This window comes from Phragmites australis, chromosome 14, assembly GCF_958298935.1.
Source record: "Phragmites australis chromosome 14, lpPhrAust1.1, whole genome shotgun sequence".
Lineage (NCBI taxonomy): Eukaryota > Viridiplantae > Streptophyta > Magnoliopsida > Poales > Poaceae > Phragmites > Phragmites australis.
Genome location: NC_084934.1, coordinates 4,800,182 through 4,926,508, shown reverse-complemented (window position 1 = coordinate 4,926,508; position 126,327 = coordinate 4,800,182). Strand labels below are relative to the sequence as shown.

Sequence of the window (126,327 nt, the reverse complement as noted above, 5' to 3'; positions counted from 1 at the left end):
TCAGCAGACCGGAGACACGCGCAGGCGGAAATGTGACCAAGAGTCCCCTTGGTTCGGTGGTGCCCGGGCTTAGGACGGACCGGACCGAGCACCGACAGCCCGCCCCTGAGGCCTAGGCTCCGGACTACTCGTGTGGCTCGAGCGATAGGATTACCCAGGGCGCCCAAGGACTCGGTAGTGCTCGGGGCCCTTAAAAGCAGACCGAACACCACGACCACCATGAAAGACTTCGGTCAGACATTACCGCACGTACGGTACACCTTTCTACGGACCGTTCTGTCGTTCTAGGAAAAAGTGGACACACGGTAGGGTTTTGTGCGCGAGGAGACCATCTCACCGGGCAGATTAGAATACGAGGGCCCCCGAGGACGACTCGGGAATAAAATATTATTGAACGTAAATTCGTCTGAATTTAACCACTCACCGGACAGCTGTCGGCCTTTCGGCCAATCCGATCCAGGAGGGGCGTGCGCTCCGAGCTCGGGGTGCCCGGGAACTTGGTTCCCTCAGCCGGGGCGCCCGAGCATCAAGGGGCGCGCGAAGAGCCCGGGGTCAGGTGGTCTCGATCGCTCATGCTTAAGCGGTAGGACCACCCAGGGACCCTTGGGGCCGAGCAGCGACCTAGTCATCAAGGCCCTCGCGGTCGAGCTGCTTTTGCTTTGATTGTCGATCTGTGACTTAAGAGAAAATGGAGAAAATCCTTGTTTGGTGCTCTCTGTTAGTGCGGTACTTGTTATAGACTACTCTCGTTTTTGACCCGAGACCTCTCGAATACCCAGACCGGCGGACAAGAGGAGGCAGAGGCATAACCCAGAGGTCCTATGGTTCGGTGGCGCCCGGGTATGACAGACCAGACCGAGCACCGACAGCCCGCCCTTGGGGCCTGGGCTCCGGACTACTCGAGCGGCTTGAGCGATAGGATTACCCAGGGTGCCCAGGGACTCGGTAGTGCCCGGGAGCCTGCCACGACACCGAACACCACAGCCTACCACATCAGACGTAAGTCAGCGGCAACCACCCGCACGCATACCGATCGGGATTCTTTTATCAGCGGGGAAAATGAGAGAATGAACTTTTCTCGCACAATCGAGCATCTCACCAGACAGATTAAACATATGGAATCCAGAAAAAATGAAATTGACACACGATTGCACATTAATATTCATACTGAATTGATAATTTTTACAAGGTTGGGTGACTTACCTAGCTAGTGGTAGCCCCCGGTCAACTTGGGCGGGGGGAAGCCCCCGGCCTGGTTGACCAGAGCCGCGAGCATGGCCATCTACGGGTAGAACCTGCGCAGATGAACGATGTTCCACGGGTTGGGAAGCGGCTGCCCATCTTCTGCAGCCAACCTGAAAGAATCTTCTCGCGGGACCCCGATCACGGTGAAGGGACCTTCCCACATAGGGGACAGCTTATTCTTTCCTTCGCGCGACTGAACGCGTCGGAGAACTAGATCCCCCACCTCAAAGGATCGTGCCCGGACGTGGCGCTGGTGATAGCGCCGCAGGCTTTGCTGGTAGCGGGCTGCCCGGACGGCGGCGCGCCGCCAGCGCTCTTCTAGGTAGTCGACGTCGTCGCGCCTCTGCTGCTCCTGCTCGCCCTCAGAGTATGCATGCACCCGAGGGGAGCCTAGAGTGAGCTCGGAGGGGAGGACCGCCTCAGCGCCATATACGAGGAAGAAAGGAGTCTCCCCAGTAGCGCGGCTTGGTGTGGTCCGGTTGGCCCACAGCACGGCGGGTAACTCGTCCACCCATCTCTTCCCGTGCTTTGCAAGCACGTCATAGGTCCGGGTTTTGAGGCCCTTCAGTATCTCCGCGTTGGCGCGCTCAACTTGCCCGTTACTCCGAGGATGAGCGACGGAGGCAAAGCAGAGCTTGATGCCGAGGTCTTCGCAGTAGTCCCGGAATAGGGCACTTGTGAACTGAGTGCCGTTGTCGGTGATGATCCGGTTCGAGACACCAAAGCGACTGGTGATACCGCGGATAAATTGGAGCGCCGTGTTCTTGGTCACCTTGATGACTGGGACCGCCTCCGGCCACTTGGTGAACTTATCGATGGCGACGTAGAGGTACTCATAGCCCCCGATTGCTCGGGGGAATGGACCCAGAATGTCCAGCCCCCAGACCGTGAAAGGCCATGACAGGGGGATGGTGTGAAGAGCCTGAGCTGGCTGGTGAATCTGCTTTGCGTGGAACTGGCACACTCTGCAGCGCCGGACCAGCTCAGAAGCATCCTGGAGGGCTGTAGGCCAGTAGAAACCTTGCCGGAAGGCCTTCCCGACCAGCGTGCGGAACGATGCATGGCCACCGCACTCGCCCTCGTGGATCTCAACGAGGAGCTCGCCGCCTTCTTCCCGGGAGATGCATTTCAGGAGAATTCCGCCTGCGCTACGCCGGTAGAGATGCCCATCTACTATGGCATAGCGTTTGGACTGCCGAACAACTCTTTCGGCAGACGCCTCATCCCCGGGGAGGAACTTTTTCCTTCAAGTACCCTCGGATGTCGTCCATCCACGAGGCATCTTGAGAACATTCAGCAAGTGCAGCGCACTCGCCGGACGGCGGTACCCTGACGGGGCTTCCCACTGAGGGCACCACCGGGGTCCCCTGAATTGAGTTCGAGGTTTCCCCTTCGTCCTGTTCGGCAGGCAGGACGGAAGGCCGTGTGAGTCTTTCTTCAAAGACTCCGGCAGGGACGCGCGCACGGGAGGAGGCCAGGCGGGAGAGCTCGTCGGCCGGAGTGTTGTCGCGATGAGGGATGTACCGTAACTCCAGGCCGTCGAAGCGCCTCTCCAGCTTCCTGACTGCCGCCACGTACGCCGCCATTTGAGGATCCGTGCACTAGTACTCTTTAGATACCTGATTGATCACCAGCTGGGAACATACCTTGACCAGGAGGCGACGAATCCCGAGGCCCACCGCGGCTCGGAGGCCGGTGATGAGACCTTCATATTCCGCCATGTTGTTAGATGCGCGGAACTGTAGCTGCACGACGTACCGGAGTTCTTCACCTGTTGGGGAGGTGAGAACCACTCCGGCCCCCGCGCCTTTCAGCGAGAGGGAACCGTCGAAATGCATGATCCAGTACCCGGGCGCATCGTGCCCGGGATATGCAGAAAACTCTTCTGGGACGACCTCGGGGATGGGCGTCCACTCTGCCACGAAGTTAGAGAGTGCCTGGCTTTTGATCGCCTGGCGACCGACGAAGTGCAAGTTGAATTTTGCCAGCTCCACTGCCCATTTGACGACGCGCCCGGTGCCTTCTCAGTTCCGGAGGATGGGTCCCGGTGGATACGTGGTAACCACTGAGACCTTGTGCGCTTGGAAGTAGTGATGCAGCTTCCGGAAAGCGATGAGCACGGCGTAGAGCAGCTTCTGAGCCTGGGGGTACCTCGTTTTGGCCTCCCAGAGGACTTCACTGACGAAGTACACCGGTCGCTGTACCCAGCGGGCCCGGATCGCGGCCTCACCCGAGGGGCTGTCGCAGCCCCCAAGCTCGGCGGCGTGGTCAGGACTGACCGGGTGCTCGGTCTCTACTCCCTGATCGGGAGGAGCCGAGTGCTTGGGCTCGACCACCTGCTCGGGGGGAGCCGCGAGGACGAGGGAGTGCTCGGGGGCGGCCGGGAGCTAGGACCCAGCACCTGGCCCCGCGCACTCGTCGCGCTCCACCACCAGCACCATGCTTACGACCTGAGGAGTGGCCGATACGTAGAGTAGTAGTGGCTCGCCTTCGGATGGGGCCACCAGCACGGGCGGTGAGGTGAGGTACTTTTTCAGATCGCGGAAGGCCTGCTCAGCCTCCGGCGTCCAGTCGAAACGACCGGTCTTCTTCGGAAGCTTGAAGAGGGGGAGCCCCCGCTCCCCAAGTTTGGAGATGAAGTGCCCGAGGGCCGCCATGCAGCCGGCGAGACACTGGACCTCCTTGAGTCGAGCCGGGGGTCGCATCTGCTCGATGGCCCGGATCTTCTCTGGATTGGCCTCGATTCCTCGGTTGGAAACCAAGAAACCGAGGAGCTTGCCCGTGGGTACCCCAAATACACACTTCTCGCGGTTGAGCTTTAGGCGGGTAGTGCGGAGACTGTTGAAAGTCTCGGCAAGGTCGTCGAGCAGGGTGGCGCGGTCTCGGGACTTGACCACGAGATTGTCGATGTAGACCTCAACGTTGCGGCCAACCTGTGAGTCAAGGGTGATGCAGATAGCGCGCTGGAACGAAGACCCAGCGTTGTGCAAACCAAAAGGCATCGATACATAGCAATAAGTCCCCACCGGAGTGGTAAAAGCAGTTTTTTCTTCATCCTCTATGGCCATGCGGATCTGGTGATACCCAGAGTTTACATCTAAAAAACACAAAAGATCACATCCCGTGGTTGCATCTACAATCTGATCTATGCGGGGCAAGGGAAAAGGATCTTTGGGTAAGCCTTGTTTAGGTCGGTGTAGTTCACGCACATACGGAGCTTGCCGTTGGCCTTCGGGACTATAACTGGATTCGCCAGCCACTCGGGGTGGAGGACCTCTCGGATGAATCCGGCGTCGAGGAGCTTGCTGACCTACTCCCGGATGAACTCCTGGCGCTCAGGCGCCTGTCGCCGGACCTTCTGCTTCACCGGGCGTGCGTCCGGGTGCACAGCCAAGTGGTGCTCAATCACCTCCCTAGGGATCCCGGGCATGTCGGATGGTTGCCATGCAAACACGTCGGCGTTAGCCTGGAGGAAGGTGACGAGCGCGCTTTCCTATTTGTCGCCCAGGTCACCGCCGATTCGGATGACCTGGGAAGCGTCTTCGCCCACCATGACCTCCTTCGTAGGAACAGAGGCGTCGGTGGTGAGTCGGGGTTTGGATGAAGAGGGTCCCGGGCCCCCTGGGCAGCCTTTGACCTCGGCCTGGGCTGAGACCAAAGCCATGTACGACTGCTCGGCGTAGGAGATGACGCCGCCGGAGTTGGCAGTCACGGAGATGGGGCCTGCTAGGCCCGGTATCTTAACCGTGAGGTACGCATAATGCGCGGCCATCATGAATTTGGCGAGCGCCGGACGCCCGAGAATGGCGTTGTAGGGGAGAGGGAACTCCGCGACGTCGAAGAGGACGTTTTTCCTGCGGAAGTTGTCCCGACTCCCGAAGGTCATGGGTAGCTCGACCTGCCCGAGGGGCAGGGAGTGCCCGGGTGTCACTCCGCAGAACGGAAGTGACGGCTTTAGGCACCTGGAGGGCACCTGCAGCTTCTCGAAGGCTTCCTTGGACAGGAGGTTGAGGCCTGCGCCCCCATCAATCAGCACTCTGCCAACTTTGACATTGCAGATGGTGGGGGACACCACCAAGGGTATTCGCCCCACGCCTGTAGTACTGGAGGGGTGGTCGGCTATACTGAACATGATCGGAGCGTCCGACCACTCCAGGGGCCTGGCGGCCTCTTCGCTCAGGGTTGCCGAGCACACCTCGCGCCGCATGGTCTTGATGCCACGCCGCGAGGAAGGTGTGTAAGCGCCTCTGTCGATGAAGGCGACGGTATGCTCAGGTTCCTGGAAGCTGAGCTCGGCGTTGCCGGGGGCGGCATCAGCATCGCCTCCCCCGCGGGACTCATCGCGCTCCCTCTGGCGCTGCTCGACGAGGCCTTTGACCGTACGACACTCCGTGAGATCGTGCTATCTGGTCTGGTGGATGGGGCACCATTTACCTGGCTTGGGCCTCGAGGAAGCGGGGGCCCTCGCTGGAGCAGGAGCCCGGGCGGGTGCGGGGGCTCTTGCGGGAGCTGGTGCCCTAGCTGGTGCCGAGGCCCTAGCGGGAGCCGGGGCCCTAGGAGGGGCCCTGGCTGGGGCCCTTGCGGGTGCGGGCCGTCTGTCAGCGACCGCCCGGCGTTCCTGCCGGCGGTCGGGTTCTTGGGCCGGCCTATGGGCGGGGCCCTGGGCCGGCTCGACAGGAGCGGCCTCGCACTTTCTTCTCTTTTTATTTTCCCGCCTGTCAGAGCGGGAAGAACTTGGCTGGTCGGCGGCGGGGCGCGGAGCATGCCACGCCCGACCCTCCGCCGCCTTGGCGCACTTGTCGGCCAGTGCGAAGAGCTCCGCAGTGGTCTCGATTTCATGCGTACCTAACTTTTCGAGCATCCGCCCGTCACGGACGCCCTGCCAGAAGGCAATGATGACAGCGTGGGAGGCTATCCGTGGGATGGTGTTGCAGACCTGGCTGAAGCACTGAATAAAGCGCCGCAGCGTCTCCCCCTCCTGTTGCTTGACGGTATGGAGGTCGCACTCTAAGCCGGGGCGCGTGAACGTGCCCTGAAAATTAGCCACAAACTGGTGGCAGAGGTCATCCCAGGAGCTAATAGATCCTGGGGGTAAGTTCATGAGCCAAGAACGGGCGGAGCCCCTCAAGGCAACATGAAAATAATTTACCATCACCTTTTCACTACCACCGGCCGCCTGGACGGCTGTAGTGTAGATTTGGAGGAACTCGACAGGGTCGATGGACCCGTCGTACTTCTCCGGCAGCTCAGGGCGGAACTTGGTGGGCCATTTGACCCGACGGAGCTCAGTAGTGAAGGCACGGCAACCGGTGCCGTACCCCGTGGCGCGGGCGGCGCTCCTTGGCGGAGAACACCGGCGAGCCAGGGAATCTTCGCGGTCGTGGGCCGGAAAAGAGGAAGCTTGGTCCTCAGCCTCAGCCTCCTGCCGGGTTTCCCGCTGGCGCTCGAGAGTGACGCGCGCATCTTCGTGGCCCCTCCGCTCGTTGAGACGCAAGCGGAGGTCCTGGGTTTCGGACGCGGCCAAGGGGGTGGCGCTCCGCCTGGAGGCCCTTCGGCCTGTGCGAACGTTGCCCGTTGATGGGCCGGTTCGGGTGGCGTCATGCTGGGTGGTGGCGCGAGAATTCTCGGCCAGCACCTGGCGGCGAGCAGTGCTGACCAGAGCAGCGACTTCTTGGATCCAGCGGCCTTCCGGGGTTTCCTGAGTCGCCTGAACAGGCGGATGCCTGAGGAGAGCGTGCGCCGCAAGCAGCGCGCTCCCGGGGCCGGCCTCGCTGAAAGCGAGCCTACGCCAAAGAGGCAGCCGACGCTGCCCAGAGGCAGACCTGGCGGCCGGAGTTTCGACCACCTGCTGGGGGTCGGACGGTGCACCGGCGGCGGCCCTGCTGGGCCCAGCGCCTTGGTCCCCATGGGAGGGGAAAGCCGCACGTGCAGATTGCGGCTGCTGCTGGGACGCAGCAGCGGCTAGGATCTCCTGTGTGAGGGGCTGCATTTCCTCACTGGAACTGGAGCCGGAACGCTAGAGACGGTGTCCACCGGCCATTTTTTTTCCTGTGGAAGAAAACAAACAAACAGATTCAGGGATGTTCCCCCCTACCTAGCGCGCCAGCTGTCGGAGGATTAACTCCTGTCGCAGGGATCCCGAGAGACCCCTTTTTAGAGATTCGGCCGGGGGGATGATCCTGAATAAGTTCGTCGGAGAAATAAATGGAAGTGAATGCACATGCAACGGCCGGTGGAGGGGGATGATGACCTAGTGCAAAAAGAAGTAAATGCACCAGAATTTAGATAGGTTCGGGCCGCACGGGGGCGTAATACCCTACTCCTGTATGGATGCAATAACTGTCCTGAGGAAGTCCCTCAAGGATGTTGCTGGTTACAAGGATATTTGTCTAACTAAGAGCTTGATGCTCCCTTGTTCTTGGGCAAGAACTATGCCTTGGGTTGGTCTATAGTTCGGTTCTTGTGCGCTTGTGATCTCTTGTTCGCTTGTTCGATTGGTTGGGCTCGGGTTTCTCTTCTTCGTGCACTCTGTGTCTCGGCTCGCCCCCCTTCTCTTCTATGCAGCCAGCTCTTTTAAGTACCTACCGGCCGAGTCATGCCCCGAACGGGAAGGAGGAAGGCACGAGTTCCAAGACGCCACGACTGGGAAAGGCATCATCATCTCTTCTGGGTGAAGTGACCGGGGGTGGAAAAAACGCCGCACGCCCGGTCACCTGTCACCATAAACGCCCTGACAACGGGCGCCGTGGAGAGGGCCCACCGGGCAGCCTCGGAGCAGCCCGGCGTGCCCGCCCTGTCTTGTTCCTCTGCCACAGCAGGGCGGCAGACGGAACGCCTTGATTCTTGCGATGTTATCCCGAGACACGCCGGATGATACGGGACGGGACCCGTGCAATTAATAGCCCCACGCCTCTCTGCCAAAACATGGCAGGAACTGACACCGCGGCGGGAGCAGTTGGGGATGTCAGGCCATGCACGCTCATTAAATACGGCCTCTGATCTCTGACTAGCTGACACCCCATCGGAGGGTGCCTCGGGGGTCTTTCTGAGTCGTCGGGGCACCGAGTGCTCGGGGGTACTGTTCCCCGAGCACTCTCTCCCGAGAATGCCTATCCTTGTCCTCGGGGTACCGGGTGCTTGGGGGTACTGTTCACCTCCCCGAGCACCCTCTCCCGAGCACTCTTGCACGAACCTTCGCGGAACTGAGTGCTCGGGGGCTGCCACGTGCAGCCCCGAGCACTCTCTCCCGAGCACTCTTACGCGGATCCTCGGGGAACCGAGCGCTCGGGAGCTGCCACGCGCAGCCCCGAGCACTCTCTCCCGAGCACTCTTACATGAACCTTCGGGGAACCGAGTGCTCGGGGGCTGCCACGTGCAGCCCCGAGCACTCTCTCCCGAGCACTCTTACATGGATCCTCGGGGAACCGAGCGCTCGGGAGCTGCCACACGTAGACCCGAGCACTCTCTCCTGGAACTTGGCTCTTCTGATCGTCGGGGGACTAGGGCGCTCGGGGATGACCGGGCACCTCCCCGAGCACTTTCTTCCCGGTACTTAAACTCTGCGGATCATCGGGGAACTGGGGTGCTCGGGGACCACGGACTGTGGCCCCGGGCACCTTCTCCCGGGACTTGAGTTTTTCTCATCCTACAGGAGGGACTTCGCGGAATGACGCCAGGTGGCGGATAGCTGGCCTGGCCTCGGGACTCAGGGACCCTCGGTTCTTGATACACCGACAGTCACAAACTTGTGTTGCTGATGGGCCAATGAAACTATTACATATTTATATCACCGAGATCACCATTCTATGAATGACCGCTGCTAGATCAGAAACTAACTTGTTTTCAAACACTATATGATGTGGTTCGTGCTCCAACTCATGAGAGTCCACCTCCGGTTGCCAGAGGACGTATGGGCGATATATGCTCAAGTGCGAGCACGACTATGTTAGTGTTGGTTGTGCAACCAATGTGAAAGATAAAGGCCCTTAGCATTTTTGGTCAATATGATTTTGATGGTTAATATCAATATAGTCAATAGGACTAATATTATTAGCTAACATACAAGGTTTAGATTCATAGATGCTATATAATGAACTAGGGGTTCCAAACACCTTAAAGAGATCAACATCAAGTTAAAAGAAGAGCATTATGAAGATATAAGACCCTGTAGTTAGACAAGTAATCATGGTGTTGAGAGTATTACTTATGTAAATATGTTTGTTTTCTTTAGCCGTACTATGAATGGAGTTTTGGATTAATAGTTTGATCGAGTGTCTTTAGATTAGTTACCACATAGAAAATACACACTAGGTTAGCCTAGCTCTAATAGACCAAAATAAAGACACAAGACATCAAGGAAGAGAGCTTATGAAGATCAGGACTTGAGACAGGTTGAATTGGACAAGTCTCCTAAGCAACCTAGTCACCGCATGATGCGGTGTGGCCGTCGTATGATGTGGTCAAGTATCATCTGATACGTGATTGTGGGAAGCTTATGCGGAAGGTTTTTCAAGCCTTGAAGATGAAGTCTCCGCATTATGTGGTGACACTGTATCATATGGTGGTCCATGGATCGGTGCAGGTGCGTGCATCGTATGTCTGTTGTAGAGATATTGCAAGTCAAGGGGCGGTATCCATTGGACGGTGCAGTGTACTTCATTTTCAAAAGGTTTTAGACTTCGGAGAATAAGGTCACCACATGTTTTGAAACAAAACGAGAAAAAATTTCAACTCAAAAAATTGTAGCATCCATGAAATTTGTCTTTCTTATTATCATTTTACAATTCATTTTTTGTCCAAAAATTTGTATAGCACGAGATGATAGCATCCTCTGTACCGCATTTTTTTTAGAATTTTTTATGATTGTTTCGATAGTGTTTTGAGGGTTGAGAGCATTGGAATACGATATTTTTATGATGTTTAACCTATCACCCGTTCAGTGGGAGATTTCTACTTGTGCCTTTTTTTTGCAATAAAATAAAAAAGTTTGAGGCAAGGTCATGCGCAGTTTGGCCTGATTAGATATGGCAATCTGGCGTGACAGGTACGGGTAGAGCTCCTTCATACACATATCCGTCAGTTTTATCTCACCCACGGGCATACTTGTTAACACCCGTGAAAGAAAAACCAAGAACCAACCCATTACCCACAGGCATACCCATTTACCCATGCGACAACACATCGAGGCCCATGAGCCATGTGACGCCGTTGGGCAACCGTCGCTCGTCTGCCCTAACATTTACGATGGTGCGGCCATGGGCGATGACATTCAGATCTCGCGCAGTCAAAGCTTCCCCCTAGCGCCCACCATTGTACGGCTATCCACTGACAACAGCAACAGCCTCCACAATGGCACCACGCACACCCTGTCATCGTCCTTCAAATCCAGTAGCAGCAGCTACAGCGATGGCCTCAGTGCGGCCAGCAGTGTCATGTCTGGCAACGATGGCCCCAGTGTTGCCTGCTCCAGTGGCATCAACTTCTCCGACAGTGTCATTGACTCCTGACACACACAAACAAGCACACAACCCACTGATCACCATCAAGAGGTTGTGGCTAGCGAGTGAAATAAAACGTAGGGGCGTAGGACCAAGTGGTGACACAGTCAGGCGGAGGAGGGGGTGGTGCGACAGCAATGCCCCTTTTGGGTGGGCATTCCAATTTCGCTAGTACCATCTTTTTTACTATGCAAGGGGATTCGGGACAGACCAGCGGCGGCAGCAAGCAAGGTGAGATTTGAGCCTTTGAGGTGGGCAGTTGGAAGGTGGCGGTGTGGAAGTGGATTAGCCGATCGGGGATTAGGGACTGAGGGGCCAAAGAGGTGAGACCGCGACTCGCGATGGGACATGGATTACTTTGGACCCACCTAGGAATTGATGTGTAAACCAACGAGATAAGCCTTACCCATATCTGTGAGCCGTATATCTATCAAGTAGTGTATTTCGCATACGAACAAGCCCACAGGCAGCAAATATAGAGCAAACCTGACTCCATTAAGATATTTACCCGAAAGTAGACGACAATCAGGTATAATTGCCATCCTTAGACCTAATCAAACCTACTGGACCGTTGATCCTTATCAAGAAAAAAAGACTTTGATGGAATCCATATTAAATGTTTTGCAACCATAAACCGATAATCCGTGATGATTCAGAACACAACACATACATAAATCATTGCGAGAATTCTCTGAATTTGCTAAGACTTTTGTAGCACAAAATATTATTTCTTTCAGTTTTTTCTAAGTGAAACACGGTATTTTACAAATAATTCGAAGTTATTATCCACCATCCAAACAAATCAAGGACATTACACAAATAAATTGAACATGTTAACCGAACAGAATCGAAGATGAAACAGAAACAAGGGATGGTGCCTAGGAAAGCAGCTGCTACAGTGAGATAATTTTAGTTCATCTACTAGTCTACAACTTTAACATCAGAATGCAATACAGCAAAGTATGCCACTGCATAAATTAGTAAATTACACAGAAGATAATTAGGACAGCACAGACCGAAACATGCAAGGATCAACAGCATTACTCACTGTACATGCTGACAGGCATAAAGCCCTAAACAACCAACACCTTCCTAAACAGCATTACTCACTTGTCCAAAAGAGCAACGCCGGGCAAGCAGCAATCACTAGTCAGTCAGATTAGATATACTCGCAGTTCTTCCCAGACACCGTGGTAAGTGCTGGCGATTTCATGGAAGAAAACCCTCCCATTGACAGGGAGTTCAGGAGGCATAAAAAACCCGAGTCGCGGAACAATTGCCATCTTGAGGGCACAGTAGAACTCAGAAGCTGCAGATCCTGATACAATGAACATGACAAGGTGACGGCAATGTGGCACAATGAAACAAAATTATTTCCGAGATGTTGAGCTATCTGAGTAGAGATAACCCATCTTCTTGGACAGCACATTCATATCATCCTCGATAATGGGGTTGTTCTCCTCACCAAGTCCTTCGTTCAGCAGTTCCACCCAGAAGTCTTCGTTCAACTCCCCCTGGGGCTCGTTTTGCTGCTGTTCAGAGGTGCCAAGATCAACATCCTGTAGCTCAACCAGAATTTCAGCATCCAAAGCTGAACTCTCAAGATCAGTTGGGATTCTGTCAACAAGGAATTCAACTGACTCCTGAGGATCAAAGAGAATTGGTGAACCTTGCTCCAGGCTGCTACTAGCACCCAAGTCATCAACTTCAGGTCCCTGATCAATGCGACGCCTTCGTTTCTTCGAAATGGCTTCTTGGAGCTCCTTTCTCACCTCATTCTGGGACATCAGCTGCTTTAGGAATTCAGGATTTTGCATGACACGTGCTAAGAACGCCATCATCTGCTGCTGCTTCTGCTCAGTACCTTGTAGCCTATCCTCCATGGCTTTGAGATTTGCCTTTGTGTTCTGCTGCTCCTGCCTTAGCTTCACCACTTCTGCCATCAACAGTTGCTTGTCTCTCTTCAACCGGTCAATCTCTGCATCATATCCAAAGTGCCCCACCTCAAGGTATGGGCCAAGAGACTGTTGGTTTGGGGCATTATGAGGAGGAGGTTTTCGACGCCTTATGTTCTTCAGGAGGTGCCTCTGTCCCCGTAAAAAACCCTCATTGGCAAATTCCCACCGATCAGGATCCACCTTCCTAAAACCCTTCACACACCAACAAACAATATATCAGGCAAGGGTTAGCTCCAAAAGGCCTCTCAACGCAAGATATGACTAGTTTATTGACAGTAAAAAAGATGGTTAGTTCTAACTTTTCTTCAGATCACAGCAATAGCAGTAAAAGTGGAATTTCATAAAGTATATCCTATGTTTACCTCTTTAGGATATGTTTCAGTTCACTTTGCGCAGTTTCAGTTTGCATGGTTTTCAGTTCTTTCTTCACTTTATTCCTCAACTTTTTTCTTCAATCTTCATCCTTTTCTATTGTTTTGAGGGCAAACTAGAAACCAGTCATTTGTTGTCTCATTCAAAAGCAAACAAGCAGACAGTAAAGTCTAATAGAAAGATTAGAGATTATTATTATGAAAATAATGATTCACTCAAGAAATATAGGTTTTATTCAGAGAAAAAAGTGTCAAAAGAGAGGAAAAATACACGGTGCAAGGCTTATATGAAGTTTAGCAGTTGACAGTGACACATGACCTAAGATGTCATCATTCACATGATTGATAAAAGGTTCAAAGAGTGGGCAGACAACAGAAAGTCAGAAACGTATTCCGGTTGCTATAAATTCAGGAAAAGGAACCCTGGCATCAATACATGAAGTAAAGCTGAAGTAAAGCACATGTAGGACAATTTTGCAGTTGATTTCCTTAAAAAAAGTTAATTAAAAAAGATAATATTGCCTTAAGATAAATGTATACTGAATACACAGCAATAATATTTTCTCAACAATATTTTCTTCTCTTAACGACAACATGAGCAATAGTTCTTCAGGACACTAGTCTGAGAGAACATTTAAATCCAACTCCTAGTTTTATTATAACAGAACTGTGTGTGAATATGTTCCTTCGTAATTCAATTACCGATGGGCTGTCTGGATTTCTATGCGCTTCTACACAAAAACCTGAGGGCCTGTTTCGAGGAGGGGTATTGCTCCACCAACTTTTAGGATTTGATTCAAATTTGAACTAAATCCTAAGGATGTACATCCCAACACCCTATTTCTAAACAGGCCCTAGAATAGGATGTATACTAACTTATATGCACTTCTTAGAGTTTGATTTGCTTGTTTAATAAAATATAGTCAATATTCTGAAGAACAAAATGTCCTTATCACTGAGTACAATAGCTGAGACTCCCACTTATCAACAAGAGTTGTTAGTGATGCTTAAACATCCTCAATGCATTTAATTATCTTTGATGTACTCTCGCTGACCAACAAACATGGCGAGCTAATTCCCAATTAATAAGCTACATTCATTGCTCTTAGCATCCAAACATCAGGGCGCTGCAAGATGGAAGTACACTTACATAGGTGTTGAGCTGCCTGACGAAGCTGGAGAAGTTGTTGTGTTTGAAGTGCCTGGGCAGCAGCACGGTGGCGAAGGCGTGCGGATCCCAGACCACGAAGCTGTTGTTGGTGGCGCTCCACGACACGATGTGGTCGGTGGTCGGGTCGTCCACCATGTCATAGGTCTTGGTCAGGAACGGCGGCGGCCCCGCGTCATACAGTCCCTCCATCGGCCTCGGTGCCGCCACCGCTGGCCCATCCCCGGCCGCACCAGAGAAGCCTCCATCCCCATGGCTCTCCTCCTTAACCGGGTTCAACATTGGGTCCATAACCAAAATCTTCACTGGTCCTAACCAAGAAACAACACTAGAATCTCTACTCGGATGCCAGAAATGGTCACAGGGCCAAGAACTGTAACAAGAAGCTGCCCTCTTGTACAGGACACACATACACACACACGCAGCTTCTGTGCGACGAGAAAAGGGGTAGCATCTAGCATGGGCAGGGGAGACAAGATTAGGAGCAATCCTGCCAAGAACACCTCACTATTATCTCCCCGCACTTGCAGCTGCAAGTACAGGTAAAAGGCAGCCGACAAACCTGGGACCAAAGCAACACGCCAGGAGGAAATCAAAGGCGTCAAGAACCTGAAATCAACACCAAGAAGTGAACTTTACAGGCCGAAACAGAAGCAAAGGAGGCCGAAAGGGAGAGGAAAAAATTTGAGCGGAAACGCGGGAGCTTCGGACCTGGCATCAAGACGGGATCTTTGTTGGTGCCCGGAGCAGCGAAGGGGTGGTCAGTGGTCACGAGCGCGAGGAGGAGGGTGGTAGGGGTGGTGGCTCTTGGGGGCGGGTAGGGGTGGCGACTTTGGGAAAGGAAGGTTCTGGAAGGTGAGGGTGCGGGTGCTGGGGTCGTGGACTCGTGGAGCGGCGGGGACTGGTGGGGAAGTGGAGAGGAGAAAGACGAGGGTCGCTGCTCTGGGCGGTGAGGTGAGGGAGGGTGGGGCACGTGGCCAGAACGGGTCTGGGCCTGGGTCGCAGATGGACTTCCAGGGACAGGTGTCGCTGCGTCCCTTACGGATCAGGGTTGCTTGCTCACGAGGATTGTCTCGTCTTATTTTATCTCATCTCTAATAATTTTTCTTAGAAAGAATTTAGAAAAAAAAAAAGAAAAAGAATCTCATTATGAAGGAAATGAATTTGAGAATCATTTTGTGATGGAAACTGTAAAAAGAAATCGTTGGATCGCTGAAGAGATAAAAATCTCTTCGTGAAGGGATTCTTGATCCTGAAAAGAAACTGTCGGAGATGGTATAAATTTGCCACATTTAAATTTAGAAATTGTGTCTAATAAGTTATTAGCTGCAAGTGTGATAGAATTAATTAAAAAACTAAGTGTATGATATGTGTACTAGAGGCTAAAAAAATATAGTTTGCTACTATTATAAAAGTCAAACAAACAGTTACCTACTAAATCTATTTATAACATGACTAACCTTAGATATGATAGACTTAAACACCAACTAAACATATCCTTCTGTTACACTGTCATGTCGAACACCGTCGAGGCAGTGCTAAAAAATATAGCACGGGTTCTGCAGAGGAAATGCTTTGCGTAAGTACGGCCAATTACAACTATGCATTTAAATCATTTGATATTTGATGTATTCATAAATTTCCATCTAAGTAATTTCAGTCATTGGGTCTTTATTTCTTTTTATAAGGAGCATATATATTCCGAGATTTAAATTTTGTGATCTTTGAGTAACAATTTTATTTTCAATTTGTAGATTTTATGATATAAAATTAGTATTAGTTTATTCATATTTGAAAGTCATTTCCTATTATAATGTTGTGTGTCATAAGCAATGTGATGTAATATAATTTAACGATCAAAGTGTAGTTTTTTTTTTAACAATATTGAGTCAAATAGCACTTACATGTTGAAGCAACTGTGCTTCACTCAAAATTTCACATGTTAATATGTTATTGATTGTTGCAAAGAAAAAATATTATGAGATAATTGATGGAACCAATTTTTTATATTGTAGTGAGTGGAGGGGGTGGCGTGCGGACAAGGAATGGAGACGAGTGGTACTTGTATCGTAAACTCTTGTCTTATGGGCATGATTAACATATTTAATTATTTTGTTTTTTATATAGACACATGAATTCAACGTACTAGTATCGAAAACTCTTGTCTAACACTGTCATCAGCTGGGCAGGTATCATATCACGATGGAAATGGATGGCCTCCCATGGCCGTTGCCATCGTTTTCAGCGTGCACATAGGTTGCATAAAACAGCAGCAAGCAGGACACTGTCAATGCACTCAGGTCAAAAGATCCCATTATCAAGAGATCTCTACCTGTCCATCAGGTCCTTTTCTGACTGCTACTCTGAACAAGTACAAGCTAAAACAAATTATACAAGGTGATGTTACGAAGTCTATGTGCAGCGCACAGGGAACAGCTATACTTGCAAGTCAAATCAATGAAGAGGGTAAAGTTTATGTCACTATGTGCGCTACAAAAAGGGTCACAATGGAAAAGAACCGAAGCCATTGAATTTGTGTTCATGCAGTACTTTTCTCTGAATGAAGAAAAGCACTGAAAGGTGCATTACTATATGATCAGGCAAATGATGACATTGAATTGTGCAAAATGTGAGTGCAAGGTTAACTTCGTGATAACTGGATACAGACTGAATGTTACCTTATGCACGAAGTTCGCCGATTAGCCATTACTTTTACAAAAGCCATGGGCATCGAGTGCTAAGCTCTTAATCGATGCTGACTTTTAAAGAACTAGTTACCTTTTTCCCTTTCTGGCGAAAAACATCATAATACAGTTATTAACAAAGAAACGAAAGAAAAAAAGGAATCGAGTCAAAGCTGTCATGGGGCACACCTACGTGGCATAAATCGAGGTATACAATACACAATACATCACCACAGTTCGTTAGGGTTCTTGGCTGTTCACACGTTTCTGAAGCTCGAGCATTTCTTGGTGGTTTGGGTCCAAAGAAAGGGCGGCTCTACAATCACGGAGAGCGCTAGGGACGTCCCCAATATGTTCATGGAATGCCGCACGAAGATGCAATAAGTGGAGGTCAGCTTTGAATGAAATTGCTCTGCTGAGCTCTGCTATTGCCTCTTTCTCCTTGTGGCTGTCCATCAGCACTGTGAATCAAAACCAATAATATAATGCGTTATTACATTAATATGCTGTGGAAAGCTGCACATGAAAAAAAGATGTGCCGTAAAGTATGGCAACAAAAAAAGGCTACAAATATGCAACTGCGACTGTGAATTTAAGACTGCCAGTTTTATATCTCATGATATCTCGGGAAACGATATTAGAAAGACCAGATAAGAGTAGTATTATGGTCTGCATGTTTCAGTATTTTAACATTTACCTAAGGACTCCCTTGGCTTATCTATCTTTTTAAACATAAGGCCAATGGATACAGTATCGGACATTTTAGGCAAGAAGCATAGTATTTCCAATTCAGTCAATATTTAAATAACTAACTCTGACAAAAAAAAAGGTAAAGTGATGACAGCTAGAGTTATTCTAAAACGAAGGCGGCTACAAAAGAAAATGTTTAGTGAAACACCAATTGTGCAAAATGCTGCATCATAAGGCATGATTTACTGGTTTTCAATGCAGAACCCAAGAAGACATAAAAATGTTTAGTGAAACACCAATTGTGCAAAATGCTGCATCATAAGGCATGATTTACTGGTTTTCAATGCAGAACCCAAGAAGACATAAAAAATGACAAAATACAAGGTAGCCTGCCATTACTGCTGAAATAATTTTGGATGTTCTTGACAAACATGAAAAGAAAAAAAATCAGTTTGATCTAACCTGCTGCCCGGTATCTGTACGGATAAACTCGTAAAGGGTCCAGTTGGGTTACTATTTGCAAATCCGTCATTGTTTGTTCTCGTTCGCAATATTCCGAGCGCTTCTCATAAGCTGAAGCATTGTTTTTTGCTTTCTCAATCAACTTTGTCATTTCATCGTATGCAGCTTCCCTGTTGTTCCTGAGAAAATGCACGCGAGCAAGACCTTGATGGGCCCTGGTGTGTCGAATCTTCAGTGCACTTGTATAGCAATCAGCTGCCGAGTCTAACTTCCCACAATCAACATAGACACCACCAAGGTTGTTCAAAGCCTGCAGGTAAAATAATGCACAGAAAATGTTCAGGACCCCACATACCACAATGAGCAATAGGGTCAGACTTGTTGGACCCAATACCAGCCACACGTATGAATAAATCTCAGATGCTGTTGGTACTGCAAAACATTGTACAGCATTCTGGATGCTACTGTCTTATACTTGGTGGATCAATGTCAGCCAAGATGGTGTAGAAATGCATTCCTTAGCCACACAAGTTCATGATTAAGTTTAGCAACACCTTTCATGTTGTTCAAATTCTTGAAGTTCTACCATTTTATTTCAAAATCATACACTACATTGCAGTGATCATGCTTCACTACCAAGGACAAATTATATATTATATGATTGCCAGGAGGAAGATGTATTTGTGACAGCCATCGTAGATACTATAATATATTTTCTCCCTTAACTCTCATTTCTCCATGGCAGCTAATACACAAGCAAGCGTCATGTTACATGCTTATATTGACTCCATTCAAAGCGTGTTTGGAATACTTCGTGTCTAACAAAGCATATGAAGTCTTAAAGAATTCACAGCAAGCGTAGTATCAGGAATCACTTTTCTGTGGGAATACAGCACCACGAACCTGACCCTTTCGAAGCCGGTCTGAAGGGCACTTCAAAGCATCTTCAAGAAGAGAGATAACAGTCGCAGAATAAGAAGGATCAACTCCTGAGTCAGCCAAAACGTAGGCTTTCAGAAAGAAAGCCTCAAATGACCTTTGAATAGAAATAGACTCTTCTGCTTTTTTTAGGGCCTCCTCACAGTGCCCAGTGTCATACAAAAGCCACCCCTCATATACTAGCCGTTCATGCTCAGTTGCTGCATGTTGCCGTGCCAATTGCAAACTACGCATTGCTGCTTCAGGACAGTTCAACCTGGAAGCCCAAATATCAAGCACCACCTACCATTAAATTGGAGACCAAAACAACCATAACAGAATCATCTGAGAGATGTGCTAGTAGAAGTTACCTAAGGAGCAGCAAAGATTGCCTAAAGTACAGAACACCTTTTGCTGCATCTGACTCAAGCATCCTGTATATCACAGAAAGGGAACCAATATCATCCACTGATGACCAGCGCTCGTACAGTTGGAGCCAACATTCAGCTGTATTCCACTGCTCAACATGTGCCCCGAGAAGAGTGCCTATTTTGGAAGCAGCGACACGTCCTTCCAACATCCGGTACTCAGGAGAAAGGGTAAGAATTGCATGGATATCACATATGGCAGACTTGTAGTCTTCAAGAGCCAAATATAGACAAATCCGGAGCTCCAGGCATTCTAACGCTAGCTTGAAACCCAGGAGTCGGTTGATTTCCTCTAAGGCAAGTTTAGCATCTTTCTTTCTCATCAAGGATGCAGCTCGATACATGTAAGGGTAAGTAAGCGTAGGATCCAGCTCAGTTGCTTTGTCAAGGTCTGCCAACTTTCTATCACCTTCAGAATACAAAGACCTCTCTAAATACATCCACCCTAGTGGCACATTTGATGTTATGACAGAACTGAGCTTCTCATAAGCCAGAACCTTTTTGCCTTGTATACCAGCGATTCTAGCAAGACCAGAAATGGAATACACATGACCAGCAGAGAAGGCAACCTCAAATCGGTGTTCAGCTTCATTATATTCCTTTCTCAAAAGTCTAATGCACCCAAGCTGATGAAAAGCTATTTGCTTCTGGGTAGGAGTAACTGCTAATTGAGCAAGCTTCTCTGACAAGCATACAGTTGTCTCTGTCCTCGGAGCAATGTTCATTGCAACTTCGCTAAGCAAGCAGTATAACAAAAAGGACGCTTGTCCAACCATGATAAGTTGTTGTTGTGCATTTGCACTCAAGAAGAGGCTAATTACTGTCTCATCAGTTAGACAATCGGGAAGCTCTTGTAAAAGCATTTGCAAGCAAGAAGCAGCAAGAACTGGCGCATTTTCTTCAAACGCCAATGCCATGAGCTCAACAGCATCCTGCCTTGATGAAACAAAAGAAGCCAGTTTCCTATCACATGCATCTTTTAGCCTGTCACAACAAAATGTGTTTGCAAACACCAAGATCTCCAACAAGATTTCCAAAGGCAAATCCCCTAAACTGCATGTAGAACTAAACTCAGAAACAGCTTTCATGCCCTCCAACGAAATACCATTCTCTGACAAATCAACAAGCTCAAGCTGGGACTCAGTGAATGGTCCATTAAGCATGGAGCGAAATGGGATTGACAAAGACGCAATCTTGCACCTATCACATGTCACCCTCCCATCCCGTATTTGAAAGGTCACCATGGAAGAAACTTGAGACGAGGAGCCTGTCTCACATGAACCAATTATCTCAAAATTTCCCGCAGGCATCTCGGAAGCAACATCAAGTGGCCCAAACTCTCGGCATAACTTCCTACATGATGCAAGGATGTCAGATATCATCTCCTCCCCCTGCTTCTTGTACCGCAGCCATGCCCCAAATATGATCTTCTCATGCACTGTGCTTGCACAGCGCCACGCAGAGTGCAGGCTCCTCTGGCGCAATTTCGCCTCCCCAAGGCCCCGAAACACCTGGGATTGGACCAAATACATCCCTGGCCGCTCACTTGGTGTGCATTGCTCGAGCTCCTCGTGGATCCTCGAAAGCACCTCAACATAATCCAGAGGCTTATACAACGGCACTACAGGCGGCTCGGCAATCTTGATGAGTGACTCGCTGCATAGCAAAAAACTGAAGTTAATAAGGAAATGTAATTCAACAGCATCACAGTGAATAGTTGAACCGAGCTAAAGAGTGAGGAATTGCTTGAATGGTGTTAACCAGGCTCACATGGAGGAAGGCGAATAAGATGACTTGGGCAGTTTCCCCCGCTCCACCTGCAGCCATGACTGAGGGTTGAAGCCATAGCCATGGATGTGTTGCTCGTCGCACGGCGACTCAGACAGGAAGCTGCTCCTCATAGAGCACAGCAAGGAGAAAACCTCCCAAATCTCCACACTCTCAGATTTTCACACAAATCACAGATACAAATCGCGCGCTAATGGCATAACCACACCAACCGCGAAGCACGAGGAGGAAGCCAAGAACCTACGAATCAGAATCTGTAGAAATCCTAGCTAACTGGGGAAGAAGATGCCAAGAAGGTAGCAGGAGAAGATTAGAACTCGATGCCAAGGAGGCGCCTTTCACAGCTTTACCCGACCACCAACCGATTCCAACCCACGGGAACCAGAACAAATCCGACGAAAATGAGCCAAATGGCCCGCAAAATCGGCGGAAACGTCCTCTCCGGACCGAATCTTGACCGGAAAAAAATGCAGGCTTGGGTGCGGCCGCGACGCCGTGCGCCGGATCGAATTCGACGGATCAAATCAAGAACAGTGCAATAGCTGGTGGGAGGAGGGAGTAGGGAGCGCGGGGCCCACCGGTAGCGGCTAAGGGCGAGCTCGGATTCGGATCCTGCGAAAGCAGCTTCGTGGAGAATAACGGAGAGGTGGGAGAAGACGAGGAGCCGAGAGGAGGGAGGAGGAAAGGAGAAAAAAAATTCTTTTTCATAGTGGATGTGGAGAGGAATAAACAAAGTATAGGTATTGGCCTTAGCATAGCAGAGAAAAATACTTTTTTATTTTTGTAGTGCATTTCTTTTCTGGAAAAGAAAATGCTGTGCCCTGCACATGAATCCATGCAGAGTCACAGAGAATGTGGGGTCCTTACAATGTGAAAGAAAAATGCGCATTCCTATTCAAAATTTTCAAGAGAAAATGTGGATATATTCGTCTGTTAGTCAGAACATCTTCTATTAGAATGCATATATTAATAAGGATTTGTCAAGGAAACAAATATGGCATTTTTGTGTTCGAAACATATCCCAAGCGTGTTTGTGGTTGTTAATATAATGATTAAACTAGCGCAAGTGCGTTGTCAAAGAAAACGCCAGTTACGGACATTCCATGCAAGGTTATCATTTTTTTTTTTGTGAACAAGTGCTAAAGCTTGGTGTTTGTTGGGATTCAAAATTCATGTTTCGTTTAATTGTTCTGTTCCTGATGGATTTTTATGCTTCTAATGATTTATTGCATATTCGTATTTTTAAATCCTTTTCTGAAAAATAAACCATCCCCATATTATTTCCAAATATGAACCATTTTCTACATGCCATTTGTAGCTGGCGCTACATGTGCTCCTTTAAAAAGAAAAAAGGAAAAGACAGAGCAGTTTTATTTTTTAAAATTGCTAAGAAGGGGATTTAAATAAAATGCCATTACTAGAAGCCTTGGCAAGTTTGGTAATTCTAACTACTGGAGTAGTACTAGTGTAGAGGTAACAGCAATAACCACCCACTAACCGTACTTTCCCAGCCACACCATACATGTATGTTTGTATGTCTACTGGTACCTATTTTTTGTGTGTTTCTATGTTCATTGTTCTCTCTTTAATCATAGCGATAGCGTGTTGTTTAGTAGTCCTAATCGAAACTAAATATGATAATCTCGCTCTCTTGATGATGAAGTGGGCGCTTAACCTACCTCTATCATGATAATGTACATATAGAAAAGCTAGCTTAACCAACCCACTCGTATTGTGATAATGTACATATAGGAAAGCTATGCGCAATACGTCCAATGTAAAATGTGGGCTTACAAAACAGTGGTGGATCCATAATTTAGCGATGGGATATTCAGTCTACATGGTATAAAAATCATGGACTCCCGATACTTACTGCTGTGGTATGAGAAGATTGGTTCTTTCCAGTTAATAGACCGAGTAGGGGATGGATATTAGTTTTGACTAGGTAGTCTGATGTATTAAAGCAGCAAGCAAACAAGTTCACTCAACTAGAGTTATATAGTATAGCTGTTACATACTTATTTTTTTTTTAAAAAGTTGAGTATTCAGTTGAATACCTTTGCACCAACGTGGGTCCGCCCATGTTACAAAATGTCGATACCACTCCTCTGAAAAGCTCTATGTCACGATTTTTTTCCCCGACGAATCAACAGGGACAGAGAACACCGACCTAAATGATACATTTCATTGTTGAAAAGCTTAAAATCGGTTACATTTGCTCGAGCACAGCACGCCTAGGTAGGCGAGAGGGGGAGGGAAGACAGATGGTGAAGAGCTAGCTATGTTATACTTGAAGTAATTGATAAATGAACACTAAAGTAGTGGGGGAGGGGGCTCGAATCTAAACGCCGAGAGCACTAAAGTACTGAAGATAACAATGACCCCTCCTGATTCTGTAACAGTAGATTTAGTGGTAAATTTGGTCACTCTAACAAATGATAGGGTAGAAAAAATCAAATGCCCCGCCACCGAAAGGGTCGGGCTCGCCACATTCCTAGCTTAGAATGCAATATTTCAAATTCCATGTGAATATTAGAAAATTCAAGTACATGAAAGGAAGATATAAAAAATTATTCACTAGCAATAGTATACTCCTTCCTTTCAGAAATAGTAAACATATTTTTTAAAAAAAAATCAAATTTTGTGTACTTTGATTAATATTTAATTAAATTATAAAAATATCTAGTGTATAAAAATTATACAACTAGGTTCACAATTCAAAATAATTTTATACTATATAGATTTTATAGTTATAAATAATATATTTTGTGAAAAAAAATAGTTAAAATCTAATTTTAAAAACTAAGCCTAAAATAAATACACCTACTATTTTTGAATGAAAGGAGTAATAGCCAACTAAAAAATTGTTTGTTTTTGTTCATCTACTTGTGCACGAATTGGTTGAGGTAGATGGACCTAGATTGGATTTATGGGGTTACGAGAATCAGCACGAGTGTTTTGGAGTTTTTCAAGATGAGAGCAGAGAATGGTTGGGAGACATGCGTTCATGCATTCACATCATCAAAAGTACAACTAACAAGGTCCCAAGATTAATGAAGACGCTTTGAACAACGACATAGTTGTTGAGCGTCATAATGTTTATGGTACCGTTGCATCCTTACGGTTTTTGAAAAGAATTGGCGTGCAAGTGTCCTATTCTCCATACCGAAAGATCTCAGCGCAGCCATTGCAATTTGCAATCAGGTAGAAGGCATGGATTCTTCTAGTTCTTTCTCGAACCGTTTTAAATAAAATTTTAAAAATGTGCCTCCATAACTACATTTTTCCAAATCTAAATCTTCTGGGCACGACATGACCGTGGAATGGTTGGCTATCATTTCGACATGTGAGAAATTCCTGCGGTCCACCGCAGAATTTCTATGCATTTTCTATAAATAAATGATTCTTTTTCCACCATGGCATGTGAAAATAACCAAAGGGCAACACAATCATTTCACATAGAACTTCTATATACAAAACATATATATATAGAAAAACTAGCATGTAATCCTAGAGTACATACTCCTGTCTTAATTCATAGTTGATTCCATTATAACTTAAGTATATATTATTTTCTGAGATGTATACACTATTTTTTAATATGTATACAATATTTTCTAAGATGTATATGCTTCTTTATAAGTGAAACATATATTTTTTAAGATTTATATACTGTTTTTTAAGATGCACGTGCTTCTTTCTGAACATCTAGTAGAGGAGGAGTATGTACATATGAGAATACATACTTTGAGCTCGATTTATAATTGATTCCGTTATAACTGAAGTATATACTATTTTCTTAGATATATATATACTACGTTTTGATATGTATATACCTCTTTATAAGTGAAATATATATTTTTCTAAGATTTATATGCTACTTTTAAGATGTATATATTTCTTTTTAAATATCTATTAGAAGGAGAGTATGTACACTAAAGTAAAAAAAAAATCGTATATATATATATGGACACACTAGCGTTTATAGCTTAGCAACATGAAAAAAAGACTCGATAATGTCGGGCATTTTGGCGGCTCCAACTTTGATGAACAGTTTAGCCTTTTTGCAAATCAAAAGCCGATGAAGAATTGATTATAGGATTGTGACAATCTAGCAAGCAAATTATAAAATCTAAACCTCAAAAGCTACTTATTTATTTCTACTCTAGATTATAAAAACTGTTTTCACCATCCTTACTCGAAATAAACAAGCCCTAAAGAAGTCTAATTTTGCTGCTCGAGGCTGGCATGTTGTCCTGTGGATGCTGGCCAGAGCCCGACCAAGGTGACAACTGACAAGCAAGTACTGTAAAAAGTTCCCCTGCGTAAGTGCGTCTGGCAGTGAGCTTTGCATGATTTTGCAAGCGATGACAACAAAAAAAGAAGAGAAAAGCTCATATCACATAGCGGCTAGTGGATCGTATGGATCTGCATTATGCAACACAAAAAGATGGCTGCACGGCGAACATGTGCAGCCATATTAGGTCGGATGGCTGAGGGGCAAAATGGTTCTTTTACTTGGGCATAGAGAGGAAAAGAAAAGAAAAACGATTAAGAATATAAGAAGAAGAAGAAGAAGAAAATCAAGATGACAAGGTTCTAAGTAGCAAATAATTGAAGGCAATGACCGAAGTGGCAAATAAGGAAGCCACATCTTTTGAATGACAAATGATCAAAATTATCGCGGCCTCTCTTATATACAACTGACTCACACGTATTCTCGTAACCAGGATTTTTTTGATTTTTTTAAATTTTTTGAATTTAAATTCGGTTACCGTTCGTTTCCTGAAACCGAGCCGAACAGAGATGATCGGTTATCACGATTTTTACTCGATAACCGTCGAATTTTCAAGCTTGCTTGTAACACATGTACTAGATGCCACCAGCCAAAGTAACATGAAACACTCTCACACAATACAGGAGGAACGACATGCATTCAAACGTCTCATGATGAATGCTTAAAAAGGGTCCGCATTCATACAAACACCAAAACTAATTTCATAGCCTCAACATGGAGTGAATCATCAGTTTTGGTGTTTTGGTTGATTAAAAAGGTAACAAAAAATAACTTAGCCCTAGCCGTAAGTCCGAGGTTAAAATCTCGCTAACACATCGCCGAAACAAAATTGTACGTGAACAAGGGACCGAGCGTGATATTTTTTTAAATGGATAAATTGTAATAACACAGATCTAATTTACCCAACTTTCTTTGGCACGCCTAAGAGCACCTCCAGTGTTGCTCCAAATTGAATCGAGAGAAGTCCATGGTTTGATTTGTACTGATTTATACACTGGAGCATACGGACCGAGGAAAAAGACTCCTCTGTTCCAACAGTGGTTTTGGTTCAACTCGAGGGGATAAAAAGGTCGAGTGGCACAACTGCTTGTTGTTAGAGCTAATTCTTTTGGACATGATCAATAGCTCTAAGATCAAACACTTTAATTACTTGTGGAAAATACAGCAGACAGAGACCCTCGCGTCGCTCCATAGGGGCGACTCGGGGGGTGAACGCACTGCGCCATCCGAGCCTGTAGCATCGCTCCCCACTTGGCCGCCACCGCCGCAGCCACCCAGCGGTAGCGGTGGCTGCCGGTTCTCCCCGCGCCATCCGTGCTTCCCTCCCCTCCCCTTCTGCCTCCCCCCCTCCGATGTTGTTTGGCTGTTCTCGGCCAGATCTGCCGGCGGCTTGCTGGATCCAGGTGCGTCCCATCCGGATCCGTTGGCTCTATGCCCGGATCCAATGGTGGCGGGCCGCCCTCGCCTGGCGGTGTTCTGGAGTGCTGCCTGCGCCGTCGTCGCCCAGGTGGTGGACATCGCGATAGTGTGCGCCTGCTGGTGCAATGTGGCAGGTTGGTGGTGCTTCACTAGGGCCTACCTCGAGCCTAGCTCCTTGTGCTGCAGTGCGGCCAGCCCTAAGGCCGCGTGCGCGCCGTTCTGCCACTCGCAGTGCGCAGTGATGCTGTGCTCGACGGGCGCGCCGTTTGTCATGCTCGACGGGCGCGTCGTTTGCCGTTCGAGCCTCTTCTGTTGCACAGGCGGGTGCGTGTCGGTGTTGGGGGTCGCGGACACCGTGACCTTCTCCTTGCGCGCTCCCCAGTGGCCGCACCAGTACGCGACTGATGCGCTCTTACACCCTGACGATCTTTATCAGTGGTGTGCCGTGCTCCTAGATGGCCACTTGTTGTTGCTGCTGTGCTGGCCATCGCGTGCTGAGTGCCGCATGCATTTCCCGTTGTTGGCGTTGCTGGGCGTCGTGCTGCTGGGCGCCACGGCTGTCTAGCCTCCCTTGCCACCATGGGTTGCCCGTGTGTCCATCGCTGTCGTGGTGCCACCGCCGTGGTGCTGCTCCCCCGTGTGACCAGCTCCTGGCTTTTGCGTTGCTCCTCCCCTTGCTCGGTCTCCTCTTCTATATGTTGGGTCTGTGGGGAGCTTCGTGATGTGGGGATGGCCGTGGGATGGCGCAGTTGTGAGGAGGTGGCGACCAGCGACAGTGGCATCGTGTTGTTCCCGGCTCTTGGCTTTTGCGCTGCTCCTCCCCTTGCCTGTCCTCCTCCTCTTCTGCAGGTTAGGCCCGTGGGGAGCTTCGTGTCGTTAGGCTGTCTAGGGGACAACACGGTTATGGGGTGGCGGCGATGCTGCTACTTTGGTCTTTGGCCTTGTGCGGACGGGCCATGCGCGAGGGGCAGGAGGTGGGAACCACTAGTGAAAGCTTTGTCTGGTCTTTGGCCGGCATCGACGACGGCAACACCCTCGGACGTCGTTCTCCTCCTTGAAGGTGTTGTCATGGCGTCTCCCCGCTCCCCTCCACTGGAGTCTCTGGGTGAAAACCTTGTCCGAGAAACCAGACAGGCGACGGCAGCGACTCGACGTCGCATCCTCCTTGGAGGCGTCGCTCTAGAGATCCAGTTTCTCGCGCCACGGTGGCCATCGGCTTTGTGGCAGCATGGTCGGGTTTGGCTTTGGCTCTGTCTACTCTTTGGACTGATGGCTTCTTCTGTAGGTTCTACCCCTACGTCTTCATATTGCGGCGGATCTTCATTGGTTTTGGTGCTTCTCGTCAACGTTTCGTCCCAATGTGCATTCCTCCGAAGCGACACGTTGCTGACTTGTGTGACAGAGAGGTGCGGCGTGGGAGCATGGCTCCACCGACCGGGTTGTGTTGTAGTGGCATGGGAGCGGGACTCTACCGGTTGAGTTGTAGTGGTGTGGGAGCAGGGCTCTGTCGACCGAGTTGCGAGGAAGTCTATCACTTTTTTGGTTAGCGCACAAGTTGAGTTGGGTTGGGCTTGTATGTTTGTCTGGTTGTGCTTTCTAGTGTTGGCATCTGTCTTGAGTTGTGGTCGTAATGTCGTCCTTGGGTTGTCTGCTGGTTTCCTTTAAAACCGCGTAGTTGTGAGGTTTTCGGGTGTAGTTTCCCTTATAAACTGGGTCAATTCTCTTTTTCTGTAAAAAAAATTGTCAATGCTCTTGCCGTCCTTTTGAAAAAAAATTACTTGTGGAGGCATGAGACTGACTTGAGCCAGACGATGCCATTAGGTCTTGATGATGGCTCTGGGTAGATAGATGTGTAGGCATTTGTGTTGATGTAGATGACAATGAGGTTGCCGGCGTGGTGGATTGAGTCGCCAGCACTGTGAAGTAGTCATCCCGTTGGTGAAGATGGTTGCGGCGGTCTTCACCCGGTCTCAGCACCCTTAAGGATCGGATTAGGGTTCTAGATATGAGGAGAGGTGGCTTAGACTTGCATGAGTTGATCGTTATCCCACCGACCCCTCCTCTCGTCTGTTTATATGGTGCTGCACGGGGTGGGATCACAACCAACATGTTGGATGCCCCCGATCAGGGCGTGTACGTGAGGAACGGGCTCCTCCTTAGGACTTGGTCTCTGATCGTCCATGATGGAGCTGAGATTAAACACCAACATTCTCCCCCTTGATCGTAAGTCTAACATCATAAGCCCACTCTCAATGAAACAACATACCAAGATAAAGCATGACAGTGCCAATGAAATACCACTGAAACCCAAATACCTATAGTATACCACTCCATCTCGAAATAGAAATTCATTATAATTAATGGCAGTTGGTTTGCTTTATGGTCCTCTTATCCAGTATCATATGCTTTCCAATAACTCCATACAGGCAACATAATCACGAAAAATATGGGGTAGTAAGCCTTTGGTGAGTGACGCCGCAAGCATTAACTCAGTATTTATATGCTTGACACTGATAATTTGATTCTGAATTCTATCTTTCACAATATAATACTTAATATCGATGTGTTTAGCAGTACTACTAGACTTAGAAAAGCTACATAAGTGGTTTTAAAGTGCTGTCTACCACTTTTAATCCAGGTATTAAGCTCTTTGGCCATACAGCCTGCTCGGTAGCCTCATAACATGCTACAAACTCAGTTTGCATCGATGACAATATTGTAAGTGTCTGTTTGGAGCTTTTCCATGAGACAACTCCTCTGACGAAAGTGTGGATATAACATGTCATGGTTTTTCTTAGTATCCACACACCTCGCAAACGAATTCTTAAATATAAGCATGTAGTACTTAGTACCTTGCAATTAGCGAAGGACTTTCTCAACGGCTTTCCAGTGGTTCAGTCCTGGATTTGACTGATGTTTGCCAAGTATCCCGGTTACGAAAAATAAATCAGGGTGCGTACATAATGCTTCTGACAGCTGAAGCATAAGGAACCGACTTCATCTGATCGGCTTCATGATGGTTTCTCGGACATCGCATATTAAAATATCCCTAACTTATTGCCCTTAACAATAGGAGCAAGCGAGGTAGAGTACTCATGCATATTGTATTTCTTTAGTACTCTGTCAATGTATGTTTTTGAACCTATCTTGGTGAATATCATTATAAAGGACGTAAGAAGCTTCACCAAGATCCTTCTTATGACTAAGATGATGAATTTTCTTCCCCTTTTTAAACTTTGCTTAAATGCAATTGATAATTTCCTTATGATTTGAACCAAAATGAAAGGAATCATTAGTAGAGCTTTATTGTTATCAATCCCTTCTATTTGAGTGTTGCTTTGAACCTTTCGATGTTTTTCCTTAGAGTCACATTTTGTTTTGTAGACCCATTTACAACTTATTGTTTTGGTTCTGTCAGGAGTTTCTACTAAGTCTAATTTATCATTATCGCTCATAGATTTTAATTGATCCTTATATGAGTTGGGATCTTCTAGGATTGTTGAGGCTCATCGTTAGGTGTTTCATTAGGAATTTCAGAAACCTCAACAGCTCCCCTCATTTATGCAATGGTCAAAATCAGAGGAGTCCTGAAGGTAAAGGTGGAGAAATAGTTCCTTAATGAGACGCTCTATTCACCCTCTCGAAACGTGGCCAAAAAGACAACGCCACGGTTTCGAATAAGTCTCATTATTCACATCACAGACATTCAGAGATATCAAGAACTCATTCAGAAGAAGTAAGACTAAAAAATTTCTTAATTAAACTTAATGATATAATTATTTTCTCTGGAATTACATTAATAACCATATCGTCCAATGAAAAAACTAAAGAGAAATTCCTCCTGAAAGAAGGAAACATGAAAACATTATTAAGTTGAAGAATGAAGCTGCTATCTAAATACTAATGGAAGTGATATGATAGCTACAACTTCATCTTTCTTTTATTGGCAACTCTAAGACTTTGCTCCCCTTTTATTATGGTTGTCACGGTATGGAATGCCTGTAATGAGTTGGCAACATACACAATGGCATCAGAGTCAATTCACCATGAAATAAGGGAGAAATTAACATAAAGAGATTCATTAATAAATATTATTATGTTATTACCCTTTCTTGCAAGCCACTTCAGGAAACCAGGACAGTCTTTCGGGTAATGTCCTATCTTGTTGCAGAAGTGGCAACCATCATCCTCAGTTTCTTCAGTGTCAGGGGCAGAAGGAGTTTGGCAGCCATGTCTGTTATCATCATGATGTGTTCTCTTATGCTGTCGGATCCATAATTGTACTTAGTGTTGAGGAGCTTCTGAATCAGTGTACTGGTATAAACCTTAAATGTGCCTTTGAATTGCTTCTCCACGGATGACAAGTACGTCTTAGCCTTTTTTGAGGTGGGATTGCTCCCCTTATAGCTTCTGAAATTGAGTTTCTCATAATAATTAGTGACATGTGGTTGGACCGCTCTCACTTCTAAGAAAATGCATCATAAGTTTTCTATAATTCATCATAATTCTCCACATCAACGGCAGGAGTAGTGGGAGAATCAACCCTGAGTGCATAGTCAAGATCCAAAACACCAAGGACAACAGTCACCTTAACTTTCCAAGCGAAAAAAATTATTCCCCATAAGTTGCTCTATGCCGTCAATTGTGGTGGCAACAGAGAAAGCGTTAAGAGCTGAGGAAAAGATTTGGCAAGATTAGAGAATCATCATGAAATAATATTTGCACGAAATTAACCCTACGTTAGTCTGATTAAAATCATAAAAACTCACAAAACTTTAATTCCAATCCGTATCATCGTTAGGCAGAAAATGGAAAATAATTTTTAATAAATACATAAATAGCACATAATTACAATCAACATTGGTCAGAAAGTAATTATGGACATGCATAAAATTAATCATAAGGTTCAGCACATGATCACAGACAACGTTGGTCAGTATGCAACCATGGCTAAAAAAGACATCAAAATTCTCTAAATAAATTTTCCCATTGGTTCCAATTTATCCAGAGAATTTTTTTATAGATTTTAGCACATAAAATGTCATAATTTTGGGCCAAATTAGTTCAATTAAAACCAGTGCATAAAAACATTAAGTTCACTGGAAAAATCACTTTAGAGAAAGAATCATGAATTTTGGTCCATCATTATATATATATATATATATATATATATATATATATATATATATATATCACATCAAACATTAATCATTTTGGGCTATTATCATAAAAAATCTGATGCATAAAGGAAAAACATTATAAATCACTAGAAAAAATTACTTTAGAGAAGTAACTTTGAATTTATTTATTTTGGGCCATAAGCATCCAGGAATCCGGTGCATAAAAGAAAAGCATTAAACTCACTGGAAATTTTAATTTAAAATAAAGAGCACAACCCTAAAACCTTTCGGCCCAAAAACTCATGCTAGCCCGTTTTATTTCCTGCAGGCCCATTACTTCCCGTGCGAGCGCACGACCCACGAACGTGTGGCGGCCCAGTGCAGTACCAGCCCATAAGGGTGATGCCAGCCCGAGTCACCAACTCCAACATATGATCCCGGTCGTCCATAAGCATCCGACGGCTCAATGTTCTTTTTGCGCGATCAAAACCGCGACCCCCCCCCCCCCCGAAACCCTAACCCTAATCATTTTCCCCTCTCCCGTATCGACTGCGCCACGCATGAGAGATAGAGCAGCGAGGGAGAGAGAGAGAGATCCGGTGGCTCATCATCACCAGCGAGAGAGAGAGAGAGAGAGAGAGAGAGAGAGAGAGAGAGAGAGAGAGAGAGAGAGAGAGAGAGAGAGAGAGAGAGAGCAACGTCGTTGTGGATTCGCTCACCGACGCATGCGTGCGGTCGAGGTCACGCGTGGTTCCATCGAGTGGATCCATGGTGGCACCCGTGAAGGCCGTCCACGCACGATGAAAAGAAGAGAGGAAGTCGGCAGAGCACCAATGTGCACAAGCGGTCCAGCAGAGACAACTCAAAGATACCATGCGAAAGAGATCCGCACGCGACGAAAAAATCAAGAAGGAGTTGTGCCACCAGAAAGGAAAAAAACAGCCCCGACGGCTTCCAGAATCATCATTGCGCTCCCATGTAGGTAAGCATTTATCATCTCCTCTAGGGTTAGGGTTCTAATTTTAGGGATTAGGGTTCCATTAAAATTGGGGATTTGAACTTTAAGGTTTAGGATTAGGGCAAAAGGGCTCATGATTTGGGGAATTTGCATTATGTATACCATGAATTTTTCGATCTTCCCTCCTTCTACATGCTACCCGAGCTGATTTGTTCTTAACTGAGACCAAAAGGACCCCGAACTTGAGCAAAAAGACTCGATCTGAGCCCAATTCACCCCCCAAAACAAATCAACAAGCACACAAACACATGTACATACATAAACATCTAATTCATCAGCATAAACATTCACTAATTGCATTAATCCGAACCCAAATTGAACATATAGGTCACTAATCATGAAGATAAACATAAAAGTGATCTGATTTGTGGATCATTAGGACTAAGCCAAAACAAAATTGAAGCTGAATTACAGCTAATCTATTTGTCCCGAAACCTAATTGATCTTAAGTATAACTAATCGATGACTAATTCACTTAAGCCGATCATAATTGACATCATCTGGTCATTATCTATGATCATTAAACCTAATTGGGTTTGATTAAGGGCAGAGTGGCTCTGATACCACTGTTAGAGCTAATTCTCTTAGACATGATCAATAGCCCTAAGATCAAACACTTTAATTACTTGCGGAAGCGTGAACTGACCTAAGCCGAACGATGCCATTAGGTCTTGATGATGGCTCGGGGTAGATGGATGTGTTGGCGTTCATGTTGATGCAGACGACTATGAGGTTGCCGGCGTGGTGGATTGGGTCGCCAACATTGTGAAGTAGTCGTCCCGTCAGTGAAGATGGCGGAGGCTGTCTTCACCCGATCTCAGCACCCTTAAGGATCAGATTAGGATTCTAGATATGAGGAGAGGTGGTTTAGACTTGCGTGAGTTGATCGTTATCCCACCGACCCCGCCTCTCGTCTGTTTATATGATGCTACATAGGGTGGGACCACAGCCAACATGTTGGGCGCCCTTGGCCCGGGCACGTACGTGAGGAACAGACTCCTCCTTAGGACTGGGTCTCTAATCATCCATGATAGAGCTGAGATCAAACATGAACACTTGCTTGGTCATTGTGCTTTGTAATTTGGGGAGTAGCCATAAGAATTTCAATTGATGTCGTCACCACCGCGATAGGGGAAATATGCAGCTATCACCCCATCAGACATAGGCTATTTTTGTTTTGGATTGTAAAAGCTGGATTGTGATCATAATCTGCAAGCTAAAACAAAAAGTTGGATTGTAAAAATTGGATTGTGATCACAAACTGCAAGCTAAAATAAACAGCTGGATTGTTACAATCCAGTCATCAGATTATAACAATCCAGCAATCCGTCTTTCACCAGCTTTTACAATCCATAGTCTAGCTTTTACAATCCATAATCTACAAGTTGTTTTTCACAATCTCCAGTTGAAACAAACAGACCTGTTAGAACATGCCTTCCTCCAATCCTCTTTATCTTCATCATCCGCATGTACCACAGCCTCGTCGGAGGAAGGGCCACCAATGGAGGAGGAAGGCTAAAAGGTGTGCCATCAGTGCTGTCAGACCAACATAGAAGCTTGATCCAGACGTCAGTGCCAACTCCGGGTGCGATTGCAGCAAATCTGGGCGTCGAAGGCCTTCCGCAAGCGATTTTTGCGATGATTTGTGCGGTGGAGGGTGACAACGATGTCAGATTTTGGGGGTGGCGATGCAGTGGAGACGAAGAAAGAGAGGCACCGGTGGTTTTGAGGAAATAGAGGGAAAAACAGTGGTTTCGAAAAGAAAGGGAGAAAAGGCATTCTTCACCACAAAGATGGATCCCACAAAACTGATGGTCATGGTTGGAGCAATGGAACCAAGATCTATCAAGAGTTATGGAGGCAAAGAGTTATTGTAAGATTCCCTCCATTCTTGCTGTGTTACGGGACAAGTTAGGCAAATTTGTTTGGCAAGCTTATGGTGTGATTAGTTGTCCGCATGAGATTTTGCCCGTATGGACCGTATACACAAGCTGAGAGGAAGCATATTGAGCGAAACTACATTTGCTGAAAAGAAGAATGTTTAGTTGATTACATCCGTCTGTATAGGGTGAGCATAGTTTCTGTATGGTTGGCCAAATCTAAGGGGATGAATATGTTGAGATTATGATTGGTTGCCTGCATAAGGTTTGTATAATTGGTGGCCGAATCTGTATGACTTGTGGGCTCGCCTGCACATGCGGATGTGATGCGATTGCATCCTCCGGGCATGGCTCCGGAGTGAAACACGATCTCTCCATCACTTTGGAGCCTGGATGTCACCATATATTTATACCCACCAGGGCAAACAGGAATAGTGGAAGCAGACAACCGAACAGTCTTCTTCCGAGTGAATATAGCCTTCCATAGGGTAGGATGAGCTCATCTGGGTAACCAATCACGTCCTTAGCTACCTAGTGCCTAGGGAAGGGAGAAGGGTGATAGAAGGAAATGTGGGCTCTGTTTCGTCTCGCCTTCATGGTCCTGAATCCTAAAACTACTTATATTTGGATCAAATGGTGTAAGATCGAAAGACTAGCGGAATATGTATAAACTCAGGGTTCAAGAAAAAACCGCAAAAATGACCAAAAGTATAATAGCGTCATTTTTATTGGTAAACCGGGAAATATTGATGTAATATTTATTAGCAAGTAGTGAATGCCTTTTGGTAGTCAGTCACACACGGTGCAACGGGCTGGTATTAGAGAAGAAAGCCAACCCACTAGCTCGTCGAGGAAAAGAACAACCCGGTTCTTATAACGTACGCAAACGTGTAGGCTGCCGGTGACTGGGGGCCACCACTTGGCGAGATAGATAAGCAATAGTCGCAGCTTTTCTGATAAGAAAGGTTAGAGTTATGGTAAGATTCACTAGTTCATGCTGCGTTATGGGGGCAAGTGTGGCAAATTTGTTTGGCAAGTTTAGATGTTAGTCTCTACTGTATAAAATACGAGTTAGTTCGTGCGTCATCCTCTCACACCTTCTCTCATCCTGCCTATCTAATAGAAAACCGGATAAAAATCACATCTTCTCTATCTCGCGAAAGTAAAAACCATTGAACCAGATCTATCTGCTCACCACTCGGATCTATCTGAATCCCCTTCCCACCGGATTCTTTCTCTCTCCTCGCGCTGTCCTGTCTCTCCATCCCTCTCTCTCTTCGACATCCGGCCATAGAAGCGGTGCTGACCATGGTCCATCGGCGACGACGTCCAGATTCAGTGAGATCCGTGCACGACAGCGATGCCGAATAGGACGAGCCCCGCAGGCACCATCCAGAGAAAGGGCGGCAGCGCGAACGATCCCGAGATGAATGGCGATCGTCCTCCCCTGATCGGCAACGACCTCCCTTGCACGGACAAACAACGCCAAGAAGGACTCCACCGCACGGCTGACGCCCCTACTCGGTGAAGGACACCATCGCGTCGTCGACATCCTCTGGTCGGTGAAGGCCTCCACTACAACAGCCTTCCCTGCTCAATGACGACCTCCGCTACACTACCGGCGTCCTCTGGTTGGGGAAAGCCATCACCGCGCCGGTAAATACAATATGTTAAACTGGGCATTAGCACTTGGACTTTGTGGCTAGATTTCCTTTATATATGAGATGCCTTCACACCTCCTCTCGCAATCTTCTCCTACAACCTTGTAATAATCAGGCCTGCTTCATCTATCTATACTCCTATAAAATACACGAGTTGCGACAGAAGCGAACGATCTCCACCATCCACCCGAGTTGATCAAACGGTCACCACGTAAAAATTCTCCCAGTTCCTCATAAAAACACATTTAATCTCACATTTATTGTCTTATATATCCAGGCGTCTGTCGGAGGATTAACTCCTGTCGCAGGGATCCCGAGAGATCCCTTTTTAGAGATTCGGCCGGGGGGATGATCCTAAATAAGTTCGTCGGAGAAATGAATGAGAGTAAATGCAACGGCCGGTGGTGGGGGAGGATGACCTAGTGCAAAAAGAAGTAAATGCACCGGAATTTAGACAGGTTCAGGCCGCACGGGGGCGTAATACCCTACTCCTGTATGGATGTGATAACTGTCCTGAGGAAATCCCTCAAGGATGTTGCTGGTTACAAGAATATTGGCCTAACTAAGAGCTTGAGGCTCCTTGTTCTTCGGCAGGGACTGTCCCTTGTGCCTTGTGTTCGTCTATGGTTCGGTTCTTGATGCTTGGGTGCTTGCGATCTCTTGTTGGATTGTCCGTCGATTGGGTTGTTCTGATTCATTTCTCTTCTGTGTGGCCGGCTCTTTTTGTACTCGCCGGCTGAGACATGCCCCGAACGGGAAGGAGGGGGGTACAAGTTCCAAGACTCCATGACTAGGAAAGGCGTCATCATTTCTTCTGGGTGAAGTGACCGGGGGTGGAAAAAACGCCGCACGCCCGGTCACCTGTCACCATAAACGCCCTGGCAACGGGCGCCGTGTAGAGGGCCCACCGGGCAGCCGCAGAGCGACCCGGCGTGCCCGCCCTGTCTTGTTCCTCTGCCACAGCAGGGCGGCAGACGGAACGCCTTGATCCTTGCGATGCTATCCCAAGGCAAGCCGGATGATACGGGACGGGACCCGTGCAATTAATAGCCCCACGCCTCTATGCCAAAACATGGCAGGAACTGACACCGCGGCAGGAGCAGTTGGAGATGTCAGGCCACGCATGCTCATTAAATGCGGCCTCGGACCTCTGACTGATTGACACCTCATCGGCGGACCCCTCGGGGGCCTTTCTAGGTCGTCGGGGCACCGAGTGCTCGGGGGTACTGTTCACCTCCCCGAGCACTCTCTCCCGAGAATGCCTATCCTTGTCCTCGGGGTACTGGGTGCTCGGGGGTACTGTTCACCTCCCCGAGCACTCTCTCCCGAGCACTCTTGCTCGACCCTCCGGGGAACCGAGTGCTCGGGGGCTGCCACGTGCAGCCCCGAGCACTCTCTTCCGAGAACTCCTACGCGGATCCTCGGGGAACCGAGTGCTCGGGAGCTGCCGCACGCAGCCCCGAGCACTCTCTCCCGGAACTTAGCTCTTCTGATCATCGGGAGACTAGGGTGCTCGGGGGTGACCGGGCACCTCCCCGAGCACTTTCTTCCCGGCACTTAGACTCTGTGGATCATCGGGGAACTGGGGTGCTCGGGGACCAGTGACTGTGGCCCCGAGCATCTTCTCCCGGGACTTGAACTTTTCTCACCCCACAGGAGGGACCTCGCGGGATGGCGCCATGTGGCGGATGGCTGGCCTGGCCTCAGGACTCAAGGACCCTCGGTTCCTGATACACCGGCAGCATCCAATATTTGTCTTTCATATATTCTAAAATATATCTAGTCTCTCATTATTTGTCTTACATACCTAGACGTCTAACATTTACCTTCTATAAATTGTTGTATCCTGGATTGATTACATGTGCGGGAAACATGTGTGTAGTTTCTAGTGATCCAAAAATCCTCGGTTCTTTCATGTTTCATTTTCTGTTTGATTTTTGAATCTTAGTTGGGTTCCTCTTTGTATTTCCTGTTTGTCTTTTTGGTTCTTGTTGCGTCTGTCGCGGGATCTGATTGGCGGCAGTGATGACCAAAAAATACCTACCTATTTTTGAACTCCTGATTGAGAGAAACCAATGGATCCTTCTGAGCCTACCAAGATCTATGCGATTTCCTATCTACTATGTTGGTTTTTTCTTATCTATTATGTTGGTTTTGAAATGATTTGCTTTGGATCTTTTGCCATAGAAATTACGAACATCAATGAGATTTTGCCTGATTGATGTGATGATAAGCTTTCACAGAAACTGTTTTTAAGTGTTCCACAAAAATTCAGACTACAATTATCTGGTCAACTCTAAAATCTTGCTTTCAAAGAAATTTCTTCTTGTATTCCATCTTGAGTTCTTTTCGCCCTAAACAGATGTTGTGGTATGTGCACAATAAGCCAATGCTATGGATGATAATATAGGAAGTTGAAATGTTGTGCACCTGGGCATATTAATTGCCTTGATTTCTTGTGCTCCTGAAGGAAGTGAAAAAAATGTGTGATGATTCCAGTATAGCTAAAACACTGAAAATATTTGCAAAACAAAGCTATCATAATAATGGCTCTAATTTCTTTTGTTCATCTTGAGGCAAGTGGTTGTGGTCGTGAAGAAGGCAACAGAGTATGGCGCGGTGGATATATGGATGAATGAACGTCTCAGGAGGGCATGTGCTAGTAGCTGTGCAGATTTTCTTTATGGACTTCGTGAGGTATACTCTCAGTTAGGTGCTTATGTTGCAGTCTTTTTGGTTCACTTGGCCTCTTCTTTTTTGTTAAACCATCTTCATCAGATGCTCTAAAAATTCATCTTTTATAACACTATTACAGCATCCTTAACACTATTACAACATCCTCTATTTTTTTATCTCTAGCAGCTATCTTATTTCCTACTTTTTATTACTTTTCTCCTCTATTCAGACCCACAGTCACCCTATATAAACAGTGTTGAGGGAGGGAGAGAGGGGCATCAAATTTGCTGCTGTCGTATCACTGTTGCGCTCTAGTTGTATCACTGTAGCGGTGGAAACCGCTTCTGCTGGAGGGCAATACGGGTAGTAGAAGCGGCATATGCTACTGCTACAGTGATATGACATGATTTTTGGGCTCTGTTGGAGCTAGCCTTAAATCTTAATATAGGATTTAGTCCAAAAATGGACTTAGCTTTCTTTGATTGATTCCTGAAACTCGCATTGCAGGTTGCTTTTTAGAGCAAATCTAAAGGTAAGGGAGCTTATTTGGCATTTTGAAGGTGAGGATACACTTTTTTATGTCATGCAAAGCAAGGAGTTCCCTTACAATGTAAGTGCTACAATTAAGTTTGAAAGATAGTCTTACGTGAGTCAATTTACTTGCTTCCTTTATAAACTTCAGTTGAACCAGTTTATTTTTTGAGGTTTGTTATGCTATTCGTTTGTTTACATGAACTGTAGTTAATTTAACTAATTATCACCACCTTGATTTTGAGAGCTTCTCAGTTATACTTGCTTGCACTGTGTTGACTTGCTGAGCTGTACTATATAGATCAAGATGATGTAATATGATAAGCTAAACAAATTATGCTTATGCCATTAAAATAATGCACATAAAAACTCTAAATAGCAGATGATTGTAATTTGCCTCTTGCATTAGGTAACAAACTATTTCTATATATTCAGACAACTAATAGGGCGTAAAATATGTCGCCTCTTACAATGGTTCTCTTCTTTTGTGCTGCATGATTCCCTTAGAGGTATCTACCAACCATCGGATCAGGTCAAATAGGAGGATAGTGGGCACGCCGATGGCTGGGGCAACAGAAGTGGAGTTACAAGGACTCGGGACGTAATGGCATATTATGAGCTAAGAGCTACTAAGATAAGACAAATAAGGTAGCACGCTATTGGCGAAAACGAGGAACATAGTCAGTTGGGTTGTTCGGTCAGAGGAGATGATGGCGGGCTGTTGGATGTGCATCCAACCGAGGGATGTTTTACCCAAAAAAAACTTCACTTTTAAGTCACTAAGAATATTGTATATATAGATGTTCTTGTACATAAATGTCTTTAGGAGTTATTGTGAAGATGCTATTTTTGTTATATTCATGTTAGACAAGAAATCAAGAGTCATGCTATTGTTCTAATGTTGTATCTTAGGCATCTTAGAGCACTATTGCTTTACAAATTAAGTATTACTTTAGCATTATGTTATGATTCATTGCAACATATGAGCATTGTACTAGTCTCTACTATATAAAACGCAAGTGAGTTCCTACGTCACATCTTTCATTACAGTCTAATCTAATAAAAATTTCTAAAATTCAAATAATTTACCTATTTTTACCATCCACTTTATCATTCTCTGTTTCGTTACCAGCTATGGATATAGGACTCATTTTACAAATAAAAATAAATGAAAAATTTATAAGGGAAATTAGTGAATAATCTTTTTTTAAGGATCCGATCTGAAATCAAATTATGTTATCTCTCCTAACGTATTAGTTCGGCGGTGCTCGTATGATTTATTCACATCTTATACTTTAAGTTTGTACTTAATATTATTATATTTAATATTTATATTTTTATTGTAATTAGCTAGTGTCTATGAACGTGAAGGTCACGCAAGCGGGCCATAGAAGGAAACGCAGGCTCTGTTTCGTCTCGCCTTCCTCGTCCTGCACCCGCACCCCTACCTAGCCCACGGACTCTCTCCCTCATCTCGTTGACTGACCGGAATGTGCGCGCGTGCGTGATGGGCCTCCAACTACCAATCCAACGCGCCCGCTCTCGCGCGGTCGCGATTGCCTGGACTCGGTCCACGGGCACGCGCACAGGAACCGTTTACGCCTCCCCCTCACCGCCCGCCGGGCCCCACCGTCCTCAACCACCCAATTCCAAAAATTCAAATTCGAAACGAACCTTCCCAAAGCGTGGGCCCAGCCCACTCGTGACCCCACTGTCATCCAGTACGGAACCTTCCCGACGCCTGTCTCCCGCGTGCGCGTCGTCCCACCCCAACGCGACCCCTCCCGACGCTCCTCTCGCCCGTGGGCCCAGGACTTCTCGGACCCACCCGTCATTAGCGTGGCCGCGCAGATGACAGACCCGTTTGGATAGATTTTTGAAACTTTTATGGAAAAAAATCAGAAACTATTCAAATCTCGATTTCTGATAGCTTTTAGTTGAGAAAACTATTATAATTGATTCTTACCTTTTTTAGTTTTTAAGTGTATTAAAATAAAAAAAATTATTATAAAAATGACAACCGCTCAGAGGCCTATAATATCCGACCCAACTCGTGTTCGTCTTCCACCACCAAATAGGAGTCGCCGTCCTAGTCTTCGCCGCCGTCGTCTCCGCCCGCTTACTCCTCCGCGCTCGCCCCCAGCCCACCCGCGAAACCCTAGCCCTCGCGCTACCCGGAGAGAGGCCTTCGATAGCGGCGGCGAGATGTTCAGGTACCAGAAGGGCGGGGACCTCGAGGCGGGGACCTCCGCCGGGCGGGAGCTGTACCCGGGGATGCAGGAGAGCCCCGAGCTGCGCTGGGCGCTCATCCGCAAGATCTACGTCATCCTCTCGATCCAGCTGCTCCTCACGGCCGCCGTCGCCGCCGTCGTCGTCAAGGTCCGCGCCATCCCCCACTTCTTCACCTCCACGCACGCTGGGCTCGGGCTCTACATCTTCCTCATCATCCTGCCCCTCATCGGTGAGGCCCCCTTTCTGTTTCAATTTCCGTTTTCCTATTTTTTGCACCTCGGATTTTCCGTAAGGGTGCGTGATCGGATTGGTGGGGAAATTAGGGTCTCAAGGGGTTTTCTGCAAATGCCTCGAATATATTCTGCAATCGTGCGTTGCTACGGGCTGCAGATAGAATTGGATGCTGAATACGCGTGCGATTTTTATACGCGTGCTATTTTTCGATCTAAACTGCTGATTTTTCTTCATTTTTGGGGGAATTTTTTCGTTCGGATACGCGGGGGAGGTAGTTGGGTTCAGGGTTTGTTCTGTAATTCTGTCGAATGTATTCTGCGCTGCTGCGTTGATTAGATTACAGATTGCTGAAGCTATAATCGGATGCCCAATTCCTAGGACACGCTTGCTACTCGTATCAGTGAAATGGTTCGAGTAGTTAGTTAATTACGTAAAGTTTGGAGGGCCTAGGTGGAAGAAGAACGGGAGGAGCTTTGCTTGCGTGCTGTCTCAGATGCGTGCTGCGTGCACATGCATCGGTGCCGTCACGTCGCGGCAAGGGCATCGGTAGGTGGTCACGCGTGAGGCTCGTTGCCGTTTGCATGAAGGCTCCTCTAAACTGACCGAATTACGTGTCCCTGGGATTGATGGGTAATAGTTGTGAATTTCGTGCGCTATTCTAAAAATGTTTGTTCAATCTGCTTTGCAGTGCTGTGCCCGCTGTATTTCTACCACGAGAAGCACCCGGTCAACCTGATTCTGCTTGGCATCTTCACCATCGCCATCAGCTTCGCTGTGGGCATGACATGCGCCTTCACCAGTGGTAACCATCTCACCCGCATTGTTCTTTTTTTTTTCTTCTCTTATGACACCTCCCGCTATTGCTCTGTGCGCCTGCTTGTGTAAATTAGCAATATCACTTCTCATTGTAAATACAATGCCATGGCCATGCTAGTTTTGGGAATAATTTGTTTGTGGTAGGATTACAGAGAAATTTCAGGGAACATGTCCTGGCAGCCCATGTGAGGCATTTCCCCACTCTGTGTGTAGGGTCAAATTGTAGGCATTGGTGGGTATATGATATACTTGTCTGAGTCACATGCTTTCCAGCTTGTGTAAATTAGCATATGACATATCCGTGTAGACGTCTTTTTTTGGCAATGTGGGACTACTTTCGAGTTGCCTACTGCTAGTTTTTGCTTGGGTTTTGCAATACAAATAGCACATAATATGCCATAGCGGTGCTAGTTTTAGGAAGGATTTTATTATGTTAGTGTTATTGAGAAATTTCAAGGAACATGTGCTGGCAAACCATGTAACGAGGCATTTGCCCAATATGCGTGTAGGGCCAAGTTGTAGGTGTTAGTGGCTTTATGATATGATTGTCTGAGTCAGAAGCATTTGGAATATCACCATCTTTTGGAATTGGTCATTTTTTTTATTCGTGTAAAGCATTTAGAATACCATCACCTTGAGGAATTGTTTTATTCCTCTTGTTTCTTCTTTTGCTTTATTGTGAACTTGACCTTTGACCAGGTTTTGCCTTTTTAAACTTGCAAATATATATTTAACTCTTTGGTTTCCATAAAAATTGGTTGAAACGTGGAACTTGAGAAGTTATTTCCTTTTGTGTCTGGCCTCTATTTTCTTTCTTTTTGCAAGATGCACTGTGTTTGTGATATATTAATAGTTTGAATATTACTGTCCATGAAAATAAGCTACCATTTGGACACTGTTTTAGTATGATTACTGTTTAGGTTGGGGGTTTAGCTGAAAGTCAATAACAAAACAAGAGGGATTTTCACATATAATCAAATTGTTATAGGCATTGCACTAAGAGATGCTTCGTATAACAACTACTTTGGTCATCCTCAGCTGGGCTAATCTTGTTTGATTTAAGTGATGCATATTCATTTAGCATACTTCCATTGGATGTTGAAACTATGTAAAAGTTACTTGGGTGAAGAGATATACAGAGATGACTTGAAACCAAACTTTTAGCTGGCAATTTAGGTTACACTTGCAATCTTTCTATGTTCCGCTCTTTGTTCTGGTTATGTTTCTTCCCTTTTTGTTTAAAAAAAAAAGGAATGTACCAATTGCTAATATAATCTGTTATGTGGACAGGCAAGGTCATTCTGGAGTCTGCAATTCTGACAACAGTGGTTGTGGTTAGCCTGACTGCTTACACTTTCTGGGGTGCAAGGAGGGGTCAAGACTTCAGCTTCCTTGGTCCTTTCCTGTTCGCCTCGCTCATAGTCCTGCTTGTGTTCGCATTCATCCAGGTCAGTCAGTTGTCTACGAAGCATCCTTCCGTTCCCTATGCGATGTGATACTATTTACTTTGCCAGAACCTTCCCCTTCCCCATTTGGTATTCGACACTGATGGTGACCTTGTTGCCAATGCAGATCCTGTTCCCGCTGGGCAAGATCTCTCAGATGATCTACGGCGGTCTGGCGTCGCTCATCTTCAGCGGCTACATCGTCTACGACACGGACAACATCATCAAGCGCTACACGTATGACCAGTACGTCTGGGCCGCTGTCTCCCTCTACCTGGACGTCATCAACCTCTTCCTGGCCCTGATGACCCTCTTCAGGGCAGCTGACTGAGCGCGCCGGGCCGCCGGTGCTCCTTCTATGTACGCTTCTCGGTCTCACGTTGTGAATACCGCTGAATGGTCGTGCCCAGAATTCCCAGTTCCTAGAATTGTATAGCTGCGTTACCACTAGTATATTTGGTCGTCGTCTTTGCTGAGTTGAGTTGGTGTCTACGTAGGGATCACAAAGAAGTTGTATCTCTATTCTATGCCTGGATATGATGTTGGATTTGGGTTGCTTATCACATGGAGGCTGGTTAACCTTGGATATGTTTTAAGGGACATTGCTTTATTGTCTTGTTTGCTGTTTTACCCCGAATCATACATTTGTGTATCGACACGGCATGTGACCTTTTTGTTTACGTTTGTCCGCCCTGCCTAGGTAGATCGATCGCTTGTTGTACGCACGAGTATACATGGCGAATATATATACAAGCTTTCTATATTTTAGGTGCTTGAAGGAGGCACTCGAGTGGCAGAGGACGGGCAGCATGTTTTTTTTTTTTTGACGTTTGTCCACCCTCCCTAGCTATACACGGTGAATATATGTACACACACGGTGAGGTTATTCTGTGTCTATATGTAGTTGCTATTCGCAGTGTGCACATCCTTCAGTTACAACCTGAAATACTGTGAGTTATAATTTATTATTCGTACTGTACACATCCTTCGATTACAATCCAAAACACTATGAGTTGCAACTTGTTAGGTAGATCAGTTACAATTTCATATCTAGAAATGCATAATTGCAACACGAGAAGCTAACACTATGAGTTACAACTTGTTATTCGCACTGCGCACATCCTCCGGTTACAACTCGAAACACTGTGAGTTATAACTTGTTAGGTAGATCAGTTACAACTTCACGTTTATAAATGTATAATTGCAACACGAGAAGCTAACACTGTAAGTTACAATTTGTTATTCATACTGCGCATATCTCCCAGTTACAACTCGAAACACTGTAAGTTGTTACAAATAGACATTTAGCATGTGATCAATTAGCACACTAACTGCTTTTCAGTTATTGAACCAAAGGGCAACCATTCACTATTGAATGGACATGTTCATGCTCTTTGAACATGTATATATATATGTGTGAAACAACAATCAATAAACAGAGACTACTCACTCTCAAACTCTCTCAAATCACTCTCAATACGTCATCAGCACTTAGAATCATCCAAAAGAGCATTTGGCCATTACACAGCAGCAAGAAGAAGAAGAAAAAGGGCCAACCGACCTCACCAACAGAGAAGGCACGAAGGCCTCTCCCAGAACAAGGTACAAGACAGGAGATGGCTTCACCTTCATCCACCACTGGAGACATTCTTCGCTGTTTGATGGACTTAGAGGCGGCAGTTCTACGGCACATCTAGCCGTTTGGCCAACGGCGTGCCCGTCGTCGTCGCCGTCGCCGCACACGTCGTCCTCGCCGTCATGGCCACAACCACGACCTTCTAAGGGCTCAACCAGCCCCTGCCCCCGCCGGCCCTCCACCGACCATGGCAGCACGCAGTGGTGCTACACCTCTCTTCAACACCACACTGGAGATGGCATCCAAGGAGGAGGAAGATCCGGAGGAGCGCGTGTTGTACTCTCCAGAGTACACTCCGCTGTCTTCCTCCATTCCAGTGCCACCCACTGGCACTTCCACGGACATGGCCGACGCGATTCCTCCCACTGCGGTGGTAGAAACCACGGAAGGCCACCGCCGCGACTGGATTTTCCATGTTTGGCGCGGCAGAAGCCTCCTGGGAACAATGGCAGACTACAGTCCTGCCTCTCCTTCCTAGGGCTTCGATCTGAACACACCTGCCTTCATCGACTCCAGCATTGAAGTTGTGGAAGTCATCTCGGAGGACCCATCCACCACGGTCTCGATGGCCGCTGCTCCATTCATCCAAATAACTGACTTCTCTTCATCAACTACCGGCTCCATAGTGGCTACACCAACTGCACCGCTCGGCCGCACCCTCCGTCGCTTCGCCACTGCAGTAGCTAACCGCCGTCCGGGCCTCCGTCCGGGGTCATGGGCCCTTGCGGCCTTCGACCTCCCCTCTGGGGGGTTCTAAACGCGCCCAGGCGCGTGCGCGTGCAAGGGGGAAAAGGGTGTAGCACCCCTCGGCCGGTGACCCCCCTCTGCACGATGAACGACCGGTGAACCGGCAGTCCGGCCCCTCTGCTCGGTGACACCCCGCCGTGCTGACTCCTCGGCCGGCGGCTCGGCGACCCTCCCGGTGGCTCGATCCGACTAGCCCTCGGCTTGGCAACCCCACCGGCGGCCCGGCCCCTCTGCTCCGACGGCCGGCCGCTGCTCCGCTCGGCGACTCAGCCACCCGTGAAGGCCGGCAGCCCGTCCGACCCTCTGCTCCGGCGGCTCGACCGGTCGCTGCTCTGCCCGGTGCCTCGGCTGACGCGCTCCCCGGTCGACAGCCCCACGTGAAGGCCGGCAGCCTGCCCGACCCTCTGCTCCGGCAGCTCAACCGACCGCCGCTCCGCCCGGTGGCTCGGCCGACCCGCTCCAAGGCCGGCAACCCGCATGGCCCCTCGGCCGACCGCTGCTCCATCTGTCGGCTCGGCTTCACGACGGCACCGGAGCCCAACCGCGACTCCGTCGTCGTTGCCGACCGCCGTCGACGCCCGCCACCTCTCCCTCGGCTGGCGACCCAAACACCGGCTACTCGGTCGGCGCGCCCCACCACTGCTTCGCCGCCGTTGCCGACCGCTGCAGGCGCCCGCTTTTCCTCGGCTGGCGGCCCCACCCCCCACGTGATAGCCGGCCCAGCTCCCGAGAGACCTGGCGGCGGCGGCGGCTCCCAAGGCGGAAAACCCTAACCGGCCACTATATATACTGCGCAACAGGAAGGTGGGAGGGGGCGCTACGGGCTGGGCCGAAAGGCCAAAAAGGCCTCAGCCCATCAGTCAAAAATATTGAAAAATTGGCTTTTTCACAAAAAACCCCTCGGGTTTTCAGCATTTTATAGCCAATTTCAGTATTTAATTTTACAGTTCTGTAAAATCACGTTATAGCCCCAATCTTTTAACTATAATTGTATTTCGTTCTATTTATGTTGTAAATATATACGTTCCAGTCCTTGTATTCTCGGGAAATCTTATATGTTACATGCATTTTACCATAATGCATTCAAATTATATATATATATATATATATATATATATATATATATATGTTTACAACTTAGTTTTTGCAATAGCAATTAATTTTTATATAAAATTCATATTATTGCAAAATATGTGATTATCTCTTCACTTGATATAACACTATACACCTTTAAAGGTGATTACCCTAATTCATACTTCATATTGACCATACACAAGGTAGTATCTATATACTACTGAGGGATCTACACTATATTTACATATAGTGACTATCCTCAACGTGCGTACCCAATGTGTATATGAATTAAAGAAGGTCTACACCAATTTTGGTGATTACCTATATAGTGTTAACACAAGATTTGAACAACACAAATTAGTGAAAAATATGGTATCTACTGAATAATTACATATTATGCCCCCACTACTCAAAGGTTTTCATCATCTTGATGATTACCTTCAAAGTGTTATCAATATAATTTGAGATCTACACTATCTAACTCAAGTATTACCTTAACCTTACAATTTTACACTATTACAACATCACCATGATTATTTAATTTACCTGATATGTAAATTCATTCAATCATTGGTCAACTTGTAGGACAAAATGTCCAATATTGAGTTCGAAAGACTCGAGTTAGATGGCAAAAACTATCTAACATGGGCAATGGACATGAAGATAAGTCTATCATCACGCGGACTTATGACGGCAATAAATCCTCCTCAAGAGGGAGACCCGCCACTTCAAGATCAAATCAAGTATGGGGCTTTATACTACATAAGGCACCATTTACATCCAGATTTAAAATATGAATACTTGATGGATGAAAATCCACATGATCTATGGAATTCACTCAAAGAGCGATATGAACAGCAAAAGACAGTAATACTACCTGATGCACAACGCGAATGGACCAACATTCGCCTCCAGGACTTTAAGTCCATTGGAGAATACAATCATGCTGTTCACAAAATCTGCTCAAAATTGCTTTTTTGTGACAAAGCTCCCACCGATGCGGAGAAAATAGAAAAAACTTTGTCTACAATGCTTCCTGCCCATAGAGTATTGCAACAACAATACCGTGCTAGAAACTATCAACACTATTCTGAATTAATTCATATTTTACTTCAGGCTGAAAAGCATGATGAACTTCTTTTAAAGAATCATCAACAGCGCCCTACTGACACTGCACCTTTACCTAAAGTAAATTCAAATGTTCAGAATACAAAGAGGTTCGATAGCAACAAACGCTGTCTAAAGAACTTCAAAGGCAGGCACAACCACATAAAGAATCAGAAATTCCATAGAAATAACAAGGGGAATAGCATTTTCAATAACAAAGATAAATCTGATATTTGTCGTAAATGTGGTTGCTACAGTCACACAACTAAGAAATGCCACATCCCAAAACACTTGGTTGATCTTTACCTAAAGTCTGTTGGACGAAGCCGACCAACTCAAGGCAAAAGATTTGAAGCTCATTTCAATCTTCAACCTGACACCACCAGGACGACAAGTTATTCCCAAAATGTTCATCCAGAACTGAACAACGACATCACTCTTAAAGAGCAAGAGGACCTTGAGAGCATAGACAATATGCTAGTGGAATTTGCTTCCAATGACTTATTTAGAGACTTCGATTAGGCTCTTAATTAATTAGATATTATTAATATCTATGTCCTACGTAGTGTTGTAATAGGTTATTGTCATACTATTGTATCAACACATTGATACTCAATAAAGTTGTATGTATTCTATATATATCTATGAAGAATTTCACATTCTCTCTCTCTCTCTCTATATATATATATAATTAAGAGGAGATGTGCTTAGTGGATAGTTGTACCACTAACTCTATACTAAGGGAAACTAAATATTTTCAAACTCTGAAAAAGAGTCAAGGAAATGTTTTGACGATCGCAGGACGCGATGCTATGATTGTTGGCTCTGGTCGCGCCATAATCACTCTCCCTATGGGTACTCAAATTACAATCAAAGATGCACTCTTGTATCCCGATTCAACACGTACCCTACTAAGTTATAGAGATATCCGTCAAAATCGTTTCCATATTGAAACCAATGATGACAACAAAGAGGAATATCTCCTCATTACGAAAAATAACGGATATGCAAAACAATACTACAAAAAGTTCCCTCTTTATCCTCAGGATTGTACTATACATACATCAAGCCCGTACCACATGTTGCGTATAAGGTAATTTTTTAAAATCTTGACACATTCCAAATATGGCATGATTGCCTAGGTCATCCCGGTGTTGGAATGATACGAAAAATTATCTGCAATTCAATTTGTCATGGTATAAATACTGCCAAATTCTCACAACCATCGGATTTTGTGTGCACCGTATGTGCCGCAGGGAAATTAATTTTAAGACACTCTTATCTTAAAATTAGAGCTGAACCACTCAAATTCCTTGAACCCATTCAAGGTGATATATGTGGTCCTATCCAACCATTAACTGGACCATTCAGGTACTTCATGGTTCTCATTGATGCATCTACACGATGGTCACATGTGTGTCTATTGTCCACACGAAATCATGCTTTTTCCAAAATTATTGCTCAAATTATTAAATTACGAGCACATTATCCTGAACATAGGATACAATCCATTCGAATGGACAATGCGGCTGAATTTACCTCATATGCCTTCAATGATTATTGTATGGCCCTAGGAATTCAAGTCCAGCATTCAATACCTTACGTCCATACTCAAAATGGTTTGGCCGAATCTCTTATCAAGAGAATCAAGCTCATTGCAAGACCACTATTACATAATTGCAACCTACCAACTTCATGTTGGGGTTACGCAGTCTTACACGCTGCTGACTTAATTCAATTGCGACCAACTGCATATCACATTGCTTCCCCACTGCAGTTAGTACATGGAAATCCCCCAAGCATTTCCCATCTGCGAAAGTTTGGTTGCGCTGTATACGTACCGATCTCACCACCACAGCGTACATCAATGGACCCACACAGGAAATTGGGGATCTATGTAGGGTATAACTCTCCGTCGATCATAAAATACCTAGAACCCCTAACAGGGGACCTTCTTACAGCCCTTTACGCTGACTGTATATTTGATGAGGAACATTTCCCGGTATTAGGGGGAGATTTCAAGTACCAGAAAGAATGCCAGGAAATCAATTGGAATGCTACAGACATTTCCTACACAGATCCACGTACTCAAGAATCTGAACTCCAAGTTCAGAGAATTATAAATTTGCAAAATATTACAAATACCCTACCAGATGTATTTACTGACAATAAAGGTGTCACTAAATCTTATATTCCTGCTAGGAATGTGCCGGAAAGAGTGGAGGTACCAAATAAAACCACTCAAACCCCAAATCAAAATAAGAGGGGGAGAAGTACGGACACAAAAGATAAAGCTTCTTGCAAGCTACCACGGAAACAGAGGAATCCTTCCTCCAAATCAGTAAATGCAAATCAACGTCAAGTTGAAAGACACCCAAAACCCAAGGATACTAAACATCCAGTGGATGCTCAACATCCAGATCCCAGCTCAACGGTGCACACAAATACTGATGCTAGGAAATCGGAACACCCAAACTCAATAACAATGGAAAATCACAATGAGTCAGAAAGGGTAGATGAAATTTTCATCAACTGTATTGATTCTGGAGAATCATTTGACAGAAAGACTACAATTGTCAACACATACTTCTCCTCAAAGATTGCAAACAATCTTCTCAATGATCCAGATCCAAAGACCATGGCAGAGTGCCGTTAGTGCTCGGACTAGACACAATGGAAGAACGCAATCCAGGAAGAATTACACTCGCTCTCCAAAAGAGAGGTATTCATATCAGTGATACCTACTCCTCGTAATATTTTTCCTGTGGGATACAAGTGGGTTTTCGTCCATAAACAAAATGAAAACAACGAGGTGGTGAGATATAAAGCGAGGCTTGTAGCACAAGGGTTCACGCAGAGACCCAACATTGATTTCAATGAGACTTATTCTCCAGTAATGAATAGAATCACGTTTTGATATTTAATTTCATTGGCAGTTCAAAATAATCTATCTATATAATTGATGGATGTAGTGACCGCATACCTTTATGAGTCACTTGATTCGGATATATACATGAAAGTTTCAGAAGGACTTAACATTCCGAATCCAAACGCAAACCGCAACATGTACTATGTAAAACTTAAAAAATCATTATATGGTTTAAAACAGTCGGGAAGAATGTGGTACAACCGACTAAAAGAATTTCTTTTAAAAAAGGATATTCCAACAATGATGATTACCCATGTGTCTTCATAAAGAAATCCTCAACAGGATTTTGTATTATCTCTGTATATGTTGATGATCTAAATATCATTGGAAGTACAGAAGATATAGATGAAGAACGCAATCATCTAAAGACGGAATTTGAAATGAAGGATTTGGGTAAAACCAAATTTTGCTTAGGAATACAACTCGAGCATTATCCTTCAGGTATTTTACTACACCAAGCCGCATATACCTAGAAAATATTGGAGAAATTCAATATGAAAAAATCATATCCTTCAAAGACTCTCATGGTTGTTCGATCTCTTGATATGGAAAAGGATCCATTTAGACCAAGGGTGGAAGGAGAAGAGATACTGGGACCCGAAGTTCCTTATCTCAGTGCCATTAGAGCGCTTATGTATCTTGCAAATTGCACCAGGCTTGATATCGCAATTGCAGTTACTAGCTAGGTATAGCGCTACTCCAACTAAACGTCATTGGACAGGAGTCAAGAATATCTTACGATATCTCCAAGGCACTATAGATCTTGGTCTTCTCTTTAAAAGAAATCAAGATATGGATATGATTGGATACACTGACGCTGGTTACTTATCAGATCCCCATAATGCTAGGTCACAAACAGGCTTTGTGTTCTTAAATAGTGGAACAACCATTTCATAGAAGTCTTCAAAACAGACTCTAGTGGCTACATCCACTAATCATTTTGAAATAATCGCATTATATGAAGCATCACGTGAATGTGTATGGCTTCGCAGAATGATTATCACATACAATAATCATGTGGTATTGGATCTATTCAATCACCAACAATTATCTATGAAGATAATTCTGCATGCATTGCTCAAATGCAAACAAGTTACATAAAGAGCAATATAACTAAACATATTGCTCCTAAAATGGTTTTAAATATGGTCTAATGATCATAATCATTGCTCTCTAAGTTAATCAATGAGTTTTCTCATTTGAACTTACAATGAAGCAAAATACCTGAACCTTGCAAATCCCGTAGTCGTCGCATATTTTTGGAATATAGAAGTTGGTAAGGACTTGGTGAACAAATCATTACTTAGAGATACTATACATATTTTTGGATTATAAAATGTAATACACTAAAAAAAAATGCAAACCATAAAAAACTATACATACCATTTGGATGATCTTATATAATCACATGCTCTATGTGCATACTATTTATCACATGAGATACTTCATATGTAATGACATACGTATGTGGGAGTACATACTCTCGGGAGTAACAAATATGCTTCATATATATATTTTAGGTGTTTAAAAATTTAGGTTTCTAAATTTTAGTGTTTAAAATTTAGGAACAATGATTAGGCGACATGGCTGTCATGTATGTCATGGCTGACAAGGTTTAGGGTTCGGAGAGGGGATTTTCAGTGTTACTGGTGTGCTTACTAAGCTTAGAGGGATGCTCGGGAAAGCAGGTTGGTCCGATGGAGGAGGTAGACATAAGGGTGGGGCGGGGCGGGGCGGCGCTGGTTATGAGTGGCGAAGGACGGTTGGTGGGCCACCTCCAGAACAGGGGAGGCAAGGACACTATGTTAGCCCAGTGGTAGGAGCGTCGTCGGAGATGGATGTGGGCTGGCGGCGTAGGGGAGTTAAACGCCGAAGACTGAGGTTGAAGAAAGAAGATCCAGCAATGGATTCAAATCCGATGGTTGAGTATGTCGGCTAAAATATTTTTTTAAAAAAGAAAATAGGCACATAATCATTAGCATCCACCATATGTATATGGGAGAAACTAGCTAAGGTTAGGGTTACGGGACCAGCAAGGATTAGTTGGTTTTTTAAGCGGGCACGAACAAGTATACATACACTAGGCTTAGATAGCAGGCGCATAAAAAAATTTGGTCGAACAAGCACGTACAGCAGGCTCACCACAATATGCGAATTTTAATCGAGTTTGGCCAAACTTTGATTCCACGCGAATTTTTTTAAAGCCAGCCATCTTATTTTGTAGTCTCGTAAATTTTAAGAGCCACAATTTTGACTTGGGCTCTTATATGCTTCTGCCGAGCACAAACCGAACATGCACTAAAATTCACCATGTGGTGCAATCACGTATACTTGTAGCGAAACCTCGCCCTTAGAATGGTGCGGTTCTTTCGCCGCCTATCCATGACATATGTGTTCTCTTTTTATGGATTTGCTGTATGATGCTCAAACGTCTAATCTTTTAGTTTGCTTGAATATTTATGCACTGACCTTGCCTATACAACTTAGGGTCTGTTTGGATACAAAGTCCTTTTGGAGTTTTGAAAAAATAATATGATTTTGCAAAATACTTTGGTTTTGAAAAACTTATAAGTGTTTGAATGTAACAAATCTTGTAGTTTTGAAAACCATAGTATTGCCAAAACTGTGGTCCTTTTGAAGTTTTGGAAACTCCATCCATGACCTCTTTTTTCTAAACCGTGATATTGCATGGCTCTGATTTGTAAAATTGTAGTTTTTCAACATCATGATTTTTTCAAAACTACGACATCCAAACAAGATCTTACACTATTTGATGGCGTAAGAGCCGACACCTGCCTGGCCCAACCGAACGGTAATCGAATTTGAATTCAAAATTTTTGAAAAAAAAAATCAAAAAAATCTTTAAAAACTAGACACAATTCTAAGACCTTCTGTGAAATTTTTTTTTCAAAAATAATGTCGTTTGCATCATATTCTATATGGGGGAAGTTTAAAAAAAATGAAAAATATTGAAGCGTGCGGCTCAGTTATTAACTCATATTAAGGAAAATTTTAACATGCAAACACATATTTTTCTTGTGTAGAACTTATCTTAAGAGGATTTTTAAAATTGATTTAACTTTATTTAGAGTTTTATTAATTTCTCTATGATTTTTACAAAGTTCACAAGCATAAAGTGAATATGTTAAGAAACAGCATGTAATTAACTTTTTAATGCCTACTATTATTTTTCCTACGTAAATCATAGTATAAATAAACTAATAAAAGTGGTTTCACTAATTTTTGAAGTGTGATGGGTCAGTTATGAATTAATCTAGTCGTAATACATTTACACAATCCTGCATGTTACCATAACTAATTCATGAGTTCATGTATTTTTAAAAGATATAGGATCATATAAGAAGACTAAAAAAATTAGTTTCATGATTTTTGGATTAGCAAAGAGTAAACTATGCATTTAACTTGGTTTAAAAAATAAATTTTCTCACAGAAAATTTTGAACTTTTTTATGAGTATAAATACTTTTATCATGTAGATCATGTTACAAGAAAACCAACAAAATTTGTTTCACTTCATTTGAAGCTCAGATGAATTAGTTATTAATTTTACAAGATTAAGATAATTTTTGTTTTTTTTTTGTTGAACTTCACTGAAATCGAGAAAATCGCTCGATAAATCGAGAAACCGAGCGGTTACCGATAATACGAAAATTTTAAAAAACCGCTCAATAAATCGCAAAAACCGCTCGGTCTAAAATCACAATTTTTTTCTCAAATTTTAAATTTTCCTAAATAAATTTTATCCGAATTTTTTTAAAGTTTCGACTGGTTACCACGGTAACCGCGACTTTTCAATTATCACCGGAGCTCGGTAACCGAGCTCGATCGGTAAGCTGAACCGTGGGTAGGATCAGACAACCATGTAAGTAGTGTGCATGAAGAGCTGTTAAAATTGAACGATCCAAGTTGTAAGATTGTAGGATCCCACGATTCCACCAACACAAATACAACTCGTGTAGTGTTAGCTAGTAGGATCATGGTGGTAGGATCGTGATCCTAGTCGTAGAATTGTGTACGATCGTAGTGAGATCATGGTAGGATCACAAACTTTTCAAATCATGAAAGTTTTTGATGTTTTGTTGTGTCCTATTCATATTCTATGGTAAATCGTTGTCCGGTGATGTTAGAATTGCAACGGGCATGGAACTAATGTGCATAAAGAGCAAGCTTGTTAAAATCACGATCTTAGTCGTAAGATCATACCATCACCGATACGGTTCAAATCGTATCAAGATTCAAGAGTGGTACCTTGAGCTTGTTTGTTATAGCTATAGATCTGAGATTTATGTTAGATCTAAAGTTTATATAATAAAATAAAATGATTTAAATTTTTATTTTTAATTAAAATAAAAACGAGATAGCTCAACTAAATACCCTTAATTCATCTATAGCTCTAGATCTACGATTTCTTAAAACTAGATTTAATCAGCTCTAAAAAATCTTGAATCTATAACTGTGTCAAATAAAGCCCTATAGTGCTGTGGTTGAATCAAGATCCGAGTTCTAGAATCATGTAGGATGGTAGTGGAATGGTGATATGATCATGATAGAATCCAGAACTTCTCACGTTATGAAATATTTAGGTATTTTATTGTGTTATATCCCTGGATGCAAGTTCTATGTTAAACACAATGTAGTAACTATATATTTTAGGTATTAAGCTCCCGAGGTTTGAAAAAACATTTGATTATTTATTATTATTTCATAGTATAAAAGACTTGTAGTGGTACGGTCGGTAAAGTTGCTATTCTAGGCTCAAATGATAGAATATCAAAAAATTTAATTCTATTCAAGAATAAAATAGGTATTCACTGGAAAGTCGTAACCCGATTCAGGATTGGGATTTTGACAACCTTGACAAAGTGACACAATTAGTGTTGTGTAGAGAAGAAAGAGGGAGAAATAAAAAATCCAGAATATCTGATTGGCCTCAGTGAATCTAACAGTCGATGTAAAAACATAATTCGGCAGTCGCACGCTTGAAGAAAGTGGTTTTGGAGTTCTTCACCCGGTTTGAAAGGCGGTCTAGACTCCCCATACAAGCTTAAGCATAATAATCACTAGTGGGGATCTGATTTCAGCTTATCAGGCTATTCTTTATCTTTTTCTGTGTGTCTTTGGTGTGTTTTGTATTTAAGCTATGTGCATCTTTGTTATGCAGAAACTCGGAGCTACGGTTGTATCACCTTAATGTAACGATGAGGATTAATAAAATTTCTTATTTCAAAAAAAATAAAAACATAATCATACGAAAAAATATATTACCTAACCGTTTAAACATTTTTTCTGACGCAAATATTTCAAACTTCGAACTAACCAACCTCTCATGTCCTAAGAAAAGAGCCGTCTAAATGTCTGACCAACCACTATAAAACTGTCAAAACTAACTGATAACAGAAAAAACTCACACCACCCTCTCGTTCCTGCCATTTCTCGCCACGCATCCCGGCCGGCCTTCTCTCCGCCGTCCAAACTTTGCAATGCGAAACACCTCCGATCCCAAGCAACCACCGGTAAGGCTCGCGGGCGCACAACAGCGGCAGCGGCGACCATCGGCAGACCCGGCATAGACCCAACGAGAGCATAAGCCCCCGCTCAAATTCTTATTTTTCAGTAAATTTAGATATTTTTTGTAAAGTTGTAAAGATATAATCACTGATATGCTCTGCTCAATTTTTAAGTTGTAAATATAGTCTTCATGGATCTTGCGGCGACAATGGCAAGGGCAAGATCCACGACGTGGAGGCCAGCTTCCGGCGGGCGCCGTCGCGTGCCCGTACATGATCGAGAGCCCGCAGCTGCGGTGGGCGTTCATCCGCAGGGTGTACGTGATCGTGGCGATGCAGCTGCTGGCCACCGTCGCCGTCGCCGCTACCGTCTACTTTGTGCCGGCCATCCGCAGGTTCTTCGCCTCCCGCACCCCGGCGTCCCTCGCCGCCTTCGCGATCATCATCGTCGCCCCCATCATCGGTGAGCAGCCCGGAATCGAACTATGTTCCGTTGATCATCGATGCTTGTTCGTGCATTCCATGACTGGTCTGTAACTAGTTGTGTTGACATGGATGCAGCAGTGCTGCTGCCAATGGCGTTTCGATCAACCTCATCCTCCTCGCCCTGTTCACCATTTGCACGAGCTTCGCCGTCGGGTTAGGCTGCCTATCCACGAAAGGTGAGACAACCGTATAGAAACACATGAATTTCCTAGTCTTCCTACGGATTATGCATACTATTTCTACAAAATTCTTCCAAAATCCCTATCAAATTCATACATTCCAAAATTCTTGCAAAATTCCTAGGAATGAACTCACCAATGAGACCAACCGAACAAAAACCATCTAATTTACGAATAACAATGACTTAACATTCACTTTAATTGTTCTTCTCTGCAATCAAACATGTATATAACTTGTATACTAAAGGGCTAGGACTCCGAGTGCTCTCAGCTAGCTCCTGTAGCATGACTATGACAAGTGGACACCAAGTCACTGTAGCCAATGTTCACCAATCGTATATATACATTGTATATCTATTTTGTGATTAGGTGCACTGTAGTTCACTATTGCACCACTCCCAGTTACGATAAAAACAATATAGTTGCGATCCACAAGATATGTCAGTTACTACAAATATATATAGTTTAACTTGGTATCTTCTATAGTCGTAATTATGTGATTTTTATCATGTGATCGTAACTTGTTTACCTCTGCGTCCACCCTCAGTTACGATCCAAAAACAATATAGTTGCGGTCCATAAGATATGTCAATTACTGCAAATATATATGGTCGTAACTGTACTATTTTTGAAATCGCAACTATACTGTAGTTACGATCCCAAAAAGTAGTATAGTTGTGATCCACAATATAGGTCAGTTACAGTAAAAACAGTAACATGTTGTAACTGTATATTGATTCTAAAACTTCATCAAAATATATTTTTCATGGATCTTATTTTGTTAAGCATATTTTTTCCAACAATATATTTCAAACGGATTGAAAAATCGGATTTGTGGTTCTAGAGATATTGCATTTTAACTATTCGAATCGACAAAAAGAATCTCTGTTGTATGATCTGGTGAGTGGAGTTTGATGTGTATGTGGTATCAGCCAATTGGCTCTCTTGATTTGTTGACTCACAGAAGACTCGGCTGGCTCGATCGGCCGTAGTGGCGCAACACAAATCTGTTTTGCACCTAGGCGCATAATAGACTTGCCATGTATATGTATATATATACACACACGTGAGTCTAGAGAAATCCAGCGTCCTCCTCCATAGACTTCAATCGTCGGCCAAAAATTTCTCTCGCGTTCTCGCTCTATTCCAACTCTCACCCCGTTTAAGTCCAGAGAAATCCAGCGTCCCCTCCGCATACTTTAGTCGCCAGCCAAAAAAATCCTCGCCACCTCCTTCTTCCATATTTCTCTCACCTCTCTCCCTCAACCTCTTGCTCTCACCGAGTAGTAAAGTCGGGGAACCGATTAGCTGGACATGCTCGCCGCTAGCTCTCTCCCCAGCTTCATAGTCTTCCTCCCTGATTCTCTCTCGGTGTACGGACACGGCGAAGCACGCCTCTCTTCCTAGTTATTATAATCGAAGCAGCGTCCCTAACGTTGCAGTGGTCTTCGGCCTGACCAAGAGGGGCCATGACTTCAGTTTCCTCGGCCCCTTCTTGGTTGCGGCATCCCTCATCCTCATGCTCTATGGGCTTGTCCAGGTCAGACAACCAAACACCATCTCTATTGTCTAGGAACCCACGATCCGCATCCCTCTGAACCTCAATCTTCTTCTGCAGATGGTGCTGCCGATAGGGAACATCGCGACCACAATCTACGGGTGCGTCGCCACACTGGTGTTCATCATCTATGACACGGACAATCTGATCAAGAGGCACACCTACGACAAATATGTCTCACGGCTGCCATCTCCCTGTACCTCGACACGGTCAACAGCTGACAAATAGCTGTAGCTATCACACTGTTTTCGAGCATTGCTGTTCATTCAGGAAAGAGCTATGGACCTTACAGTACATTGAAAACTATATGAGATAATAACTTACATACTGCACAACTTGCCACAATATTACCTGTGATAGGAGTAACTCTTCGAAGTGTTCAAGCCATACTTGAAGTTGAAGCGATCACATTTAGAGTCTACATGAAATATGGAAGGAAGAACTGATGGCACCGAACTGTCAATTTTTGAGGGACATGTTTGACCTTGCCTTTCTGTGGCATGCTTGTTTGTATTCTCACATAATTTAGAGAAGAACATACAAGGCATTAGGGAGATCAGGGTACATTCTCCATTGGCCCTATGTATGGTTTTGTATCCTAAAAAAAAAAACGTGAAAAAAGAACACGACTTGACCAGATTGAGCATAAATCCAAGGTGCATTTCTCCCATGGGTTCCTGGGTTTGTCAGAGAATTTTCCTCCATTCAGAACTTGACAGCTGATCCAAAGATTAGATTTCAGACATGCAAGACATGCAATGAGCCGTAATGTCCACTCTCGCCTTATGTGATGGCGCATTGACCCTATGTGCGTTGAGCTGAAAGGTAATTAACCTATAAAGATATTGCAATACTCAAGTCTCATGTTAAAATGACCAAAACATTGAAGCGTGGCATACCTATTGTGTACCTCATACTCATCAAGTACCAACAGGATCGCCCAGTAAGCTAATCCCAACTATGTGATACCATTGAAAGGGGCTCCCTTAAGCAATCGACTGCCTGCATGTATTGAGGGGAAACAATTCATAAGGCATGGAAAGGTTGTCAGCTCCAAAATTTATATATTGGTTGGTGCCCAGCAAAATTTACACACCATGTTTGTCGACATCGAACAGCCTCTTGACGAACAGCCCTTTTCTTATCATCAAGAGCCTTGATTGCTGCTTGTAGAACCTGCATGAACATATTATTCTGATATGAGTTCCTTTTTGAAGGACAACTTGTTTTCTCATGTAGATGTAGCAACATTTAGCTATATTAAGACACCATAATTCCTAATAACTTCCCTCTGAGTTCTGCCCTAAACTTAACAACATGAACTTAGTCATGAGATATATTACATCTCATTTTCTGTGCTGAAAGTGAACAGCTGAAACATGAAGCCTTATTATCTCCCCCAGTCCACGAGCCATAAGCCCATAACACAGTATAATTTCAATCTTTGGACAACCTTTTAGTTAGTTACTCTGTAGCCATATTACATATATTTTGCCAATAAAAGATATACATAAATAGAAAACTAACCTTTAGCCGCATAGGATAAATTTTTGAGTGAGGAAAAGTAGAAAAGGCTACTAAACATTGTAACGCTGTCTCCCGAACAACCTAAGGGAAAAGGGAAAATATTGTGAAACATATTAATTCACAAATATAACAAAAGGACAATTAGTACAACTGGATAAATAAAAATAACACTAAAGTCACCATCATGTGAGGATAGGAAACTAGTTGGGTAAGAACACTGATGGTGATGTGGATGTTGTCCAGAATGCATTCTTTGCCTGGTTAGGAAAAGAATTATGAAGTTAATAACTGTATCAAATAAGATGCATTAGATCAGTATCAGAATAAACATTGACCAGATTTAAATTTGCAGAAGAAAAGAACAAAATGAGGAACTTGAAGGACCGTATCAAAGAATGCACAGCAATTTATAAATCAGGACATAACTTATTGTGTTAATACCTATAAACTAGAAACTTGGTAAGAATGTAAATATAAAGCAATATAAATGATCTCACCTTTTTCATCCATCAGCATTCCAGATAAGACAAGTAACAAACTGTACACTAGATCCTTGTCGTGAATATCCAGACTTAATTTAGCTAAGCTATCAACCATCACGAGTAAAGTCTGCAAGATGGGGAATTAAACGGAACGATGGGTCAATTAGTAAGCACTGACCCAATAAAGACCGGATTTGCTAATATTACATGGGCATAAGTATGTATCATAATCAAAGAGCTGTAACCTGACGTGCTTCTGTTATAACTGCTGGTACTGGAGCATTGGAAATGATATGACCAAAAGCTCGGTACAGTGCCAATCTGCAATTGGTGGCAATTTTTTCTATCATTTTAAGAGATTTAGAATTGGACAAGGCCAAAAATGATACACAAACAGTTGCTAAATTCATAACTCAAACACCAAAATATGGCCGTCGCCAAGCAATAGCAACCAACATTTAGTTAAATGAGCATTACTTCAAACATATTACATATCATCTCATGATGAGACATAATTCATCATGACAAGGACATTTTTTTTTTAAATTATGCAAGGAAGGTGATGCTATGTAGTTTTTAGGTTATAAAATTTCATTACTCAAATTATCGTGTCGCCATGAATGCTTTTCCCAGATATGCATGTCATAATGAATTCCTCCACTTCTAAAGTCATGCTAATTCAGTGCATTTTGGGTTGTCACCACCAAATTTCTGTTAGACTAACATATTGGCATCAGAATGGTGCCACTAGATGTCTAATGCAGAAAGAGATACGGGTGTAAGGGTACAATAAGAAAGCTTCCAAAACCATTGGCATTTTACACAGAACAATTCGCAACTAGATGCACGTAAGCTCCTCATCAGAATTCCAGAACAAAAGAGGTTTCAATTTTCCAACTGAAATGACAGAGCATGTACTAGTATATACATATTAGAAAGTAGTATATATATATATAGAAGCCTTTTCTGTACTAGTATATACATATTAGAAAGTAGAATATACATCTCAGAAAGTAGTATATACTTTAGTTATAATGAAGAAAGATAATATAAAGGGGAATAGTAATGAAGGAGCAGGACCATGTCAGAGAAGCATGCAACTAGAAAAGCATACAGTAATCAATAAAGGATATAGAAATAAAATAACAGGAATGTTAATACCTACTTTGTTTTCATCGCAGTGGATTCATTAATTTTAGAGAGGAAGATCGGCATCAGTATTGAGAAGAAACGCTGCTTATATAATGGCTTCATTCTTGCATGAAATTTTTTATTTAGGCAGACTTCTGAATCACTCATCATTACACAGAATGCACCAGCTGCAGATGTTGCAAGAGAAGTATCTGATGAATCATTGCCATAATGTTCTTCCTGGCGGGATGGAACACTAGCCAAAGTCTGATCTAAGCATAGACACTTAAGAAGAAACATTGAAATGTCCTTCATCTTCTCGTCTCCTCTCATAAGCAATCCTTTGCCGATCCAAGCCAAGCCAGACAAGGTATCAATCTTAGAAAGTATGCTTCCGGATGAGCTGTCTGAGCAATTAGCATCATCTGAAGTGTCAGCAGAAGAGTGAGATATCTTTGAACAGCTGTTGGATAATACAGTTGAGAAACACCTCTCAAGAATAACATCAAGTATTTTATCGAGCTTATTCACGTGTGAGAACTCTGGATTGTGTAGATATTTATTGAAAATAGAAGCTAATGCATGTGCAGCTGGCATTTGTCCTTTCATTAGAAAAACCGTAAAGAGGTTAATCATCATCATCATATCTGGCACAGGTGTTAGAGGCCGAAGGCCAACTATAACCGATGAAAGCATGCCAACAAGAGCTGTTTCTTGAATAGAGTGTGATGGAACTAACAGATCAACAGCCAAAGTATGGTGTGCCATTGATTTCAGTGGGAGTGGCAGCACTAATGATATTATGCCATATGCTTTCTGGACAATCAATGATTGTTGCTCCTCTGTACAGACTCCGACTAAGAGCTTCATTCCAATCATTAGTGAGTCAAGGAGGCCCTGAAAGAGAGAGAGATTGGACTGCCATCATTACATGTAAAATACTCTATTTATGCAAGATGTACCAGTAGAACACCAGATACAAGGTCAACTTAATTAACAGAAATGCTCAATTTCATAGAAGCTCACATGCGAACTGATTCTATTTAACGTTGCCAAGTCCTTAATCTCATCCCAGAGACGCATAGCGAAGCTCAACGCAAGTTCATTGGTACCACCAGATGCAAACAACCTGCCATAAAGGAGATTATTAGAGAGGGAAAATTAAAAGATAAATTATCAACATATATCATGTAAAAGGAATAGCAATTAATGTTTGTCACAGGTATCAAGCATGTCATTGTCACTCAGGTTCATTTAGACTAGTCCATCTTCAAGAAGCTTATAACAGAACATGATGACTTGTTGCAGCTATTTAATGGTCAAGTTTCTGGAATGCTATTTTTTACAGTTAGGCTCCTAGGCAGTAGGCCTGGCAATGGGGCCGGTTGGGGCTGGGTGTAGCAAGAACGCACCCAACCCGAATCAAAAAATCCGACCTGACCCCGAAACACCTAACGGGTGAAAAATCACCCCGGCCCGAACCCGGTGGAACCCGAAACCCGACGGGGACCCCGCGGGTGGGAGCTGGGAGCGGCGGCGGGCGCGGTTGGTGGCGCAGGAGCAAAGGAGGGTGGGCTGGCGGCTGCTGCTCCCGCCTGTGGACTGGGATGGGCTTTTTGGGCGCCCGTGATCCCCGACCCGAACCCAAATCGGGCCCCCAACCCGGGACCACTGCGGGGCAAAATTTGCCCCTGGCCCCGCCGGTTGTAAAACCCGCAGGGACCTGACCCGCTCCGCCCCGTTGCTAGCCCTACTAGGTAGAAGTTTTTAGATCTCAGATTTCTCTTAACCCATGTCTCTTAACACAGAATTACATACTAAAAACTAAAGTTGACGTACCAAGGAAGGACCCGACTAGAGTAGCACTCAAGTAAATGGACTACATGTTCAGGACATTCTACTCTTCCATTAGCCTGCATCATCAGAAAAAATCCTTTGTTCAGTTGCTTGTGAGAATAAAAGTTGCACGAAATAAGAAGACAATAGGGGATAGGGGAAGCAGATACAGGCCTCAGAAATATTGGTGACAACAGCTTCTTCGAGTGATCTAGCAACCCTTAACATATAGTTCAGCCCAGCAGTACCAATTTCATAACTTGCTTCCAGTTTTAGGTTGAGAGGCATTGAAGTATCATAAAATTCAACCAAATAAATAATCTTGTTAACAACAGTTCTGTTGTAAATCACTTCCTTTTGAGAAGTACGGAACTCCACGATAGATGAACCAATGCTACTCAACATTTTCAATGACAACCTCCACAAATTTATATTTTCATACTTGCTTGTAACTACTGAAGTAAGCATCAGTAGAATATCCTCATAGGCTTTGGCCGGCAGGGGTGAGCAGTGTTCCGGGAATGTTGCAAGTATTAGCAAGCCCTTCGCTGCAAACCATTTAAAAGAACTAACAGAATTAAGATAGATAGCTTACTTTCATTGATAAGAAAGCACTGGAATTTATCTAGAGCAAATTACTTTTAAAAGTACTATTAATTAAATATAACAACAACAACAAAGCCCTTGTCTCAAGTAAATTGGGGTAGGCTAGAGATGAAACCCACAAGATCCAACTAAAAAGATGACGAGAAAACAACAATAATAAAGGTACTAGTAACAGTAACATATAGTAAAAGTAATAACAGTAAAAGTTCTATTAATCAAATATTAGAAATAAAACATGCCCTCGATATACAGAGATGACAATGAGTACAACATTGACATATAATAGGTAGAATGGAAAAGCGCAGACAGACAGTTGGACACCACATGTATTTATTATTTGTGAACTTGCAACTTTGGCAATATGGAGCTATCTGAAGCGATTCTACATGCATGGATCAACATAGTTTGGAGAAATGTGACAACGCCGAACAGGTACACATCTCACAAAGTGTGGCCTGTGGTAAATCATATGTAGGATATTAACATACCAGCACATGAGGCATACTCTTGTTGGAACATAGATTGAGAAGTGATAGTAAAAAATGATCCAAGGATATGTATTAATTGATCCAACTTTTTCTCTAAGATAAGCCACCAGGACTCCTTTGCTAATTTAACAGAAGAATAATCTTCATAAGATACCAAAGCCACTTCTCTACAGGATGAAATCATTTGAACGGATAAATAGAGTGCTCCATAGTTGACAGGAGTAGAACATGATCCGTTACAAGTATCCAACTGCTGAGATTCATAGCCAGCTGAGGCTCCCAAAATATCGACCAAGTGTGTAAAATGCTCTTGAAGAACTCTAGTACAGAAATATGTAGATGATTCAGCAAGAATAGAAATGACACTTCCAAGGACATGTAGTTCGACCGGGTCTTCCAATGAACTCAAAATGGACTTTTCTGCACTTGATATAGAACGGATTTTATTCACAATTTCCTTATCCAACAAGATCAAATTGATGAAAAGATCTTTATCTGAAGAATCAATATACATAATAGCAGTCTTCAAACAATTCAGAGCCTCTGAAACTATTTGATTCTTATTCTTCTCTGCATCTTTAGGCGACCCAGATGTTAATAAAAGTTGATCTGGAGAAAGGTTAAAGATAACTTCTTTCAACTTAAACCAAATAGCTGATGCATGTCTAACCATTCTATCAGCTCCATAGAAGCGAATGCAATTGTCCAGATATTTTAAAGAATCAAGCTGTAAAGAAAATCAAAGAGGAGTTTTGAGCAGAAATCACTGAGGGTGTTCACTATGGTAAACTGCTGAAGTAGGAGCAATGCAGTTAAGTGAAGCTGCTTACCTTTGCTAATGGAAGGGAGGATGAAAGTTTATCAAGAAGCAAAGGGATGGCAACGGGCTCAAAATATGGTGTTGAACAAAAAGCATGCTGCAAGGATTTAAGCATATTGTCAGCCAATAAAATGCAATAACAGGAAGCCTTCCTCACCAACAAACATGACAAGCAGATGTAGTAACAGAAAACTTCAACTACATTATAGAAAGAGTTCAGTAATGCTAAGGCATATCTTTAGTTCAAAAAAGGGAGCCTTCCTGAAATCATAAACCAGGTGAAATACTATATTCGTACCATCAATGCTCTAGAAAGGTCATCCCTTGTAGCATTTAACTCATCACTCACTCCCTGCATACATACATGACACATATAATCATGATCCCACTTTGGAGAATGGAAGGTCAAGAACTACTGAGTAACATAATGATAGAGCAAAGAAAATGATTTGAAAATAAAAATGGTCCATTAACATACATGTGTGAAGTAGACAGGAAAATACTTGCTCAGAATCTCAAAAACATCACTTGCAAATTGTTCTGCCAAACCAGATGGATCGGGAAATAGCTTCATGACAGCTTCCACTACATGAAAAGAAAGCTTCAAGCATTCTGGGTCCTTTTCTTCATCAATTGCTTCGCAGATCCCGTACAGCTGTTCACCATCCTAGACATATCAATTGAATTTGTGTTCATATCAAATCATTTCTGCATAAATCTAAATAAAGGGAAACATAAACTTACTAACAGACTGACAGTCAAACAGAAATTAAGCCTCCATGTCAGAGGCTCGGACGTGAAGATAGTGTTCTATTGAATAATTGGCACTTTTAACCAAAAAAATTGTATATAGATACTTGCCTAGTTGCCTTTACCAACTCTCACGGTATACTTCCCAAAGTACCCCTAATAACTCTACCATCTCAGCTTACTTTGCAACCTTCTTGTTTCTACTTGCGGTAGGGGTTGTCAAATTTAAACCAAAATGTAATTATATTACATCTAAAAAACCATAATTATACTGATATGCATGATTTGGAAAAATAAAATCCAAGCATTTGAGAACGTAAGGAGTATCATGTGCTTGTTAGTGCAGGAAAATGAAATTATAAAGAGGAATAGTCACAACATTTCAAAAATTGTTAATCTTGTCATTGCTAAGAAAAAAAAAGACAAGATGACTACATCCCCCTATAAAATTGTGTCTCTAGCTATCTCGTAAAATCTGTTTCTTCTAAACCACCCATTAGTAACTTAAAACGTGGAATGTGGCATACACTAAATGAGTAGGGGGATTGTAGTAAGATATAAGATGCAATATTCTGTAATATATTGGCATAAAATAAAAAAGAAAACTTTCCACTCCTAAAACATCTAACAAAAAAGAACAGAGATTAATAAATGCATTCTTTTTCCTGTAAGTATTGTAACTATGTTTTGACATGATGGTGGTGAGCCAGTGTTGTTCAGATAATGAGTAATCACCACACCATTGTTTTAACAGCTTCTGGGTATTGATCCAGTATGCAGCTCAGAATTTGAAAGCACAGCTGGAAGAAAATAGAAAGATGGAAAAGGTATCAGAATATTAGATTAAGATCTATACTTATGTAAGAATCTTTGCACTGAAGAATCAGAACAACCTTGCGGTCAGCAGCTGCAAGTGATTGCACTTGAACATTCTGTAAGAAAGACTCGACAAGTCTTTTGACATCAGCAATCATGATACTACCAACACCTTGTTTTCTGTGCAATAGAGCCAAGCAACCAACAAGTGCTCCCCGTATTGCTTGCCAATCTGACTGATATGCCAAAAAAAAAGAGTATTGCTAAGATAATAGAAGGATGGGAACCATAAGGTACAGATAGCTAGTAGCCAAAACATAGCATTGAACAAAAATTATGTTATCAGAGTTATGGATCTTCTGCACACCGATTTGCTTCACTAAACATATCCTTCAGACAAAAGTTAAATACATAACTAAATCTTTCAAGGAAAAAAAGCAGTAACTTAGGTCCAACCTAGGGCCAAGCTAAATTATCGAAATACCATGTCTGATCTAGAGATCAAGCTCGAGCACTTAGGCTAACATTTTTCTTTAATCAAATGAAAAACCTGGATAAATTGCTTATATGCTACCTAACTTCTAAAAAATTAACTGGTTAGTAGTTTGAAGATGTGAAATCAAAGAAGTTGCGACAATATTCAGCAGACTGGTTTAGTTGGGTTTATTGCATCTCACTGAGATGCAAAGCCTTGCTTATGTAAACATAAATTTACTGTCAGTTTGTCTATCTACACTTAACAGCACACAAGAGAAGGGTTCACTCTGGCATGCAATATTTTAAACACAGATTTTCAATAACACAATTCTGACAGTTTTGCTATATGTAACTCATAGAAACAAAACACGAGAATATAACTTAGAAACCAAATGAAGTGTCAGACTTTGATAGTGCTGATTGTGGTCAAGGGTTGACAACATGAAAACAAAGATATAGTTAAAGTTTTTTTTCTTATGTAAAGGCAATATAAGCATCTCGAGCCTACCCCAACTTGCTTGGGACAAAAAGGCATTGTTGTTATTTGTTGTTCAAGACAAGGTAAGTATCCCAAATAAAAAATATATATTTTTTGGTCTATTTAAAAGGTATTTTACTATTATTAATACCATTTTGCTTTTTATATCCTCCTTGTTTGTGTTCTTGTTGGGTTTCATCTCCAGATTACCCCATCTTGCTTGGGACAAAGAGGATTTGTTGTTCTTGTTCTTGTTGATTTTGTTGTATTTAAAAGGCCTTAGTCTAATAAAACTTAGGTAAGTCCAAACCCATTAGCTTCACTAGTTTGATGTCCTTATCACCCAGGTACTGATCTCTCTCCATGTTTGCAATAAGAAAGTCGCAAGACCAGAAGGTAATATTTGCTAACGTAATATCAGGTGGAAATGGGAAAGCATCACACTATTGTTCAAGAAATTGTGATCATAAAAAAAAAGTGTACTTCAATAGAGCCATGATTCAGAGTTCTTTCTTTTTTGTCCTTTTCATACTTAAGTTCTAGGACAGTATTTTGAGAGGAAATAACCATGATTCACATAGTCAAAGTGTCAGACTTACCAATCTTGATATAAAGAAATCTGACAATGTTGTGATGGTATTGACATCTAACCATTTAAATGAAATTCGAGACAATATCTCCCCCAGAAGCAGGATTCCTGAAAAATAAAAATAAATAAAAGTAAATCACCAGCAAACAATATGCATGTGTCAGTAGAAGGTACATAACGAGGTTCACATTTTTCAAAAATATAACCATTGATCCAATAAAGTGGCACACTCTTTTTCTTTCCCTTTTCAGTTTCTACTGGCAACCAGTGTGTAGGCATGCATGCCCCTGTGTGCTTGTATTGTCAAATAGAGTTGGCATTAATTTGAATAGACAGAAGTGCGATAATCTTCACAAAAAAGGAGACAATTTAACTTATGCTTCTTCTAAAAACTTAACAGTAGGAGCAACTCTAGCACCTTTTAAAGCTTGGGAATTAGGCATAGACCATACCTCCTACCTAACTCAGAAATAAGGCTCTAACTTTTATTTGCATTGTTTGATTGTTTCTCGAGAAATCATGGAAAATATAACATGGAACAAAACCAAATGAAATCATACACATAAACAAACCTCTTGGTCGAACAATGTAGTCTGTAGTCGTCAAATACATCTCCATCTTGGACACCTGAACAACACCACCAATGAGAAACAACACAAAATTGACCACCTTTCCCAATCATGGTGGAACACAGTGCAAAATGAATCTAATAGACTAGGCCATACCAAATCAAAGAGTGTCAGCTTGTCCTTGCTCACCAGGGCCGCAAGTGCATCCACACTGGCAGACTGTTGCACACCCACATTAATACAGCATTAGCATCCACATGAAACCAGATACTAGTGTAACCGAGAGCACCATTTTTTCAGCACATTAAGATAGTGAACACTGACATTCACCCCGCGCGTTAACCAAGTAGCAGTTCCATAACAAATTGCACTAGGATTACACTGAAGTTTTCTATCAAATTGGGCGTATAATCCCAAAGATGATTCCACCAGCTAAAAAAGTATAACTTCGTATTACAGCTAGTACAACCGAATTACTTAAAAGCTAACCGAACCAAAGCTGCAAGCACAGAGAATCCAATCCATGGAGAGAAGGGAAGTGGAGAGGAGAGGAGAGGGGCCGTACGTGTTGCGCGGCGGCGCGGGAGACGTCAACGTAGGCCTCTACGTGGGGAACCCACTCGCCGGGAGGGGCCATCGCCATCGCCGCCGCCGGGTACGAGAGCAGCGCCGAGGGCCCAGCTCCCGGGGTTTTTCTAGGGTTCTGCCGTCTCGGTGCTGCGAGAACCGGGAGGGTCTGCGAGGATTAAGAGGTGGTTTTTGCCGACGAGTGAGGTGGCGATGTGTGGCGGCGGGAAGGACGGCGGCGCCGGTGACGGAGGAAGGGGGGAAGGGCCGAGGGCGACGCGAGTGAGGCGGAGCCCGGTGGTTTTCCGTTTTCCGTCCTACCACGGTTGGCACGTGCGTAAAACCCTACCACCCCCAATTCAGGCAGAATCGGAGAATCCCATCCATGACCCTGAGATATCGGAATTCAGCTATGAGTCCAGGAATTGGAATTGGGATTGGGATTGGGATTGGGAATCTTGCATGATAGGGCGATTACGCTTCCGAAATCATGAAGAACAGCTTACATGACCAAAGCAACCACAAACCGTCTGTTTTCCTCACATCAAATATATGACAGGGCCAAGGATACGACAAGTGATATATGAAAGGAAGAAGTTCATTTGATTAGAGTCTATAATTCAATCTTCAACAACAAAACCTGATGACCAAACGCCCTCAAACTATCAATACCGGACATATGACCACCGTGCATGATACTTTCACCAAACCTGGAATGATTCAAGATCAAACTAAACCGCAAACTGAAAAACAACGCAGAGAAGTCGCAGCATCAAGAAGAGCTGAAATATCTTGAGAAAAGGATTCCATGGCGATTGGACTCTGGTCCGAAAAAGTATTCTTGGCATCATCATCATTGAGAGTCACAGCTCTGCAGCAAACCTCACAAGCATTGCTTCCAGCCTGAACAAAGGATGACTTAAAAATAAAAACTGAGGTAAACTAAACAGATGGTCTCCTAATTTCCTGTTGTCAACTAGCGTCTCGAGCCTCACGGTTGCAAGGCGCCATTTTCCCGAATTTATCAGCAAGCAACCACCAAGAGACTGAGATGCAACAAGAGTTGGTTCACCGTAGAAATAAACACATGGCCCTTCTTTATGTTTGATGCTAATGAAGTTTGTTATCTGGACAACCTCTGCAGCGCAAGAGTCTTTCAGGCCTAGCCAAATATTTTTTCAAAAGAACAGTAAGAGCATTGCCGATTTTTTTAAACAAGAAGAGAATTGATCTAATTTATAAGGGAAACTGGGTCCGAAAACCTCATAGCTGCACAGTTCAACGGAACCGTCAGACAACCCCGAGACGACAATACGACCTCGAAACAGAACGACGCCCACACCAGAGACGTAAACCCAAGAACAGACAACTCCAATCCAACTCAACTCGCGCGCTAAACCAACCCAATGACTGTCTTGCCTAACTCGGTTGGCGGAGCCCTGCTCCCAACGCTGTCGCCACCCGACCGGCGGAGCTCTGCTCCCACGTTGCCACAACACGACTCGGTCGCACGGAGCCCTGCTCCCATGCCGCACCTCTATGTCACCACAAGTCAGTAGCGCGTCGCTTCGGAGGAGCACACATTGGAAGAAATCGTTGTTGCGAAGAGCCAATCCAGAATGGAGAGCCGCCGAGAAACGAGCATGTAGGGGTTAACCTACAGAAGAAGCCGGCAGTTCAAGCCAAACCCGACGAAGCCACCACAAAGCTGACGACCATCGTGGCGCGAGAAACTGGACCTCCAGAACGACGCCTCCAAGGAGGACGCGACGTCAAGTCGCCGCCGTCGTCCATCCAGTTGCCCGTACAAGGTTTTCACCCCGAAGCTCAAGAGGAGGGAAGTGGGGAGACACCTTGACAACGCCTCCAAGGAGGAGAATGGCGCCCAAGGTTTTCACCCAAGGGCGTCCTCGTCATCGATGCCAGCTAAAAAACCAGCCAAGGCTTTCGCTAGTGGCTCCCACCTCTCGCCCCTCACGCACGGTCAGCCTGTGCAAGAGCTAGGACCAAAGCAGCAGCAACGCCGCCGCCACGCAACCGCGCCGTCCAACGGCCATCCTAGTGTCATGAAGTTCCCCACGGGCCCAACCTGCAGAAGAGGAGGAGGCTGGGCAAGGGGAGGAGGAATGCAAACGCCAGGAGCCGGACCCAGCACGGTGCCACCATCACCTCACAGTCGTACCGCCCCACAGCCAACCAGCATCATGAAGCTCCCCACGGGCCCAACCTGTAGAAGAGGAGGAGGCCGGGAAAAGAGAGGAGCAAACACAGATGCTAGGCGCTGTGACCGGCACGGAGCCGTCACCATGGACGCCAGCCGAAGCAATGGAAGGAGGGGTGGCCCCTGCCAAAGGCAACAGGCCAGCGCCACGCAGGTGGCCACAACCAAGGCAGCAGCCCACGGGCACACCACCGTACCATGGCAGCTCACGACGGAGAGCCACCGCAGCTAATCAATAGAAAAGAAAAAACCATCATCAGTAGCTAGTTCTAATCACAGAAAATAATATGTGACATAACCGGCTACCTAACACTTAATTGTCACTGCAAGTGCTTATATAACACTTGCGGTACCAATTTTCTGCTTTTCCTTACGAACCTCTTGCAACCCAGAAGCATTCATACACAATGTGTTTCATCTAGAGGCAAGGGAGAGCACTTGAAGTGATTTGCAAGTTACTAATTGAAGATTAAGGACTCCATTAATGCTTCAAGAGTAGTGAGTGTGCATCTAGTTGTTGTTTAGGTTTGATAAGGATCAAGTGAACCATTTAGCTTATTACTCTTGGTGGTTGGTAACACCTAGCCGGTCATGGAGATTGGAGGTGTTCTCAGTGAGCTCTCCATTCGGGATTGACGCTTCGAACCACTCGGCTGCCAAGACAACTATGAATGTCTGATTCACAGCAAGTCGGGATCAATCCCCACAGCTTCTGACAACATGGATTGTCAAGACACCAACCCAGAGCAATCTGATATCTTTTTAGCCGAACGAGAGGACGATCGACCACATGTTTGGTGATTCTGCATCCTACGAGTCCAAAAGGCAGTACAAGATGGTGTCCAGAGAAGTTTTAGCAGTCATCCCCAAGGGTTGTCAGACTGTTAAGTGGTCAAACATTAAGATCTCCTTCGACCAAAAAGATTGCCTTGATAACTTCGTACGGTCAGGCCGCTTCCCGATAGTGGTCAAGCCTACGATAAATAACTGCAGGGTTACCTGAGTTCTTATCGATGGAGGGAGTTCCCTAGACATCTTATACGCTAACGCACTCGAAGGAATGCAGATCTCCCGGTTTTCTATCAAGCCAGTTACTCAAGCCTTCCACGATGTAGTACCCGAATCTTCGGTCACCCCCATCGGCCATATATCACTCCTTGTCACCTTCGAGAAGCATGACAACTTCCGAACATAAAAGATTATGTTCGATGTGGTCTATTTCAAGACGACATATAATGCCATCTTGGGAAGACTTACTCTTGCCAAATTCATAATAGCCACGTGTTACGCTTATCAGGGCATGAAGATCCCAGGACCTGAGGGAGTCATCACCATCCGGGGCTGCCCGAAAGTAGGCCTACGTTGTGACAAACGGTGTCTGGTGTAGGGAAATGTGACTTCATAAGAGGGGCGGGGGTGAATTAGGACATTTAAAACCTAATTAGCTTCAAAAGCTTCACAAGATAAACCTATATCAAACTCTATCTAAATATGCTATTGGTTTATCTAGTGTATCTACTCTCTACCGCTCAAAAGAGTTTTGCAACCTATAGCCAATCTTAGCAAACTACTCTAGAAGATAAATGCACAAAGGTAGATTGCTAGTATGTAAATGCGAAAACATAAATAAGGTAGAGACAACAAACTCGGCGTAAGTGATTTTTATCCCGCGGTCTCGATGGCATAAACTCTACCCCTAGTTCACGTTGAAGCTGCACTAAGGATATGCTCCCGGTCGGCACCCGGTCACGACTCTTGAGCCACCAAGCCACCAAGATAAGATTTCAAGCCGAATGAGCCACCAAGCTACCAAGGTAAGGTCTCATCACTAGCCTCTCTTTTGGTCACTTGCCGCTGTGATCACTACGAAGCTTAAGCCACAAAGGCAAGGGTCTCTGCTTCTCCGCACAATCGCCTTGTCACCGCTCCACACCAAGTCGGAGGGTCAACAAGCTTGTCAGCGAGTCACCAAGACTCCAAGGTGTCAGCATACCTCTTGGTACAAGTTAGGATCACTCTTTGATCCCCTCTCAAAGTCGCAGCACCTAGCTTCAACTCTCTCTAGGCCTATAAGCACTAATCACTCTCTAATATTGTGCTTAATCGCCTTGGATGATCACTTTAAATACTTTGATGGCTTAGATGTCTTCTCAAGTGTCTATGAGGTTCTCTAGACTCTAGCAACATGCCACGCCTTCAAATGACCGAGCGGATGGGTATTTATAGCATCAAACCAATGGACTAGCCGTTGCTCCAACAGCTCACAGGAACTGTGAATACCGGATGATCCGGTGATAACAGTAGTACAAGCACCGGATCATCCGGTGAGTACATCCTCAGAAATTAGCCGTGGGACTCCCACTCAAAGCCATGTGAACACCGGATACACTGGTGTAGCCTTCAAACCCATCACCGGACTATCCGGTGGGTTGTCTTGAGCCATCTGAGCATTTGCAGTCTCTCTGTGAAAAATGCTCCAGTGCATTCATTCGGTATTCATTCCATTCACACTAGACCATCTGGTGAGTTGAACCTTCTCTTCTTTTCCCTGGATATACTCTGGTGTAACCATCTCTATGATCAACGAACTATCCGGTGAGTTCATCCTTCTTCTTCCATAACTGCAACCTTCTCTGCAACAAATACTCCGGTGCTCTCTCCTTTGTATTCATCGGACTATCATGTGCCTTCATATCTTTTTGCCCCGAGGTAACTCTGTTGCATAAATGCTTCGGTGAGTTCAACACACAGCACCGGACTATCCGATGAAGTCATCAACCTTCACTTTGCCTCTGGACAAAATACTACTATGAGTTCAACACCCTGAACACCAGATCATCTAGTGAGGTCATTTAGTCCAGAACTCGTCCAATTCAATCAATCTTGAGTTCGGTTGTGGTGGCTTCTCCATGCATTGCATCCATGAGACCTACTAAAGCATATACTTGACAAATATGTTAGTCTCATTGCTATGTTGTCATTAATAACCAAAATCACATACATGCCCTAAGATGTTCCGCTAAAATCTTCACAAAGGGCATGTTCGCTACATCTGGACATAGCCATGTAGCATCAACCCAAAAAGGAGATGAAAAACTCGAGGCCTAAGGCCGTCATGAAGTCCCACAATGAAGTCAAATCAGTTCCTCTGGACTCAATGGAGCCATCCAAGACCGTTCGGATCGTCTCCAACCTGGATCCCAAATAGGAACTCGCGCTCATCACCTTCCTCCGGGCAAACATCGACGTGTTCACCTGGCAACCGTCAGACATGCCCAGGATCCCCAGGGAGATGATTGAGCATAAACTAGCTATTCGGCCCAAAACAAAGCCGGTCAAGCAGAAACTCTGACATGGTTCGCACCTGATCGGAAAGAAGCCACTAAAGAGTAAATCGAAAGGCTCACTAAGGGGGGTTTTATTCGGGAGGTGGATCACCCCAAGTGGCTTGCAAACCCTGTCATGGTTAAAAAAATCAAACGGCAAATGGTGGATGTGTGTTGACTTCACCTATCTCAACAAAGCTTGCCCTAAAGACGCTTTTCCTCTGCCACTAATAGATCAGATGGTTGATTCCACCTCTAGCTACGACTATCTAAGCCTTCTCGATGCCTACTCCGGTTATCACCCGATTAGCATGCATCCAGAGCATGAGGAGAAGACTTCCTTTATCACTCTGTTCGGAGTTTATTGCTATGTTAAAATGCCCTTCAGATTGAAGAATGCCAATGCCACATACCAACAGGGAATGCAGATAACACTCCATGATCAGATCGACTAGAATGTCAAGGCTTACATCGACGATCTCATCGTCAAAACCAAAAAGAAGAAAGATCTCATCTATGACCTACAAGAAACGTTCAACAACTTGCGCAAGAATCGAGTCATGCTAAACTCGAAGAAGTACGCGTTTGGAGTCGATGCGGGGAAACTACTCAATTACCTGGTGTCCTACCTGGGAATAGATGTCATTCCTGAGAAGATCAAAGCTATTGAAGAGATGCAACCTCCCAAGTCAGTGCGAGAAGTTCAAAGACTAACCCGATACATGGCAACCCTTAGCTATTTTATTTCCTGGCTCGGAGATCGAGGACTTCCCTTCTTCAAGCTACTAAGACAATATGATAAGTTTGAATGGTCAAGAGAGGCAAGTGAGGCATTAAATTTTTTGAAGAGGTGTCTTTCTTCCCCCCTCCCCCCGTGCTAATCGCTCCCAACCCTAATGAAAATTTACTCTTATACATTGTGGCCGGACCACATGCTGTAAGTGGGGTATTGGTGGTGGAAAGAGAACCAACCCTAATGAAAATTGACTCTTATACATTGCGGCCGGACCACGTGCTATAAGTGGGGTATTGGTGGTGAAAAGAGAAGTGCAAGACAAACAAGAAAAAAGCTAGTGACCGGTATACTACATCAGTGAAGTGCTCCATGGTCCTAAAAAACACTATCCTCAGGTGCATAAGCTACTGTATGCCGTACTAATGGCCTCTCGTAAGTTGCGACATTACTTACAGACTCACAAGATTACCGCACCATTAGTATTCCCACTCGGTGAGATCCTACACAACAGAGATGCAATTAGCCAAATCACCAAGTGGACCATTGAACTCAGAGAATTCGACGTCTGTTTCGTGCCTCGAACAACAATCAAGTCGCAAGTACTCGCCGACTTCGTGGCCGAATGGACAGAACCCAATCAACCTTAGGATGAATGTAGCAACTTATCGGATGTATGGACTCTATTCTTTGATGGATCACTCACGCTTCAAGGTACAGGGGCTAGGATTATACTGATCTCTCCAACGGGGGAAAGCTTGCAATACACTTTGCATATTAATTTTCCAGCCACGAATAACGTAGCCGAATATAAGGGTCTGCTCGTTCGACTCTGAGTAGCTTCTACTCTTGGCATCCGCCACCTACTTGTGAAAGGGGATTCATAGTTGGTGGTGAAGCAAGTTAGTAAGGAGTATTAAACCTCGGATAAGACCATGACAGACTACCTCGTGGAGGTGAGAAAGCTGGAAAAGAAATTCGTCAGACTTGAGGTCAAGTATATCCCAAAGAAGGACAATTGTCTCACCGATAGTCTTGCCCGCATAGCATCCTTACAATCTCCAGGACAACACATGATTTTCATAGGGAAACTCTCAAAGCCGTTTTTGAACTCATCAGAGGACATAGCCGAAAGAGTGGTGGTGTACGAGACCTATAACCAGCTCAAGGGCTCGCTAGGGACTGATGCCCCAAAAGGTGCCATGGGGGAACTTGTGGCTCAGCTCGAAAGTGAAGTTTCGTGGATGGACCCAATTTGCATGTATCTTCAAGATCGAGTTGTGCCTGAGGACGATGCACTAACCGAGCAATTTTCTCGTTAATCCATTACATACTACTGGAGTAACTAGCACACGGTAGACTGATGATGCACTGGTCTTCACGATGCTCCTGAGTCATGTTGCTACTGCTGATTGTGGGGAGATTGCATTCAGGGGTGGCTTGCATGCCACTCTGCGGTGAGGTTGATGTCATCATGGTTGGCTAGTTCCAGGTCTTGCATCTGCTCAAAAGCTCTAGCCATGTTCTCTTCATCACCATCCAGGTCGATGATGTTATCTCCAACGGACTCTTTACTGCCCTCAGAATCATCGTCGTGCACAAACTCGTGCTCAATGAGGTCTTCTTCTTCTTTGGGATTATCTTCATATATCTGGTCATTCTACTCTGCTCCTGGAATTGGTGGAGGTGGCGGTGGCACTGCAACTGGTGCTGGTACAACTCTGCCTGATGCAATCACATTGGCTACTCCTAGAGGGAGGAGGGGAACTTTGGGTAACTCCAAGTGTCTGACACTGTCAATTGGGGTAGGTGAAAGGTCCTCTTCTTTGGAGTGAGTTTGCGGTGGGGTCCTCCGTGAGTCCTGTGGCAAGACAAGTAGGCTTTGTTGAGCTCCTTGATATAATACTCAGAGGTCTCTATCAGTGCCTTGGTAGTCTCCTCAGCACGCTTTTTTGCAGCTGATGCCTCCTCCTGAACCTGTTGTAGCTGCATCCTCAGAGCTCTCTCTCGAGTCTCAGAATTTTTAGCCATCTGGATGCATGCATTCCACTCAAAGAGATAAGCCCCATACAGTTGGTCCAGGGCAAGGAGGTATTTTACTGTGGCAACTAAGGTAGGGTCGTCCTCCCTTTGATCTAGACCTTCCAACCTTCTCATCCTGCTATGCCACACAGGGCGTGTGCGGTCACTGACTGGGAAGAACTTCATCGGGGTACGTCTAGTATCCTTCTCATGCCTCTGACAGAAGTAAAGGAGGGCCTTGCGGTCTGCTTCCTGATAGGTATCGCTGTACTCAGCTCCGTAGGCGACAATACTCCACGGTTACCAGTCCGTATACTCAGGTGTCTGGAACACAAGGACCTGGACTTCACATTTGTTGGTGCCATTCTCTCGGTACTCTCATCCACGATACTCCAGGCACTGAGTGTACCCAAACCTCATCAGGGTCTCCCAAAGGATGAGGGGGAGACCTTGCACGTCCAAGCAGTAGGTGGTGGTCCATCCGTCTCCTTCCATCTGCCAAAATTTTGAAAAAAGGTGAGGCGGGATCGAGTGAAAAACATTTTTATTAAAACAGAATATTAAGGTAAATAGGCAATAGGGATGATAGCAAACTTTTATTAAATTAATTTGTTATAAAACTATTACTCCTTTACTCGGCCAATTCAAGGTTTCACCCTACAGTCAAGTATGTCTCTGATACCACTTTATCGGACCCCTCCTTCGGGACACCTTATGCAACTCATACCAATCCTTGGATCAGTAGCTGATACGCACATATTTCCAATAGAATTAGACATTACAGTCATATATCGGTTAAAGTACGATATTAGGGTACAACACAAAGTTCATTACAATAAAGACTCATAGGCATAATTAAACATAGTCTCATAGCACAATGGAGACAATGCAAAAGCGACCCAAGCTCTATAGGCAACTTGAGTGCGGACGAAACCCAACTTTTCTATTCTTCATCTTCACCTTCGACGAAGTCGGCCTCTGGATCATCTAAATCCACATATAGCAAGAGTGAGTACATAAGGTACTCAGCAAGTCCTACCTCAAGGGGAGATATTAGATGCTAAAGGTCAATCAAGGATAAGGCTGTAGAGTCTTTAGGTTTTACAGAAAGCTAGTTTTCGATGCAAGGTTCAATTTGCAAAGACTATCTTAAAACATTTTGGAGAGAAACACATGAGTTGAGCTTATAGGGTGGTTGGCCCTGGGGGAGATACTTCCATCCCTCCAGTTCCCACACTTCTTTTGCTAGTGGACACACAGTCCGAAATACTCCAGGCACATAGTCAACACTTTTTGAAAACACGGGCACACTACCCACTCACATGCCAAGGAGATACACACACCGAAAAGCTAATCACTGTGACCGAACCATAGCATGTCCTTGATCGAGAGCACGGCTATCCGGATAGGTTTAACACTCTGCAGAGTTTGTACACTTTACCTACAAGATATGCACAGACTCCAACCTTAGCAACTGGTGGAACTGTCATAACGAGACGCAACATCCTCACAACATAGCCACAATATCCACCCATAGGACACTAAGATACCAGGGGCCTTAGAATATTCACGGGAAAGATCACTTAACAATCCCAAGGCTCTGACATAGCCTTAACAACATCACCAGCCGGACCTTGAGTCACGCACTGCCCAAGTCTTCTCCTGATCCCTGTTGCCACTACCGACATTCGAGTGGGTACCGAACTAAGTTGAAGTGGTTGGGTCAAGTCCTGTCCATTCAGGTCCTGTGGTTGTATGATTGAATACTAGGTAGGATGCCACAACGAACCGGTCCTTATACGAACAAGGTAAGTGTCTCCCAGCAAGAACACCACAAAGGCGAACATTGCTCTAAGGTAATTCCCATCTTTGTGGGGTACCTTACTCACCCCCGTCAAAAACACACTATAACTTTCATGAACATATCTTACACACACACCAACCACACAACACTTCACACTTTTTAAAATGGTATGATTACCATATGTAATTATCCTGGTTCTTTCATTTGAGCAAAGCAATCCTAAGCATAGTAGTAAACAAGCATTCGTTCAAACAATCATTATAGTTGATGTTGGGGACCTTCTAGTGTTTCAATGGAATAAAGGCGACAATATCAATGCATGCCATAAACAATCTAGGTCACAACCAAATTAGCATATTTTTAAATTACAATTATTAACCTAAGCATGCATATCCCTATAATTTGAAACAAGGGCTCTATGGGTTGTGTTTGAAAATATAGGATCAACATGATCAACGGTGTAGGACTTGCCTTCATTGAAGTCCTCGTCCCCTCCTTCTTCAGACTTCGGATCCTCTGTGTCTTCTCAAACGCGTCTTCCTCTAACAAACGCAATAAATGGCAAAAGCGCACACATAAATAGTCAATCAAATGATTATATTAAAAACTAATTAAATTACAAAAATTATGAAATTGACATGATTGGGTAGATCTCGAATTTAGATGAGTATCGGTGGAAGAATCGTCTGAAACGGAGTTAGGACGGAGGAGAAACAGGCTTAGAAGTTTTGCCGGGAGGTAAAATCAGAAAAAGGAAAATACCAGAATATTCTTAGAATATTTCGATTTGGGCTCGGCTTAGCTCGGCTCGGGATCGACTCGACGGCTCAGCTCAGCTCGGCTTTGGAGGCGGCTCGGCTCGGCTAAAGGGCGGGCCCACCTGTCAAGGAGGGAGATAAAGACAGGATAAGGGGGAGAGAGGTGGCCGGCTTGGGCGGAGACAGTAAGAGGGAGAGGGAGGAGGAGAGGGGGGGGGGGGCAGGCGCCGGCGGCGCACCGGTGGGCTCCGGCGAGCGGCAAGGCGGGGCGGCGGCGGCTAGATCCGACCTGGGCGGGGGGTGGATCTGGCTAGCGACGGTGAGGGCGACAGCAAGATAGCGGCGGCCGGCAACGATGCAGCTCATCGGCGGTGAGCTCCGGTGTGATGGCGGCGGCGGTGCTTTGCTCGGGTGGAGGGGAGGGAGAGAGGTGGTGTTGTGCGGAGGGAGGAGGAAGAGTGCACTGTTCCTCTTATATGCGGCGACAACATGGGTACGGCAGCGGTGCTGGGCGCGAGGATGACTGCACATGCGGCGACGGGACAGGCGGCGCGGCGCAGAGCCCTAGAGCACGCGGCGGCGAGCAGCGCCGGATCATGGGGATGGGAGAGAGAGAGGGATTTCTGAGGATTTTTTTTCTAGAAAAATGACGGGTGTGACACGGTGGCTTTGCCAGTTTGCCATGTGCATGTTCAGGTTGGTAGGTTTTCTTGTTTCTTGGCCCATGGGCACCTGCTCTTTTCCCCGTCTTTGGCATCCTGTCGATTTTCCAGTCCTTTTCATTGGAAGCTTTCCATGCAAATGCTATTTAATGTTGTCCACTTCTGCCTGACTGCATGCATCATCCTAGCTATTTTCTCTTTTCCTTCGGTTTTTGCAGCACTTCGATGCCAGATTTAAGGAATGGATGGATCTCAACCGAAACCACATATGATTGCATCGATCCAAAGCAGGCAGTTGCATGTTGCAGAATTATATTGCAGATGCTCCATCTATGCATCGTGCATGGCATGGATCATACTTGTTTAATTGCTAACAAATGCAAATAAACCGAATGGGCAGAGTTTGCTACTTTTACAGAAGCAACTTGCAGATTATTGGGCCTAGCTATTATCAATGGCATTTGGATCATGGTCTCGTGGGCTACTGTGTGATCGATCATTATAGAGTAACCAAAACTTATTAGGCATACAGAAGTACTAGTATGCATGATGGATGATTGAGAATCCCCAATAAAGTTAACAATTAACCCAATATGTGTGAGTAACCATTTAAATAGTATTCTAATTAATTATCAAGTGGATTATTATTCATAATCACAATCTCAATGATTAACCAGAATACTATCCCGTTAGTCCCAGCACGTGTTTTGTGACTAAGATCGGAACACATATCTTTCCAACATGTACATCACAACATAGCTTAAGAAAGAACGAGTAATTAAAGTTATATTACAAGTTCTTAAGCATATAACCATTTGCAATAGTTTACACAAAAGAGAAACTACGTAGCGAAAGATTAAAACCTTAACAATAACAAAAGGAAAGTGGAGTCATATGCCCTTAGGCTCTATCCCAAAAGTTACGCCTCACCAGAGTAGGATGCACTACTCTTGCCCACCACCTGCATCGGCGGGCACGAAGTAGCCAAACACCGCATCACCCTCACCAGTAGAACCTGAAAGCGTATGCATGAGTACGAAGATACTCGCAAGACTTAATCCACATAGAGCACATATACATAGCTCGACTCCAAGGATTATGCATTGAGCTGTTAGTAAGAGTAGGCCACAAGGTTAAGTAAAACATATGCGGTAAGGAATCTAAACACATATGTGTGAGCACCTACATTTAACCAACCTAAACATAGAGTAAATAGATCCAACATAAACATATGCGAAATGAACTGTCTCATCAACAAACCCACCAACTATTTTCATCATACCATTTCGTTATCTCACATTCGTAAACTCTACGACCGATGCAAATGAACGGAAGCATGCTCATGACCGAGAGCGCGTCATTTTGAAATGTTTTTATACCTTGTTGGGGGTACAACTTTACCCACACGACTTAAGGACCATTTGGCTTGTGCTACTCGCGAAAGTACACACAAGGGGTACTCATGTCAACCTTTCTCATACCCAGAACCACCCACTTGCAATGCCCCTATGACACCGGGGTTACCGCGAGCGTGTTCAGGACACCTCCGGCTCCCCGCCACCTTGCTCTCCTTTTCTTTTTCTCTTATGCGTCATAGAGCCACAAGACAAGTGTCGGCACGGCATATGATAATCGGGTTACCTTAACATTAGATTATCATGTGGTGAGTACGAAAAGTGCTAGAGCTAACTGCACCGACAGACGGTCTTAAACGATGCAAGCGGTCTATAGCATTCGGGCTCATCTCCCGGACTGCCCAGAGGACTTCTCCTGGGCATAAGATACCCCTAACACCGTCCACATCTCGCCTCAATCTCACATCTCAACCATCCATCTCAACCTCATCTTTATATTTGTGAACAGTGATTAAGCCCTAGGCTCGCGAACAACGGCAGTACCGTCGCTCGACTTCTACCGAGGATCTAAGCATTGCTAACCATTTCGAATAACTCTTGAAGCTAGACACCAACTATATCATCAAGGCTACAAGGATAAGAATTCATCAATAAGTCAAGGTAGAGAGAATGCATCAACATAGGCTCTACCCATATCAACCCGACACTGTACTCAACATATGCAAACATACATAAAGTATAATTTATCAATTTAGACTCTATTTAATTTGAACAAAAGGTGCAGTATGCTTAGATGCTTGTCTTACTGCTCCGGGGTTTGCCCGATACTTCCCGCACAGGACTCATAGAAATGCGGAAGGTTAGTGTTGTCCTCGATCGTGCTTGCGTCACGCTCCGGATCTTCGCTCATTACTGAAGTACGCATGCAATGATGAGCATGAATGACGTACAATGACGGATGCTCTATAGTGTATGACAACGGTACAATGCCTCATGCCATGAGTTTAAAGCCTCAAGATTTTCTTCACTTGGATTATTGTTAATTATCTAACAATTTATGGATTTATTAAGCTTACAACCAAGATTAACCCTAAATAGAAAGGTAACTATGTTTAACATGAGAGTGACCATTTTTACTGAATAGGGCATAAATTAACTAGATTAACAAAATTGATCTCATCAATTTTGGAGTTACCAATAATTAATTATGAATTAACAAAGCTTAAACCTAACTTCATTAGTTAAACCAATTCCAGTATATATTTCATAGCTCCTAGTATTTTTAACATGTACATTACGCTCATACAAACCCAACAAAATTGGTTTCACAATTTTTGGAGCGACATACAATTTTCTATGTATTTTACAAGGTTCAGCCGATTAAACAATATAAAACAATTCTATTTTGTATTTTCTGGAATATCCGAATTAAAAATAGCCCGGAATTCTTTTTGCACTCAGGCCGAGCTAGCCACGATCATGAAGGCGGGCTCGGCTTATTTGACCTTGAGTCAAAAGGCCTTCGGCCATGGCACTCACCCGGCCGGCGGCTCGACCAGCACTCACCGGCGGCAAGCGGCGGTGGAAACGGCCTGCCGACAAGTAGCCGGTGGCGATAACTAGAAGGGCAGCAGTGGCGGTGCACGGCGGTGACAGCACACCGCCAGCTTGGTCGCCGCGTCTCGACGACGAACGGCGACGCAAACAGGCCAACCGAAGGCACCTATGACATCTACGCAGGCGCGCAGACGCAACAGCATGGCTACTTGCCAATGGGCCCAGCAACGGCACGGCCAACAATGTGCACACAAGCGGCGACGACGGGTGGCTCGTGCGAACATGCGTGTCGACGACAGGACAAGGCAAAACGAGCACATGCAAAAGCCCTACGGGGTCACTGGGAAGCTCACCGTGGGTTTGGTTGGGCCAGAGAGGCAGTGGTTCAGCGGCTCGTCAGAGAGGGGCGAAACTCAGCCATCAGAGATGAAGAAGAAGGCGTCTGCGCGATGGACCGGCGGCGGATTCGGATGGGAAACGGCCGAGGGTGCTTCGAGGCCTTCCTCCTTGCTTCAGACATCTCAGGCCCAGTGGATTGGAGCTTGGGCTCATCGGATTTTGATGCAGCGGCGCGTGGGCGTGCTAGCTCTGCTTTGCCGAGAGAGAGGGAAGTGAGGGAGAGAGTGAAGCAGAGAGAAGAGAGAGGGCCGAGGGGGAGGAGATAAGACGTGTGGCCAAGGCTTCCTCTCGAAGGCTCAGGCGTGACTCGATGGCGTGCTGCGTTTGCCAGCCACCGAAGTCAGCAAAAGCGGCGGCCAGAGAGAGGGGAGAGAGAGGGATAGGTCGCCTGAACAGTAGCCGATCGTTGAAAAAATCTCCATCCACTTCTCTAATCCATTTGGAGATCTTTCTGTGGTCCAAAATTCGTGGGACAAAATTTGTGTGAAACTATAATTCACATGCAACCTATTTGAATTGGTTTGATCCAAAAAGCCTAAGCCAATTTTGAACTAAAATTCTCCAAAGTGGCAACCTTTTCTAACTTGTTGAAATTTTTATGCCTTCAATTTAATTCCCAAAAATTTGGAAAAAATCCACTAATATTCTTTAACTGGCATGGACTAATTTCTAAAATTATTTCCAACCTTATGTTTCTTAGCAATTTTGTGAGTTCCTTAACAAAACATCGGTTAATATTGACTTTAACAATTTGTGTTTAACTTTAAATTGCATGCCAAAATTGCTCAAAACAAATAAACATGATGCTAATGATGCTCACTAATACTTAATGACCTGATTAACGAATTTGGGCTGTCACAACATGTAAACAATTGGGGACATCTGCTTCTGAATGCATGCCCTCTGTTTCATTCACTAAGATGTATGTCCAATGGTGCTCTCTCTCTCTCTCTCTCTCTCTCTCTCTCTCTCTCTCTCTCTCTCTCTCTCTCTCTCTCTCTCTCTCTCTCCTTTTGGTTTTAACACAATGGAGAGGTTCGTTGGGTGTTACAGTGGTTACGTATAGGGGTTGTTTTGTAACATCAAATATTTAGGAGGAATCACATGATCAGATTTGCATGGAAACCTCTCCTATGGAACTTATAACTCTGAGTGCTTACCGATGTTTGTTTCAGTGGCAAACCACAATTTTTTTTCTGCGTAACAGTAGACACCTGTGGCATCCATTTTCTTTATTGAACACATGTTCGGTATCGGGGGAATATTCTATATGTTTTTCTTAGCATTGGCGTTACTTTGGAAATACATGGTAAAAATTAGATTATTGTCGATCTATGGAATCAACGAAACAACAGGAAGTGTGCCGTAGAACCGGACTTTTGCTGGCACACTGCTGACCCCAAAGATGAATGGTGGAAAAAGCGGGTTCACTATCCATTAACTCTGAGGGGAAAAAAAGAGAAATGAAACTACATGCATTCGTGCACAAAATGACCAAACCACATGGGGCAGGCTGTGCCCAGTGGGGAAGTGTGGCAAGTAAAATTTTATTGCAAGTTTGGAGGATAGAAATGGAATAAAAGATACAAAGTTCAAAACAATAGATGTAATTGAGACACTAGTGGACAACATGTCACCCATTTTGTAGTGCACAAGTGGCCTTAAAAACCTGAGTGCCGTCACACGACCCCTAGGGTTCCCAATCCGGCACCTCTCTGCTCACCCCATCCCTCTCCCCCCCCCCCTCTCCATCGAGTTCACCAGCGGCGAGAGGGAGCGGGGACCCACCCCCTTGAGTAGATCTGCTAGCTATTAGGTTTTTAGGCCAAATAAAGTTCCCAACGGAGTCGTTTTGGTGTCCGACCAAGCTCCTGTTTCGCGCAACGATTCCGGCGACGACGAACGCGAGGACATTGATGTGGTCTTTCAATCTCCAATTTGGTCTGTGGGAGGTTAGTTTGTGCTCCTTCTATTTGCGAATGGAAGGGAGCTCCTTGTCATCCCCTTTGTGGGTTGTGTGCTCGGGTCATCGATCTCAAAGTCTACTATTGCGAAAGGGGAAACCGGGCTTCCAGCTTTGGTGGATCTAAGGTTGGAGGTGCCGGATCTCTACTTCCTGTGCCAAACCCGATGAGGCAACTGCCGATGTACCTTCATAGCCTTAGATGCGCTTCAGTTTGGTTTCAGAGTGTTGGATCTTGTAGCGTGTCCGATGTTTGGGGTTGCTCGGTGGTTTATGCACGAGGATCGTTCTCTGACTTTGGTGGTCGGCGGGGCTCTATCTAGGGCGACGTTCACAACAACGAAGGTCACCGGAGAAGGAGACTATGGAAGGACCTGGATGCGACATCTTTATAATTTTCTTGTTTTTCAGGGTTTCTTTGTAAAATGGGGATGTACTGTACCAAATTTTTAATATAATCCTCCCTTAGGAAAAAAACATGTCACCCAATTTTCTAAGTCTTTCTCGTTGTCAATATTGAAGATTAGAAACAAAAAATGATCAACTGGAAAAAGGTAACCAAAACAAGAATTACCTTTTACTGGCAACTCGACACTGTGACAAGCCAGTACGCCACATATGAATGAAACTGAAGGAACGCATGGAAGAATATTGATGTCGATCGATGCACTGTGCCCACTCTGAACCTCGGCACTGATGTAGTGATGTTGCTTTCCGTTCAACCTCCTGCTTTGCTCCCACTTCTTTGTGCGGATCGGATCGATGTGCGGTCTGGTGTAACTGATCGATGACACGCCGTGGTGATGCTCCTCACAGCAAGAACTATTAACATGCATGTACGAAGAGAAATCAGAAATTACTTGGTCCTAGCCTTCTAGAGAGTTTGATCGACATGTGACCGGGGTGGCATCACATCACTTGTGCATAAAGCAGAAACCATTCGATGGCTGCAGCGCACCATATATGGACGGCGTTTGGGTAAAAGTGATATGGATGCTTGCTTTTTTTCCTTCCCGAAAGAACGGCTGCGATATGGATGTTTGTATTGTCCAGGTTCATGCTTTTCCCCATTGATGTTGTAATTCGAATTATTCGCTTTGTAGTAGGGAGATTTGGGACTAGTGGCAAGCCATGATGCAGAAGAGATATTGACGAGAATATATAATTAATATTATATATTCTATAAATACCGTATATTTATAAAAGGTATATGAGGATTGCACGTATTCTACTTGATTCGGGGCTAGTCGTGGTTACCAAGGAGCAGGATATGAAGATAAAATTAAAGGAAAACTAATCTTACTGAATAGGTAAGTTATTCCCTAATTTGAGAGTCTAGCATTTCAGATAGATTGCGTTTAGAGGAGTCTGAGTAGGTCATGCTTTAGTTCCCCAGACTATATAAGGTGGGAAGAGAGTCACATCCAAAGAAAACTCAATTAGGAGCCAATCCAATCTCGAATCAATTAGAAACCTTAGAACAAGCAACTCTCGCATTCAGATTTCAGAAATCGCGAACCTCCAAGCAAGTCTAGTCAGATAGAAGATCAACGCCTATTGAAGATCCACGGCAAAAATAATCCCCATCTGACTATATCTTTAGTAGTAGGAACATAAAAACCCACCTAGTTTTTAGGTTTAGATCCATACACAACCTCATTTGTACTTTGTGATCCTAAAAATAATCAAGACAAGATAGGACGTAGGGCTATTATACAATTTGGAGGCCTGAATCTGTATAAATATGTGTCCCTCTTTGCGATACTCTTTGACGACTACACAAATATCCCTATTTTTTATATTTTAACAATAGATAGTCATGTACAAATCCTCGACAGCTGGTTCTGTCCATGGGAATACAAGCAGATCAGTCGACATCATAAGATAATGCGCCTCCGGTATGACTGACTCAGATCTCAAGTCCTTCAACGACTTTAGCCCTGATATCTATGCTAGGCCAAATGAGCTACCAGAGACCAGTCAGTCTCTAAAGGCAATCTACGGTTGGTCGACTCTTGAGTCGGTCGGCCAAGGTAGTCTCCCAAGCGATCACGTAAAGTTGTTAGGTCACCCGACCTCCATCCCTGTTCCAGCTATCGGTGGTGTAAGCCACCAAAAAAATGAGGGATCTGATAAGCAAATTCTAGAGGATAAGCCCCGATTTACCGAGTTTGATGTTTCTTCCTCTTTAGATTCATCTTGTGATGAGGAGGAACATCACAAGGTTAACATTCTTGAAGTTGAAAACTAAGAGGATGGGGATAATTTCAAGACTCCACTTAACCCAACCGCTAAGGACAACCTAATTGGTACCACTACACCACAGGGGGGCTACCTACAACTCTAGTTGTAGGAAATGATCAACCCGTTGTTCTGCTTCCTCCGGTGAACCCCCCCCCCCCGCGACTACTGACCAAACTCTAGGTCGAGACAACGGGACTCCTCTAATCCCCAGGAACCTGTTTGATCCGTTCATCAGCACTCAGTACGCATACAATACATCATGATTATTGGAGTGTGCTAGAATCCTACTTTTCACCTCTCCTTATGGGTTAGGCGAAGCCGGCACCACGCACTGGATGCAGTAGATGGCTAGATGTATCATTGTAGCTCAGTAGCTGGTGCAGGCTTCTGCTTAGCAGAGGAGCGGCATGCCTCATGTTAGCCATCACCCTTATAAAGGAGGTAGCTCAAGGCATGCACCAGAGAACCTTCTCTTTCATTCTCTACAGGATCCTCCTCGCAGAGCCCTTACTAAGAACTTGAGAGAAGATGTGTTCCGCGAAGTCGACAGCCGACACAACAAGACAAGGGATCGTTGAGAACCCTCTCGAAGACCTCACCAAGTTCCCGATATCCAGGCTCGGCTAGACTTCAGAGGGTGGGATGATGATAGTCATAGAATTCCTATAGTTACCTGATGTCAGGCTTTCACTCACCAACTCAGATCTGTGCATTGGCCATGTAGATTTCAACCCGGTTCGATTGAGAAATATAACGGAGATACTAACCCAGTGGAATTTCTCTAGATTTATACAATAACCATCCAAGAAGCTTGGGGCTAGGCATGTCATGGCCAACTATCTCCCCACAACTGTTGAAGGATTGGCTCACTCATGGCTGACCAATCTGCCTCCAGTTTCGATCAACTCCTATGAATGACTATGTGACATTTTCTACGTAAATTTCCAGGGGATGTATAAACATCTCGAGAAGGAGGACGATCTCCACCAACTCCAACAGGAACCCAAGGAGTCACTCTAGGAATTCATCAAGAGATTCAGTAAAGTGAGGAACGTGATCCAATAGATTTTTTATCCCTCGATCATTCGTGCATTCTGGTAGGGCGTAAGAGATCGCAGGTTGATTGAGGTCATGGCCATGTGACCTCCTTGAGATGTCAGATAGCTCTTTTAGTTGGCTGACCACTGCGCATATGCTAAAGAGGCAATTGCCTAGAACCGGTCGATGGATAGAGGTGACTGACTACCTCAATTGGGCATGGAGCTTGAGGGCTCCAAGTCGGTTGAGAAGCGCAAGTTTAACAAGAAGTTAGACAAAACCAAGAAGAAGAACATGAATAGAAAGCATAATGTCATGGCCACATCCCACGACAAGACCTACACTTCCCGGAAGACCTCTGATAAGGGGAAGCAGTTGGCGTTGGGGGAGAACTCTAAGAAGAGATGGTGCTTCCACAAGTGGATACCCACAACATGGAGTTCTCTCACCAAGCTCAAGCGGCTTGAGTAGCAGCAATAGAAGGGGCAACATGCAGGGAAGGCCTTCGGCTCCAAGCCATCAGAGCATGATGACGATGATCTCACATTCCAAGAGGGCCTTCATGAGGTGAACCACATCTTTAGGGGGTCATCTAGCTATGAGTCCAAGAGACATATCAAGAATGCGGAATGGGAGATCCTTTCCATCACTCTAGCACTGTCCAAGGCCCTTAAAATTGATAGAAGTCTTCATCTCTTTCGACCAATCCGACTGTCGAAAATCATTGGTCACCTAGGACTCTATCCAATAGTGGTCGAGCCCACCATCAATAACTGTAAAGTAAAACGAGTGCTTATTGATGGAGGGAGTTCCTTCAATATCTTATTTCTTGGTGCTTTAGGCAACATGTAGGTGCCCATATCTAAGATTTATCTAGTGAAGTATGCCTTCCATGGCATCATACCAGGCTCTTCGTCCAAGACGCTTGTGCATGTCTTGCTACCCGTCACTTTCAAGAACGTGGAGAATTTCTGAATAGAGAGAATTCAGCTTGATGTGGCTGACTTCAATACGGCGTATGACACTATTCTCGGTTGGCCAGCCCTAGCCAAGTTCATGGTGGTGGTCCATTACATGTACCAGTCCTTGAAACTTCTAGGCCCCAATGGGGTCATTCGTGTTCAATGAGACAAACACATGGCGTTGAAGTGTGATAGGAAAAGCCCGGAGATGGTTTAACAAATCCCCTCTCATAAAGTTAATTCCATGAGAGAAGATCCTAAGCCTTTGAAGCCCAAGATTGCGCCTAAATCGAGCAATGAGATCTAGGCTGTACCTCTTGATCCAGCAGAGCCATCCAAGTACATCCAGATTGACACTGTGCTGGGTCCCAAATAGGAACTTGTCCACATCATGTTCCTTCATGTTAATTCAGATGTGTTCGCCTGACAACTGTCCGACATGCCTAAAATCCCTAGGGAAGTGATCGAGCACAAATTGGCAGTATGGACTGATGCTAAGCTAGTTCGATAGAAACTTCGACAGTTCACCAACGATCATAGAGAGGCCATTGAGGAGGATATAAGCAAGCTTCTAAAGGCGGGCTTTATAAGAGAGGTGATGCATCCTGAGTGGTTGGCCAACCCCGTTATAGTATGGCATGCCAATGGCAAGTGGAGAATGCGCGTTGGTTTCACCAACCTTAACAAAGCTTTCTCGAAGGACCTCTTTCTGCTCTCAAGGATTGATTAATTGGTTGATTCGACTTCCGGGTGTGAGATACTCAATTTTCTGGATGCTTGCTTGGGTTATCACTAAATCAGCATATGTAAAGAGGACAAGGAGAAGACTTCCTTTATTACCCCTTTTGGGGTATATTGCTATGTCAAGATACCTTTCGACTTAAAGAGCATCGGTGCCACTTTCCAATGCACTGTCCAACTCACCCTTCACAGTCAGATAGGGAGGAGCGTTGAGGCATACAATGATAACATGGTGGTCAAAAGTAAACTCAAGGAAGATCTCCTCTCTAACCTCCAAGAAACCTTTGACAACCTTAGGAAACATCATTCTTGGTGTCCAATCAAGGCATCGAGGCGAACCTCAAAGAGATAAAGGCAATTGACTAAATGCAGTCTCCAAAGAGAAAGAATGAAGTTCAATGCCTGACAAGTTCTATGGCCACACTCAGTCAGTTTATTTCCCGACTCGGTGAATGAGGGTTTTCCTTCTTTAGGCTATTAAAGATTTATGAATGCTTCGAATGAACCTATGAAGTAGAGGTTGCTTTTTAGGACCATAAAAGGTATCTCTCTAGTGCTCCCATACTGACATCGCTCGACGCAAATAAACTACTCATGTACATTGTGGCTACGCCACAAGTTGTGAGCGCGACAATAGTTGTGGAGCGAAATGTCACAGATAAAAAGGAGCCTATTCAACGACCTGTGTACTATGTCAATGAGGTAATGCAAGGGCCAAAGATACGTTATCCTTAGGTACATAAACTTCTATATGCTGTATTGATATCCTCTCGCAAGCTTTGGCATAACTTTCAGGCACATAGGGTAACAGTCGTATCAACTTTTCCCCTGGGAGATGTTCTTCGCATTAGGGAAGTGGTTGGGTGGATTTCCAAGTGGGTTTTAGAACTCGGAGAGTTTGATATTCACTTCATCCCTCGAATAGTTATAAAATTCTAGGTCCTCCCCGACTTTGTAGCCAAATGGACAAACTTCTAACCAGACATCTTGCCAGAAAAGATAAATCATGAAATATGGACGATGAATTTCAATGGGTCATTGACGCTCCAATGCTCGGGGGCTGGGGTTGTGATAATTTCACCAACGGGAAAAACCCTAAGGTATGCCCTTTAGTTTGGTTTTCTTGTCACTAACAATGTGGCAAAATATGAAGGATTGTTGGCTGGTCTACGAGTAGCTATTTTGCTCGGGGTTCATCGGCTACTCATGAAAGGGGATTCACTGCTAGTTGTGAACCAGGTCAACAAGGAATACCAATCTTCTGACCCGACCATGACTGAATACATTTTGGAGGTTAGGAAGCTGGACCATCATTTTTCTGGATTAGAGGTCAAATATTGCAATTCCCCAAGGACCACCACAAGCCTAGAATGCTACTAAACTACCTTGCAAGCATGCCGAACTAGAAAATTTCGGTAGTACCTCCAGAAATGGAGGTAACACGGAAGCCACAACAAAGAGATATATCTTGAAACTACACTCTAAGATCATAGCAAGCATTCTAGCAAAGTGAAGGAATGACTCCAACAACAAGAACCGCCATGACGAAACATTTATACATCAACGATGATGAAAGTTCACTAATCATCATTAATTTATGACCAGACAAAAATGGAGGTGAAGGTGTAAGTGACATACTTCTACCCATCCCGATGCTCATCAAATCAAGGTAAACCTAGGGAAGGGATAGAACAGTGAGATGGAAATCTTAGTAAGCAAACTACTATAACAAAGTATTTAGACTACAAGTTTATTGAGCATTAATTTAAACATATCTTGGTTCTATTATGAACATTATATTAACCTCAAGTTAAAGGCAACAACACCTACTCAAGTATCATGTGAAGCATTTCATGATTCGAGACTAGACGTGAGTAATCTTATAGACTTCACACTACAACTACCCAAAACTACTCCTATGATGTAAACTTGGATATCAACATTGTCATGATTATAAGGCATCCTGAACCAAAGTTAAAGATCTAGAGAAGACAACAAAGAGCAACTTCACAAGATTAAACAATGTATAGCCACATACCATGAACAAGTAGTGAAATTACTCAAATAATCAGCATGCGTTATGTCTTCCACAATCCCAATGCAAAAGTACCGCCACACTAAAAATATGCATATGAATGTTGTGCAATGCAATTCCACATATAAGCAACCACAAAAAAATCTGTAATATGTGAACCACTCGAGTAACCGATAAGAGTTACCTCACTTTCAATAGAACTTCAATTGTAATATGCTATCACATCGCAAAGGTGCATTCAATCCACAATTCCAATGCAAGGTATCGCTGCATTGCAATGACGCATATGAATGCATGTGCCATTCTCTTTCTCACCCCTACCCCTTCTCGGGTAACATAAGGGTGTGCATCATACCATGGCAACATACGACGCATATCATACTAGACAACATATGATGCAGAGTGTACCGGTATTGTCACGGCTACGTTCGGTGACACAGACTCCGAATGAATGCATATGGACGGATATGAATGCATTAAAACAATAGGTGCTTAATCAGGAAGTACCCCTCAAGACATGACTAGCATAGTCATATGAGAGAATGAAGTAGCCTTTTATCTTATGATTCATCACCTCAACACAATCAAGAAGAATGCATAACAAAGAGTCATCAAGTGGCCATCACCATAAACCATACATACGTCATTACAACACATTAATTTAAACCCATGATAATTCAAAACATGAATCTTTAAGGTGTGTGTTTTATTTTAATGCGGTAATTGTAAAAGAATATAAAAGATTCACCACATTGCACAACCGCATTAACTTCTTGCATAAAGATGCAATTTATGTGCAAGTGCTATAGCATGATCACTTTAACAATACTTAGCACTATATATTCAGAACATCATCTCTTTCATGGGAATGAAAGGTAGGCAATTATCCTACTCTATGTAAGACATCATGAATGCATATATCTCAAATATAGATGCTATAAATGGCATGTCGCATATGAGAACTACAAGTAATGCATAATTTGAATTTCAACAACTTCATATGTGACAACAAGTAAATTCCGTCTTTGATGCAAAGGCATACTAACGGCATGTACTTCATTCACACTTAACTTGAAGAACATCATTAAATGTAATAACCATGCTAGAGCAGAAAGAAACTCATCACACACATATTATTAGGTTTGTCATGTGTGCTCAAATTTAAGGATGGAGGTAATAAAAATAACAAGTTATAGCGATAGCGACCACTGCTATATTTACTTGCCTTTACCAATGGTGAAACGGCTCTAAGCACGATCTGGAGCACTGCCACCTCAACAAAGCACACTTTTAGCACCAGCGACAACAACAAAACACATAAAACAAGCACGCACTTACTACAACAAAAAACCCCCCATTCACGATATTACCGAAAAGTCGATGTTTAGCCAACAGTAGCAAGACTGCTTCACAATTTCATATCGCTAAATCTATTATATATAACATAGCAAAATATGACATTTTTGAGATCTACAGAATGAGAGGTACAACTTTTGTGAGACACTATATTTTAATTTTGGCAATAACTAGGCTTAAAACATGACAAAAAATAGGAGACTGAATCTGTCTATGTACTCTGAACAAAAACATTCAACCGACCACCACTGTCCAACCAAAGCTCCAAAATCATGAAAATTTAACCGTGAACAGATTTCTGCATGAGCAACAACTTTCATTAGTATGGAAAAAATCATAAAAAATCAGTAAAGCCTCTAAATCAGACCATGAACAAAAAAATGAATTCTAGAACTATCTCTGTAACACAGCAGAATTCCATCATCTATTGCACACAATGTACTTATCCAATGTTCCCTAAAAAAACTAGTTCTCTGAGTCCTCTACAACTTTCTTATTGATGGGTGTTGTAGGAAAAATCATTTTGGTCACTGAAACCACCGACACACCCGTGCTGCCCTACTTGACTATGCGCAGAACACATATTATGCACAAATCGACAGTTTCCCGTAGATAATCCATCCCCTAATGATGTGCTATGCACTAAAATGCATCTAAAATAGGAGAAAAGCCATGGACTTGTTACCTAGGTCATCCATGTGAGGAATCCCTTCTTCCCTCTTCTTCTTCCTTCCTTCCTCCCTCCCTCCTTCTCTATTCCTCTTCTCCTTCTTCTTTTTTCTCCTTTTCTCTTCTTGTTCAATATTGTAGCACATGGCTACTGTAGCATGCCCAGTAGCAAGGGGGGAGGCAGCCAGGGGGGAGGAAAGGGGAGATAGCCAACCCTATGGGGAAAGGGGTCAGTTTTGCTCGAAGTCTGACCTAAGGTAATTGCAATGAAAAACCCGACAAAAGATCCCAAAAGCTACTCGAAAGAAACATAGATTGAATATTTGTTTAAACGTTCCTTGTATTGATGAAAAATTCGCAATCATTGCAATAGAAATAGGATTATTTCAATTAACAAGAAATCTTACAGATCTACTCGACATCGTGCAGCAAGAGGAATGAATGGAGAGAGTCAACGAAGTCTCTCCTTCCTCTTCGTTGTCTCCAACTACCGACATCCCTAACACTGATGGAGAGGATGAGGTAATCGGTGAGGTCCTGGCACCCCTCTGAACTCGCTGATGTCGTCGCCCCACTTGTCGGTGTCGCTGCCCTGACTATTCCCTCCGGATGCCCTCGCAGGCATAAGCCAAGGATGAAGGGGATGAAGCGGCTGACGCCTTACTGTCTTTAGTGGAGACGCTGTCAGATGCCTCCTCTTCCTCTACCTTAGTTACCGTGTCTTCTTCTAGTATTTCTGCCTCCAAAAGGTCCCAGTTCACTTCGCCTTGGACTTGGGACAACCCTGAGGATGTCGGGGGCTTTCCGTCTTTAACAGGGATGCCGCTGGTCGCCGCCTTCTCTTAATCCTCTTTGTCGGAGGAGATGTTGACAACCTCCACTACCGAACCATATTCGGTGGGAGACTATGGTGGTGTGAGGGGAGAGTACTCGGGGGAAGATTGAGAATACTTCAGAGAAGAAGGGGAGTATTTCGGCAAAGGAGGATGTTCCATGATCAAACTCAGGTATGGTGCAGCCAGGCTCTAGCACTCGAGGGCTTTTTATTGGCTAACGGGTCAGGAGGCGATATCTCTTCACCTTCCAAGTATTAATTCCGAGCGCAGCCACATAATGGATCACGGGTGCCCAAGCGACGCTCGATCGTCGAGGTCGTGTCTTTTTGGCTAGCTCATGCAAACTAAGAGGCAGTCAGACGTCGTGGCTATTTACCTGCCGTGTTTTTCGATGTGCAGGGCAGTTGTGAAGACGGAACAATTGCTTCGTCATACTCGTACAACTTTCTTCAGACAGGGAATCTCTTCACCACCACGCAAAACTTCCGTTGCAGCGGTTCAACTTCCGATCCTGGACAGCGATGAGTCTATCCCCCTTGTACTTCTGCAAGGATAGGGTGATATTTCTAGGCTAATCATAAATTCTACTCAGATGGAACACCTTCTCGAAGACTCGCCCGAGAACTCGGAGCCGTTCAGAACCCCGAATAGATTATCTGAGAACCTAGAGAACTCGGTCACGTATCATCCTAATCGGGAACCCGAGTCTTATTCGATGATGTGGTTCGGACAAAATACTTATCTTTGCTGGCCAAGTACTTGACTCGTCAAATCCTCATTTCACATACTGGTGGGGGGCTTGATGATGACTACTGGATAATTACCATATCTAGGCACCCCAGTGTTTCCCGTAATTCTTAGGGTCCGGGATGGAGATCCTTGGATAAAAGGAAACCACCTGTAGGAACTCAAGATATCTCGTAAACAAAGAAGTTTATCTCTAAAAATAGGAAGAAAGATTCCAGAGAATGTACGACGTCCGCTATATATACAGAGCCTGGGAACCCTGCGAAGGACAAGTCATTAGAAGTCGCACAAGGAGAACAAGTCTCTCTACAAGCTAAAAGTAGAGCAATGAAGTCGCCGACTAGGATACATCTATCTAGACTAGCTACGCACCTACTTGTAACAAGTTCAGATCAATACAAAATAAACACGATGTATTGCTATTATCCTAATGGAGGTCCGAACGTATCTAAAATCCCTCCGTGTGTACCTTTGATTCGTCTACTGAAAGTATTTCTTATCTATTATACAAATTCATAAGATCGACGGTTCACCAATCGTCGACACAATTTGTACAATTCTCTTATAACCATGTGGGTTCACTAGTTGAATTATAAATGAGTCAACAACGTAGCTAGGTGATTGAGCAATCTGATCCTGAGTATGAAGATTGAGTTATAAACATAGCAGTGTAAGACAATTTAATAGTGAAATTTTAAATACTTGGCTCGCAACATTCTAAACTGCGTTGCACTTAATTACACTTAAGTGCATAATAGGTTGTTATACAAGGACTAAATATTCGTGTTCTTTTCGAATGACTGTGCAATGAACCATAGATATACGGACGGAAAATACTACAATAATAAATTATAACAAGTGTAGTCACGTAATTTGCACAGACCACCTTACTAGTCATGATAATATTTTTGCATAACCATTCTAGTCCATGTTCCAATTTACCAAAAAAATGATGAGCTCAACATTAGCCAGCATGCTAATCTTCTGTGTGAACATGGCATGCGAGAGACAGCATATATCCTATTCGCGGAAAGATAGCGAGAGACAGAGAGAGAAAGCATATATCCTATTAGGAAAAGAGAGAGAGAGAGAGAGAGAAAGCATATATCCTATTCCGGAAAGAGAGAGATAGAGAGAAAGTATATGTCCGATTCATCCAAACTAATATTATTCATACTGCGCTGCTAGCCACAAGGCAGCTGCTTGGAGTATTACTAAGTTTTAGACGGGAAATATCAATATAAATACTGGCAAAGATTGCCATTTGCGCGCGCGCGCGCGCACACAGGGAGAGAGGGAGGGAGAGGATGGAGGGTGCGGCCCAGATCATCTTGAGCAACACTGGGCAGCTGCTGAGTGAGGAGTACCGGCAGCTACGCGGCGTCAGTAACGAGGTTGTTGAGCTGCGAAACGATCTGGACACCATGAATGCCCTGCTCATCATGCAGTCCGAGGCCGAGGACGGCGCCGTGGACCACTTCGTCCGGGTATGGATGAAGCAGTTGCGTGAGCTCGCCTACGATGCGGAGGACTGCATCGACCAGTACATGCTCCGCATCAAGTCGAGGCCGTTCAGAACGCTCTTGGAGCGCCGCCGCCTCGCCTCTGAAATCAGCGCCCTCCGCACCCGCGCCGTCGCCATTAGCGAGCGCCACGCGCGGTACGGCGTCGACCGCGAGGCTCTGCGCCGCTCCCCTTCTTTATCTGCCCCTCCGGTACTGGCGGCGTCCGCGTCTGGGCATGCGCTCCGCCCAGACAACGACCCTGCTGCTAACCACCACCCATGCCAGCTCGTCGGCATCGAGGACCAGGCGGATAACCTGGTCGAGCGGCTGATGGCGCAGGCGGGCGGAGAGCGCGAGCGCAAGGTATTCTTTATAGTGGGGTTCGGGGGCCTCGGCAAGACTACGCTGGCCATGGAGGTGTGCCGGCGGTTGGAGACGGAGTTCCCGTGCCAGGCGATGGTGTCGGTGTCTCAGGCGTTCGACCCTTGCAGGGACCTCAAGGCGCTGCTCAAGCGCGTGCTTCAGCAGGTCGTCAAGGTCAAAACGGAGAATGAGAGAGGGGTCAAGGAAGAGGGGACCCTGAGAGAAATCGACGGCCTGGATGAGCACCAGCTGGCCGACCAGCTCAAGGAGATCATCAAGGACAAAAGGTACGTACAGCTAGTTAAAATTTCGCAGAGATGCGTATAATCATCAGGAATTGTTTGTTTGCTCACATTCTTATGTCCCGTAGATCAAGACCCAATCAAAAACCCAATAATCTTCATGCAAATCCAATGATAGCAAAAGTTGACTTATTTTAGATGATAGAAATATCACACGACAAATCAAACACGAGACTTAATTTTTTATGTAAAAAACTCTTGTGGAAAAAATCATAAATGTCAATCGGCGATCTTCACTATATGAGGATATGTGTATAAATACAGAGGTATAACTTTTGCTTTTTCTATGCGGCTTACAATATATATGTGTGTGGGGGTGGGGGTGGACAACAACGATTAATCTAATACAGATTATTTCGGAACATAGGCTGAAGACGTTCTTTGTGTGACCCAACTAAATTCAGATCACTATCTAATAAATTCTACATTTAGACGAATTCTATCTTGTAGTGAATAAAAAATCATAACTCCTTTTAATAATAAATATCATCAACATCAAAAGTCTCTACAACTTAAACTGTAATAGCAACTAAATTTGAGCTATGCTCAAGTTTAATAGCTGGAATTGGCTTTCATATCATATCAGTAGGATTATCACGAGTGCTTCTCTTGCATACTTTAATGTCACCTTAAGCAATGACATCACAATGTAATGACACCTCACATCAATCTGCTTTGGTCTTTCATGAAATATCTAATTCTTTGTAAGACAAATAGCAGTATGATTATCACAAAATATATTAATGCAAGAATTATCTCCATAAAATTTAGTGTACAAATCTCTCAACCAAATAACTTCTTTGCACGCTTCAGAAATAGCCATATATAAAGCTTCACTAGTTAAAAAAACTTTCCAATTAACACCATAACCACTAATAGTGAAAATATAACATGTAAGAGATCTCCTCTTGTTCAAATCACCAGCATAATTTGAGTTAACATAACCAACAAATTCATCTCTAGATTTTTCAAACTGTAAAAAAAATATTAGAAGCACCATACAGATATATAAAAATCTACTAAACAATTTTCTAATGTTCTTTGCCTAGATTAGCTATGTATTTATTGACAACACTTAATGCATGAGATAAATCAGGACGAGAACAAAGCATGACATACATAAGTGAATCTACTACACTTGAATATTAAACTCTAGACATATACTCAATATCATAATCTGACTCAGGACATAAAGCTGAAGATAACTTAAAATGCACAATTAATGGAGTACTCTCTTATTTTGCATCATGCATATTGATACGACAAAGGATCTTCTTAATATGGCATTGCTGACTAAAGTATAACTTACCAGCTTTCATATCTCTAATGATTTTCATGCCAAGAATTTTCTTTAATCTCAAATTCTTTACTCAACTATGATTTCAGTTTGGCTATTTCTAATTTATGTTTTGCAGCAATCAACATATCATCGACATAGAAAATCAAAGAAATAGTTGAATTATTAACAGTCTTCAAATAGACACAACTATCATAATCAAAACGCTTAAAACCATTAGAGAGCATAAAGGAGTCAAACCACTTGTACCACTATCTCGGGGATTGTTTCAAGCTATAAAGATATTTCTTCAATTTACAAACAATGTCTTCTTTTCTGAGAACAATAAAATCTTCTGGTTGGTCCATATAAATATCTTTATCTAACTCCCTATGTAAGAATAGAGTTTTAACATCTAATTACTCACGTTCATAGTCATACATAACAACAATACTAAGTAAATTACGAATAGAACTATGCTTCATAACAAGGAAGAAGACATCTAGCTTTTAACTTTATCAACCAACCTTGTTTCATACCTTGTTGGTTCACTAGGAGACATACCCTCCTTTTAAAAATTCATTTACAACAAACATGCTTATTCTCTTTTGGTAATTTAACTAAATCCTAAGTACCATTCTTTTCAAATGACTCCATCTCATCTAGCATAGAAGTCAGCCAATTATTACAATCAGAAGAAATAATAGCCTCATTACAATTAGAAGGTTCTGCATTACCTTCAACCTCTTTTGCATAACTCAAAGCATAAGCAATAATATTACACTATTTAATTAACCTCTTGAGAGGATTGATTTGCCTTCTAGGGCTATCTACTGCAATATACTATTGTGTAGGTTGCACAATAGGAGAAGGGGATGGAACTCTAGATGAATCATGATCAATAAATAAATTTTAGATAGTAGCATCTAGTGTATATTCTGCATTAATAAAATGTTCTACCTGCATGCTAAAACTCTGCTAACTCAGAATAGGAGCATTAGACAACATAGAAGATTCATTAAATACAATATTTTTGTTAATCACCACATTTTATATTGCAAGATTCCATAATTTATAACCTTTAACACCAGATTTGTAATCAAGAAAGATGAACTTACCACCTCTAGGCTCCAATTTACCATTATCAATGTGAACATAAGTAGGACAATCAAAAACTCTCAATTCTGAATAATTAGCCTGGGAATCAGACCATACCTCAATTGGAGTTTTCTTATTAATACCAATATTAGGCGAGTGATTAATAAGATAGCAAGAAGTGAAAGCAGCTTTAGCCAAAAAATATCTATGCAAACCTATATTAGATAACATGCAACAGGCCCTCAAAATGATAGTTTAGTTCATACGCTCAGCTACACTATTTTTTTTTTGTAAAATATGAGGAATAGTGTAGTGTCTCACAATGTCTTTAGACTTATAATATGAATCAAATTCATGAGAACATAATTACATCCCATTATTAGTGCAAAGCTTCTTTACATTCTTTTCAGTTTGTCTTTCAACCATAACATTCCACTCTTTGAATATTGAAAATGCTTCAAGAAATAAGGCTAAACTCTCCTTGAGTAATCATCAATAATAGTCAACATATAATAAGAACCACCTAGTGAAGGCCTACAATATGGTTCTCATAAATCAGAATGCACATAATCAAGAATATATTTTGTTGTATGAACTAAAGTGTTGAATTTCACTCCCTTATGCTTGCAAAGACATAATACTCACAAAATTTCAGCTTGCCGATGCTATGTCCATCAAGAAATCCTCTCTTGTTCAATTTTAACAAACCAAGTTCACTCATATACCCAAGACGTATAAGCCAAATATTTGTAGCATCATAATATTATAATGTATGTGAACTTACAACGGCATCACCTGTAATTGAAGTGCCTCGAAGATGATATAAATTAGCAGATCACAAATCACCTTTCATTATAATAAGAGAATCTTTTTTCACCTTCAAAACATCATATCCACCGGACCCACACCCTTTATTATCAAGGGAACTCAAAGAAATAAGGTTCCTAGTCATGCCTGGAACGTGTCTCACAACTGTCAAGGTTCCAACAGTGCCATCATGCATTTTTATCATAATAGATCCAATTTCATCAATTGGACGTGCAATGTCATCACCCAGCCTAATAGAATCAGCACCTTGAACAGAATTATAAGTGGTGAATCAATCTCTATGGATGCATATATGAAAAGACACAGCAGAGTCAATAATGCACGATCAAATTTGCTATAGTAAAAAGAGAGTGACAAGTAAAAGTAAACAGAGGGAGTGGCTCCAACAGTCTGGAGGCAACAGGGGACATCATCAGGCCGTGTGGAGGTGGACATCCTCCCCACACACGGACTACGACGCTCTCATTGTAGACCACCGGCAACTCAGATATGTACCATTTGTACTGCAGGGATTTAGGAGACACCACAAATCTGGCCAGGCCGTGGGGAAGTGGAGCACCTTCCCACGAGCATGACGCTTTCGCTGCACAGAATCTAGCATGAGCCACAAAGCACACCAGTCAGCCCTACTAGACTATATGAAGGTTGAGTATCTCCCAATGCACTAGGGGTGGAGCTTTTGCTGCATAGTCTCTAACAGGACCCCATGAGCCTAGAAAGGAGCCATGTACCATCAACCAAGGTCACACCTCTCTAGGTCGGATCAAGCTAGCAAAGGCTGATCTGCCCACAAGCGGGAAAGGAGACCCAAACTGAGAAATAGGTTTAACTACGAGAGGGGGACCATGGATGGCATTGCCCTTGGAGCAAAGCATTAGCATCCCAAAGGTGATAGTGGGTGTCAAACCCTCCCTGGATGTCGCCGACCACACAAGGCCGAAGGCAACCAGGGGGGACATGGTGTGTAGCAGCGAGGTGATGTGCAACTACCCTCGTGATGGTGCACGTCGATCCACCACAAATCTTGTCAAACTTTGACCATCGCCACAAAGATCTAGGTTGTGCTAGAGTAGATCATTCATCACCGCATCTGCCATCACACCGGGTGCGGCCATCTTCCCCGACCATAACCAGATTGGGATGGGAAAGTAAGGGAGTGAGGGAAGGGGATGAGTGGGGAAGTAGAGACACGATGGACAGCTTTGGATCCGCTGCTGGCCAATGACGACAACGACGGTCTGCTATGGTCAATAGCACGAGGTGGTTAGGTGGAGGTTTGGTTGCCCCTCGCATCACCGCTGGAAGGGACACGGAGGGGGTTCTCAAGTCAAGTACACTAAAAAATAATAATAGAAGTTGAATTTGATCAAAGAAATAATGCAAAACCTTATAAATAGTAGATATACTTTTACTATCACAAACTAGACAATCAAAGGGGATGAATTATTATGGAAACCAAAAAAAAAATATTCATGATTAAAAATTCATCCTACATAAATTCACCATGTTTTTAAACTTATAAAGGCCTTCTTCTAGATAGCTTATGGCCTAGATTATGAACCTAGGAAGCCATGAGCTGTCTAGAAGGCATAGCTTATGGTCCCAGGAAGCCATAAGCCCATCTCTATTTCTGTTGTGAGGAACGGTGATGTCTTAAGGGGGGAAGTAAATTAGGACACTTAAAAACTAATGTCTTCAAAAACTTCACAAGATAAACCTATCTTAATTTCTATCTAAATATACTCTAGATTTATCTAGTGTGTTTACTCTATCGCTCAAGAGGATTGCAACGTACTCTAGCAAGGTGATTTACAAATAAGTAAATGCGAAAACATAAATAAGGTACAGAGACAAACTCGACACAAGGGATTTTTATCCTGTGGTATCGGTGGCACACAAGCCACCCCTAGTCCATGTTGGAGCTCCACAAAGAATATGCTCTTGGTCGCCAAATCTCTTCCGGTCATGGCTCTTGAGCTACCAAGTCACCAAGACAAGGCCTCAAACATGATGAGCCACCAAGCCACCAATTTGAGGTCTCACCACTAATCTCTCTTCTGGTCACTTGTACGCCATCTTCACTTCTGAGCTTTAGTCATAAAAACAAGAGCCTCCATGTCCCAGCACAATCTTCTTGCTGCCGCTCCACACCAAGTCTAAGAGTCAACAAGTTACTGGTGAATCATCAAGACTACAAGGCGCCAGCGTACCTCTCGGTACATGGTTGGATCACTCTTTGATCTACTCTCTAGGTTGCAGCACCTAGTAACACTTCTCTCTAGGTCTATAAGCACTAATCATTATCTAATGGTGTGCTTAAGTGCCTTGAATGAACACTTTAAACAGTTTGGTGGCTTGGATGTTTTCTCAAGTGTACATGGGATTCTCTGGACTCCAACACCTTCAAATGGCCAAGTGGGTGGGTATTTATAGCCTCAAACTCGCCAACTAGACGTTGCTCCAATGGCTCAACTTTCTTGTGAACACCGGATGATCCGGTGATAAGAGTAGTATAAGCACCGGACCATCCGATGTGTACAACCTCCGAAACTAGCCGTTAGAACCTACTCAGAACCACTTCTGAACATTGGATTATCAGGTATATACTTCATCTCCATCACCGGACTATCCGATGTGTATACTTGAGCCTGATCAAGCCAACTTCTTCACTGTTCAACTATCCGGTGTATTGATCTTCTGATCACCAGACCTTCCAGTATGTATAGCTTCATCTTCTTTGAGTTCTGGAAAACACTCCGGTGTGTACTGTCTTACCGAACCTTCCGGTGTATTGATCTTCAGTCTTCGACAAATGCAAAGCTTCTGTTAAATGCTTTGGTGTGTAGAACACATAGATCATCAGACTATCCGATGAAATCATTTTTTCTTTCCTCCTCTGAGTGAAAACATTCTGGTGTGTGTAAATTCCTAAGCACCAGACCTTCCAGTGAGACCAAACTGATTGTACCTCAGTTTTTCACCCTTCTGAAAAAAATGCTTCGGTGTGTGTACCTTTGGTATCACCGGACTATCTGGTGTAGTCATTTTCCATGGGACTTCTCCAATTCAATCAAATTTTATCCCAGCTTTGATGATTTTTTCATGTATTGCATCCATGATACCTACTAACATATATTCTTGACAAACATATTAGTCCTATTGACTGTGTTGTCATTAATCACCAAAATCACAAATATGGTCTAATAGGGATATTTTTGCTACACCCGTTTGTAGCAAAAGGCTTCAAAAATGAGGCTTCCCAAGCTTTATATCATTCCCACCTCACCTCCTGACCAAAATATCGATAGGACATTGTCACATTTACAAAACAATTGCCACTGGTATATAAACCAGAAAAAAAACCTCCCACCCCTTCCCCTCCCCCTCCCCTATCCGCCCGGTCTCACGTCATCCCACCCTTCCCCGCTCTAGCACTCCTATCCCCGTCCCCAGCCCAACCTGCCCCTCCCCTCCCCATGCCACCCAGCCCCGCGCTGGCCCAGTGACTTGTGGTGGCCTCGTGGCTTCACGAGCAGGTGAGGCACCATGATTCTATGGCCAGATCTGGATAGTTAAGCTTAAGTTGGCTTATGCATAAGCCTAAACTATCTAGAAGGGGGCCTAAAACACTTTGAAAGAAAGCTCTATTGACTTTTAATATTGGCAACAGAAAGTGGATAAAATTTGAAAACTAATGCAACAAGAATAACGTCAATCATATATTTGGATCTAAAGATATGACTCCCAAAAGAAAAACCATTTCAAATGGTGGAAAAATAATTAATCTCTGCAAACCTGGAGATTATCAACACATCATGTTGAAAAGCTTCATCCTTATTGTCCGAAAGTGTTCACAAGATTCCTAACAAAGCACAAAAAAGTCTTTACAAAAATCCCTATTTTTCTCTCCAAAATCTCTCTCTCGAATTGGGTTGTCAACTTCCTTGGATACCTTAAGGAGTCCAAACTCTCATTTTATATCCAGCCGGCCAGCCACCCCGCAATCGACTATGCCACTCCGGCTCAAATTCAGCCTATCAGACCAACCAGCTTGGTCCGACCCCACCAACCCGACTGGGTTGCTCCTGTAGTTCCTATGACACACGCCGAAGCCACCTTCCTCTGCCGCGCCCAATCTCCTAGGCTACCGACGCCAACTAGGCCGCGTGATCATCCCTCCTGGGCTGCCTGGTTGCTTATTTGCTGATGGCCCTCAATGACGACAACCAGTCCATGTGAGCTTGTCTAATGTTGGGCCACGCCAACAAGCAACCCTTTGAATTTTTTATTTCTATATTTTTTATTTCCAAAATTTGCAAAAAAAGTGTGTCCATTTTGAATATTCGTAGAAATATACTCATATTGCCCATTCAACAAGCGATAAATACCTATCACCCCTTCAATGGGTGACAGGTCTATGTGCCTCTTGCGTTCTTATTCTCGCTACTGATGTTCTTGTTGCCACTCCCGATGTGTCTCCTATCTCTAGCATACTTCCTTCATCCTAATCTTGTACTCCCATTTAGTTTCGGCCTCTCTGGTCCAACCCCTATCGTACGGTAGCCTCACCACATTGATCCATTGCTTGAAGCGACAATGTTGTGGTTGATAAATGTGGTATTAGGAGTGTAGTTCAGAATATGAAATTGGCAAATGAAAAAGATTGGGAAAGAGTAACGCACCATGAAATCATAGTCAATTCCGGAACACATGAAGAACCACCTACCAAAGGCCTCCACATCAAAGGAAGTCGACATCTAGGCTTGGTTACAACACGAGCACAACGAACTCTCATGCTAGTGTGACGCTTTGAGGGGGTGGTTCCTCCAAGAATTCATGACACCCTGGTAACAAAAAAGTAAAAAAAATAATAAAGTAACAAAAAAGTAACGAAGCGACTATACAAAAGTAGTTTAACAACAATTAGAAGTAATGTAAGATCTCCCTAAATAAATAGAAAAGTCAAGGCCGCTATTACTCTCCTCCATCATTTATTTTTCTATTTGGATGTGACGGTTGCTTCAAGTCCTCTGTCGTGGGAAAAAAGAACTGGATGTAGAATAAGAACAAAGTAGAATAAAATGTGCACAATATATGATACTCTTTGAGGAAAACCAAATAAAAAGAGAATGGAACAATTCTTCTTATTCCATAAGAAAATAAAGGAACCCTAAAATTCTATTTGCACAAGGTATGTTACCCTATAAAATCTAAAAATAAAAAAGGTAAAGTAGTCCCTAAATGCATCCTCACTTCGGGACAATCCCCCTATGCTCTTCAAGTCTTGGTGCCCTGCGGCCCCGTGCTCTCACGTGGTCCACTGAGTACGTGAGCGGTTTTGCTAGGACAACTGTCCATGAAGGCCGACCGCTGGGAGCAAGCATATGTGTTTTCACACTCAATAAAGGTTGTAAAACATACTTCAAATATTGTAAACTTAAATAGTCAACCAAATAAACCTAATTATCAAATCCTAGGTTTAACAATTACTCTACCTTGCTCTAAAAACCTATATCTAATAACAGTTCAACTATCCCTAAATCAAATCTGCTAACCTAAACCTTTCTCTAATAACAGAACAACTAAAATCTAATGGCTAACCAATATCCAAACTAGATCTGATGGCTAACTTAAGTAGTTTGTAAAACAAATACCAAGATTGGGATCCATACCACCAACGTAGATGAAATCCGGCAGGGCTTCGCCGCTCTTCCTCTCCTCTCTTGCTTGGGCGATGGTGGGAAGCAAATGAGCACAGTGCTCGGTGGAGACCGGGTGCAGCATTTATAGCCAAAAGGTTGTTGTCCGTTGAAAGGATGACATCTTTTCTATGGGCTCCATGCCGGTGTTGTCAAGAATTTGTACATGAATGTCTTGTGTTTATGACATGGAAAATAGGGATACCTATGTAGCCTATCAGAAGTATACCAAAATAGAGACACAGAGTTTATACTGGTTTAGGCCCCTGAATTAGGTAATAGCCTTACGTTCTGTCTTGCCTTGATTATTCTTGTATCACGAAGTACAATGATGAAATATAGGGGTGTCTAGGTCTAAGAACTAGGTGAATTTGGCTGTGTCTAAGCCTTAAAATCTAGTCAACTAGGGGTTGTTTCTGTCGTGGATCTTCAATGAGTATTGGTCTTCTACGTGACTAGTCTTGGAGAGTCTCATGGCTTCATAGATCTAAAGGCGCGAGTTGCTTGTCTTCGGTTGAGGTGGTATGAGATGAGATCCTATTCGTTGTTCTCTGTTCTGGACATACCCCTCTCCCTGTCTTATATAGTCAGCGAACTCGAGCGTAACCTACTCGAACTCCTCCGAGCGTAATCTAATTGGTTTGTTGAAATCCCGAATATCTATGATTCCTTACCAATTAGAAGATACCATCCCTATTCGGCATGATTAATTTCCCTATGTTGTTATCTCCATACCTTACTCCATGACAGCTACGATTAGCTCCATATTGAGTAAGATATAGACAATCCTCATATATCCCACTTCGAGTATACAGAATATATGAAATATATAATATTAATTATATATCTCTATCAGGCACAGGTGGCTGGATGTGACCGTTGTTGCTCATTCAATGGTTACACCTCATGGCATCCAGTGTGGATGCAACCATGGCAAGTTGTCGCCCTCTGATCGCCCAATCAGAGGGTGCCATTTTCTCTGTCCCCACTGAAGGGGCGATAGGTATTTATCGCCTGTTCAATGGTGATAGAAGTAGATTTTTGTTAATTTTTAAAATGAGCACGTATATTTGAAAGTTTCATGAATAAAAACATATAAGTAAAAAAATTCCAATTCCTTGGACTCACGTAGACTTCGTGATATGACAACATATGGTGACAGAACACCACCCAACCGGGCTACAGGTCCCATGCACATTGCACGTATACAAGATCAAGTCTTCCAGTACATGCAATGCAACGCCCATACTTTGGCCTTCTTTTTTCCTTTTCCTTTATTTCATAACACACAATCCATTGCATGCTCCATGGAATACATATTCATGTCATACACCTCTGTCGGAGGGTAAACTCCTCAAGCAGGGATCCGGAGGGACCCCCTTTGAGATTCGGTCGGGGGATGATTCTGAATCTGTTTTGCGGGTGAAATAAATGGGCATAAATGCAATGTAGGTGGAATGGAATGATCGGATGTAGAAGTAGTAAATGAACAGGAGGTCTTTTAGACAGGTTCGGGCCGTACTGAGCGTAACACCCTACTCCTGTGTGTATGCTATCAGTGCTCTGAGAATGTCTCTCAGAGATGTTACTGGTTACAAGAATATTTGTCTAGTCTAGAGCCTCGGGCTCCTTGTTCTTCAGTGATCTGAGCTTTTGTGCTTGTACTGGACCTCTGTCTTCTTCCTCGGCTTGCTGTCCTTAACCTCCTTTCTCCGAGGAGCCCGCCCCGCCTTAAATACTCGTCGGGCGGTAGTGTGCCCAGAAAGGGAGGGTGCGAGTTCTAAGGTGCCATAAATGGAAAGCAACCATCATGGGCTGCTGCACGAAGTGACGGAGAGGGTTGAAAACGCACCCCCGTCCGGTCTTGTTCCTCATCATGCCGTTCTGCAACGGGCACTGCGGAGAGGGCCCACCGGGCAGCCACTAAACAGTCCGGCGTGCCCGCTCGGTCTTGTATACCTGACACAGCAGGGTGGCAGGCGGGGCACCTTGGGCTTCGCGATGTTATCCCGAAGCGCGTCGAATGTCCCACGATGGGACCCGTGCATTAGATGTCCCCACGCCTCCCTTCCAGACCGTGGTAGGGGCTGACAACGAGTATGGCAGGAGCAGTTGGAAGTGACAGGCCACGCGCCCTCTTAAATGTGGCATTGGGCCTTTCACTGGTTGACACCTCACCGCTGGACCTTTGTGAGGGCCACCGGCGAAAGACTTCTGAGGCCGTCGGGGAACCGAGTGCTCGGGGGTCACTGTTCACAGCCCTGAGCACTCTCTCCCGGATATGCCCTTTCTTGGTCCTCGGGGAACCGAGTGCTCGGGGGCCACTGTTCACAGCCCCGAGCACTCTCTCCCGAAACTGACTTCCCTTTGGTCCTCGGGGGACTCGGGTGCTCGGGGTCACTATTCACGGCCCCGAGCACCCCCTTCCCGGTACTTGGCTTTTCTGGTCGTCGAGGGACTTGAGTGCTCGAGGGTCACTGTTCACGGCCCCGAGCACTCTCTTCCTGGCACTTGGCCTTCTCGGGTCATCTGGGAGCTCGGGTACTCGGGGAGCACTGTTCATGGCCCCGAGTACCCTCTCCCGGGACTTAGTCTTCTTGTACCTCGTGGAGATGATCCCCGTGGGAGGGCGCCACATGGTAAACTGCTGATCTGGCTTTGGGACTCGGGGACCTCTGGTTCCTGTGTCACTGACAACCTCGTAATGTGATCCTCTACATCATAAACCATATATCTCGCACATACATCTCATGTTGTAATTATCTTTATGTGCACTGTTTCTTAGCCTGAACGTCCCGGGTGACCTCTAAATGCCCTGACCTTGGTTTCTCCTTAAATCTAGCTAGTCCCGCTCCTTGTCACCGACATGTTCGCCCTTAAGACATACCTACATATGAACAAAACAGGTAATCAATTTCAAGCAAGAGTTCCTCTAAATTTTACTCACATCAGTCCACGTAATACCATAGCAACTAATACACATAAAATTAATATCATTATGCTAAACCACTTTGCTTTTGTCAATTTCACCATAAACATAAAATTTTCAACACTCAAAATCTCATAAAACCATACTTACTTATACAGTACAATCACAAGTATCAGCAAACTTAAAACAACTTGCTAATTAAATGTATTCTATTCAGCAAGGGCCCGGCAGGATGTTACAGGTTTGGCTTGTTGAAGACAACGGGTTCAATCTATGGTTATTGAGAAAGATCAAAGATAGATATGATATATTCCTCAAGTCACAAACAAAGTGATGTTTTGGATATGGATATGGTTACCAAAAATGTAACGCGTTATAGGAAAAGTGAATTAAGCGATATTCCGGTTAAATGAATTCCACAATTAACCAGTATTTTGATTTCATAATTGACATAAGCCTACAGTACATATAAAGTCATGAGCATTTCTAAAGTATTGATGATCATGATAATGCTACTGATATCTAAATCAAAATTTAACATGCATGAGAATTGACGAAAGCAGGTAGGCTAAAACTAGCATCATAGCTCAATTTTATTTGTTAAATTAGTGCTCTCAATTCAACTAACCATGGTATACATACGACTAAACAGGTACCTCTTTGTGGTCGATGATGTGTGGACCATTCGAGCATGGGAGGCAATCCAATCAATGTTGCCAGGGAACAAGTGTGACAGCAGAATCATAGTGACCACTAGGATAGAGGCTGTGGCTAAAGCATGCATTTCTAGTAGTGTATCTTACGTCCATGCTATGAAACCCCTTGAGCTCGAAGATTCCAAGAAGTTGTTCCTCAGTAGAGCATTTGGCTCCGAGAGTGCATCTTGCCCCGAGGATCTCAAATCTGTAATGGACAGTATTCTCAAGAAATGTGGTGGGCTACCATTGGCCATTGTTAGCATTGCTAGCGTTCTGGCGGGCTACAGTTCATCAGAAAACAAATATAAGTGGGAAACAATTACCAAATCAATTGGTTCTCAGATGCAGAGCAACGCTACCCTTGAGGGGATGAGGCAGATACTGACGCTTAGCTACAACCACCTGCCTCATCACCTCAAGGGTTGCATGATGTACCTTAGCATCTTCCCGGAGGATTACGAGGTCGACAAATATCGGCTCTTGTGCAGATGGATCGCCGAAGGATTGGTTCTGGAGAAGCGAGGCTTGACCCTAATGGAGGTTGCAGTATCCTACTTGGATGAGCTGGTGAGTAGGAACATGATTGAGTCAAGAGTTGGTTTCAGAAACTCTTATTGGAAGGTGCATGAAATACTTCTTGAGGAGTCGTGCCGGGTGCACGACATGCTTCTTGAGGTCATGGTCTTCAAGTCGTTGGAGTCTAACTTTGTCAGCCTGCTAGGAGGGCAGTATGCAACTATGTCCTATGATAGGATTCGTCGCCTCTCCATCCAGGGGGGTGATGATAGGAGGCCCCAGGGTGCATGGAAGCACAAGAAGCAGATGTCTGGACACAGCATTAAGGGGATGGGCGTGGAGCATGTTCGATCATGTGTAACAAAATACTAACCCGGCTGTTAGTACAACGACATACCCGAATGTTTTTTCCTATCTTCATATAACTATTTGCAACTCTCCTGTGAGTTTGAAAAAAAAAAACCCAAACATTCCATTTCACAACCAGCATTATGACTTGTTAATACCCGTAGCTCGATTTCTTCAAATGGAGGTGTATTTCCAACATTAATAGCGAACTTGGTGGCTCAAGTAGTGGATTCCAAAGAGCCAGCAGCCCATAATATTTATGGAGAATACTAATATATAAGATGTATATATATATATATATATATATATATATATATATATATATATATATAACTAGTATTATTGAAAATGTAAATAGTTGATCATCTATATATTATTGTTCAATTAGGATCTTACACCGTGGACTTTGGCTTGTTTCTTTTGCTCATGTTAATAGTTCTGTAAACGAGGCAACACCTACACATAATATTATTGGTTCAGTTTGTGAGTTTCAATCTTTATCCAATCCGTCATTTTCAAATGAATTTGTTGGACAAAAAATTTCTGTCATTTTCTTAAAAAAAGTTTATCCTTTCTGTGATATCCACAAAAGTTTGAATTTGTGCTGCTGTCCTACGTGGCAGCAAAGAGAGAATTTTTTTTTACAAAGCAATACCAAGAAATAGTATTTTGAAGAAAAACCCCTGACCCTCCAATTCACCACCAACCCAACCTTTGCTACGATCGATCATCTCCGCCTCCACCACCAACTCCCCATCCTGGCATCCCCTCCTCCGCTGCTCCTCTTCGCCGAGCCCCAGCACCACCCACGCGCTCCATGGCCGCCACCGCCATCTCCGTCCGCTTCCACCCGGCCACCGCGGAGCGCCGTGTCGCCTCCGCGCGCCGGGGGCGCAGTCTCGCCGTCATCCGCGCGCAGTCCGCGCCGGCGGCGGCGCTGACGCAGGACGACCTGAAGCGGCTGGCGGCGGTGCGCGCGGTCGAGCAGGTGAAGAGCGGGATGGTGCTGGGGCTCGGGACAGGCTCCACAGCCGCCTTCGCCGTCGCCGAGATCGGCGCGCTCCTCGCCGCCGAGAAGCTCGACAAGATCGTCGGCGTGCCCACCTCCAAGCGCACCTTCGAGCAGGCGCAGTCGCTCGGCATCCCGCTCTCCACACTCGACGACCACCCGTGCATCGACCTCGCCATCGACGGCGCAGACGAGGTCCGCCCTTGCCTCTCATTATTGCTTCTTTTTCGTGTGTATATAAATCAAACCATCCCTCAAAAAAAAAAAAATCAATGTTTCCGGGGAAATTGGAGCAAAAAGTTCATCTCTTTTAAATTGGTTCTTGGTAGTAGTTAGTGGTACCTGGCGAGCTAGAATTGCTGTCCTGTAAAATTTGGACATGGAAGGTTTGACTTTATCCTGTTGCTGCCTGTTCTTGCATGAAAGATGAGTCAGTCTGTCTAGTGCTATCCATGGAGGAAAAGATGCCACTTTAGTGAGTTTATCTAGGTAACTTTTCCCTCATTGAAAAGATTTAAGTTTTGACGACTCAATCTCTATGGTAGCTTTGGTATAGGCCAAAAATAAAAGGCTTATATGTTTTTGGCTCTTGAACTTACTGGCAGCTGATGAAGGCTCATTTTTGGATGTCGTCATGGAGTTGGCATTTCAGCCTGTCTCTGAGTTTAGCGATTGCACTCTGAGGAGAAGACTTGTAGTTTCTCGAGAAGTTTAGTAGCATGCACTTGCAGCTGAAACATGCCCCTTGCAGGCTCTCTATGTTATTTGTCTTCTATCCTCATCCGCGTTGCAAAACGTGTTCCCTGTTTCTCCCCCTTTCCCCCTAGTGCGAGGTCACAGTGCCTTTTTCTCATTCATTATATTTTAAGGGTTAATTTTACATATAGCAAAATGGCAGAACCAGACACTAGAACTAGCAAAACTGATAAAAAATGGTGAATATTACACACTCACACATGCTTGCAAATAACAGCTTTGAGGCGTGTTTGGGTTGGTGGTCTTTCGTTGGAAAGTATTGTTGTTAGTTTAAATCTGAACTAGATCCCAAACTATCCAATGCAATACCATGAATCCAAACAATGCCCTTATGGTCAATATGATGCCAACTTTATGCAATTCTGTTCTCCAAATACTTGTACTGATATTTGGGCTTTTTGTTCCTGTTGTATTCGAACTGCTATTTTATTACTAAATACATTCCATTTTGGTATTAAAATAGGTTGACCCAGACCTTAACCTTGTGAAAGGGCGTGGTGGTGCCCTTCTCCGTGAGAAGATGGTTGAGGCTGCATCAGACAAGTTCATTGTTGTTATTGATGAGACAAAACTAGTTACTGGCTTAGGAGGAAGCGGTCTAGCCATGCCAGTGGAAGTTGTGCAGTTCTGCTGGAAGTACAATCTAGTAAGATTGCAGGAACTATTTAAGGAGGAAGGGGTCGAGGCAAAACTAAGATTGGATGAAGGTGACAAGCCCTATGTTACTGACAATTCAAACTACATTGTTGATTTATACTTCAAGACGCCAATCAAGGATGCATTGGCAGCGGGGAAGGAGATCTCAGCTTTGGAAGGAGTTGTTGAGCATGGGTTGTTCTTGGACATGGCGAGTTCAGTTATCATTGCTGGAACTGACGGTGTCAGTGTCAAAACGAAGTGAGTTTTTGGGTTTACTTGTTGTTTCTGTGTTGAATTTACGATTTTTGTATAAGCTATTGGTGTAAAAGCAGGAAATAAGATGCTTCAATAAATAGGTTTCCCCAATGTTCCACTAGTTCACATTTCCTGTTTCTGGATAGTAACGCCCCCAAGAATCCCTGCCAAACGACCCCCTCGAGAGGATGGTATACTGTGGGATAAAAGCCATTTTACTAGGTTGAAACTTCTGTTGACCTATACAAGTAATATTTGAGTGATTTTGATATGCTCTCTTGCTATCACATTCCAAAGACTGAGTTGTCAGGCCAATCATCTTTGAGATCCCTTGCACTACAAATATTGAATAGACTTGGCCTATACAAGTAATATTTGAGTGTTAAATCAGAATGTGGCTTAACCAAATAAATCTAATAGACAATGAAATGACCAGTTGACCACGCAAATATTTCCTTAGAGAACTGGAATACTGAGATGTTATTCTTAGAGAAAGAAAATTGAAATAAGACGCCAATTTTGCTACCTGAACGCTGAACCTGGTAAATGAAGTAAGGAGGCATGTTACAGGAGATGTTTGCGGGAGTACTTTCATGCGTAAGGATGGCAAACGAGTCTGCCCCCACTAGGTTTTGTGATCCGAAATCCGATTCTTCAAACCCGATCCGGTCCTGAAATGGATACCAGGTGCAAAATGGCTCCCGACTTTGGTCCCGGCCCCGGTGGGGACCCGAGCGCCGGAGCGAGAGGGCCGAGGGTGGCGGCGGTCGTGGAGCCGCGCAGGCAAGGCAGCGTTGCGGCGGAGGGTGCACGGCCACCTAGGCGAGGCGGAGCGGACGGATGACAAGTGCAACTACGGTGGGCGACCGAGCGGGGTGCAACAACAGCGGGCGGGCAGGGCACGACGACGGCTAACCGAGGCATGACGTCGGGCCGTCGGAGCGTGCACATGCACGTGGGCTAGGCGTCTCGACCGTTTGGCTTGTTTCGGGGCCCACGGGGGCAAACATAGCCCTGGCTTCGAACTCAATTCAGATCAGGCCCCGACCCGAAGGCCCCGCGGGATTGTTTTCCCACCCGAACCCGCCCCCATCGGGTCTGAAACCCGCGGGACCGACGGGGCAAACTGCCATCCTAATTCATGCATAATTGCGCATTGCAAACTTGCAATAAATACATGTTGATCCCAGGAAACACAGGCAGGCAGGCAGGCTATTGTATGACATGCTCTACACCCTCACACGAGCAAATTAGCATATGCTTATAATAAAGTGCAATGACTAGTTCATAGCTTAGGTGTAGTTGTGAAATGCTGCGTCCTTTTGGTTTTGGATAAGAAATGTTAGTTGTTCATCTATGGGTCGTGCAAGGCCACAAAGGATAACTCTGAAACATTTCTTTTCCTACAGAAGATATATAAAGAACAGAATTGAAGAACCATATATATTTTTCATGATATCAGCAAAATATTACAAAATGCAATGACAATGGACAAGGTACGCCGCAGAAATGGCTCTCCAAATGTCAAATGCTGGAATGGTTTCGTGACACTATCTTACATGCATCTTTTTTTTGATAAAGGAAGTTTTTATTGACTCAGTCAATTACATTAAGTTGATACAATCGGGCTGAGAACACTCTTAGCCTCTACATATTTGAGATACACACAGTCAAAACAAAGAGAAAGAAAACACTATAAAAAAATGACATCGGTTGAAACAGAAGTTGCTAAAGCGCACCGATTTGCCGACTAGACCGCCACCCATTTTCCTCATCACCATTGAAATCGGCATCAGCCAGATTAGACATTGGGCTATCTTTGGTAACAAAGCCTTGGTCTTCAAGAGAGAAGGTGATTTTGTAACCAACACTGCCTAGTACCATATCCGCTTTAGCAGGCAGTAAATTGGCATCCATAAGATCAATCAGGACTCGAACAATGCCGTGGCTCCTTAGACATTGCATGTCAATTTCCATCGGGGAGCCTAGCATCGTCGTAATAGCCCAAATTGTCATATAATGCCGAAAAGGCCGGTGGAATTCCCTTTATATGCACCCACACCGATTCCAGAAAGAACAACAGGTTCGGTTCATCGGATGGCTTCCATTCTCCGATGGAAAAGGTAGCCCCTTAAACTTTGAGGTGAAATTCAGCATCGATCATCTTGCTCAGCTCTTCCGAATTCGGAAAAGCCACAAGATAGCTATCTGGTCCTTGTGAAACTGCCTCCCAGTTCCAATCGGCACGGATCCTTCACCGAAGTTCATTTTGAATGGTTTCTGCATTTAAAGGATTACCTTTAACCTTGATTAACGCTGTTGGCGGAGATTGTGGTTCTGGACCCATGTGACCAGATTGATCAACTTGGAAAAAACCCATCTTATCCACACCAAAGCTGAGCATCATTGCATTAGGTTTGGAGAGCTTCAGAATTGGACACTTAGCAGATAGATGGTCATCGTGCTTATCGCAAATGACACAGTAGAGAAGTGCATCACATACCTCCATCGAGTGTCCCTTCATCTTGCATCGGAAGCAGAACACTTTCTTTTGTCGCTGCTTGTTTTCCTTTGCTTGGAAGACAAAGTCCCTGTGTTCACTTCAGAACCGGGCACTGCCGTGTTGATGCCCTCCTGCGCCCTCGAGGGACCGTTTGAGTGACCTGGGAGACATCCCCGACCACCAAACCCAGGGCCTGAGCCAGAGCGCCCGCCAAAGGTAGGACGAGTAGAAAGTCCAGCGCTGAATGTGAAGTGACCACCTTGTCCAAAGCCCGGTCCGGCGAGAGCGCCGGCCGGCTGGGTGTCGTTGAACGACTTAAAAACTGGTGCAGAATTGGTTGCCGGTGCAGACCGACCATGACCACCGGATGGCATGGAAAGCCCAGCTGCAGGCCTTCCAGTCCTCCTGGCCGCGGCGTCTGCCTGGGTGCCGAACGGACCACCAGATGCCTTCAGCGGTTCGACACCACCTTGGCCACCGGCCGAAGTACGGGACACCCCCCGGCTGCCTCTTACAGGCATCTAAAGGTATTCTTATCTGACTGATGAATTCAACTAATATGTTTCTGCAGGTTAATAGAAAGAGAATCATCATTGAATCAACATGTGTGTAATAATCCACAAAGACCAGTGCAGGAAGAAAAAACACAGATCACAAAACTGAAACTGTACAGGGTAGCCTGAAGCTAGTTAAGGAACAAATTATTGCAGGCTTAGGTTTGCAGTTGCAGGCCTCTGGTTATAATCCGGTTTCTTTGAAACTCCTTGACAACCATATGGCTGTCTCTCTTGGAGATGTCTTGCCGGGGCCGAAAAGCTTTAGCAAGATCCCCAGCTCCTCAAACCTCTCCTGCTGCAGCAACTGGGCACTGAACTCCAGCAAACCCTCCAGAGCCTCAGCTCTCTGCTGGTAAGACCTCGTGTCGAACCTCTTCTGCCTCCAATCTGACGAGCTTCTGGGTGAATTTTGAACACAGAGAAGGTGGTCGATGCCAGGAGTGTCAGTGTAGTTTTCGCTATCGCTTCGGAGCACTTGGGAAGTGCACTTGTCCTTGGTGATGGATTGGTTAATGATAGATGGCAACGTGAGCTTCTTGATGCAATGTAATGGGTCTTCAAAGGATGCCAATGGGAATTCAGCAATTCTGTCTATCCTAGGAGCGTTTACTGAAACATCAGGAGATTTCAATCTGGTAACAATGTCGGTGCCCTGCCGCTTTTCAGGAGTTTTGATCATCCGCATGGGGAGTGATATTCGTCGTGTAGCTTGAACCATTCGGTCGACTGAAGACCTTGACGGTGGGCGCTGCAGGCGTCCAAAATAGAAGAGGAAAAAAAAACAGAAAGTCAGGACCGGAAATTCTTCGATTACACAGAATGCTTAAACACACACTAAGTGGCAGGTAAAGTTTTCTTCAAACATGCTCCTACAAAGACAGATAGGTGTAATCTTTGGACAAAATATAAATTGTTTGCCAAAGGCAACACGATGCCACTTTCATTTGAGGAACTAAAGTTCGGTGAAATATTGTTCATGAACAATGACTGAATTTTTCCAAGTGTTGTATTAGTGATTCTACGAGCTAGGGACTGAAAATACCAACAAATATGAACTAAAATATAAACCATGACTGGATATTAAGGCTACAAACAAGATGTTAACATTTCATATTGTCAGGTACTTCATACCTCCTGGTGAGCTGTGCTAGCATGAAATGTCTTCGAAGGTTGCAGTCGTCTTCTAGGTGTTGGTGACGCCCTTCTTGGAGTAGGCGATGGAGATCTCGTTACTTTTGAATACTTATCATGTATCACTTCGTCGACAACTTTCTTGGTAACTTGGGCTGACAACTCATCCATTGGTTGATTCAGCAATTCTGAACAATCTTTGTCAGCTCTAGTCGAACTAGGAGGGCCATGTCTAGCAGCGGCTTGGTCAAGTTTCACAACCCTCTCCACTTTAAATGAATGGCTCTTACTGTATTTGAGCTTACAATTATCTTCGCCATCAGAAAGTGCAATCTTATTTGTGCCATGTCTGTTAGGAGGTTTAGCAGATAACAAATTGCGAGCAGGAGTCGACTTTGATTGGAGTTTGAACACGTAGGGCTGGAGGTGCGGATGCTTAAGCAGTTCTGCAGCCTGAAAAATAATACCAGTATCAGGCAATGGGTGCATGAATGTGTTCAGACATCAGAACTAGGTGAAATAAACTTAAATTTGCTGATAGTGAACAAACACATACACTTGGCCTGTGATCTGGACTTTTGCGCAACATGCTTTTGAGTAGGCCCCTACTGTATGGCCAAAAAGAAAGGTGTCATCGAGATTTCGAAGTTCAAATTTAAAAATTCATTTTATGCAATGATTGTCATCAATATTTCATAAGGACTGTATAGGGCAAGGGCTTACAATGCACCAGAGTATATAGTTGGTAGAGGAGCTACAACAGACTTGTTTATCTTGTTTATCAGTGCTTGCATATCCTATCAGAAACATAAGTCATCAAGGACGATACAGCTTACGGTGAAATTAGTTACCAGTAAAACATCAGATGCTACTCACAAATGCTTTAAATGCAGGCCTGAGAGCAGTCATCTCATAGATGCAGCAGCCTGGACATTGCAGGATGTTAGCCAACACGGCAGATTTGCAATCTTCAGAAGAAGAGATGAAACTGAATCTTGTAAAGAACCTTACCAAGGGACCATATATCAGACTTGGAACCATATGGAATATCAGCAAGAAGTTCAGGACACATGTAAGTTGGAGTTCCCACAACCTTCAGAAATAACACATAATCAGAACCAGAAGAAACTTAGAACTTGAAACGCGTCGAACGCTAAAGGGTTGAGCAAGATGAACTTACTGAAGAAGCTAAATCGTCAGAAGTCAATACTTTAGCAAGCCCAAAGTCACCTGTTTCAGACGGCATGAAGGATATTACCATCACTCATGATACTTTCTCTTATTTGAAGAAAAGTATGCTTACCAAGCCGTATGTTTTGGTCCTTCGTCAGAAAGATATTTGAGCACTGAAACAATCACATGACATGGTAAGTATTGAAGAAGTAGCATGAGTCCATTGCAAGGATAAATAATCTAAAGGTTCTGAATATAGAAACCTTGACATCGCGATGAAGGATATGATTGACATGCAAGTAATCAAGTGCCATCAGGAGCTGCACAAGCCACAAACAAAGTCTCTGCATGCAGAATAAATGGACACAACAAAGGGGCAAAGTTCAGTGAGCAGAATATATAAGGATATAAAACATGCTATATTACAGACTAATTGACCACCTCTTCTGAGAAATGGTTACTGTTAGCCTTCTTAATGACCTCTGACCTGCACAGAGAAAACAAGAAGGATCATGATTGTAATACAGGTCCCAGGTACAATTCAGAGCTTAACTTTCAGAAGATTACATACATGTCCCCTCCCTTGCAGTAACCGATCACAATACACACGTAGCAACCCTGAAAACAACAAACATTCCTTTTCAAGCAATTATGAACACATAAATCCTTCATCAGGACCATTGAAACATGCAAGAAAAGGTATAAGATCGAAGATTGCCCTTAGGATGCTGCCACTATGTGCAGCAAGGACAGGGGACCATGCTCACCTTCTCCACCCAAGACTCTTTGTATTCCACAATGTAAGGGTTCCTTACTTTTGCAATGAGCTCCATCTGTATGAACATTGAGCAAAGTGGAGAATTTTGTACATGATCAATGTAATGAAAGATCATGACAACAGAACAGGTGTGCTAAGTTGTAACTTTGGAGAACAGTCAACAAGGCCCTATCAGGAATAAATAATTTTGCCCATTTGGGGGTTCAAACTCTCTTTAAAACATTTGCAAGCATTACTACTCAAATTCAAATTCTTTTTCAGAAACAGGACCAGAGGAATGCTGCCAAACCATCATAGGAGGTACTATCTCTAATTCAGAATCAAAATTTGAATCTTTTCCGCGAACAAATCTATTTTGATTGTTACTTTTTTTTAAAAAAAAGAGACCATGCTAACTTGATTGTTAAGATGCTACATGGCATAATGGGACAGAGCAAGTGTAGGCAGACCTCCTGGTGTGCTGATCGGCGGCACCGGTTGGTCTGGCGCGCGAGGCGGATCTTCTTCAAGACGTACCTGAAATGAAATTAAATGAGCCAGGTTTCAGAGGGGTAGCACCATGGAAGCAAGCAATTCATTCATGGCAGGCTGGAGAAGGAACAGGACAGAGTCACCATCTGCCACCTCACCTCTTCCTCTCAAGCTTGTGCCTCACCAGGAGTGCAGAGCCGAATGAACCCTTCCCAATCTGCTCCAGCACCTCGTACTGCTCCATTGTCCGATGCACCTGATTCAGAATCAGCCTGAAACTTGCTTCTGACCTGGCAAAAAGAATATGTTTCTGAAGAAAAATCGCAATAGATTCGTCGAGGGAATTGTTCAAAAGAGAAGTTATCAGAAGGAGATGTCGTAAACTAATTAAGAATCTCTTCGAATTTGGGAAGTATGATGTTGAGTTGAGTAGTGGCTCAAGAACCCATGCAATTCGTAATTCAAACACATTGAGAGAGCATTTGAAAAAAAAAGAAGGGTGAAGGAAACGAAGCAAGAATCCATCACATGAAGGGTTACAATGGATCAACTTGAGGACGACATCGGATCGATTCTTGAAAAAATTGAATCGGCATTGACGATTTGACGGGGAAGAGAGAGTCCACAAGATCCTTCCTTACCTCGGCTATTGGATGAAAGCACCTTGTTCTTGTTCTCCCTCACTTGCCTCCCATCCCATTTTTAGAGAGAGAAATTATGGCTGAAGGAGTGCATGGGAGAAAAGAGAAAGGGTTGACACTCTGATAGTGAAATGGAAGGCTGGCTGTGCTTGTGAGAGGCTTTCAAAGTTTCCAAAGTGCAGAGAGAGAAAGTGGTGGGAGCCAAACACATACACTGCTTACTGCTGAGAGAGAGAGAGAGAGAGAGAGAGAGAGAGAGAGAGAGAGAGAGAGAGAGATATTTGACTAAAAATTCCTTTGATTAGTGCTCCGTGCACGGACCATTCTTGATGGGCTTATTCGTATCGACCGCCATTCATGATGTCGTGATGATAGCGGATTTCATACGCGTTCCCTGTACAAGCCGGCCATAAAGGCTCAAGCAAGAATTTCTGCAACGAATTTGGTCTTGCTGATGCAAAATCAAAATTGTTCGTGGAAATATGCCAAAATTTGGTGGCTCCGTAGTACTGCTCGTGACACCAACTAATCAGGGAAATCAACGGTTGATACTATGTTGTACTACAGCTTTCCATCACCTAATTATTATTTTTTGGAACAAATTGCCATCACCTAATCAGTACCGCGACAATCTTAAATGGCCATAACTCGTCGGAACAACCATTGTTTGTTCTTCTCGTGGTATCATTGCACTAATGCAAATTTTCTTCATTTTTTTCTGCCGGTGTATATTTTCGTCTCTCTCTCTCTCTCTCTCTCTCTCTCTCTCTCTCTCTTTGCTAGGTCACTATTTGGAACTCCTCCCTTTATGCGGGAATTGAGCGCTTTCGTGTGGATTCCTGCATTCAAACAAAGTACTCAAACCAAGCTGCATGGTTTAATTTTGAGGTGTTATTCTGTAGAGTTTATAGAAGGAGGCTTTTACCGTGATCTTGTTGGTTTATTACTACTATATTGGCGAAGGATTATTGTTGATTTACTCTCCAACTACAGTTATAAGTTTTTCCCTCTAATTTTCAACCCTCAAAAAACGAAAAGGAGCACTCAATTTTTTTTGCTCGAGTCTGACAGTGAATGGGGATCACTATTTAAATGACGCATCAAAATCATCACAAAAGAATTAAAAGAGATAAAATCATTATCCTGGCTACTACTACTATACTATGAGCTTGATGCCCTCTACACTTATTCTTTCTCTTTCTTATTCCTTTTCCATTTCTTTTTTCAGTCTTGAAAATGAATGGATGAGCTTGAGCAGTGACTGCCGAAGTTTAATACTACATAGAGACTTTCGTTAGCGCGAAAGATGCCACACACGTCGCTTGGCTTGGTAGGGCATGTGATGCAGCTTTTCTTCTCCTGGTCCCCAGTGAAATATTTTTTTAAGTTTTATTATCACTTATTATTTAATCGAAAATGTTTCTTTCATCATCTCCAAAAATAGATTTGATATTATATTCATTCAGACCAAGGCCTTCCAATTTGCACCTTCTACTTCCCGGACACACACGCGTGCACGCAAAAATCAACAGGAATATGTGAAGCATTTCTGGTTTTCAGGCACACATTTTTCTCTTAATCTGAAACTCTGAACTAACACATTTTTTTTCTTAATCTGCAACTGGGGAATATTAATGAATTCCATTTTCTATAAAGATTGCGCTGATTAAGCATCAATCGATTTGAAATTTTTTAATGCATGTGGTTGATATTGGAGACCTCAAAAGCTGCGCTCATTAAGCTAGCTAATCATCGAGTGTCGGATCCATCATGCATGATTGTGAGTAGGTCTTCAGTTCCTTTTCTGTCGTCTGTTGAAGATAAGCATCCATGCTTTTGGACTAGATTTGTATAACGAAAAAGGAAAGTGTGCAAATCATACCAGATTTAGTGATGTGACGTGGCATCACAACTTGACTGTGGGCTGCTTATTAGTAGATGCATGGAGTGAGCAAGATCGAGTGCATGCATGACTCATCATCGTCTTTTCTGTGTCTCTCTCATATGTGTCAATTGATTTTGGTTATTATTGCCACTGTTTGTTAGGTACTGGCCAGTGGCCATACTAGATTGCACGTGTTTTCTGTAAAATTCCTGCGTTTCAAAGAGACATGAAGTTCGAGTAAACATGTAAAAACATATGAATATAAAAGATAAGATAATTCAAAAGGAAATATGGTAATAATGAAAGTAGTTTATAAGGCTTGTCCTTTGTTTGGTTGCTTCGTGTGTGTTATATGTGTTAGCCGGCTTGCTTCGGCATTTCCTGAGTCGCTCTAGTCCTCCAGTGCTTCAGGTCCCATCGGTAGGTCGCTTCTCCTAAACAAATACTTCCAAGCACATTCTCGAAGAAGAGGAGAATTTTGGATAACTGAACCAAGTTGATAGGATAGTATAATAAGGAGTATTCTAACATAATCAAACTTTATGCTTATCTCTTATGCACACGATATATGCACGCACATACATGTATATCGTCCACTAGCTACCAGCTCCAGCAGGTTATC

At 44.1% G+C, this 126,327-nt stretch overlaps 7 protein-coding genes, 2 non-coding genes and 1 pseudogene across 12 annotated transcripts; 6 read left to right on the top strand and 4 right to left on the bottom strand.

The window, feature by feature from the left end:
* Positions 1 to 11,646: 11,646 nt before the first annotated feature.
* On the bottom strand, positions 11,647 to 15,294 carry LOC133890866 (heat stress transcription factor A-2b-like). 3 transcript variants are annotated; one of them, XM_062331485.1, is made up of 4 exons: positions 14,951 to 15,294; positions 14,802 to 14,848; positions 14,222 to 14,729; positions 11,647 to 12,892 (listed from the first exon to the last, which is right to left on the bottom strand). In XM_062331485.1, the coding sequence occupies exons 3-4, from the start codon at positions 14,648 to 14,650 to the stop codon at positions 12,113 to 12,115; spliced, it is 1,209 nt and encodes a 402-aa protein (XP_062187469.1). In that variant the 5' UTR covers positions 14,651 to 14,729; positions 14,802 to 14,848; positions 14,951 to 15,294; the 3' UTR covers positions 11,647 to 12,112. The 3 variants fall into 3 exon arrangements, with proteins under 3 accessions (XP_062187469.1, XP_062187470.1, XP_062187468.1); XM_062331486.1 differs by having other exon boundaries at positions 14,222 to 14,693; XM_062331484.1 differs by having other exon boundaries at positions 14,222 to 14,848.
* Positions 15,295 to 16,857: 1,563 nt separating this feature from the next.
* LOC133890644 (ETO1-like protein 1) lies at positions 16,858 to 21,946 on the bottom strand. 2 transcript variants are annotated; one of them, XR_009904085.1, is made up of 6 exons: positions 21,192 to 21,946; positions 19,365 to 21,077; positions 18,979 to 19,270; positions 18,076 to 18,385; positions 17,113 to 17,384; positions 16,858 to 17,029 (listed from the first exon to the last, which is right to left on the bottom strand). XR_009904085.1 is itself a non-coding variant. In XM_062331111.1 (5 exons), exons 1-5 carry the CDS (start codon positions 21,320 to 21,322, stop codon positions 17,164 to 17,166), a joined length of 2,667 nt encoding a protein of 888 aa, XP_062187095.1. In that variant the 5' UTR covers positions 21,323 to 21,946; the 3' UTR covers positions 16,858 to 17,163. The 2 variants fall into 2 exon arrangements, 1 of the variants encoding a protein (XP_062187095.1); XM_062331111.1 differs by having other exon boundaries at positions 16,858 to 17,384.
* A 16,671-nt stretch (positions 21,947 to 38,617) lies between these two features.
* LOC133891819 (small nucleolar RNA R41) lies at positions 38,618 to 38,701 on the top strand. Its single transcript, XR_009904276.1, has one exon. It is a non-coding gene; the product is annotated as a small nucleolar RNA R41 (small nucleolar RNA).
* Positions 38,702 to 38,820: 119 nt separating this feature from the next.
* Positions 38,821 to 38,900, top strand: LOC133891839 (small nucleolar RNA Z155). The gene has a single exon (XR_009904294.1). It is a non-coding gene; the product is annotated as a small nucleolar RNA Z155 (small nucleolar RNA).
* A 2,948-nt stretch (positions 38,901 to 41,848) lies between these two features.
* On the top strand, positions 41,849 to 45,154 carry LOC133890743 (protein LIFEGUARD 2-like). The gene is made up of 4 exons (XM_062331264.1): positions 41,849 to 42,272; positions 42,966 to 43,079; positions 44,384 to 44,541; positions 44,666 to 45,154. The coding sequence occupies exons 1-4, from the start codon at positions 42,017 to 42,019 to the stop codon at positions 44,867 to 44,869; spliced, it is 732 nt and encodes a 243-aa protein (XP_062187248.1). The 5' UTR covers positions 41,849 to 42,016; the 3' UTR covers positions 44,870 to 45,154.
* A 12,668-nt stretch (positions 45,155 to 57,822) lies between these two features.
* LOC133890654 (protein LIFEGUARD 4-like) lies at positions 57,823 to 60,006 on the top strand (annotated as a pseudogene).
* Positions 60,007 to 60,229: 223 nt separating this feature from the next.
* On the bottom strand, positions 60,230 to 71,285 carry LOC133890653 (MMS19 nucleotide excision repair protein homolog). Its single transcript, XM_062331123.1, has 21 exons — positions 70,916 to 71,285; positions 70,507 to 70,569; positions 70,354 to 70,408; positions 69,792 to 69,889; positions 68,315 to 68,473; positions 68,162 to 68,221; positions 67,150 to 67,338; positions 66,970 to 67,023; positions 66,682 to 66,768; positions 65,852 to 66,578; positions 64,932 to 65,305; positions 64,761 to 64,834; positions 63,948 to 64,050; positions 62,956 to 63,818; positions 62,036 to 62,111; positions 61,806 to 61,917; positions 61,489 to 61,565; positions 61,309 to 61,389; positions 60,878 to 60,957; positions 60,681 to 60,783; positions 60,230 to 60,599 (listed from the first exon to the last, which is right to left on the bottom strand). Exons 1-20 carry the CDS (start codon positions 70,991 to 70,993, stop codon positions 60,768 to 60,770), a joined length of 3,426 nt encoding a protein of 1,141 aa, XP_062187107.1. The 5' UTR covers positions 70,994 to 71,285; the 3' UTR covers positions 60,230 to 60,599; positions 60,681 to 60,767.
* A 28,193-nt stretch (positions 71,286 to 99,478) lies between these two features.
* LOC133891714 (disease resistance protein Pik-2-like) lies at positions 99,479 to 113,946 on the top strand. The gene is made up of 2 exons (XM_062332452.1): positions 99,479 to 100,500; positions 112,998 to 113,946. The coding sequence occupies exons 1-2, from the start codon at positions 99,653 to 99,655 to the stop codon at positions 113,929 to 113,931; spliced, it is 1,782 nt and encodes a 593-aa protein (XP_062188436.1). The 5' UTR covers positions 99,479 to 99,652; the 3' UTR covers positions 113,932 to 113,946.
* A 633-nt stretch (positions 113,947 to 114,579) lies between these two features.
* LOC133891459 (probable ribose-5-phosphate isomerase 3, chloroplastic) lies at positions 114,580 to 116,692 on the top strand. Its single transcript, XM_062332174.1, has 2 exons — positions 114,580 to 115,111; positions 116,136 to 116,692. Exons 1-2 carry the CDS (start codon positions 114,725 to 114,727, stop codon positions 116,571 to 116,573), a joined length of 825 nt encoding a protein of 274 aa, XP_062188158.1. The 5' UTR covers positions 114,580 to 114,724; the 3' UTR covers positions 116,574 to 116,692.
* Positions 116,693 to 118,136: 1,444 nt separating this feature from the next.
* Positions 118,137 to 124,030, bottom strand: LOC133891737 (serine/threonine-protein kinase Nek3-like). Its single transcript, XM_062332478.1, has 15 exons — positions 123,821 to 124,030; positions 123,338 to 123,469; positions 123,158 to 123,224; positions 122,698 to 122,763; positions 122,502 to 122,548; positions 122,372 to 122,417; positions 122,194 to 122,274; positions 122,061 to 122,103; positions 121,938 to 121,987; positions 121,769 to 121,850; positions 121,634 to 121,683; positions 121,481 to 121,554; positions 121,314 to 121,365; positions 120,758 to 121,210; positions 118,137 to 120,374 (listed from the first exon to the last, which is right to left on the bottom strand). The coding sequence occupies exons 2-15, from the start codon at positions 123,421 to 123,423 to the stop codon at positions 119,808 to 119,810; spliced, it is 1,764 nt and encodes a 587-aa protein (XP_062188462.1). The 5' UTR covers positions 123,424 to 123,469; positions 123,821 to 124,030; the 3' UTR covers positions 118,137 to 119,807.
* Between the last annotated feature and the right edge of the window lie 2,297 nt (positions 124,031 to 126,327).

Bases quoted from the DNA above. Each gene is read 5' to 3' on its own strand.
- LOC133890866 (XM_062331484.1), bottom strand. From the start codon at position 14,650: ATGTGTGTCCTGTACAAGAGGGCAGCTTCTTGTTACAGTTCTTGGCCC. The intron at 12,893-14,221 runs GTAAGTGTACTT...TGGTGTGTGAAG, and splicing joins TCAGGCAGCTCAACACCTAT to GGTTTTAGGAAGGTGGATCC.
- LOC133890644 (XM_062331111.1), bottom strand. From the start codon at position 21,322: ATGAGGAGCAGCTTCCTGTCTGAGTCGCCGTGCGACGAGCAACACATC. The intron at 18,386-18,978 runs GTTCGTGGTGCT...TTTTACCTGCAG, and splicing joins ACCGGCTTCGAAAGGGTCAG to GCTTTGAACAACCTTGGTGG. The intron at 17,385-18,075 runs GTTAGATCAAAC...TTTGATTCACAG, and splicing joins GTACAGATACCGGGCAGCAG to TGCTGATGGACAGCCACAAG.
- LOC133890743 (XM_062331264.1), top strand. From the start codon at position 42,017: ATGTTCAGGTACCAGAAGGGCGGGGACCTCGAGGCGGGGACCTCCGCC. The intron at 42,273-42,965 runs GTGAGGCCCCCT...TCTGCTTTGCAG, and splicing joins CATCATCCTGCCCCTCATCG to TGCTGTGCCCGCTGTATTTC. The intron at 43,080-44,383 runs GTAACCATCTCA...TTATGTGGACAG, and splicing joins GACATGCGCCTTCACCAGTG to GCAAGGTCATTCTGGAGTCT.
- LOC133890653 (XM_062331123.1), bottom strand. From the start codon at position 70,993: ATGGCGATGGCCCCTCCCGGCGAGTGGGTTCCCCACGTAGAGGCCTAC. The intron at 68,222-68,314 runs GTTGTTCTGATT...ATTTTCTTCCAG, and splicing joins TTGCAGCTGCTGACCGCAAG to CTGTGCTTTCAAATTCTGAG. The intron at 63,819-63,947 runs GTGAGCTTCTAT...TCTCTCTTTCAG, and splicing joins TAAATAGAATCAGTTCGCAT to GGCCTCCTTGACTCACTAAT.
- LOC133891714 (XM_062332452.1), top strand. From the start codon at position 99,653: ATGGAGGGTGCGGCCCAGATCATCTTGAGCAACACTGGGCAGCTGCTG. The intron at 100,501-112,997 runs GTACGTACAGCT...ACGACTAAACAG, and splicing joins GAGATCATCAAGGACAAAAG to GTACCTCTTTGTGGTCGATG.
- LOC133891459 (XM_062332174.1), top strand. From the start codon at position 114,725: ATGGCCGCCACCGCCATCTCCGTCCGCTTCCACCCGGCCACCGCGGAG. The intron at 115,112-116,135 runs GTCCGCCCTTGC...GTATTAAAATAG, and splicing joins CCATCGACGGCGCAGACGAG to GTTGACCCAGACCTTAACCT.
- LOC133891737 (XM_062332478.1), bottom strand. From the start codon at position 123,423: ATGGAGCAGTACGAGGTGCTGGAGCAGATTGGGAAGGGTTCATTCGGC. The intron at 122,104-122,193 runs GTTTCTATATTC...TGATTGTTTCAG, and splicing joins TCCTTCATCGCGATGTCAAG to TGCTCAAATATCTTTCTGAC. The intron at 121,684-121,768 runs GTAAGGTTCTTT...TGCAATGTCCAG, and splicing joins GTCTGATATATGGTCCCTTG to GCTGCTGCATCTATGAGATG.